General features: G+C 36.9%; 3 protein-coding genes across 5 annotated transcripts; 2 read left to right on the top strand and 1 right to left on the bottom strand.

Annotated features, from left to right (window-relative positions):
• Positions 1–27,124: 27,124 nt before the first annotated feature.
• Positions 27,125–85,559, top strand: LOC145694416 (suppressor of activated egl-4 protein 2). 3 transcript variants are annotated; one of them, XM_081770615.1, is made up of 9 exons: positions 27,125–27,235; positions 33,285–33,562; positions 36,551–36,760; positions 45,197–45,412; positions 48,043–48,266; positions 51,381–51,575; positions 56,488–56,644; positions 61,287–61,380; positions 70,122–85,559. In XM_081770615.1, the coding sequence occupies exons 2-9, from the start codon at positions 33,290–33,292 to the stop codon at positions 70,322–70,324; spliced, it is 1,572 nt and encodes a 523-aa protein (XP_081626741.1). In that variant the 5' UTR covers positions 27,125–27,235; positions 33,285–33,289; the 3' UTR covers positions 70,325–85,559. The 3 variants fall into 3 exon arrangements, with proteins under 3 accessions (XP_081626741.1, XP_081626740.1, XP_081626742.1); XM_081770614.1 differs by having other exon boundaries at positions 27,161–27,294; XM_081770616.1 differs by having other exon boundaries at positions 27,161–27,294; positions 56,488–56,626.
• On the top strand, positions 41,340–43,254 carry LOC145693895 (uncharacterized). The gene is made up of 2 exons (XM_081770062.1): positions 41,340–41,526; positions 42,776–43,254. The coding sequence occupies exons 1-2, from the start codon at positions 41,445–41,447 to the stop codon at positions 43,252–43,254; spliced, it is 561 nt and encodes a 186-aa protein (XP_081626188.1). The 5' UTR covers positions 41,340–41,444.
• A 14,808-nt stretch (positions 85,560–100,367) lies between the features above and the next one.
• On the bottom strand, positions 100,368–105,209 carry LOC145694307 (uncharacterized). Its single transcript, XM_081770396.1, has one exon. The coding sequence runs from the start codon at positions 105,207–105,209 to the stop codon at positions 100,368–100,370; it is 4,842 nt and encodes a 1,613-aa protein (XP_081626522.1).
• Positions 105,210–144,179: the final 38,970 nt, after the last annotated feature.

The following is a 144,179-nucleotide window of genomic DNA, read 5'->3' on the forward strand; positions in this document are numbered from 1 at the left end:
ATCTCGAAGATCCAGAGTATTTACCAAATGCAACTGATGACCAAGAAAAAGTCTCTACCATTTCTGACGATGTATTCCCAGGGACATGAACAGGCATGAACAAGTACACACATCCTGCAGGATTGAACAAAACAAACACAGTATACAAACATAATAAAAATGTCTAACATTTAACATGTTTATCTACATATTTACAATATTTAAGGTTATCACATGTGTTTTCAACAAGATTTACTTTTATGAATATGATTCAATTACTAATGAATAGAAATTTCAAATGCAATTTTACAATTTACATTTAAATTCTTTCAATTTTACAAATTATAAAGCTCTAGGAGGATAGTACTTTTTTATATGCATTACATTCCTTTTAATGACAATGTCAGGATTCTCTATTGACTTTAACAAAACAGTATTTTTGGTCGGATAGCAAAGTATCTGGAATGGGCCATCATAATTCTGACTTAGTTTCGGCATTATTTTCTGCTCGATCGAAGCTTTTAACATACGCTTCACTAAGACAGAATCACCCACAGCAAATGTCACTGGAATATGGCGTTTCTTATAAGCGGATTCTTTCCGACGCCAAGCCTTTTCTATATTCTGAGCTATCCTCTGACTCACCTCTTCCTTATCTTGTGTATTATCCAATACACCAAGATCTATGATCCATCTAACATCAAGAGGATTCCACATTATTCTCCCAAGATATAATTCGCCAGGAGTTTTACGAGTTTCTGAATTCTCTGACGAATTCAAAGTATATTGCACTTTGTAAATGTGATCAGCCCATTTAGTTTGGTTTTGATTTATATACGCCTTCAATATCAACTTTATATTTTTATTTTGTCTTTCCGTGAAATTACAAGAAGGCGAATAGGGAGCTGTACAAATATCTTGTATGCCCAAACTAAACAAATATTGGCGGAACTGATCAGATCTGAAGTAACTCGCATTATCGTGCAATAATCGAGCTGGATATCCGTACATATAAAATATCTTATCCAACTTGACACATATAATCTTAGAAGTTATCTTTCTAAGTGGTTCAATAATAACGAACCTCGAAAAGGCATCCGTGACAACTAACAGATATTTATATCCATGACTAGGTAACCAAGGACCCATTACGTCAATATGTAAGCAAGCATTGGGCTTAGTTTCCTTTTTCGAAAAATACGTACCATAAAGAGGAATATTTCGATCTTTTATCCGCTGGCAGATATCACAGCGTTGAATAAATTGAGTAATATCTAGATATAAATTGTCCCAAGTAAAGCGGCTTGCAATTTTAGCGATGGTCTTGGCCCGACCACCATGACCACCCCCGACGATTTGTTCGTGGAAGAATTTAATGATACTCTCTTTCATACTGTCAGGAATTACAGCCCGAAGTCCCCCATATACCTTGCCATTCGTCCTTTTTAACAAAATATTATTTTGGATAAGATATGGTTCTACTGTATGTTTATTTTCTATAGATTGGATTATACCTTTCAGCTTTGGATCCATCCTTTGCAGTTCCCCTAAAGGTTTATTAAAAAGAGGTAATTTCCAAAAGTTTATAAAAGATAAGTGCACATTTTGATCGTTAACAGTATTAATCTCAACAATATCATCGCCCGGAGGCTCGAAATCAACAAAACTATACATACGACTGATATAATCAGCCAAAAAGTTCTTTTTACTCCTAAGATGTATTATATTGAAATTATATTTACTTATCTTTTCTATCATAGAGCCGTATTTTCTTTGTCTTTTATGATTTTTCAAAATCCATGTTAAGCTGGCATTATCACAAAATACTGTAAATTTATTATGATGCAAATACATATCAAACTTATCTAAACAGTAAATTAAAGATTTCATCTCAAGTTCAAAAATATTCTTCGACCAATCAGTTGTTGGAATTAACTTACTAGCAAACATCACTGGTCTTAACCCTTGATCATCATACTGACTAAGGATTCCGCTATAACATCGACAAGATGAATCGACATGTACTACAAATGGACTTGAAAAATCCGGGACTTTCAAAATGACATGATTTATTATAGCTTCCTTGATTTGATCTAAGATTTCATCTTCCTCTTTACCCCACTTAAATGTATTTTTAGGACTCTTAAGTTCGTATAAAGGCCCTAACAATTCTCCATAATCTTTCAAGAATCTCAAATAATATGAAAGAAAACCCAACAGTTTCGCTAATGCTCTACGATTTTTAGGCCTAGGAAGTTGTTTAATCACCTTCACTCTTTCTTGATCGATATACATATTTCCTTCAGAAAATTCATAACCAAGAAATTTTATTTTACGTTTACACAAACGAGTTTTATGAGGGGAAATGGTTACACCATTCTCTCGAAGTCTTTGCAAAACTTTTTCCAGAATCTCGTTATGTTTTTCAATACTATCAGCATGAACTATTATGTCATCGACAAATATGTCTAAATATTCACCTTCCAGGTCCCTAAACATTCTATGCATTAAGCTAGACAATACAAACCCTGATGTAACTAATCCCATGGGTACCTTGCGAAACTGAAGTAATCTAGTTGGGGTGGCAAAGGCTGTTATTGCTCGAGAGTTAGGATGAAGTTCAATTTGATAATAGCTAAACTTTACGTCAAAACAGCTAAAATAACGATGTCTCCCAATGTTAGCTATAATAGATTCTGCGTGGGGACTCGGAAATCCTGTCATTAACACACGCTTGTTGATTTCTGAGAAGTTGACTACTAATCTCGGCGATTTATCTTTATTTGAAATCATAAAGCAGGGTGAAATAAATGGCGAACTTTTAATCTCTTCAACAACCCCTTTTTCTATCAAAGAATCAATAAATTTATCCATATCTTTCAATTTATGTTTGGGAACAGGATAAGGCTGTGTAATACACGGTGTAGTATCAGTTAATATTATCTCATGTTGATAATCCTTTATCATACCTAAATCATCAGTTATGACGTCTTTAAATTCATTAAACAATTTTTCAACATAAGGTATTAAATTTGGAGAAATAATATCAACAGAGAAATCAACATTACCTTTTCCATTTTCTTCCAACTCATTGGGAGAATTCTGGAATTCTGATCTGGTGGGATTATCAACACTGATCCCAGCTGGAACTTCTTCCACAAACTGAACCTCTCTGGAAAAATCTCTCGAATCCATCTGCCTAGATGAAGAACGCCGTGGTATATGAACGTTTGTCTCAACATTGGTTCGGCTGGAACTCCCCCTTCTCCACCTAGATCTGGCCCGCTGACGCTGACCGGAAACCATCTCTCTGCTCACACCCGATACTGTTTGGCCTAGGGAAGATCGATTAGGACCACCACCATTGCTCTCCACACCTGAAGTTGAACGATCAATCTGCAAAATTGACTGTGAATAGTTACTAGTTAATGGGGGTTTTAATGATTGATTAGGTAAATCAATGTCACTACGCATCACTGAAAATCGACGATCACTAATTGGAACTGATTCCTCAGGATGTTCTGACCTCTGAGTGATAGGCGACTGAGTATGAACACCACCACTGAACTCCGCCACTGCTGAATGATAACCATCATGTAACGCTAATCGTTCATCCGAAGTCGTTGACGGTTGACACCTCAAACCATGACTGCTCACCTCCACTGAAGACTTATCACCACTGCGCACCGTTGACGGACGCTGACCTCGACGTATAGTTGACTGTCGTCTAAAATTCCTGGATGGTACTACATTTGTCTGGTGAGAGACATCTAGATCACGCTCCGCCTCTGAAACTCCAAGGTCTCTTGACATCATGGATGGATGGTGACTACTCTGATGAACAGACGGGCATCTATTTCCCACATCACACGATGTTGTTGATGGACGGGATGAATTGATAGCAAAAGTCCCTTGACGGAAACACCCCGCTGATTCACGACGATTACCAATATTTCCAGCTGACCTCTGAAAACCTCTTCCTCTACACGCTGCCGCTGAGGAGCTACGCTGCATAGATATAGAACGCGATCCAGATCTAATACCATTACTCTCATTTCCACTATACTCCAATCGTTGATCGTTTTCAACTTGACAACCTCGTCCAGTAGAAGATGAACAACCTACCTGGTTCGTATATTGCATATCTGCACCAGGAAAACCATATATAGAGTTCTGAAGTGAAGCGGTCGCATTACATACTCTAGGACGACATCCGGTATTACTATTCTGTCTATTAACCCCACTATTAATTACACTAGAATGTTTTAATTTTGTAGGATAATCAACAAATGCACCCGAATGATAAGAATCATGTTGATTAAATTCAGTCAATTTAACTTCTTTGTTGAGTTTCTCAAAAAATAAAGTTTTATTTCGAATGTCAATATGAGCAAAATTTTCGTTTAAAAACGAAATTCCCAATAATAATTTCAAACTAGGGTGATCAATAATTCCAAACCAAGCACTAAAACAAGAATTGTTCACGAAAAATCTTAATTCAACCATTTCTTCGATGTTTACAGACTCATTGTCCAAAACAGTTACTAAATACTTTACAGGTTTAACTTTAGGTCGACATTTCCTACATATTTCCTCAAAAACTGTTCGTTCACATAAATTCAGAGTTGAGCCTGTATCAATAACAGCCGGGTAAGGCGTTCGACAGATGGAAACCATCATTTGTAAAAGATGATATTGTTTCTCCATTTCATTGTTTACATACATAGAGTCTCCCCGAATGTTGCTACCTTTATACGGACATCGATTCCAAGCATGATTACTACTACCACATACATTGCAAACCAATCCTGACCCAAAATTCCTAACGCGATTTTGTTTCGTAAGGTTACGTACTACTGTATTCGAAATATATTGATTTTTTACTGTTTTCTGATAATCCAAGGCATATCGCCTATTCATCTCATAACTTTCGGCAAATTCTAAGAATTCATGAACAGTATTAGGCAAACCAGTTAACAATAATAAATCCCGAATCTCAGGTTTGATTAAGTTTGAGACCGTGTGACAAAATTCTACATCTGACATTTCCATATTCAATAGTTGCAACACTGATACTTTTTCACGAAGAAAGTTTTGAAGGGATTCATGCTCTTTCATAACTCTAAACATCTTACTATTGTAAAATTCCGTACGAACTAAAGGTGAGATAAATTTTTCCAAAACACATTCAGAAATATACTTCCAATCAGTCGTTATATTAAGTAAACGCTGCATCTCTTCAAACATTTGATTCTTACATTTACTTAAACTAGCAACTAAAACTGCTTCAGAAGGTGCGACCTTCATTTCGATCATTTCGTTTACCTTCAGCAAGAACTGACATAAAAGAATACCACTATTTTCATTCACAAGAGGTAGTTCGCTAATTTGCATCTCAATAGACTTATAAATACTTTCTGAGAATATTTTTGTGAAATTACATGTGATAGGTGGTTTATTCAACCCACGATAAGGACGAACTTGTGGCACCGCACAGCCAGCGAAGTCCAACAAATCAGAAACATCCCGATTCTGGGGGGCCCCCCTGGCTCCTGCGGTGGGCGCATCGTCAATTTGCACCAGAGAACCAATGGGAACCTCGTTACCCCCTGGTGGATTACACACAGGAGACCAACCTGTGAACTCTCTTCCATAACGAGCAGCAAAATTCATGATTCTGATTTTTTTTTTTTTTGAAAAATATAATTTCTAATTGACAGGCCGAAAATGGTCATAAGCTACCCTGTACAACACACTAAATTTATTATTTCTATAACACAGTAGAACCATTTACATATACTACGTATATCGGAACAAATATTCCTTACAACAGATTTTCTCAAAGCCAAATATTCGTATTATTTCCAATGCTGAAACGATTTTTTTTTTTCAACAAGTAGGGGAATGAAACGCACACGTACTCTTTACATTCAACCGACCACATACAAATAAATATAATGGGACATCGAACCAAGTACCACAAATCAGGACTCGAACCGTGATGCACTAACCACTCCTACCTTCCGGGATCGAACCTGCGCTATCTTGATCCGAATCAATATTCAAATATTTTACCGGAACACAAACCAACACATGTAATAATACCGGGATACGATCCAACACAGCAATAACCGGCATTTGCAGATAAGAAGCTTGAAACAAAAAATTAATTCTGTGGGGGTACACCCCAATCATTTATTTTTACTTCCTCGTGAGGCCTCAAAGAGACTAGAGGAAATCCCAATAGGTTCAAAGTGGTTATTCAGCTGCAATATGTGTTGGATATAGGTTAAATTAAGTTTCAATATCAAAAAGGACGTTTCTGCTATAACATTTATTTTAACAAAACCATATATGAATTCAACAACAACAGAATTATTAAACGTAGAGAACAATAACCATGAAAAATTCTCATAACAAATTCGTCGTCAGAAACGTCGATCTTTCGATGCAGAATTATCATTACATTTTAATGAACTTCGGAGTTGAACAGTTATGTTTCAATTTTAATTTTATAAGAATTAAATGTCCAAAAGAAGTATTTAATATCACTAACCCAGTTTCACTTAATACGCAATACATTAGCCCATATTGCCATAAATAATAAGGCATCCCCAATCAAACCAAACAGTCAAGTTAACTATGTGAAAAAGAAAGGAAAAAAATAAAAAAAATACAAGAAAAATAACACAAGAAGAATGATTCAAGATTACTCATTATCCTATGCTAATATGGACTATAACAATTATAACTTACGATACCACGAACTCCTGTTCTAGAAATCCACACCGAAAGATATGTAATGGAACGCTATTCAATCACATTTTTTAAGTTCAATATTACTGTTCCATTCACTCCGTCTTCTTATCTGCAAATGCACCTGACACAAGTTGAGTATTCTTACATCAGTTCAACTAGTTCCAACTTTTGCCACTAGATGTCACTATGTCTTTGATACGAATAGAAAGCATCTATCACTGCCTACCTCTAGCGACTAAACTGGTAACTACTTAATCCACTTTCTCATATCAATCTAAATGCTCACAATCTTAAAGTCTTTTTTTTTTCTCCAATTCCGTTACACATCCCAGTTCTCTGAAACTGACTAAACGGTCTGACTACGATTCTAAAAAAAAAAAAAAAATAAAAATAAAAAAATAAATCAGAAGTGAGCAACACTTGCAATGAGCCAAATGACCATTATTCTTCCATAAGAAAATAGTCCCCAAGAAATTCCACTTGTTCAACCTAAATAGCAATTATTGTATTTTTAAATCACACTAAGAACATTTTAGTTTCAATTAAAAGCACATCTCTATATGTGGATTGACATCTTACACAAAAATTTAAATTTAACAGGAAAACAGCTACACCCACTCACAAATACGCAGAGCGCGCGCTATATTTGATGATGGCCATGCAGGCAGGAAGGTTACCAGTGAAGGATTACATGCACGTGCAGAAGCAGAAATATTGCGGGAAACAGACGAAGCATTTTCTCCTGCACCAATCGCTGAATACTCGTGCGCGGAGTGATACAAATTGAGTTACGCGGTTTGTTTTTGAAGAGTGCAAAGGTTTGTGAAAAAGCGAGTAGGAGAGTCTAATCAAAATGTGTGGTATTAATAATACTTAATACAGACATTTTAATTATGAATACTTTTGTCTCTAGTTCCTTAGGCAGACACCATAAGCCCCAAAAGAGCGAATATATGATTCATTCATTGGACGAACAGCTGTAGAAAGGAGGGTAAGACGGCTCACTCTTTGAATTAAAGACGTATATTTTAAAATTGTGTCCTAGGAAAAGGATATGAAAATGAAATTCTGGTCCCGAAACTTCAATTACCTTTACCTGAATAAAGAGAAATGTAGGAAAAGAGCTGGGGATGGTTCACTAAAACGCCTTACAAGGTGTTTGAATTTTGTGACAGAGTTTTAGCTCAATTCAGTTCTATATGAAAGATACAGAAGGAAGAACGCTAAATATTGAACCATAGTAACACATATGAGCATTTGCTATATTGAGCGAGCCCGTATTCCAAGCAAATTGGGGGTCTAGAGGCGAAGCCTCACTCTAGGCGAAGGCTAGTATAATATAATTTTATTGTTGTTATAGGAATAACTATAATTATACTGTGTTTCTAAAAGCTACATTTAACAAATTACTTAATAGAGCCAATTTCTAACCTCCTGTTCTTAGTCTGGTCTATTGTTTTTTTTTTTCTTTACATACTCAATTATACCACTGCAAAAGCGGTGAACTTGGACAAAATACCCTATACGGTGCTAATGGTCCCCGGTTCGATTCCCGGTTGGAGTACATTTGAACAAAAAAAAGTGGTTCGGATTCTACTATAATCAGTAAGTGAACGTCTCCTTTAGCCGCCATGTCGTTACCGCTCAAGCAACAAACCAAAATACCCTTTGCATACACTTTAGTAACAGTGTCCTATATTTGTCTTCTCGCTCTTTTCTGTTTAAGTGAAAAATTCCTGAACGTACCAGCAATTGCATTCCTGATACATTCATCTTTAAATACATCAATTGAATATAGTTGAAATTTTTTTCTTGAGAAATGAACAATTCTATGGATACATAATGCCAAGGTTTATCAGTAACTTACAACATCTCGTGAATCCTGGGTTCTATACGGATCATAGAAAAGTTTTCCTCACCTTTGATACATCAGAAGATTTTGGTATGATTTATGGAGCCGCAATTCGAACATACATTTAAGAAAACCTCAACAATGTTGAAAAATTGAAGTCATGGTGAAATATTGAGTTTCACAAAACGAAACGCATCGAAAATCCAACAACAATTTGCCATCAGGAAATGTTCTTCGCGTAACACTATAGTTCAAAGATTATGTCCCTCTCAGAGAGGACAATGAAAAAATATAATGGATAGGAGTCGACGATCGGAACATACCCTTGCATTCTATTGGATAGTGAAATCGATAGATTTAGGTCAAGCTTCATGTTTTCCTGGGGGCTTAATGGCAGATAACAGATGACAAGATAACTTTTAACCGTGTGACCCTACTCTGTTACATTGACAGCGATAAAATATTTTTTGCGTAATTTTAACATATTTCAAATTCAACCCGTTATATATTAATTTACGGTGGTTAAGAAACTGAAGAACGTGACTCTGTTGTCATTTTTGGTGAAGCGACCGAGACTGGAAGAGGCAGTATAAACATGTGAAAATCCCGTAATGAGAAATTCATGCAATTCGGGGAGGCACATGAAAACAGGGTGTATGTGTGACAGTCAATTATTTCGAAATACATGCTTTGTTTATCATACTTTGACTAAAATCGTGGACTCGAATCAAATCGAAAGAAGTAAGCGCTTTACAGACTTATACCAAAACTCACCATGACACCCCTCCCAAATATCAATATCAACAAAATATGAAGAAAGTTTGTTCCTTTTAGCGCCGATGCTATATGAAACGTACATCTGCAGTTTTAGGTGGAATCCGAATCACTGTAATGCGCCCAGAGAACTAACGATATTGCCACTAGTAGAAAGTGCAGTGCCTACTCTTGAATAAATTTCTAATTGCTATTTTCATACTAATTTTAGGACCCTGAATCCAATTGAACTATTTTAACGCATATCCGTTCATGGAGTCACGAGAATGGAGTATGCATATCCATCCATTGGTGTCATTTTTCTTGTCGCTTCATACACCAATGTGTTGAAACATCCTTCCATTGGCCTCAGTGTCCTCAAATTAGTATAAAAAAGAGCAATTCGAAACGTATTCAACCATCGAACTATTACCATTGGCATAAATGGAAGTTAAAAAATTTCAGTTTTGAGGTTATTTGGCTAGTGACCCCATGAACGGATTTGTTTAAAAATAGATGCATTGGATTTAGCGATTTAAAAAAAATCAAAATTTTTTCCAAGCGAGGGCACTTTTTACCAGTGCTATTGGCGTTAGTTAGTCCTTTCAAGGCTGTAACACTAGGACCTCATGAATGAAGAAAACGTAGTAACTTATACATGTCTTATACTTCGTGATAGGCACGTACGTTGGACTATTTCGGGAGGGAGTCCAAATTTAAAATGAGAATAAATTATATTCAAATTTGTAAAATCACCACCAAAATTAGACGAAATTTACAGAAAAATCGAGATTTTGTGGAAGGAATCCGGACTCCCTGGATCAATCCCCTGCGTACGTCCCTATCTTGTGATGTGATACTTCAACATCTCTCTCTCTCTCTGTGTCATTTTTGTAAAGGAATATTTACGAAGTGCAAGAAAGAGTTTTATAGAGTTTTAGATGGATCTTTAAGTAGACTGAGAAGAAGAATATAAAGAGTAATCTTATGCAAGCAAATTATGAAAGTAATTACTTAATTGGTACAGCGAAAGGGAGGATGCATTTGCGTTCTTTTGTTACTGCTGCAATGCATCTACGGGTTCATTAAGCTGTAAGAAAGAACATACTTTCATTTTTAAAAACACACACACACACACACAAATTCGGGTCCCAAAATGGAATCTGGGAATCAGATTTACACCCTCCTCCAACCACGGATTGGTATGCGTCCCATACTTGCTAACTAAAATTTTAGTCATCTTGAAGTTACGCTCATCTTCCAGGAAGCAAACCGCCCCCTCCAAACGATCCTTCTGGATCCGCTAGTGAGCACGGTCTTAATATAAAGTGTACAACAGGCCTAAGGCTTAGGGGGAACAACTAGTGTTACTGAAAATGTATCAGTTACAATTTGCATTTACATGTATTGCTGGAACGAAGACTTAAACATTAACATTATAAGTAGCCCAAATACTATGAAAAATGTCGTCTCTTGAAATCATTCTTGCACCATAAAACAAAATACGAGTAATTCTAAAATATTTTGCAGTTTATCTACGTTATTTGCGCATATTTGGAATAATATTTAACAATATATTTAAGTGGGCAATACTGCTTAAAATAATGTAACTGCGACTTGTTGTAATTAAAACCACCAAAAACTATTGTTGTAATGTTATAGAAGCAAAGGAAAGCAATAATCATTATAAAAATTTAATACAAATACGTCATTTTAAGCAGTATAACAATCACTACCAATGTGTTTGGCATCTCTGAAACGATTTGAATAACAATTGCTGTAAATGGCGTTATAAGCATTTATGTCTTTTGGAAGCATCTGCATGATGGGACGTGATGTGTCAGCGCGTTTTCGAAGTAAAGTCTTTAGAAACATTTAAATTTTCCGTTTCTTGTAACTTTGTTCCTTCATTCATTCGAAATATATTATTCCATGGTCATAGTATTTGACGCTAAGATACAGTTGATGCGCATTGCACCGGCCATGCCATTTGAGTTATTAGAGATCTCCAAAATTTTGATATTAGTGATACTGTGTTGTCCTTTGTTACACTAAATAATGTATGGGCTATTGGGGTTTTGTTAAATAACTAAATTAGAAACATGTAATATTTTACGTAGCGCAATTTGAGAAAATACAACTTTATTTTGCTTTAGCAACATTGCTTGTTTATCTAGTATTGCGGAGTATTTAGAAGAATTTCCTAACTTGGTACAAAATTTCAGCATTTTTAATATATATATCGCAGATCCTAGGGGAGGGCTATAGGGACTATAGCTCCCCTTAACGCTCAGGTATACACTGGATAAAATGAGCTTCAATCCTACTTTCTTTACACTGGATAAAGCGGCAAACCATGGTTTAACCCCTCCCTTGATCATATACTGGGTCCACGGCTGTATATATATATATATATATATATATATATATATATATATATATATATATATATATATATATATATATATATATATATATATATATATATATATATATATATATTATTTATTTATTTATTTATTTATTTAACAATCTCCAGATACAGCTCAGAGGCCATTTTACACTGGATATTCAACAACAATAATAACAATGGAAAGGATTTGGGAAGGTATCGGCCAGGGCCTGTTTAGTAGGTACCATCCCGGCATTTGCCTGGTAGGACTGAGGGAAACCCTGGAAAACCTCAGTCAGGATGGTCGGCAGCGGGATTCGAACCCACGACCTCCCGAATGCGAAGCCAACGCTCTACATATATATTAATCTTTCCACGGAGATATCTCGAAAACGGTTGAACATAAATGAACCGAACAAAAACTCAAATAGGAAATGCCATGAGGCCCACCGAATGGTGTTGTCGCGGCATCGGCGCCCTTCATGGGGTCCCAGGGCCAAACTTTATAATTTTAAATGGAAACATGGGGCGAGTAATACCTCGTTCCATAGACCTTTAAAAAGTAAAAAGCGTTGTGGCAAAATATTTTTCATATCGGTCACCGTATTCAAGATGGCTGCCAAGACATGGTGCCTGTATCAGATAAAACGTGCAGTACCACTAGACTTCTAATATGAAAATAGTTGGAGATAAATGAACAGAATAAAACTCGTATAGGAAAAAGCACAGAGGGTATTTATCATTTCACGGTTGGAGTATAATGCAACGGAGAAAAAGATTATTAAAGTGTAATTGACATGATGCAAAGGAGGAAATGATAGAAAATTATCTTTCCGATCTCTGTCCGTAAGTAGGTGAAGCGGGAATGAATGGTAAAATCTCAAATGAGAACCTCACTTTTATTTGCAATAGATATGGTTTGTCTGAAACACTTATGTGTACAAATGACTGGTACTGTAATGAATAAAAATAAAGTGAAATAAGGTGAATAAAAATAAGGTGAAGTTCAAGTTTAACAACATTTTGCCCACCCCTGATAACGCGATGCGTGCAAGATTTTTGGGACATATCTGCATCAGTATGTACTGTTTCGTTACAAAGGATCACAACTGAAATTACCGTTGGAAGTTATTCGGAATGTAACTGTGGACATCTCAGTGAAACTCATATTTTATCACATGCAAGAAGACATAGAAGTAAAAGAAGCGAACCAATATCATGCAGACGACTGTTGAACAAAACCAACGATTGTAAACATTGTTCTAAAATTGCATTGTTCGACAAATTTGTTTCGCATTTCAGTTTATTCATTTTTGCATCAAACCATTGCCTGCAATCAAAATGGTAGATACCATTTAACAAGAATTTTACATACTTTATCCCATTACAGAGACATTTATCTCTTATAAAAACACATTTCAAATAACTTTGTTTCGTTGATACAATTTGCAAAAACTAAGGCTCTCATTTGCAATTTCACCGATCCTTCCCGCTTCACTCACTTACGGAGTGAGGTTAGGATAAATTTCTAAAAGTTAGATTTCTTCTAATCATCTTTTCGACTGTTGCAACATTCTCGAGCTATAGAATGATAAATACCCCTGTGATTTGCTATTCGAATATTTGTTCTGGTTTTTTCATATTAGTGATCCTGGACGTTTTATCTGATGCAGGTACCATGTCTTTGGGGGTCATTTTGAAAACATTGAACAATCTTTTGCAACAGCACTCTTTAGTTTTTAAAGATATATCGAACGAGGTATCACTCACCCCATGTTTCCATTTACAATTTTGAAGTTGCACCCTGGGCCCCCATGAAGGATGGCCCTGGAAACCTCCGCGACAATATCAATCGATGTGCCACATGACATTTTCTATTTGAGTTTTTGTTCGGTTCATTTATGTTCAATCGTTTTCATATTAATAGTACTGCACGTTTCACTGTATCTGATAGAGGCAACATGTCTTGGCGGCCATTTTGAATACAGTGCCCGATATGAAAGATCTTTTGCCACAACGATTTTTAGTTTTTAAAGATCTATCGAACGAGGTACCACTCACCCCTTGCTTCCATTTAAAATTAAAGTTGGGCCCCGGGAACCTATGCAGGGCGGCCCTGGGGGGCACCGCGACCAAAAAACATTTGCGTTGTACGTGCAATGCAAAAAATGATCACAAATTTATTTCGGGAGGGGTTTGAGCCCGATAACCAACCCCTAAATACGCCACTGTACATCAGTCAACCGTTCTCATATTATGTAACACAGCAACGAAAGAAATTTTGAGTGAAGGCAATTTTAGTATCTATCAATATCAATATTCGAGACGAGACCGAGACTTTCAAGACTAACCTAAGTCTCGTCTCGATTTATAGAGGTCTGTCTCGGTCTCGTCTCGGTATTTCAAAGTCCGTCTCGGTCTCGTCTCGGTATTTCAAAGTCCGTCTCGGTCTCGGTCTCGTCTCGGTATATAAAAGTCCGTCTCGGTCTCGGTATATAAAAGTCCGTCTCGGTCTCGGTACCATCCCTACTACGATCACCCTATGTAACATGGCAGCGGGTCAAAATGTCATCAAAATTTGCATTGAAAACAATATAGCCACCCCTATAAATCTGAAACGGGCAGCCAGACGGAAAAACTGAAAAACAAGTGTCACATGATGTTCAAAGGACAACAGATCAAAGTAAAAAGTTTCGTCCCAGGGTCCCAGACGGAGTCCAACTCAAAATTGTCAAATGGAAAGAGGGGTCAAATGGCATATCGCTTGAAAGCTCTTGTAAAAAGAAAGTAGCTACAACAAGTCCCGATTCTCTACAATCACCCTATGTAATATGGCGGCGGATCAAAATGTCATCAAAAGTTGCATTGAAATAAATGTGAAAAAACACATATTCCAGTGGAATTGGTGGTAAAATTGCTGGACAATGCCCGATAACCCTGGAGAGTTGTGGTGTTCATCATAAAAATACATGAGCGAGTGGTGCACACAGCTGAAATATTGAGTCAATGACACTAGTCGGTCGGGAGAAAACAACTGTTTTCACTTTGCTTGCACAGAATTCTTCGAGATGTTGAACGAGGCAAGCATGCTCTACCAATGTTTCCTGCATCGGTTTTGTAAGAGGTCTGCGGCTCTTCCCAGATCTTGAGCTTGGTGTCCGCACAGGGTGTTTGAAAGCCCTTTGTCGGTAGTTGTGATGTTGCTTCTTAGGGTGGCCTCTCCCCTCCCAGACCTCCGACAGTATGGGATCAAGGAAATTGAACACTGTATCCTCCCGACTGGCTAGTGCAACGGACGAAATATTTCGGCTGTGTGAACTACTCGATGATTTGTTTCCATGATGCACACCATAACTCTCCAGGGTACAACAATTATACGGAACATTCCCCTGGGACATGTTGTATTGCATCATTTGCCAGCATTCAGCCCAGATCCAAAAACGGCGGTATAAATAGATCTGTATTCTGGACTTGCCGTGTGCTATCCAATGACGTATAAATCTTGCCAATCCCCGAGTGTCACGTTGCGACCCTCTCCGCGTTATTGTGTTATTTCCGTTCGAGAATGCATTTTCCCCCCAATTCCCGACCTAGGTTTGAATGATGTCACTGCCTGGTATGTCTGTATACCTATCTTAAGCTCAGTGTTTCTCAGTAACAACAGGCGAATAATGGGATTGACGCAAGGTTCCAGCCCTGTCCTTACCTGCCTTTTTCTTCCCTATGCGTCTTGTAAAAGTGAAATTCATGAGACATTAATGTCGTGAAACGTATAACTTCAAATGAAATACCGAAATGAATAAACATACACATCTTTGATAACGATTACTGCAACTGAATTGTGCTGTTTGCTGGTTTATGTTTGTTGTACAAAACATACGCCTTTTGAGAGAAACAGTCGGAGACAACACGAATTGAAAGGCCCGAATGTGAGGTACGCTGGAACACAGTTTGTTCCACAATAAGTTGAGCAGGCTTTGCTGAAGGGTCGTTAGTACGAATTGTAGTGAAGTATTTGTGCTGTGCAAAAGTAATACACGCTACGAATTTTGTTGCGTGTGTATGTGTGTGTCTCAGAAGGCTTCCATTTCATTGTAGAAGGTGTCATGTACTGCCCTAATATCGTGTGTTAGTGCAGTGTCGGCTAAAGATAGCATTGTATTGGAACAATGCCATATACGAACGGGGAGGCATTTGACATGTTAATGGTGTTAGGCAAAACTATAGAGCTGCAGCCCGAATTTATAACGCAAGGTTCCCATAGCGACAATCAATTTCCCATAATGTACTTCGACGGTTAACAAATCGTCTGAAACAAACAGGGCGCACACCTCCTCAATATGGGGGTCACAAACATGCTCCAATTGTAGATGACAACGATGTCGTTATTGATGTTTTGGCTGCTATCGAAGTACATCCTAATGCATCCTCAAGAGATATTGCCCGGGATCGCGGAATTAGTCAAACAAGTGTACTGCGTATACTGTGGAAGCATAAACGCCACCCGTATAATATCTCCTTGTGCCAGGTGCTAACAGATGCCGACCGTAATAAGCACCTTCAGTTTTGTAATTGGGCCCGTCAGAAATTGAGGACAAACCCAACGTTTTTTCAGTATGTACGTGCTGTGGACAGACGAAGCAATATTTACGAGTGATGGTCATGTCAACCTACACTATGCGCATTATTGAGCTGCGGAGAATCCGCACTGGACACTACAGATCGACCGACAAAGACGTTGGAGCATCAATGTGTGGGGTAGTATCATTGGAACCATAGGCGCAAATCTGTCTTCAACATTGGGGGGGACGGGTAAGACGTTCCCATATATATATATATATATATATATATATATATATATATATATATATATATATATATATATATAAGCGATGTTCAAAATATTTATGAAGTTGAAAAACAATGTTGTGAAGGATCAGGGGAGCAGAATTGTCTTCAGTGACGTATTTAGGAGGCTATCGGGCTCATTCTCTCCTCGAAATAATTTGTTAGTTTTACGCTTTCCACGTACAACAATAATCCTTCTTACCATTTCTAAGAATGTCATTGACTTTCCATTTTCTTATGCTTTTTGTTCAGAAATAATACTGTATTTGTCAAATTTCATTACATGTAAGAACTGCGTCCTTAATTGTTCTTTCTGTCATCCTTTCTATTTTTCTGTTTCTTTTTCTTGACGTTACTACTTTCATTTCGCCTATCATACTTTATCGACCGTTGTCAGTTGTGATTCAAGTTGGCCGTCATCAGTAACACCAAAACTAAGAGGAGTTGATAAGCGAAACTAGTGTTCTACACCAACATGCGCGGATATCAACATGACAGGACTTTAGTTATTATAACAAAGGAACAATTATATCGTTTAGTTATTTTTAAAACGTTTGAATTAAAGAAAATCAAAACGGGGGAATAATTAGCCCGGGAAATTAGGACGGCCAAGAAAATGCTTTCTTTTTCTTGTATGAATAGAATAAAGGGTTAGATTCACTTCTAAATTTTTGTATCATATCATATAGAATTTATCGATCTGTAATTCTTGCCATTATAACTTCAATTTATGCATAAATTAAAATATATTTAATTCTCAAATTCATGTGGGCAATTGCCCACTTCCTTCCTTGTGTTGGGCATAGCCCTCGAAAGAAAATCCTTAATACGCCATTGGTTGTCTTCAACATTGGAAGGTAGGCAGATTTGAGGCTTGGGAGATGAAACTCATATTACGGTAGATGAATCTGATCAACTGTTGTAGAGTATATTATATATTAGGTGATGTAGATGAAGTAGTAGTACATATCAGTATTACAAATCGCTGCCGTGAAAACATTCTGAAATCTGAATACATGCATATTTATATTGGTATGTTTCTAATTAGGCATCCACAAAGACCCACGTTAAAATTGTTTTATAGTAATATAATAATATAAATGACGACTTCCCCAAAACTATGAAGAAAGAATATCAATTATGTATGACGCAACAATACTCTTTGAGCAAATGATTATAATCTCAATAACATTACAGGAATCGTTTCAGAAATCTGACGCATGTCATACTCTTTACTTAACAGATGTAACCTTAAGATTATAGAGAAAAATGTTCCAGCAATTGAATTCTTTTCTTTGCTTACGAAACATCCTCTCTCAAAAGAAAAATTGGGACACGCGGAAATACGTAGGAACAAACCATGGTTCGAACTAGCAGAGAAGAGAAAACAGGCAAAATTACGTTGGCCACAAAATCCGAATGAAATAATTACACAAAATTTCGTAGACATCAGGCGAGGAACTTCCAAAACTTTTAGAACAAAGAAACGCGATATTTTGAAAGCTAAAATTTAAGAACTTGAAGATAATAGTAAAAATAAAAACATTCGGGACATGTATAAAGGGATCAACGAATTTAAGAAAGGCTATCAACCTCGTTCTTATATATGAAAGAAAGCTGATGGAACAGTTCTCACTGATACAGATAGCATTTTAAATAGATGGAAAGATTTCTTTGACGATTTGCTTAACACGCAACCAAAAACTAATGTGCGTGGAGAAAGGAAGATACACACCGCAGAACCATATATTCCAGAACCCAATCGAATAGAAGTAAAAATCGCTATAAAAAAATTAAAGAAACACAAATCTCGGGTGTAAACGACATTCCGGCTGAGTTAATTTTAGCTGAAGGCAAAAAATTGTGGAACAAGATACACAAACTCATTCTCCTTATCTATAACAAGGAAGAATTGCCACAAGAGTGGGAAGAATCAATCATTGTTCCAATCCACAAGAAAGGCGACAAAACTGACTGTAATAATTATCGAGACTTATCTCTTCTGTTAACATCCTATAAAATCCTTTCAAACATTCTATTAGCAAGATTGACCCCATATGCAGATGAAATTTTTCGAGATTATCAGTGTGAATTTACACGAAATCGATCAACTATCGACCAAATATTTACCATTCGCCAAATACTCGAAAACAAGCGGGAATACAGTAGTCCGGTACATCAACTATTTATTGATTTTAGAAAGGCTTATAACTCGGTTAGGAGAGAAACATTGCACAACGTTCTTACAGAATTTGGAATACCGAAAAAGCTAATTAGATCAATTAAGGCATGTTTAAATGAATCCCAAAGTAAAGTCCGGGTAGGAAAATTTTTGGCCACGAGCTTTCACATTAAGAATGGCCTGAAACAAGAAGATGCGTTGTCGCCATTATTATTCAACTTTGTCCTGGAATACGCTATAAGGAAAATCAAAGATAGCAACCAGGGCCTAGAGCTGAACGGTGTTCACCAGGTTATGCGTACGCTGATTATGTAAATTTAGTAGGGGATGATAGGAGAAAAATAGAAAGAAATGCAGAGGTCTTATTAGACGCGCTTGCATGGACATGGGTTTAGAAGTAAATGCTGAGAAAACTAAATACATGGAAGTGCGTCGGGACCGTAATACGGCAAATTATGTATGTGTTAAAATATTAAATAATACTTTTGATAAAGTGGATACTTTCAAATATCTAGAATCAATAATAACAGACGAAAATCATATTCACGAAGAAATTAAATGTCGACTAAAAACAGGGAATTCGTGTTATTATTCAGTTCAAAACCTCTTGTCGTGAATTCTGTCGAGGGATTTGAAACTTAAAATGTATAAAACGATAATCATACCTGTTGTTTTGTATGGTTTCGAAACATGGTCGCTTACTGAGTGTAGAGCATAGACTGAAAGTATTTGAGAACAAGATCCCGAGAGAAATATTCGGACCAAGAGGAGCGGGAATGGGGAATGGTGGAAACTTCATAACGACGAACTACGTAAATTATACGGCTTACCAAACATTGTTAAGGTCATCAAGTCTAGGAGGCTTAGGTGGGCAGGACATGTAGCGAGGATGGAAGAAAGTAGGAACGCTTTCAAAGTGTTAGCGGTAAGACCAATCGGAAAACGACTATTAAGAAGACCTAGGCGCAGATGGGAAGACAATATTAAGATGGATCTCGCAGAGATAGGAATACAAAGTAGAAACTGGAACCAGCTGGCTAAGAATAGAAGTCAGTGGTAATCTTTTGTGAACGCGGCATTGAACCTCCGGATTCCATAGGCTATAGAGTTAGCTTACGAAGCATGAGTAGATGCATAAGCTGGTACTACAAATAGATGAAATGCGCATTTACTGAAAAGATGGGTTCTACTGACATTGGACAGTCTATATACTCTTCGTGTGCTAGGGCCTAGGGGAGAGGAGGAGATAAGATTTCATATCAGGTTACGTCACGCACAGTTGCACGCCATCATTTTCATTAAAAATAAAAAAGCCAAGAGAAACAAATTTCATCTCACTTTTCTTTGTGGCAGTCGGACACAACTCATCACAGTTATCTGCAAAAAGCACTTTTCAAATCGGATTATTTGGAGAGCCTCCAGTTCCAATGTTGGGAGGACATGTCTCCCCATTTCCCCGGAATTTGTGCCCGTACCTACAGCTGAGACAACTTTCCAGCATGAGTTGAGTTGAGTTGATTTTAGTTTAGCGTCCCTTTCAGCAGCGAGGCTATATGAGACGTGGACCTACTGATTAACGTGGAATCCGAACCACATGAGCTCCCGCCGGGAATCGAACCCGGGTCTCCCACGCCAAAGGCGCGTACGCTAACCGCTTAGCCACGGAGGAGCTCAACTTTCCAGCATGAGGAGAGGGGCATATCCTCCTCTGGCATTTATTGCAATTTGTGCCCAAATAGCGGAAGTGGAATTAATACATATTGATGAGACTACTAAACTCACTACAGCACGAAGTTCAGTTTGAAATACTACAGAATACGATTCTTTTTTTTAAAAAAAATGGAAAAGCCAAGAGAAATCAATTTCATCTTACATTCCTTTGGGGCAGTCGGACACAAATCATGACACTTATCCGAAAAAGCACTTTTAAAATCAGATTATTGGGGGGGACAGTCCCCCCAGGTCCAAGATTGGGGGGACATGTCCCCTTCGTCCCCCCCGGGATTTGCGCCAGTGATTGGAACACATGTAATTGGGTCCTGGTTTATTGATGGAAATTTAACGTCGGCTCTGTTCCATCATTTCTTGACAGAACATCTACCGCAACTGCTGGAAAACATCCCACTTCATGTGCGGCTTAATATGTGGATGCAATTGGATGGTTGTCCAGCACATGCTGCTCGTATATGCAGAGGTGCATTAAATATTTTATTTCCGCACCGTTGGTTAGGAAGAGGGTCCAATACTCCTTTCTCTCCTAGCTCTCCAGACCTTTCGTGCATGGACTATTATTTCTGGGGTCGACTCAAGGAGCTTGTTTACACGAATAGACCAACTGCACCAGAAGATATGAGACAACGTATAATGACCGCATTTCGAAGCATAGGAGAGGCAGAGCTTGAAGCTGTGGGCTATAATTATTATCGCCGTCTGGACCGTTAGCTTGCTGTACATGTACGACAATTTCGGTAAAACGTGATGTAAAACGTGTTGTGTGAAGTGCACATCTGTTACGTAACGGACAGCAGCCGTCTCCAAGGTAAATATGATATATCCTTTGTACGTTATGAGATGGTAAATTAATTCTTAGAGCAACGTTAGACGTTTCAATATAATATGCTTACCTGTCCACCATAACGGTTTCATTTCCATACTGTGTATGTTACCAGTGTTGACTACGAGACGAGACAAGACAACACTTTTCAGTACTGTCACGAAAGAGGACTGAACAGTCTCTGTAGTATTGTACCCGGAAAACGTATGTTATCAAGAAAATATAGCTGTTCAAAATGTTCAGGGTCTTCCCTCCAACACAATCAAACAACTGCTAATTTGGAGGTGGACCCTGCCTGGATATCTAGAACTGGTTACCGTGATATGTTGCACTTTTGAAATAACGAGACACTTGTTTTTCAGTTTTTACGTCTGGCTGCCCGTTTCAGATTTATAGGGGTGGCCATATTGTTTTCAATGCAAATTTTGATGACATTTTGACCCGCCGCCATGTTACATAGGGTGATCGTAGAGAATCGGGACTTGTTGTAGCTTCTTTCTTTTTACAAGAGCTTTCAAGCGATATACCACTTGACCCCTCTTTCCATTTGACAATTTTGAGTTGGACCCCGTCTGGGAACCTGCGCGGGACCCTGGGACGAAACTTTTTACTTCGCTCTGTTGTCCTTTGCAACTAATGGGATACGTGTTTTTCAGTTTGTACATATCTCGGACCGTTTTCGGTTTAAAGGCCTGGTACGAACTAACGGAATCACCCAATATATTCATATTCGTCTGTTTGCTGAGAGAAAAATTTTTAAAAGTGCTTTTATACGAGGTTCATTTAAAAAGTTAAAATTTTCTTCAACAATATTCGACAAGTTGGACTATACGGTTACAAGGTTAATAATTTGGTTTGTAATAGTGGTCCAAAATAGCTCACTCCCTCACAAAATAAGTATCATGAAGACGCTGGTGGAAGAAGACTTAACTCTAGCGATACCGCGGAAAAAATTAGCATTGTTCTGAAGCCTATAAGAAGTTGATTGTTATATTTTAGTACTAAAAAGAAGGATTTTGGGGGCCCCGGAGCCTGGGCTCCATTGGCTCCGCCCTTAATCCGCTCCTGGATGTATGTTGTACGGCTACTTATTGATCAAGAAAAGGCTTTTGACTGCTTGAATTGGGTATTGTTTGTGGAAGCTCTAAAGAAGGTTGGGTTGGAATGAAAAGATAGAGGACTCATAAGAAACTTATATATGAACAAACAAGTACGACCTAGAATTGGGGAGGAAATGACAGAGGAGAGTGCGATTGGAAAGAGAGTTCGACAGCTATAATGTATCTTGAAAAGTAAAGATGAAAATTAGCCTACATAATCAAGATGACATTTCGCTAGAAGGTAGAATGATTAGGTATATAGGTTTGCAGATGATACTGCTCTTAAGGTGGAATCTTAAAAGAATAGAAAATGATGTTAGAAAATTTGAGGAAGGGCTGTGAAGAATATGGGATGGAAATAAATGTAAAGACAAAAGCCATGGTAATTGGAACGAAGCATTCAGTGTCAAATATAGAACAGGAAGAAAATACAACAGGTGACTAGTTTTCGGTACCTGGGTAGTATTATTAGTGACGATTAAAGTGTGAATGTGAAATAAAAGCAAGGATAGGAATGTCAAAAAAATCTTTAGAATGAAAAAAGTCTATATATTTTGCGGGACCTTGAACAAAGAGTTGAGTAAAGACTCTTAAAATTCTTTGTTGAGTTGATATTGAGTTTAACGTCACTTTCCTCAGCGAGGCTATATGAGACTTGGACCTACTGGTTAACGTGGAACCTGAACCACATGAGCTCTCGCCTTGAATCAAATCCCGGTCTTCCACACCAAAGGCGTTAAAATTCTTCGTGCGGAGTATTGTACTGTATGAGACAGAAACATGGACATTACACAAAAATTATGTAAAATGAGTGGAAGCTTTCGAAATGTGAGTGTGGAGATGAATTGAAAGAATTAGGTCGAGTGGTAAACGAATGAAAGAGTATTAGAAATGATGAGGTAGAAAAGAACAATTTTACATATTGTTAAGAAGTGGAAGACACACTGGCCAAAGACTCGTCTTCTAGCGTCTTCCTGGCCAAGAAAGAATTATATCACGCGGAAAACGCTAGAAGATATTGTAACAGGAAAGAGAGGGAGTAGACAAAAGAGGAAAAAAATTATGCAACACATCAAATCTTACGTGAGGACGAAAACGTTAACGGAAGACCAAGAAGTATGAAAGCTTGTCAGTTGCGGCAAGTGACTTGCAAATGATGATAGAATATCTATGATGATGATAATGACACATAAAAGCTAATTTAAAATGGCTAAACTCTTTTAAAATTATAGCAAAATTTATGGATAACAGAATTCTAATAAACCAATGAAAGTATGCCTACTTACGCCGTACAGCAACACATAGTGTAATATTTTCTTTGTAATCTCAGAACAAATACTTTCATGCGTAATCCATTCTTAAGATTCTTCATCCCAGCGAAATTAAAATACCGCTAATTTTACAGTAATTATGTGATATCTTCAAATAGATAAAAGATAATTGAAATATGGAACAAGAGCGCCCTAGACAATATTATTTTGTGTGAGGTACCGTTATCACAAGTCACCTAGTGGCTTTCCGTTTTCAGCTGTATAGAAACGCGAAAATAAATGCCGATTTTGAAAATGGCTCGAAATCGAAAGCAGATAAGTGAGTCGTGATAACGGTTTCTCATGTAAAATAATATTGTCTAGGGCGCTCTTGTTCCACATTTCGATTATCTTTTATCTATCTGAAGATATCACTAATTACTGTAAAATTAGCGGTATTTTAATTTCGCTGGGATGAAGACTCTTAAGAATGGATTACGCATGAAAGCATTTGTTCTGAGATTATTTCCAGGGAGGAATCAGGGAGGAGTCAAATATTCTATGTCTCTGCTTCCTAGTTTTAGTCTATGTGATTCTAACGACGTTAGCAGCTTAGTAGGAAGTATAGCTGCTTTATGTTGTGTCATCAATATGTACTTTGGCTGTGTCAATTTGGGGAATTGAATGTGCCTGTCATCGAGTGAGTGTCACTACCATTGCTTCCTTCATGACGTCAGAGAGACAGTTGAGACAAATACATTTGAGAAAGCTCGATCTTGGTCATTTGGTCATTGTTCATGGGGACCTTCGTTACTTGGTCTTTCGTCACCGTACCTTCGGTCCGGCATTCGATGCCTTGGTCGATTGTCGGACAAGTCATCATGGAGATCTTCAAGACGCCTCGATCTACAAGTCTACGCCTTCAACTTCATATTAGGGTGAGACTGTTCTAAATTTAAGTTGCAAATCCTAGCTCTACCATCCATTCCTTTAACGTTCTCATTGCTACCACTCAATATTATTAGAATCATGTGTTTCATTTTAATCAAATTTGGTATTATTGGCTAATCCATAATGTTTCACTTGGTTTTGATTCTCGGCAGAAGTTCATATAGTTGGGATCCCCTTAAGCGGTAGGTCCATGTCTCATATACTCTCTCTGCTTAAAGGGATGCTAAAGTAATATAATCACTACTACTAAGATACGTCGTCCTCTTTTATGCGTATTATCGTCTCCTTTTATTCATAATGCTGCTTGTAGACGATGCAAGAAAGCTTGAACAAGACCATTCAATACCTTAAATTTACACGTTCAAAGGAGTATTGTTCGAGACACTTGAACAAGAGTCTCGAACGGACTTGAAACAACTTGTACACGATCATAGAGGTATTGAATCTGTTTTATATTCTTGTTAATAGATGGCAGTCCAAAACAAGAGACTGTAACTATGAAAACAAATGAAAGCGAGTTGCCTACTGATTTAGTTCAGACCTGCGTTTGAATAGCTATAATATTAGCATATTTTTCGTAACTTTCTGCAGGCATTTGTAATTTAATAGATTATATTAAATAATTTAGAAAACAGGTCAATTGATTTTGCAGCAATCCCATCAAATTTTCACGAAGTAGTTTGTCCCTTTTACATTAAATGCGAGTTAGGTTAGGTGATGTTAAAAAAGTAAAGTGCTTCTTAGGTATAAAATCGTTCCCTATACTAAACTTTTTTTTTTTTAAAAAAATCTGATTCTTCAAATGGCGTACTAATGACAGGGCCACACTCAAAAAGAAAAAATCGAACTGTTTCCTAAAATTGTGTGTAACACGAGGCAATGACTGCCTTTTGATGTTATTTATGCTTTAGCATCGAAGGCTGTTTTAAGAAAATACTGAAATCACAGAAAACAAACGAAGCAATGATAATATTTTTCAGCTACAGGACTTACCGCCCATATCTGCATCAGACTTTCTTCACAAATCTATCCCTGTTTTGGTACTGGTTAAAAATAACCCGTCAAACGAATAGTAATTTTTCTGTTAAAATGTGTGAGTGTGTATGAAGGAGAATTATCTGATAGACGGTAATAATTCCCACTGTCGAAACATGCCTGTATAATGTAGGAAACCAGTATTTTATGTCTAGAAGTTTAATGTTACCAGTATCAAATCATTACAAGAGCTATAGTGCAGTTCAAATGAGTGAATATGATGTCAAGGGTTTGTTGCACTATTCTAATTTATACATAATTCTTATTCTTGTACTATAACCTCCGTCGATGACGCACCTGCTCCGTACGGACTACTCTTTCGTGGACCCCCTTCAATGCTCCTGCCCCGACACTCTTAAATAGCATCTTGATTTTATTTATTTATTTATTTATTATTTTTGCACAGTCTTGTATGTAGCATATGTTAGGATGCACATTTGTACCTTACGGGAAAGCACTTGTAAAATTAATCTGCACGCGTGAAAACAACCTCTACCTTAAGAAATAACTTCTCAAATACTACGTGTGGATTTCGTGATAAAATAATTAGATTACAGTAGGATAACATGTAATCATTTCCAGGATACTTCAGTTTGCGAGCATATTATAAATCTGTATGCAATTATTTTATATTATCAGAGATTAATAACAGTACAAAACGTCTTATTAATTCAAGAAAAGTCAGTTATATGTTTTTTTTTTTTTATTTAATGGACTCATCTTTCTTAATCTACATCCGGTATTCTTGTATATTAAATTCTCAAATTAATACTTATACTTCTCATTGCCTCAAAATTTAACAAAAGTTATGGGCATGCAAGCATTATAAATCGTGAATATTGTCATCAAAAAATACTAACAATATCTTCCGGCGCAAATATTAGCTTTGTTTATTACAACACACACTTGGAATATCAGATAATTATGGAAGAGGGTAACGAAAAGATATTTATTCAAGTCTCATGACGCCATCATACTTGTTTTGTATATTTCCTGCACTCTAACTCGAGCGCTGATTGGCTATCGAATGCTCTTGAATTGGATTGTTTAGAACGGGACCGAAACGAAGTTTCTTGAACGAAACTATTGAATTCAAGAGAAAAATGACGTCAGTGCTGACGGTTTTTTCATCAAATACTCTTGAATGGTCTCGAACAAGAGTCTTGTTCAAGCTTTCTTGGATCGTCTACAAGCAGTATAAGTTTCATCCTTCCTAAATACAGCCTCACGAGCCGAAAATCGAAAGAAGGGTTTTGTAGAGGATTAGATCTGGTGAGAATCTATCTTATACAAAGCCTGGTTGTTATACGTCACTCCTTTCTATCAGGGATAAAAGTGGATCTGAAAAAGATAGGGGGATGCTTCACGTTACGCTCTCTCCCGTGCCTATCTTTGCCTTTTTTTAAAAAAAAGAAAGTGGGGGTACATCATAGATAATTTTGGGAAATAGTGAAACGACGTACGCCTGCGTGAAGATTGACGATGTACGAAACGGGATAAGACGTAAATTGAAATAAATTCCAAGTTTATAACGCCGTCAACTAAATGTGATGTTCAGCTGTTGGTGTTTGACTTTTTTGGTGAGTTTACGGCGAAGCGTCTGTAGTTTCATTTTTATAGTAATGGTCTTTCGTTACATGTAAGTAAACAAATAATAATTACTATGTAAATAAAATGATATATATAATGTTCTTCTTTGGTGGTTTTCAGCAGAGTGCAGATATAATTTTCAAAAGAGTGCATATGATTAATGTTCTGGCGCAAATTTTTATTTTTTTTTCGTAAAATATTTTTTCTCATATTTACTTTTTAAAATCTGGCATTTTCATTTATTGCTAAAGGAACCATTTCATTTGGAAGTTATTGATTGAAATATATATATTTTGCTATTCCATTTTATGGGGCGTACGCATATGCATAAAATATGGACTTAGCAGGAAATGCACTCTTACTGCCTTGGTGTTTCTTAAGGAAGCAGTTCCATTAATAGTTGCAGATTCACTTTAGGAGGGCTGAATATAAATATAGCGTGTGCACATATGGGATAAAGGCATTATTCGAGCAGACGATTGTACCAAATTTTGACAGGTTAGAGCTTTGTATTTCTGTTAGCAGAGCATTTACTAAATGAGAAACTCCATTACTACTTGTAGATTGACTTCAGGAGGGCTTAGTATAAAAACAGTGCATGTATGGCATAATATCTATAGTGCATAAAAGAGGAACCAACTTGTGCTAGGTGGTTACTACAAAGCACGGATGCTATCTAACCGAGTCAGGCCAGGAGCGCAGCAGGTGCATCTGAGCAGTACAGAGAGGGTGCGACGTGTAGTGGATGGAAAGTGTTGGCATATTTCGTTAGTAGCCGTTTTAATAATGTAGAAGAAAAGCGTGTAAATTAATTTGTCTGTGAGCATGTTGTTGTTTATTATTCAGTGAATAAATAAGGAATTATTAGAGTAAAATGGTTAATTATTATTTTTCCAGTTCAGGTGTATTCCTGGTTCTATGGTTTTTTATCATAGCAGAATGTATTACTGTCATATGGAATTATATGAAAACGTCTAAAGTTATCACGACGGAGGGTATACGCATAAACGAGGATAGTTGAAGAGCAAGCTTACACATAAAATACTTTCACTATCTCTCAAAATTCATTTCAATATGCTGTGCACTGGCAATAATTACTTATTCGCACCCTCATTCCTTCACTAAAAATGATTCACATCGTATTTTACCTATAAATTTTCTGTTTGGTAGAACCGTGTGCTCGAGTGAACCCTGGTTAAAAACTGTCGTACGTAAAACCCTAACTTAAAAACACAAACTAACTATTTGTATTTTCCCACTAAAATGTCCGAATGCTATCTAATTGAGTCAGAGCAGGCGCAAGAAGAGATAGAGTAACAATAAAGAAATTAAATTTGTGAGTCAACCGTTTGAAGAAAGGAAGATACGATTCCATTACCGAACATTTCATTGACTTTAGTGAACAGACTCTTTCTAGTGATGCTGCTGAAGGATAAGTGAATATTTGGGAACGTTGGCACCTCATCTACTTCTTTAGTTTTTTTGATTTATCCTTTTAAAAAAATGGTTGGATGAAAAGTCTTCTTTTTGACTCGGAACATGAGCTTTCTTCTGTTGAAGAGCAACTTATCTATTTGTGATTTAGCATTTAAAATAATATTCCTTCGTAACCGTTACTGCAGTTTTGGCTTTAGTCTAAGGATATATATCCTGAAATTCCCAGAAGGGCTGTATTATTTACATTGCCATTACATATCTGTAATGGGGCGTTTACACTTGGTCGATTTAGTCGCACGGCTAAATCGACTCGCTGCATTTGCGACTAAATCGAAGCAACTAGGCCGAATCAGATCGATGGATGTGTTCAATTGTTTCAACCGAAATTGAATGCTGCTTGTCGACTCGCTGTCCTCTGGTCGATTCGAAATCGACTGGCAATTTTAAAGATGTCCAAGCAAAAAGTAATTGGTACAATTTGCGGTGTTATAACAGAAGAAAATAGAATCGACCACAGAAAATGGAACGTCTTTCAATTCAGTTGCTAGTCGATTAGTCGCTTTCGATCAACAAGCGATTAAGTTGAAGTCCGGTTTACACGGTCGATTAAGTTGAAAGTGACGTCAATTCAACTGAATCGAACGCAAATCGACTAAGTGTAAACGCCCCATAAGAGACATTTTCCTAACTCGTGCATATTGAAAACAAATATGGGAACATACTTAACGTGGAACCCGATCTACGTTTGAAAGTATCTAGATTTCATCCAGCCGTCTGAAGAATAGCATTATTCATCACATTAGTTGAGTGTTGAATTCGTAATATCCGCCCCCTTTCCCCACATCACGGCACTGCTAACTGGTATGGTCGTATCTCCCGGAATATCTCCATTTAAAACAGTATTAAATTGTCATAAGTTACACATTTAGTGTTGTAAAATTGTAATTTATCATTTCATTTATGTAATATGTAAAATATATATTTTTAAAATCATTTTTGATTTCATGCGGGACCGCAGAGAATTACCTGTTGCTACAAGGGGTTCGCACCATCAGAAAGATTGAGAAACGCTGCTATAGAGCATAAACGGTATTAGACAATGAGAAGCGATTCCCTCCAGTCTATTAAAGCATCCCAAAAATATGTTTTATCACCATCTCTAACTCTCTACGAAAACCGGAAGTGATAGAATTCCTCTACAACTTCGGTTTCAATATCAATTGAGAATGTAACCAAACCAAATTCTTTCGCGTGGTGTACACGTAACACTGGTATTTGTTTATAGTACTATATTCTATGAATTAATTGTATTTTTAAGTGCTTTTTTATATTTTTGTTCGTGATAAACGGCAGAAGTTGTGTCAAAAGGATTCCATCTTGTTTTCTTAACAATTCAGTGCTTCTAAAAACCTAAACAAGGTATAAAAAAAATATATTTTTAACGTTCATATTAAATTAAATAGAATGCTTTGACACAGATACAATCTGGCACATTTGCTTAAAGGTTGAGTAACATTCACCTATTATATGCCTTGGGAATCCTCCCAACTCGATTGTTATATTCCTAGAATGATTTCGGCAACCAACCTTGTTGCCTTTGAGAGCTAGACACTGATGAAGAGCTTTAGCTTCGTAAATATTTTTATATTTTATTCAAACTGTATTTTTTTAAAATATCCATTTATTAAAATGCTACAATAGCGATTAAAAGCGCATGAGCTCCAACCTATAACTTTAGCTTTCAAATCTTTCATTTACGGTTATGTATGATTTCACGTTTAACAGATACAAACATTTTAAGTATTTGTACTTTAAATAGTCTAAATTAGTTAACTATATCTTTTTCATAAAGTTTATGATATAAAATTATTGTTTAAAGCCTTTGTATTTTAATAAATCTCTAAAATCAATGCATGTGAATAGTGCTTCCATCTTTTAGTTCTTTTAAACTATATGTTGAGGACGTTTATATATATGTTTGTGGTCAGTCCTTTCGACAATGAGATCTCGGAAACTAAAGGCTCTAGAAAGATGACGTTTTCACTGATCGATTGGACATTTTACAAAGATTGTTTAGTTCTAATTGAATATTTAAAAAAAAAATGCCATTATTACTTTATTACGTTTTTTATGGCACACTGGAAGCGTTGAAATTTAAAAAAACTAAAGGATCATATCCTATGCGTTATACATTCCAACACCACACTGTTGTATATGTCTCAGGCGTCTGTTTCATGGCCAAATAATAATTGAAAAGGAAGGATAACCATTTCTCGAGTCTAAGATAAATCTTAATTTTTTGAGTGTTTTGCCCAATGAATACCATATATAACTGACATTATAATTAATTGCATATGTAATGTATTTGCTTATTACATACTGCATGCAAGAAGAAAGAAAACACTGGTCATACATGAATTAGAAACTCCAACCGGAAGTAGGCTCAAACCTTGCAAACGGTGCGAGATATTGAGAAAAAATAATCGAAAAAATCTATGCCTTTGATACCCCATGCCGATTTTTTTTTTTTAATCAAGACGTCTTTCACCTTACAGTCACATGTGAAAATTATTGTCGCATGTCTATAAATATGTTGTTGTAGGAATATAATTTGATAACGGATTCGCCTGATATTTCTTATAATGTTAGTATGTGTATAATCGGCAAAGACATGTATGTGGCTAATTTCATGTCAAAAGAGCAGTAAATAAGAACAATAAAATGAAAATAAAATTTTCTTGTCCATTTAGCAACATTTTATTTTACTCATTCTAATTTTCGTATTTATAATTCTTTTCCTATGAAATTTACCACTAATATATATTTCCCGATTATACATATAGCATCAGTATTAAAAGTACCCTGCAAAATCATTATCAAATTATATCCTTACAATAAGACAGTTATAGATATGCGACAATAATTTTGGACATGAGTGTACATATGTTGTGAGGAAGGAGAAGGAGATTTATGCTTATATGCGAATGAAGCGCTGTGTAGAGAGTGCAGGTTCAGCTAGTCTATATATTAAGATGCTAGATTTATATGTTTGTGGCCAATTGTTTCGACAGTAAGTTCTCGGGAACCGTAAGCTGTAGAAAGATGCCGTTTTCACTGATCGATTGCAAATTTTGTGTAGAGTGTTCAATTCTAATTGAATATTTAAAAAACGTGGCCGTTATTTCTTCATTACATTTTTCAGGGGTACACTGGACGTTTTGATTTTTTTAAAGTATATCCTACGAGTTATACATTCCAACACCACACATTTGTATGCGAGGTTAGTATATCTTTCCAGCATTTGTTTCATGACTAAATGATAATGAAAAACAAAGGATATCTATTTTTGCAGTCTAAGATGAATCTTTATTATTTGGAGTGTTTTGCCCAGTGAACACCATATATCACTGACATTATAATTAATTCTCTATGTAATATATTTGCTTATTACATACTGCATGCAAGATGAAAGAAAACACTGATCATACATGAATTAGAAACTCCAACCGGAAGTAGGCTTAAACTTTGCAAACGGTGCAAGATATTGAAAAAATAATCGAAGAAATCTTCCCTTTATGATACCTCTTGCCATTTTTTTTTTAAATCAAGACATCTTTTACTTGTGTCTGTAAAGGAACATGTATAGGTGTTGTGAGGAATGCCAAGGAGATTCATGCTCATATGTGAATGATGCACTGTGTAGAAAGTACGCTAGTATGTTAATATTGCATTTCGCTCTCTAAATGTAGAAGTAACTTCTAAATGAGAATCTATTGGATGGAGATACTACGCGACGGCTATCACCAAATTCTGAAAAAAAAAAAAAAAAAAAAAAAAAAAATCTCTTTAAGATTTAGGAACCCAAGCATGTAGTTTATATATATATACCAGCGTAAAATTGAGAGAATAATGTCTTATACTAGGATTTTCGCTAAGGTTATTAAGCGCGAGTAACTACAAAGTGACGTTTGTACACGTGTCACCCAAATCTAGAAATCCGCATTACCAGAAATTCATGTTGATGGAGAGAAATCTCGTCTGCGCACACCTTTATAATGAGGTTCTTTATTACATAAAGGCTTGTCGTCAGACACATCACGCAAATTCACATTCATCAATTACGTAAGAATATTAGAAATTTTATAACAAATTCTCAGACAGAGAAATATTCTTTCTACCTTCTTTAAAACAAGAATGAAAAATAAAGATTTAACTTCCACCTGAATGTAAGTAAAATTATTGGGGTAACACAGTACATTTAATTTTGTACTCATATTTATGTAGTCCCAGTATGTAAGTATAGCTGGCTTTTTCGTAATAATTACAATTTACAATGTAACACTTGCATTAAATTTATTAACCTCGCAATCAATATTGTACGAGGGGCAATCAAAAACTTTCCGGAATATTGTTGTAGTTCTGGCATTTGTGTTGCAATCGCAATGAAACTTGTTCATTACACTCCTTAATTATGCCTAATTATCAATTTGACAAGTGTGATATTGTGGTAATAAAGAGCTGCAATAAAATTTTGGGAACTTTTTGTGTCTGCTGTAGATTAATTTGTTATTTATGCTTTGTGTTTAATTTTTTCCCCTTCAGAAACAATGGTAATTCAAAGAGGAGCAGTAACTTGGGCATCGCCTGCACCAACACAACACCATGCGAACATTCTACCCAATTATGGAGACACTCGTATTACTGCAATTATCAGTAACCAAACCAACTATTCTGATCCTCCTGTGAGCTCTGTGTCTGATATGAGAGCAACTTCTGTAGTCGTCTCCGATTCCCGCCAGTCTCCAATGAGGTGTAACGTGGTTGTGCCGGCTACAAGCATTGCTTCAGTCAAATCGGAGCCCCAGACATGGGTGCAAATGGTACGTTACTGTTCTCTGTACTTCTGAAAGATCATGAGGATTTTATGTTATTTACACAATTATATATTACATAGAACATAAATATTTTTTTACATACCTTGCCTTAATTGTTGTTTTTCTTCCCTGATATTTCATTTTCTGTATACTGGAAGCATCTTCAGAGGAATTAACCCTTGAAGATAGATCGAGTTTCAAGTATAACGTAAGGTCCTCACTTTGTATATTAATATAACTAAGGCTACGGATTTATTAAAATCCATTTACACAATGCATCATATTACCTTTTATTGTAGCACGAAACAAGTTAAACATTTACACTTTTTAAAAATTGTACCATACAGTCTTCACGATATGGATCCTCTGTTATATATATATCTGTTATGCATATTATTTATATTTCGTTGCTATGACAACTAACTCATATCGTCGAATCACTATCATAAAAAGTATCATATAACAACCAAAAAGAAATTCTATTTTTCTTTGCAATTCTTCTTCTTCCTTTCTTGAACAGCTTGTGCTTATTTTAAAAGTACATTTTGCCCATAAATACAAATAAAGTTGTTAAAAATACAAGTATCGTTGTATAATTACATGCTTTCGTTGTTTATTTTCTTCCGTGTATTTATGGTATCCACAGCAAATTTCAATATCCACAGCAAAATTCTTAAACATTTGTTACACACAGTTATAAAAAATATTTCCATTCCGTAAAGCTGGTGTAAACGAACAAGTTTTACCGATAGATGTCACTAGTCTTCGTATCTCTCTCTCTCTCTCTTGTATTTTTTACCTTTCACGAAAATTCACGATTTCTCTTAGGAATTTCAACCTACAGACTTCAAATTTTTAGAGAAAGAACTTCATAGCCTATCGAAGGTAACAATGTACCGAGTTTTTATTTAGAATTTTCGTCATTGTTGAAACAGTGCATTGTTCAAGGTTTGGATATTCATTTCAACAATCAAGCCATTTCAACAATAAAGAAAATTCTAAATAAAAAATCGGCACGGATTTTTGTCTTCGATGGGTTATGAAGTTCCTTCTCTAAAAATTTGAAGTCTGTAGGTTGAAATTCCTAAGAGAAATCGTGAATTTTCGTGAAAGGTAAAAAATACATGAGAGAGATACGAAGACTCTAGTGACACCTATCGGCAAAATTTATCCCTTTAAACTAACTTTAACACAAATGATGTAATAACAGTCATGTAAGGAAAATAATGATTCTTCATTAATACCACCATGTATCATAGTAGCCAGTTCCTATGTAAAATTTCGTTACTGTTATCAAAAACTTACTAAAAGGAAATTCTTTCTTTTTAAATTTATTGTAATATAAGTAAATTTTGTAACGTTCGTTGAACGGGTGTACCTTTTCAACTTTGACATAAATTTTTAAACACTTTTTATTACAATTCGATTTATCTTTAAAGGCTAATTCCTCTGAAGATGCTTCCAGTATATAGGAAGTGAAATATTAGTGAAGTAAAACACCAATTAAGACAAGGTATGTGAAAATACTTGTTTTCTACATGAAGCACGTTGATTTGCTCCTATCATAGTGATTTAGTCAATCTTCCGCAAAACTGTTAAGAAATGAAACTACTACTTTTAATTATGTAACATAGTAATATAAAACTAAGACACTTCTCTAAGTGACTATAACAATGTAAACATTATTTCAAGAACGTATACATTTAAGGTTAGTGTAAAGGGACAAGTTTTCCCGATAGATGTCACTACAGTCTTCGTATCTCTCCCATGCATTTTTTTACCTTTCACGAAAATTTACAATTTCTTTTATAAATTTCAACTTAGAGACCTCAATTTCTTAGAGAAGGAACTTTATAACCTATTAAAGGGAACAATCCGTGCCGATTTTTTATTTAGAATTTTCTTCATTGTTGAAACAGTTCGATTGTCATAGGTTTGGATATCCATTTCAAGAATCAAGCCATTTCAACAATGAAGAAAATTCTAAATAAAATATCGGCACGGATTACTGCCTTCGATAGATTATGAAGTTTCTTTTCTAAAAATTTGAAGTCTATAGGTTGAAATTTGTAAGAGAAATCGTGAATTTTCGTGAAAGATAAAAAATACATGGGAGAGAGTTGATTTTGAGTTTAACGTCCCGTTCAGCAGCGAGGCTATATGAGACGTGGACCTACTGATTAACGTGTAATCCGAACCACATGAGCTCCAGCCGGGAATCGAACCCGGGTCTCCCACGCCAAAGGCGCGTACGCTAACCACTTAGCCACGAAGGAGCTCTACATGGGAGAGATACGAAGGCTGTAGTGCCATCTATCGGCAAAACTTGTCCCTTTAAACCAACCTTAACGCTTACCTTTATGTTCCCTGCCGACAGACATTTGTGCATCGTCTGCGATATTTGAAAAAGACTAATCCTTCTTCTTTTGGCAAGGAGTGTGGTGGTTCAGTGGTAGAGCTCTTATCTTTGATACGTGGGGTCTCTGATTCGATCCCCGGCTAAGTAAGTTTATGGTGGACAGCATCGTGTCCGTGGGTTTTCTCGTTTACTCTCGTTTCCTCCCACATTCTCATTCCACTAATTCTTGCATCATCATTTACTTGCCTTAATCATTGGTCTCCCCTAGGCTAACGGACGTAAACGTGGGACGTTAAACTGAAGTATATCATTTCTTTTTCTTATTTTGGTGGCAACAGATTGCGAATTGTAGATATTCTTACTTTTTTATTGCTTATTTGATTTATTGAACATGCTTGGAAGTCTGCATCTTCTATCGAAAATTTTCTGATAGAAGATATACACTTCCAATTATGTTGCAGCATTTGTACAAACGAAATGTGGCCGGGGAAGAGGAACTTATGCATTAAGGTAAACATTTTATTCCGTGTTCTTTACTTTTTTTTAACAGTAAGTGAAATATTTGTTTTTTTTTAATGAAAAATGAATTAATTTTAATGTAACAATTATTTTTTTTTAAATTTGTCTTATTTTAGAGGAATCCCTACAGCATGAGGCAGGTGACCCTGTCCAACTTGGCTTCTAGTCAATATGTAAGATCATCCCAACGCTCTCACTTGTTAACAGTGAACAAGTTCCGAGGACGATGTGCCACAACGACGAGCAAGTCATTAGATTTGCTGAGGCAAAATATCCAAGCTGTTATTAACAGAGAAATAGACGTAATCATCAAAAAATATTTAGAAGTAAGTAGTGTTCCTTTATGTTTTCAGAAACATATTTGTGCAGTTGTCCCTTAAGACATCATCATCATCATCATCATTATTATTATTATTATTATTATTATTATTATTATTATTATTATTATTATTATTATTATTATTATTATTATAGTATTTTTCAAATGCATTTAAGTACCAATAGATACAAAAACGATGAGACAACAACGGGCAAGTAAAAGATTAAGGTTTGGGGCATTGAGTCCCAGGTCGTTCAGCTCCCAGATTTGTTACTGTTATCGATTATTATGCTAAGTATTTGATTATGAACTGTACAGTCATGGAAAAATCTTGATAATAGTATATTACTAAGAATTTTGACCTTTTGGTCTTGCATCCTTATGCAATTCCGAGATTATGAAGGATAGACCTACTATTAACGTGAGCTACGAACCACAACTGGGGGGGGGGGGACTTGAATCCAGTTCAGTTGGCGGGTTTACAAACAATCATGCAAGATCAACCCGCACATTTCAGGCCGTCCTCCACCATACTATCTCACTTCCAACAAAACTGACCTGACTGAATATACGTTTAGTTTCTTTCAAAACACACCAGGCAAATATTGGGATAAGGTCAGGAACCAGAGATGAGAAAGTAGTATCTTTATTAAATGTACTTTTTTAAAAGAAATAAAAATCTGCTTATTATTTTACGCAAAAACGATGAAAACGATTGGATGATTTCGAAATGTGGATGTGGAGAAGAGTAGAGAGAATTAGCTTGCTCGAGCTGAAAACGAATGAAAGTGTGTTAGAAATGCTGGGGAGAAAAGAACAATTTTAGATATTATTAAGAAAAGGAAGAACTGGTTAGGACATTGGCTAACAAGAAACTGTATCATGAGGGACGTGCTAGAGGGTATGGTGGCAGGAAAGAGAGGGAGAGGGCGAAGGAGACTACAATTAATGGACGATATCAAAAGGAAAAATCGTATGTGAAGACGAAGAGGTTAGCGAAACACCGTGGAGCATGGAAGCCTCTCAGTTGCAGCAAGTGATTGCCAATAATGACAATACCTATGATTATGATTATTTTTGGAAGAACTGAAATGTTGCGAAATTTTTTTAACCTCATATCCAGTTTCCTGTTTGCTTTCGTATAATAGATTTTACGATTAAAAGACCTTCGTAATATACGATGATCCTACTATACCACGTCACATGCTCCACCAAATACTCAAAAAGAAATGAAGAATTTTCCGATCTCCTTTCTAATGCAACTCTTTTTCGTTTGCATGTATGCAATTATCCAGATGTAGCGTTAAGAATATAGGTGTAAATCTTAGTAATTCCCTTTTTTTTAAGTGAAGCGTTTTCGATTTGTAATTAACTTACAGATGGAGGAAAACAGTTTATTATTTGTTTGTACTAATACCAATACTACGAAAACAAAGGGAATATATTCGCAGTGCTGTGTGTTCCAGATTAGAGATGAACATCGTTACAGCGAATTTGATCGAGCAAGAACAAAATTCCCATACATAATTTTTTTCAATGGTATTCTTTTCTGGAGGTATGATAAAAATACGTATTTTATGCCAATTCTGAAACTATACATGTACTGAGAAACATTGATTGAAGAAGCTAATTATAATCATATTAAGGTTATTGTGTTAATCTAAGTTTTAAAGTATGTTTGTAAAAAGTCCGTTTCATCTACGATTAAATATATTGATCGTATTTTACGAATTATATTATAGATGGAAATATCGTAGCACAAATATTCACTCATTACTTGTAGAAAATCTTTGCAAATTGCAGTACAAATAAATTAATGTTGCAGCTGTTGTAAGAATCAGTATTTATGAAGCAGTTTCCAATTCTTGAGCCCAGAAATACAAATCGGATTAGCTGATCTCATATTAGCAGCTCTAACTTCATCAGTCGGTCCGTTCTTCAATCTGATCTGGCGTCTCTATTTATAACCGAACTTTAACCACATGGAGATGTCTGAATTACAATAACTCTGACACCAAAATTCCATTCTTGTTTCTCCAAGTTCTCATAACTTATTGCAGGTATTGGTTCAATGTAATGTTTATCTTCTGAATTATTAAATATGCATCCTTAAACATCCATCAGTAAATAGAAGATAAATGAAATGGAAGATTTTAGTTTTACGTCCCACAGATATGCTGGGTAGGCTAAAGGAGACGATGATAATGGAATGAAGTAAATGGGAAGAAAGGGGAGAACAACGACAAAATACACGCACACGGTGTTTGTCCATCACAAAGTCCACTTGACGCGAGCTAGAATCAAACAAGGACTCCACATACCAGAGATGAACGCTCTACCACTGAGCCACTGCCCTCCCCCCCCCCATTGTAAGATAAAAAATGTATCTTAAAGATTACGCAAAAATGGCTGCTCAGAATTAAAAAAAAAAAAAACACATAGAGTTAAACTCTTTAATTACTAAAGGATTGTTTTAGCATGTTTGATTATTATAAATGGTATCAACTGTTCTCAGAAGTATTCCCTGTGATTATGCTACACCGATCTCTACTCCGGTACAAGTAACTGCTTTCAATCTTTATTTGACTTTACTTCCACAAAAACTTATTAACTGTACCATTTATACACATTAATTCTACAATGATATAATATTTCATCAGTACTAACCACAGTCCTTTTTTTCATATCATCATAAACTTCCTAAAAACTCAACCGTGTACATAACTTCTGCGTCAAGACTCATTAATTAAACAAAACCAAACATTAACCTAACAACGCCTTTCACTTATTTTTTAACTAGCATCTTATTATTGTTAAACATTTTTATTCCGAGCTGTTAAACTCCCAACACACAAGGTAAAGTTATAACAAGACTATATTAGAAGGGTGAGGGGAAAAAACAAGGAATGTCCATGTGTGTGCTTTAACGAGTGCTTTGGCCTATCTGTTGGTGACTCTTGGTACTATTTCACTGCGTACAATAACGAATGGACAATTACTTTTAACTTTATTAAGCGATCGATTTTTTAATTCAACCCTATTCATTTTGTACACTCATGTCCAAAATTATTGTCGTATGTTTATAAATATGTTGTTATAGGAATATAATTTGATAACGAATTCGCCCGGTATTTCTTATAATGTTAGTATGTGTATAATCGCCAAAGACATGTATGTGGCAAATTACATGTCAAAAGAGCAGAAAATAAGAATAATAAAACGTAAATAAATCTTTCTTGTCCATTTAGCAATATTTTGTTTTACTCATTCTAATTTTCGTATTTATAATTCTTTTTCTATGAAATTTACTACAAATATAGATTTCCAGATTATATACATAGTATCAGTATTAAAAGTACCCTGCAAAATCATTATCAAATTATATTCTTACAAGAAGACAGTTATAGATATGCGACAATCATTTTGGACATGAGTGTACACGGTTTTCAATATTAAAAAGCCGTTTTTTCGAAAAATGTAGTGTTGTGACATTCCTTGTTTTTTCCCTTTACCTTTCATTTGGAGTTTCCTGGCTCTTCTATAGGTATATCGAGCATTAAACTAAGATAGAATTAAAACTATATGGAGGGCCGCGGTAGAGCACTCCCTTCTGGTTCGTGGGATTCCTGGTTCGATTCCCAACCCGCCTCAAGTAAACTTTGAGGTGGCCAAACACCGTGCTCGTGGGTGTTCTCAGAATTATCCCGTTTCCTCTAGTCATTTCACCACCATCATCCTTATTATCACCGCTTCCTTTAGCCTCGGTGCATAATCGTTGGAGGTTAAACTCCAAACAAAATAAATAAATAAAACTGGGAGAAATACCATAATTTTAGGTTCACAAGAATGAGCTGATAATAAATGGATAGTCGTATCGAACTTCAAAACAAATGATTAGCATTTAAAAAGAAATACTATCCAAATACAACTATAAAAATGGAGAATAAAATTTAAAAAGTAAACAAACTTAATTGAATATAAAATTTATTTCACCTAAGAAAATACAAAAGAATGAAGCGTTATGTACTTTCAATGAATTATATTGATAAATACGAAGAGAAGTGTTAATTTCAGAAAGATATGTATTAAGTTCCATTAATCCTCATTAAGAGCCTGACATACTAAAAAATAATACAAAATTTACCGTTTTTCTTTTTCTTGTTTATTCAAAAGTGAAAGGAGATAATGAAATGGAACTTACTACAATCATAGATAATGTTGTTCTACAACAGAAAATATGAACCTGAAGCCTTTTCAGTGTTGCCGTCCATAAAAATTATAGTTTTCCCAGAATAACAATTCCCCCAAAATCTAGGTTAAGGCAGTGACTACAGGAACGAAATCAACTCCATTTGATTACTTATTTTATTTTGGTATCCTGTGAACTACTTTTTAAATAATATTATTTTTAAATTTTAATAATTGTATGTTAGAACTATTTTGTTTAATACAAATTAAATGCATCTATTATTCAAAAAGTAGTTCAGAGGATTCCAAGACAACGTGATACGTAATCAAATGCAGTTGAATTCGTTCCCCTAGTCCCTGCCTTATCCTCCTGAGACCCAGCGTTCCCTATAGGGAACATCTATATGTTTGGTGTTTTTCTTTAGAGCAGTAATAGGAAGGCGGGTATTTTTCTTGAACGTGTACTAGAAGCTTGCAACTATGTGACAACGTAGCGAATATCGATGTTCATTTGTTTTGTTAGGACATCAGACAGTGGAAAGTCAACGAAGATGGCAGAAAACTTCGCGGCTGCATCTCGTAAAGGTAAATATTTGTTTAGAAATATGATTCTTTCATTTGATTTTATGTATTGTTGTTTTATGTACGCATAAGTAGTGCATTGTTGAATTATCGTAACATTCATTTCTTACGAATTACGAAAATGTAAAAAACGAGTCATTTTCGATGTTCCCTATAGGGAACATTGGGTCACCAAATTGACGAAAGTACATATAGATGATAGAGTACATTTTCTGAAAGTAATGTGTATGTCCTTGATAAATATTTAGCCTACCTCTATGCAATACGTTAATTTACGTAAGGAATGGTCTAAATTCATGCTATGTTTTAAACTATTTAAAATTTATCTAATTAAAGAACTATTGTAACCAAAATTCCTTTCTGGTAAATGGTAAATTTCCACTGTTTCCACATGGTCTAATTCTGTTACCAGAGACGACGATTGCAACCAAGAGAAATGTCCCTCTATCTTGGACAAGCAAGCTTAGTGCATGAATTGACAAAAATGATGATAGCATATCGTGCATAAGATTAACCTAAAATGGTGATTTCCACTATTTTTCAAAATTTATTTCAATTTGAAAGTCTCTGGAATAAATAAATATATCGATATTTTTAAGTTCACACAAATAAAAGTGGTATAAGAATTTGAAAATGACATAAGCTAAAAATACTAGAAACGAATCCGCGCCAATTTGGTTCGATTGGCTTCAAAATTGCCTTACTTAGCTTCTGTATATATGCAATAGCTGGATCGGAATTCAACTATCACATTGGACATCTGACTAGAAAATAGTGAATGGATCACCCAATTCTCATACAACTTGCATATATGCAGAAGCTGATCTTGACACCACACCAATCAAATTGGTGAGGGGACGTTTTCAGTGTTTGTTGCATACGTTGTTTCAAAATTAAGATATCTCACTTATTTCTTCGAACGTGAAATAAATATTTTGTGAGACATTTTGTATTATTGTTTTAGGATAATTTTTAAAATTGATTCCAAAATCCATATCTGAGCGGAGATCCCTATTTTAGTCAATTCGGCATTACTTACTCTTTGATTATAATTCAAGGCTTATTTTTTCCGTATTTTGTCTTTACGCAGCTAAGAAAATACACAATGAATTCAAGTTAAGATGCATAGTATCTTCACCCAATCTAAATGGAAACTGAGCTCCTAGGATTTGAAAAAAATATTTTGCAAATTAATCTAACGCGTTTCGAGTATATCAAACATAATATATTGTAATTAATTTTTATTTCGTAGATCTGACAGACAAACAAATTCAAGAGGAACTATTGTTCGATGGAAATTACTCAAATTTGGATCTCTCTGATGAAGATGAAGAAGAGTACTTCGACCTGATTCCACGGGATTATGTGGAGGACAGCATTCAATTTGTAAACCAAGATGAATCAGATTTTGAAGAACAAGACTCTCCAGTTCACCTAGAAGGTATAAGACGTCCTACACGGTGGAAGCATACAGATGTTTCCCAACCTTTGCCTCCTGCTACTGATTTTCAACTAGGCGTCTCCGATGTAAGAAAATGTCGCTCGATCCAACATTTTGAAAAGTACTTTCCTGGTGTCTTTTTTTACGAAGACGTTAGTAAAGCAACTAACAAAATATATCATGTTAAGAGTGGTAAGATCTTAAACGCTACGCCTGAGAAGATCAAAAATTTATTTGGAGTTATAGTTATGATGTCGTATTTGAAGTATCCTTTACTGGACACAATTTAAAAATCAGATAATCCTGGAATGAAGAATCTGACCATCGGTGAAAAGGCTGTTATGAAATTAACTTCATCTCTTCCGGAAGGTTGTACAATATATATGGATCGATTTTTCACGTCCATTACACTTTTTGATTTACTTCATTCGGAAGCCAAGATGCAGGGAACTGGTACCATAAGAAAATGAAATATTCCCCAAGCTGTACGTTTGAAATCTGACAGGGAGTTGCAGTCCCTAGGTAGGGATCAATTGATCAGGTGGTTAGAAATGATGGACAAGTATGCATAACAAAATGGTTTGATAATAAGCCTGTGCTCTTGGCATCTTCCGTAGATGGTTGCTTACCATTCGATGAGTGTAAGAGATGGTGGAAGAAATAAAAAAAAGTATGTGGCTGTCCAGAGGCCAAAAGTTGTAAAAAGTTACAATTCCGAAATAGGTGGTGTTGGTCTTTTGGTCAGGGTTATCTCACACTATAGATTTCAAACACGAACGAGAAAATGAACAGTCAGAGTTATTATGCATCTCTATGACTTTGCCATTGCCGCCAGCTGGTTAGAAATGAGGCGAGATGAAATAGTAAGAGGCACACCTATAAAGAACAGATTCCAGTTTCTTGACTTCAAAATGTCTCTTGGAGAATCCCTTCTCCACGATACAACGAAAATGAAGGACTATGGAGAGCCAGAGCCAGAGAACGAAACCGATGAAGAAAGTGAAATGACAAGAAATCTATGTAAACGACAAGCAACAAGTCCCCATCCCTCAGCTGAGTTAAGGAAGGAAGGTTCTCTTCATATGCCCGAAATTATGGATAGCGAAGCACATAGATGTCGACCTCCTGGATGTAAGAGCAATAAAGCCAGAGTTCTGTGCAAGGCATGCAATGTTCACTTGTGCCTGGTAGCTAATAGGAATTGCTTCAAAGAGTACCACAACATGCTGTAATTATTGAGAACAATATATATAAAAGTAGACTAAAAGGTTAAATTTCAACGATATCAAAAAAAGGTAGTTTATTGTACGTATTTTAAGTGTGTATCTATAACTATGTATGTATGTATTTTAAATATAAAATTTACACTCTATTCTTAATACTTGTAATGATATATTGTACTTATAATTCACAAAGAATAGTAAAATAGTTGAAATAAACATTGACTTATTCTTTAAAAAATACTCTCACAAAACATGAGCTGCAGGCCCAATGTTCCCTATAGGGAACATTCAATTATGACACCATAAAAAATCTGAGTTGATAATTTTTTTCTTGAATTGACTTTTACATCTGATTTTCATCTAAGAAATGCATTTTAGATGACAAAATTCATTTTAGTCTTGTCTTGGGTCTCAGGAGGTTAAGTTAAATTTTGGGGGAATGTTATTCTGGCAACACTGTAATTTCTGTGGATGGCAACACTGAAAATCTTCAGGTTCTTATTTTCTGTTGTAGAATAACATTATCTATGATTGGACAAACATCGTGTGCGTTTGTTTTCTCGGGGTTCTCCCGTTTTCTCCCACTTTCTTCATTCCACCATTAAATTCATTTCTCATAATCACCGTCTCCTTTAGCCTAACCGGCATAATCGTGGGACGTAAAACTCAAAGATTTCATTTCATTTCATTAGCTATGATTGTGGTAAGTTGCATTTCATTATCTCGTTTCACTTATGAAAAACAAGCAAATGAAAAATGGTAAATTTTGTATTATTTTTAATATGTTAGGCTCTTAAAGGTTACTCGTGTATAAGTGAAATGTTAGAAAGTTGATTCTGCATTAAGGGATACAAATAGGTGAACACTTGAGTTTACTGAAACATGTATTCCATAAACTCTATCAATCAATTATGAAACAAATCTATTTACACTGAACAACAGTAGTGAGGAGGGCAGGGAACTAACCTAACAAAAGTTTGTGACATTTGTTGTTGTTCATTTGTTTCAGAAATTCTTTCAACCCGCTGTGGAAAATATCCGCTCCAACCTTGGCTCAAACTCTGTTTCAGAAGAGCATATAAAAGATGTATGTCGACAGATTTTGGAGGATGCTAAGCAGATGTATTCCAGTTCACATTCCAGGGGAAGCTCCCCACTCAACGAACATAGTGACTCAGAAACTGGTAGCATCGGTGAAGGGAGATTCGGAAGGCCACTTACTTGTGTAAGCTGCTTTTTATTTTGTTATTTTTATCGTCTATCATTTATTAGGATCACGGAAGTTTGGCTTTTAATGACATAGTGTTAATACGTCCCATTATTTCTCACGATAACTCTTAAACAGAAGCTAATTTTTAAATTTTATTTTGGCAACAGGTAGATAGAGTGACTATCTCGGCCTAGTTCGATATTGGATTCATCCCGTTAACATCTTGACGATGATCCATATCCCATTTAAATTCTATAGTATTCCCTAGCTTGTATGCAACCCAAGTACCAGCAAAGCATTGCAGGTTGCCCATGATAAAAGGATATGCAGCTTTTCTTACTGCAATTATGTCGACAGAGTTCATTAATGGAGTCAGTCCGTTAACAGCTTCACTGGTAACGGTAACTTTTAATGTGGCTATCCATATCGTTTAAAATCTAACATTTCCTGGGTTCTATGCAACCCGAATAGCAGTAAAGCATTGCCGGTTGCCTATGTTAAAAGGATATGCAGCTTTTCTGCTGCAATTATCTCGGCTGAGTTCGTTAATGGATTCAGTCCGTTAACATCTTCACGGGTAACGGTGACTTTACCTGTAGCTATCCGTATATCATTTTCTACTATTGAAATATAAAATAGTAAAGGTTACACATCTCGCCGTTAGATGGCAGTAAACTCCCTCCTGCAATTGTAATCTACCGGACGAAATTGAAACTTCTAGTGCGTAATCCATTTGAATTCCTATTATTATTAAGTATTATGGCTGTTGGCAAATCCTGGGACTAATTGGGTTTTAAGATTTGGGCCAGGAAATGTTTCTTCCACATTTCTCTATCTTCAGCTTCCTCTTTTAACTCCCGATATTTTCTTCTATTTTTCAAATCATCAATAAGTTGTGTTCTTCCTACTCCTCGCTTTCCGTCTGTGACGGTGTGAAGAAGACAATTTCTTCGCAAGATATGTCCAATCCAACTGGCCTTCCTAAGAATTATGCTGTCTAAAAGCGTCCTCTTTTCTCCTAACCGTTTCAAAACATCTTCATCTCCAACATCTTCAACATTTCGGAGCTCTAAATATTTCTTTTCTAACTTCCGTAACATCCGAGTATCCGAACCATACAGTCCAACACTCCAGTCATACATTCTCTTGCTCCTGAAGTTGTGTTCTTTCACTCAGACCACATGGTCAAACTTCCTATTGTGATTGGACAATTCACTATCCGCATTCAGAACACCTATGACGGTTGTATTATCATTATATTAACGAATGGAGAAAACAATTTAATTTTTAATATGCCAGTTCTTCTATAGCCAAGTTTACGATCAATACACCAAGTTACCTACAGCTACCTACCAGTTACCAACATATTAAGTTTAATGTAGCCTGAGCAAGTATTGGATGCAACGGAAACAAAAACCAAATTAGGTACATTCTGTCAAGAAAGTACCGGGAATTGTACATTTACAAAGTCCAATGAAAGGGAGCGTCAAAATTCTTCTTGTCGCTACGTTAGCACAACTGCCCTCTATGCTCACGCGGAGTTTGAGCGCCGTCTGTCAGTTAGTTTGTTTACAGTGCTCCATTTGTCAGTTCATCGCAAGTGTGTGTGGGCAATTTTTACAATGGATAAAACTATCGAATAAAGAATCTGTCTGAAATTTTGCATTGCAAATGGAATTACGTGTGCCAAAGCGCTGAAAATGTTACATAAGGCTTACGGTAAGCCGACTTTATCAAAAACACGTGCGTATCAGTGGTACAGTGCATTCAAAAGCGGCCGAGAAGTGGTGGATGATTTGCCTCTCTCTCTGATCGATCATCAGCGTCTTCAACTGAACTTAACATCGCTAAAGTAAAGGAAATGGTGACTGAAAATCGTCGTTTAAGTCTGAGAGAGAGAGCCGCTAAAATTTGTGTGTCTCACGAATCAATTCGTACCATTTTAAACGATTGTTTGGGCATGAAACGTATTACCGCACAACTAGTGCCGACGCACCATCTTACAAGGCTCTCATTGTGATCGAATTTCTGGTCAAAAACTCAACAAATCTTCTCGAACAACCAGCGTATTGCCCTGATCTGGCTCCGGCCGACTTTTTTCTTTTTGCAAAACTCAAATTACCACTTCGAGGCACCTGTTTTCAGTCGATAGAAGACATCCAAGAGAATTCGCGGCGAGTACTGAAGTCGATTCCGGATTATTCATTGGCATAAGTGTACTATTTCGGAAGGGCCTACTTTGAAGGCAATACAATAAATTTGAATGAATAATGCATATTTTGTATTTTATTCACCAATTCCCGGCACTTTCATGACAGAATGCGTATATGAAGGGTAAGGAATGTCTATGTATGTGCTTTTTTGGGTGCTTTGTCCTATCTGTTGGTGACTCTTGGTACTATTTGACTGTATATGCCATGCATACGTAGATGTAAAAATGTCCATGTAAAAAGGGGCAAAAGATGTAACTAACCCTATTCTTCTTACGCGGTTTTCAATATTAAATCGCAGTTTTGTCGAAAATGCAATTTTGTGACATTCCTTCTCTTTTTCCCCTTACCCTTCATATAATAGTTTGTTATTGTAATTAGTACACTCTATCTAGAAATTTTAAGTTATTTTTTTAAATTTAATTTTAATTCCAGAGTCCATTATTCAGAAAACGAAAGGAATCAGATACTGATTCTGAAGCGAGTCAGACAACTGGAAGGAAACGAAGTAAACCTCGTGCAGGATATTTCAGTTCAGGAAGGTCAACACCAGTGAAAGTAACTAAAGCTGATGCAAAATTGGATAATATACGAAGGGAAGGACCCAAGTGGGATCCTGTCCGTATTACGAAGGAGACGCTGTTCATCATGGGAGCTAGGTAATGTCTTTATAGTGTAATGTGATTGTTCACTGAGAATGTTACTTAGAAATCATAATTTCTTAAGGGTTCTAATTTAGATAGACCTGACATTGCTAGATCTCGGTCCTTTGAGTCTCTTATGTGTTCCTCAAGTGTTGTAGTAACATTTCTTTTTGTTATACCTACCTGTTTATAAGTTTGGTCATAATCACACTTATTGGTTAGGCCTCTAAGCGCACCATTGAAAGGTAAAAAATAATCCACAAATCGTCATCGCAAATAGAGAACGCAACCTATGAATCGCATTTATATTAAGACAAAGATGCCTGAATTGAATCTGGATTAGGAATCGGTAAATAAAAGCTGGAACCATATTGTAAATCTAAGAAACGCCAATAAATATGCTTAAATTGTGATCAAAAATGTAATAAACACAAATTTCTTTACAATTGAAACAATTTGTCTTTAGTATTTTTATTTTTCAGATCAGCAGTAAATACGAGGCATGTCCGAAAAGTAAGAACTTTTTTTTTTTTAACTTTTACATGAAAAAGCACATCTTTAACTATATTTTTTCATAAGTTTCCATCAGTATTCGAACACTTATCATAGTGGGTGACCAATTTGTCCAAACCTTCGTCAAAGAAACATCCCGCCGCAGAAGAAAACCATAACTCCACAGCTTTTTTTTTTTTCCCACTCCACATAAGATAACCACAACTCAACCGTACTGGCATCAGTGGGGAGTCAATGGAACCAGTGAAACTAGCGCTGCGATGGTGTTCAAACGAAACTGTGCGTACTTGTCGGACACTGGCGGGATGTTTCTTTGAGAAAAGTTTGGGCAAGTTGCTCACACGTACTGACGTGAACATTGGTGGAAACTATGTCGAAAAATAGTTTAAGTGCTCTTTCATGTAAAAATAAATTTGGCTTGAACAAACCTGTTTTAGTATTTTTTAAACAGTATTTACTTTCCGAACACGCCTCGTAGAATCACAGGAGCTGGCTACTATGACTCATGGTGGCATAAAGTGAGAATAGCTATATTTGAGTTAGTGACGATTAATATTTTTTTATACAGTATATAGGTCAGTAAGAAAATATTTTGTAAGAAAGCATCTAAGGATTTTGCAGCTCATACGAAAAAGAAATATCTGTTAAATACATGGATGAAGATAAACTAGGCAAGCATGTGGTTCAATATCTCTATTTTGATACAGAGTGTTTCAAAACAACACCGACAACGTTTGGGAGGTGATTCCTAACACTAAGATAAGACAAAAAATATAGTCTAACTTGGATGTACAAATGCTTCCTTTTAGGAGTTGTAGGCTACCGAAGACATGAAAAAATGAACTTTAAATGTTTGGCTACTCCTTTATTTGAAGCACTCACTAACTACCTCTATAGAAATTGTTGCGGAAATACCGCAGGATTCAGACATTTAGATATTTGGATAGGGCACATACTAGTTTCTAAGTAAAGTCTTGACCCGACTACAATAGATCCCATAGTTTTGAAGCTATGGTCCTTTAAAGTTCATTTTTTCATGTTTTCGACAGCCTAAAACTCAGAAAGGAAGCATCCCAGCCCCCGCCAAGTGAACTTTGTGGTGGACAAACACCGTGTGCGTGGGTTTTCTCGGGGTTCTCCCGTTTCCTCCCACTTTCTTCATTCCACCATTTCATTCATTACTCATCATCACCGTCTCCTTTAGCCTAACCGGCATAACCATGGGACGTAAAACTCAAAAGATGTCAGAAAGGAAGCATTTGTGCACTCAGGTTGGTCTATACATTTTGTCTTATCTTGTCTCAGGAATCACCGCCGAAACGTTGTCGGTGTTGTTTTGAAACACCCTGTACAAGGAGAAATTATACAAATAAACGAAAAGTATGTAGACAAAGCTTTTATTTTCTTTTTCCATAATTGGAATTCACTTGTACATCTGTCTAAGTTTAGATGCAAACTCTTTGTTCGTGTGAGAAAAATGCTTTACCGCGCTTTTATCATTACTATTGGATTTACATGAGACATTATTCTTCTTTGTATCATGAGCTTTACAATACTTTTAGTGCTTTAGAAGTCTCTGGGTTGGTTACTTATTGTTTAGGTCTTTCAAATGCTTCTTAATTCTAATAGCAATATTTCTTTTGTTGTACCTGTGTACATCTGATACGAGCAATAAACCGGATATACTTATTTATTTTACAGACAGATTACAAAGTAGTGGATTAGACCAGATTCCTTGTTCATTTTCAGATGTATGTACCATAGAAAGAAATGTCGCTACTAAGAATTTAGAAGCGATTGAGAGACTAAAAAGTGAGAAACAGATCTCGGAGCTTTCATAACATTTAAAATATAATAAATCTCATAACATAAAGGAGACTGATGTTTGAGGTAAATTCAATAGTAATATTGAAAAGATGACGAACCGTTTTACTTAAGAACAAAGAATCCACATTTAAATGTACACACAATTGACATTCCAATTCTGAAAGTATTGGCAAGATGTACGAGGCATGCTAACCTTGTTAGTAACTCTGATTCCATTTGGGGAAGGGAGCGCGGTGGCTCGTGGTAGAGCGTTCACTTCTGGTGCTTTAGGTCCCTGGTTCGATCCCAGCTCGCGCCATGTGGACTTTGTGGTGGACAAACACCGTGTGCCTGGGTATTTCTCGGGATTCTCTCGTTTCCTCCCACATACTTCATTCCACAATTTCATTCATTTCTCATCATCACCATCTCCTTTAGCCTAGCCAGCATAACAGTGAGACGTAAAACTCAAAAGACTTCATTTCATTTTTTCCAAGCGGTATGATAGCAGAAAACTACAAAGACATAGGATGCGTTCTATCTGTAATTATTATTCTTCGTTTTAATGAGTTTTTACGCTTATGATTGAGTATGTTTTTACGCTGCTATGTACTTTGCTGAAATATCTGTTGACAAGTTACGCATGAACCCTAAACCTACTACCTTAATACTTAGGACAAACAAACGGTGAGTATTGTGTTTTGTTACTTGACGAATATTGTACATAGTTCTTATTTGTTTATAAAGTGAAAGTAATTCTCGAATAGTAGAATAGATTTATCACTGATAGTTATTTTTCTTTTCCGATAGGGCAAATAAAGTATTAGGTTTTGGCCAAACTCGAGGGCGATTATACATCAAACATCCGGAGATACTGAAATATTCCGGTGATCAGGAAGATAAAGAGTGGCTTTTTAGACACAATCTATTGCCCCCTGCAAGTGGAAAAGCGTACATTATGATCGTGGAAGATATAAAAGAACTAGCGGAAGCGGATGAGTACAGGTTAGTAATTTAAGCTAAATATTATCTTCTACAACATACTTTAGTGTGTAATGTGCAGTCACCAACAAGATTTTGCATCCATTAATGTAATTTAGTTAGTAAAAACACAGAAATGTCTGGTGGTTTAGTTGACAGGTGCACATAAAAGATCTTCCTTTTGTTGAGTGCATGCGAGGGTTCACTCAAGAAGACGGTTCTAACAAATATAAAATTTATAGGTAAAATACGATGTGAAAAATTTTTCGCGAAGGAATGGAAGTGTGAATATAAGTAATTATTGTCAGTGCACAGCATATTGAAATGAATTTTGAGTGATAGTGAAAGTATTGTATGTGTAACTGTGGTCTTCCACTATACTCGTTTATGGTATACCCTCCGTTACTAGCACCTGCTCCCGACGGACGCACCCCCTCGCTACCGCTCGGGCCCCCTGGTGCGCTCCTGCTCTGACTCGGTTAGGCAGCTTTCGTGCTTTGTAGTGGCCACCTTGCACTAGTTTTTAAGCCATACGTCCACAGTGTATTTTTACTCAGCCCTCCTGAAGTCAATCTGTAAGTACTAATGGACCTACTCAATTAGTGCATGCTCTGCTAAAAGAAATACTCAAAGTCAAAATATTAGTATAAGGTGGCGCCACCTACTTTCAACTAAATCCATAATAATACTTTTACCTTAATATATATACACAACACTCCTTACCTATTTCCGTCACGATCCATGTCGCCAAAGCCCTTTGTGAATCCCCACAGTTCATAATTACATACGGCGAGATCTGGGCTTCATGTGGCCAGGCAAGTGGCGCTGCAGCACAGGTTACCCACGACCAATCCAGCAGAAAATCCACTAGAAAACACCTCATGAAGATGTTCACATACTGTAATGGCATAATGGGCAGGTGCCGCATCTTGCTGAAACCAACATGTCCAGGTACTGGTGTTAATTCACAACACCGTCAAAGAAAGAATACCCCAAATAAGCGTCTGCTGTCCATGGCTGCCCATAAGAACCAATCCGTGGCGAGAACTCCGGTAGAGCTCACATTCATCTGAAAAAGAAAAATGCATTTATCCTGCTTTGGTATTATGTCGAACCCCTCAAGAAGAACGTCACATTTCTCCTTCCTCCGGTCTATGTCTTATCGGGCAATTCTTGAGCGGAAATAGGGCGATGCGCATGCTTGTGTAAGTCTTCTTATGCTTCTGCATTCTCGATAGGGGTGTACCCAATTCCGGATATCCTTTAAGCTTCTATTTTGTTAGCGATTATTCCTCGGGCTCTGTACAAATCGCATGTTTCTCCTCTGGTGGAAAATCTGTCATTTCTCATCTTAATCTTGACATCATCTGTGAAGAAGAGTTTATGTTCCTATTTCAAAAGGATTTGTTTCTGAGAGGAATCCCGTTGAAATAGCGTCACAAAATCACTACCCACTGTCTTGGTTGATTTAACTCATGCACTCATACTCGTAATAACGCGTTCAATAAAGTATGTGGACGTATAGCCATTGTTTACTTATAGGATCTGAAATACAAACAAAAAGATACGTTATTATAAAGTACAGGCGTTGTGCAATAGCGTAAGAGAACGTATCATTGTTTATTTCATGGGATTTGAAATGCAAAGAAAAAGTATATGTTATTATAATGTACTTAAGGTTAATGGGACCTGTGCTCTACAGTGCATTTGTGTGATGATTAAGTGCATTTTTGTGTGTGTGCCTGTGTGTGATAATCAGTGGCGAAGGATGATAGTTTCAACAGAATCGGCTCAATGTTATAATAATAGTATCACTTGGATTACTTATATCATTTTGCAAATTGATTCCAAATGTCAATTTTTCTTCTCAGCAAATTTCTCTATTACTTTCTTCTTAAAGGCCGTATCCGAGAGCTAATATCCTGAATAGTTCATTTCTATAGCGATCGAAGTTAACGCACTACGTCTGTCGTTATTCATTCTATTCCTCCGAAATCTTTTGATTTTCTTTAAGGCACCTATGCTTCTCTCGCATGGCCATGTAATAACTGGAATACTTAAGTGCACGTGTAACAAGCAAAGACGTTCTGTGTACACTTCTTGCAGGTCGTTAATATGATGTATTGAAGTACATTAATGAGTCTAAGCTATTTATTTTCATCGTAGTAGATGACTGTCAGTTCATTCCACAGTTGATTATCATCCAAAACAGGATACAGTTAAGGAGACTATCTAGATTCTTCCCAAGAAAATCACTTGTAATTCTGAAACTTGTTCACAATCAAGTAGTTCTACAAATTCCAAAGAGAATAAATCACGAAAACTCGTTTCCAGTTGAACTGCAAGTGTATCCAAAATTTCGTAAGGAGAGTGCTTTTAAGCTTTGCTTTTCCATACCGCCGAACTGCAATGAACTAATATCTTCACTATTGAGACAGTCTCTTCTGAATCCAGAGAATGTTTGCATGACTTCTTTTTGCAGCACAATGTGGCATGAAAAGTTCATTTTCTTTTGCAAAATAAGATACAGAGTTTCGATAGACATAAATATTTTACTGAAGAAACACAACAAGAAGACAATTTCACAGGGATTTCGATGTTATTGTAGACCACTGGTAGCATTTATTGAATCATTATCTCAATTTGCATCAAAAAAATTAACATATGTGACTCATAGTTGATGTTAATTCGCTGTAGAGGTCGAGTAGGGAAGTTGGAAAGCATGTTCTTTCAATAGCTCAATTTTCTTTGTTGATATTTAATAGCATTTATATTAAGTTCATATTCTCCAATCACTCTGGCTCTTTTCTCTCGTTCACTTTTGTAAATGTAAGAAAAAATGTCACTCACAATATTTCAAAAACATACATTCCTGTCGATTCGAATGAACATGAAGGGTTTCATTTCGAACGGGTTCGCGTCAATGTAACATAAGAAGGGGAATTAGTTTGCGATAATAGGTGTAGTACCTTTACAATTGCTTGTTCCAACTTTTGCGTTTCGTTGCGGTCCGCAAAATTAAGCGAGGTTGGTACGGAATGAAGCTGCATGTGCTCTTGTTCTTTATTTGTTCGACATATCCAATCGAAATCGAAGACAGTCGAAGGAATCGAAATAAACGCTGTATACACATATACAAACAATAGTCGATAAGTGCTGAGGCCGGTCTCTTTCGCAGGGTATTTCCAACACGTTCTCTCGCGGGATTTTCTGAGTAACTTGGCGGTAGTTCTATTCGGTTCTACTGAGTTCCCTGACACACTGCTCGGAGGGCCTTACACCAGTGGTGCTAACTACGATTTCTTTATCAGACAACTAGCAGCGTTCACCCCGCTTCGCTGCGGTCACCCCGGAACGCAATAAACTTTGTTACTTAGATAATTTTTACTTTTTCGCTTTCAAGTGATATGATAAAAACCATAGAAGATTGCAGTAAATCTTAACATTATATCGCCTGTCATTTATGTTAACCCGCCCCGCTTCGCTGCGGTCATCCCGGAAGTTTTCGCTTTCAAGTGATATGATAAAAACCATAGTAGATTGCAGTAAATGTTAACATTATATCGCCTGTCATTTATGTTAACCCGCCGAGTGACACGGTCATGCGGGTTGCATATAAATACGTTTATTTTTACCTATGATGAACTAACAAAGGATTTGTACGTTATGGACACTTGAATGGTCAATTATCTCAAGACACTGGTAATTAAAAATTAAAGTGATATGATAAAAACCATCTAGGGTCCAAATCCTAATAACCCCCCAAAAATAAAAGAAATTGGTTCAGCCGTATTAGCGTGATGAGGGAACAAAGGATTTGTGCGTTCTCTTTTATATCAGACAATAAAATATTTCCAACGTAGAAAATTACAGTGAAACCTCTACTAACGGACACCTCTATAAAGCGGACACCTCCCGTAACGGACATATTTTGTAATCCCCAAATATCGTAATAGGAAAAAACATATTGGCAAACCTCTGTAAAGCGGACACTCTCTAGTACGGACACGGACAGTCTTTCTTGTCTTTTATAGGTATTATTTACCTCCTATTACGGACACTTATTCTAAAAACAAGTTGAAAAGTACAGTAAAAATACACTTTTAGTAATTCATACTGTGTCACCAAGAAAGAACATGTCGGTGTGACAACATTTTGCCTCCTCAACTGTCTGTTCAGCAACCCTGAGGAAGGGTCTCTGTTTCACAACACCCTTATGTCCTTTACTTGCATTTCACTCCCACCCAACCTGTTTCAGAAACAAAAGTGATTGACAGTTGCCATCTGTTTGGGATGACACATCATTCTACTGTCCCGCTGGAATCTCTAACCAAGCAGAAGACAAGTTTGGTATTTTTGACCACGGGTACGCATATTGTCTTAAAAAAAAAAAAGTCATTACTGGACTGCAATTAACTCACAAATTAAAGCAACAAACCGAAAACGTAGTAAATAGCTATACGTGTAAAGTGCAGAGAACTATAACATCTTATTCCCATGTTCTGCCTCGAACATAGGGAATTGGATGACGCAAGATAATGCAGGTACAGTATCATTTTGGTAATATTCATAAATGCGTGATGCATGCAAAAACATTTTTTTTCTTATTGCATATTACCTTGTTTATTAATTTACGTAAGAAAATATTGAAACCTCTGTAAGGCGGACACCTCTCTATAGCGGACAATTTTTGATTCTCCACGGCTGTCCGCTTTAGAGAGGTTTCACTGTATAAATTATATTCTGTGCAAGAGAAATTAATGAATTAAAAAATATAATTTCTGAAAGTAAATGGGTAGGCCGGGCCTCAGGACCTCTTGCCACCCTTCGCCGCTGGTGATAATATGTTTCTATTCTTCAAAGAACTGTAGATTATAGACAAAAAGAAAAGAAAGTTGCTTCTCTGTCGTTTATAAAATTGATTTTTTGCTTTCAGGAATAGCCCTAATCTTTTGTTAAGTGAATTGAAAGGCTTCGAAGCTCCCGAGTTCATGTTGAAGAAGATTCGAGACTATATGAACGAAATGAGAACCGATGGGCCTAATAAAAGAACAAATTCAATTGTAGGGCATGAGGTAATTCATATTTTTCAGGTAAATTCATTGTTTTTGTTTTGTTCAGGTAGTTATCATAACTATATATAAAATAATTTCATACCATGTGATAAATGGAGGAAGTAAAGATTTTCTTTCCTCCCCCCCCCCCCTCCGTACAGGTGTGAATTAGTTCAGAGAACTAATATTATACGACAGGACCGAGAATTCAACCTAGCTCTCGTAACAAAAGAAACACTGACCAAAGCTTAAAACACACTTTATTTTAAATTTAAATTATAATAACGGTTTCGGATATCTAACGAAGAGGAAGAAGGAATCATCTACAGAGTATGGTGTGAGGATTGCGATATGTCATATATAGGAGAGACAGGAAAGAAAGTGAAAGAAAGATTAAAACAACATGAAGATGATGTTAGGAGGAAGAAAGATACCAATGCCATGTTAAGGAGACGAATCATGGAATTAATTGGGATAAGACGGAAGTATTGGAGATAGAGAAAAGAATGATAATAAGGAAGTGGAAAGAAGCAGATTAGATAAAGAAGGTAGGAAGAGATAAACTGATGAACAAGAAGACTTACGGGATTAGCTGAAGGCCTCAGTAAATAGGAGGGGGAAAAAAGTACAATAATAACTATATATATATGTCTGTTAAAAGAATTTAAACTTTGTCATAACACTGACTATATATATGTCTGTATTTTCATTTATTTTCGATATTGTCTGAAGAAGGATATGTTAGATATCCGAAACCGTTATTATAATTTAAAATAAACTGTGTTTTAAGCTTTGGTCAGTGTTTCTTTTGTTAAAATAATCAATCCAAAGCCATGGATTGTCTTACTAGGTCTCATGTTTGAACTATCCCATGTTGCTAGCCACAACGCTAACCTAATAACAACCTCCCAATTTTAGTCTTGATACCGCTGACTAGCGTAGTGATAAGTACTCCGATACAGAAGCCGAAGACCCAGTTTCGATTCTCTGTCCAGTCAAGCATTTTTTTTTTTTTTTTTATTGTGAATTTAGTTTTTCTTTTACCACACCGATCAGCCTTTAATGCTTTATCATTTCATTAAATGTTCTGTCACTCGTAAGCGAATACGCTTTATGCTATACAAAAGTGAATAGCCGCTACATAGGACAATAACATTAAATTTTATGTAACGTTTAACGAAATTTATTTTAGGACTTATAGTGCTATGAAAGTGCCAATTTTGCCCTGCATGTGTCCTTTTCTCATTTATTGTTTTTCAGTTGCTCGATGTTCTAAACAAAATTGCTGGTATTTCAGAATTCGCATCAAATTCTGTTTTTATCGCTCCAATGGTTAGTGAAGGTAAAAGAAGCGAAGAATTCTTTATGGAGGAATGTGTCATATTACGAACTTAGAAGCCGTCCTGTATTATTTTTCCTTACGCTGTGGTATTATCACCCAATATCATTTCGTAAACTTCTTGTCTCTTCTTGTCTATAAATTTACCAGTTGTTTCCACCTGCTATTCATCCCAGTTAGTAAATAGGGGCAAATTGTGAGTTTGTCAACGAGATTTATACTATACATTATGTCAAGACGATTCTTTCGGTATTAGATCCAATCAGATGCTGACACTTCAGCGAGTTATTAATATATGATTACGAAATTTGCAACAAAGAAATATGAAACGTCAGGAAAGAATGTGAAAAATCTTAGTGTCTTCGGGACAGCTGGCGTCTAATTTTATGTCGTACGTGTGCGATAATAAAGGAAAACTGTGTACACAACAGAGAGGCATGTATTCATCGGTCATAAATCGTGGATAAGAGATTCCTTTTGATAGTGACTGGCCATATTTTTAAGGCGATAGGCAGGCACCAGCATAGCGAAGACGTTTCGAAGCCCACTTTCACAAACATGAATGATTGACTAGGGGGTTAATGGAGACGTCAGCGTCGAAGCTATATGTCCCCTTTCGCAAACATGACATCACGTTCATTTCTGCCTGGACAGTTGTGGCGAATATTTCCAACATCTCAAGTAACGACATGCTTTTCATGGAACAAGCTATGTAGTCATATGTGTATGTTTAACCCTTTAATTAGCAAACATTAATAGTACTACCATTAAAATATTTAGTTTGCTTTTATGTTGAACCATGTCTTTCTGATCGTAATTTCGTAATTTTTAAAGTATTTTTGTATTTTGGTTAAAAAATACAGGACGTTTATTTCAAACCAACATTGCCATAAAATAGGTCTTATGTGTTGCTACTGAGCAGCATTGTCCTATTATAGTAAAATATCATAAGAATACTGTCAGTAAGTAGCAGCAGTTTCTTTGAAATATTTTCCTGCAGAGCAAGAAACCACAAATAAAAAAAAGAACTTTCGCGGAACGTAGAAGATAAAGCTTCTACAATACGAAATTTGACTGTCCCCTGTTGATGAAGATTAGAAATATCTAAACAAGCGACCTGCAAATCGTGTATATGTATATTGTATGAAAGCAATAATGCCAGTTAATTGATCACTGAAGTTATAATTCGTGCGGATAACGTAATAGAATGCGATGTTGCTTGAGAGCAACAGTGCAAAATAAATGGTTAAAATCTAATGAATCGTCTTTAAGATATTTGCATTTTCTTGGGTCTAGTATCAAAGTAATCACTCTGTACTACACTGCAAGGACCTAGATACGAAGATTTCTAAGTATATAATACGGCAGATTCTTTCATAATGTAATCCTGTGTGTCTTTCACCTTAAATTTGGTAATTGCTTTTATCTCCTCACATTTCTTTCCCATCCTGAAGATTTAACGAGACACATAAAAGATACGAATTTGTGAAAATTTAGTCGGGAGCGGCAGTCATGAAATATTTTACCTTTATTACTAAGGTAAAATGGTATTTCAATGCAAGTAATCAAAACATGATAGAGGTTAAGTTGAATCATAACAGTTGATCATGTTAAATTCTGTTCTGTAGTTTTAGTTTATTCCACAATTATATGTTGCGCTTGTCAATGTCTTTGGTTCGATCATCACTCACTTAGTTCCTTCATACGTCACTAATTATGTTATGATTTGATTGTATCCATATTTTTACTATATGTTCAGTTTTTATTTATTGTAATATATTTATGACGTACATCCTGTCGTGCTAAGTAAGACCCTATAACTTATATATTCGTGCGCTGGTCATGCACATAAAAAAGGTTGGTCATATTCTAACGCAGAAGGATTAAGACACGATCGATCAAAAGTTGAATATATAACATTTATCGTACTCTCATGTGTTCCGTGTTTTCTTAAAGTGAACATTTGTTGTTAACTGGGTGGCTCTCACTCAACAGCAGGAAGAAAGAAACATCTTCGTTAATTTTTAATTATAAAGAATTTCTCTTATTAATAATAATAATCGTAAGTATGTTTACATATTTCAGTATTACTTTTCAGACGAGTTAAAAGTGTTATTAAATAAGGAAAACAATTGCTAAATGTTATTTTAGTTAAACCACTTTTCGACTCTAACCGGATAGATCTCCTGGCCAGCAGTCCATAACCATAACATTTGCCGTTGTTTATTGCTCTACACTCTCTGGTTATAGACAAAAATTTCTGTTATAATAGCGCCACAGTTCGTTCTTCAAAATTTGTGGGTTGAAGTTTAGCGTCCCTTTTCAGTGGCGAAGCTATATGAGACGTGCACCTACAATACATTTTAAGATTAAATCCGAATCACCGTAATGCTCTCGCACCGGGAATTGAACCCAGGACTACGTACACCAAAGGTGTACGCGCTAACCAGTAGACCAGTAGGGATGGTATATTTCAGAATTTGTGGCCTAAATAGTATTCTAAAATGTTACTTATTGTAATTTAGAATACAAATTTGTGAGTTCTCTTGCACAGGCTAGATATAAATACGAAGGCTGTCCAGAAAGTAACAGGCGTTTTGAAATAATAATAATAATAATAATGAAGTAACAGAATTAACAAACCAAATTGCATTATATATATTTGAAAGGTACTCCCTTAAATTATTTTTCCACATAATCGCTATGCAAATTAAGGCACTTATGATATGGTGGCACAAGTTTTTCAATATCGCACTAGAGATCTGCCGTCTCCGATTGACATGCTTCACCCAAGTCTTGTCCCCAGTGACGATACGGTCGATCACCATGTTCCTATTATTGCGTAATCTTAGAGGAAAGTCAGTGATGCAGCCATTTTCTGTTTTTTGTGGTGTTCCGTTAGGATTTTCGGATCCACCTAGCACAAAATTTGTGGTAACATCATCAAGCTTTTACATCAAAATTTTGTGCACCAAACTCCGTGAAATTTGTGGAAAATGTTCAGCAGATTCTGTAATCATGAAGAGACGATTTATATTTCAATTGGCTTGTGGTTTTTTTTGGCCAACAAAAAGCTTAATCACAGAACGCACTTTACAAGAGGTGAGATTTTCTGTTGCAGCGCACATTGTAACACGTCACAGAAAGCACAGTAAGAGCGTTACAGTTCTCTTGCTACCCAGCTGGATGTGTACTGAATGTGGAAACGTTCTGGCACCAAGGTGGCGACTCTAGCCCCACCCACTTCTGCGATAGGCCAAAACGTCTGGCACTTTCTGGACAACCTCTTCTAAAAGCAATTGTAGTATATTAAACTGCTAATTGAAACCCTTCTTTCTTTAGGGTAAAGGAAGAATGATAACATCGGAGAATTACCCTTCGTCACTCCCATCACCTGCTTCTGGTCTCGATATTAGAATTAAGGAAGAAAGTTCAGGTGAGAGTGTTATTCGTGTTTGAAAGATGGAATCAGTTAATTCAGAGTTGTCTCTATTTTATGCTTGTAATTCATTCGATGTAGATGTCGCAGACCGCGAAAAACTAGGCTGGAGGTTAACAAAAATAATCATATTTCAAGATGGGGAAACTAGGTTTTAGCTGCCAAGTAGGTTGGCAATAAATCAGCGCTGTTAATTCATGAGAGTTGCTTCACACAGAATCAATTTTTAGTTTGCATAAAATAATAATAATAATAATAATAATAATAAAAGTTGTTGGATTTAATTTAGACAGTACTGCGAGTTTTCTTCTCAACAAAAGTCTAAAAAATGCAGGACCGTAAGACTTGTTTCTTAATTGTCATTTTATCTTAAGTTGAACATAATGTACAAACATTATAAGCTCCACTTCATTCTGTTATTTACACTGAACATCCATTAATTTTACACTAAACTTGATACGTCCGAACCATCATTGTTTAATTTTAAATCATTTTCCATACCGTAGCAAATGTATTTACACTGATCACCAGTTGAATGAGACATACCTAATACCGTGTGGCACCACCTTTCGCTCTGATAACGGCGGCTACCTGCCGCGGCATGGACTCCACGAGGCACCTTCGTGTTATTGTGGTATCTCAATCTATATCCGCTGGAAAGTATCCAACAGAGCCCGCAGATTGGTCAGAAGAGGGTCCACAGTCCGAAAGCGTCGTTCCATGGCGTCCCAGATGTGTTCGATGGAATTACGGTCTGGTGACCGTGATGGCCAGGGAAGTATTGCCAGATGAGAGGAGTGCTCATCAAACCAGTCTTCTTCCATCCTAAAGCAGTACGCCGGCGCATTGTCCTGCTGAAAGGTGAGGTCGTTATCCTGATGTTGCAGCCGAGCAAATAGCAGGACATGGTCATCCAAAAATCACGGTAGCATTCATCTGTGAGGGCCCGTGTCACACTGTTAGGGGACCCATTTCACTCAATGTAAACATGCCCCAGATAAGAATACCACCACCACTGGCATGCACAGTACCCTGCTGTCACGATGGATCCATTGCCTCGTGCGGTAGGCGACGCACCCGTACCCGTCCATCGGCATATACCAATGTGAAACGTGACTCATCTATCCAGACAACCATTTTCCACATTTCCACAGTCCAGTGGCAGTGTTCCTTTGCTCATGTGAGACATTTTTTCTGTGTTGTGCGGTTAGAAGGGGTACTCGCGTGTGCCCCATGGCGAATAGGTGGTTGTGGATTGTGTAGTGCTAACACGGCGTTGTTGTCGTGCATTGAACCTCTCCACGATTTGACGCGCTGTGGCACGTCTTTCGGCTGTTACGATGCGGGGCAGTCGAAATCTATCCCTCTCGTCGACACGCCCCTGACCTCGGCAGTTTGTCCGTGCGGGTGCAGTTTTACCGGAAGCCAGGTACTCATGACAAATCCTTGACACAGTTGCCTTTGAAAATCCGAGTTGCAGCCACTTACGAAATCGAGCCACCCAGTCGTCTGGCCCCTATAATTTGACCATGGTCAAATACACTCAGGTCCTTGTCTTGTTCATCACGCACTGCACTGACACGGATAATGAGAGAGGAAGTACGACAGCAGTACAAGTGCGATGCGTTTCATTCACATGCACTGGTGGAGCCTCTGCCGGGCGGTTTCTGCAGCTGTCCTGCTTCTCTAATTCAACTAGTAATCAGTGTATATAAACAATATAATAATCGTAATACACATGTGCAACTAACTCATACCGCTTACTGCTATATTGCTTTTCTATACCAATCTTATTAGCAACATCAATTCTCAATATCTATAAGATTCCAAAATAGTTTCCTATTTTCTACCTATCATTACATTACCTGAATTTGTTTCTAAGCTGTTTTATCTGTTTTATTTTTAGAAAGGATTACTAACCCTGTTTACTTTGTCTATCATTTGCAAATGCGTGTTGTAAAGGAACAAAATGTTGACTTTTTAATAGTAATAATCTGTGTTGTGGAAGCTTAGTAGTTTATATTTCTTTGTATGAGACCCTTAATTTACTTTGTAGGTGAAGGCTTAAGTCGTGATCTCTGTCTATCTGTTTAAAACCATATACTTATAGCCAGGGGTAAAAATAAATTTGAAAAGATAGGGGGACGGTAGGTATCGGAATGACGTCATGCCGTCCCCCTGCCTAACTTTGCCCATTGTAATTTTTTTTAGAAACGGGAGACGCCGTACATATTTTTGAAGGTGGGGGACGGCGTCCACCCGCGTTCCCCCCTCACTTTTACCCCCTGCTTATAACTTAAACCTGGTAGTAAATAATTATGAGAGTAACAAAGAGACAGGAAGTTGGTGAATAGTTTAGTTTTTATCGACGTATTCATTAAGCGCGAGCTTTCGATTTCGATCCCCAGTGGAGCTCATGTAGTTTGCTTAAATGCAGGTCCACATGTCATGTGACCGCCGTGTTCGCAGAGAAGATTAAAGTCAGTAATAAAATAGTATTAATCAATCAAATATAAAAGGCCTATCCGGTTGTAATGCTGTGAACAGACTTTGGGAGAGATGGCTGAAATGCAGTTCAAATGTAGAAGAGACTGTGTCGATTCTATATTCGGAAAGCAAATTGTCCTCAAATGGATGGAACATAGTCAAAAAGCACAATCATTAACATTAATGCAAATGGAAAATCAATGAAAAACAAATAATTCCTCCACTTATCTCAAAAACCAAAAGAGGGAGATGGCTGAAATGCAGTTCAAATGTAGAAGAGGCTGTGTCGATTTTATATTCGGAAAGCAAATTGTCCTAAAATGGATGGAACATAGTCAAAAATCACAATCATTAACATTAATACCAATGGAAAATCAATGAAAAACAAATAATTCCTCCACTTATCTCAAAAACCAAAAGAGGGAGATGGCTGAAATGCAGTTTAAATGTAGAAGAGACTGTGTCGATTCTATATTCGGAAAGCAAATTGTCCTAAAATGGATGGAACATAGTCAAAAATCACAATCATTAACATTAATACCAATGGAAAATCAATGAAAAACAAATAATTCCTCCACTTATCTCAAAAACCAAAAGAGGGAGATGGCTGAAATGCAGTTCAAATGTAGAAGAGACTGTGTCGATTCTATATTCGGAAAGCAAATTGTCCTAAAATGGATGGAACATAGTCAAAAAACACAATCATTAACATTAATACCAATGGAAAATCAATGAAAAGCAAATAATTCCTCCACTTATCTCAAAAACCAAAAGAGGGAGATGGCTGAAATGCAGTTCAAATTTAGAAGAGACTGTGTCGATTCTATATTCGGAAAGCAAATTGTCCTAAAATGGATGGAACATAGTCAAAAAACACAATCATTAACATTAATACCAGTGGAAAATCAATGAAAAACATAATTCCTCCACTTATCTCAAAAACCAAAAGAGGGAGATGGCTGAAATGCAGTTCAAATGTAGAAGAGACTGTGTCGATTCTATATTCGGAAAGCAAATTGTCCTAAAATGGATGGAACATAGTCAAAAAACACAATCATTAACATTAATACCAGTGGAAAATCAATGAAAAACATAATTCCTCCACTTATCTCAAAAACCAAAAGAGGGAGATGGCTGAAATGCAGTTCAAATGTAGAAGAGACTGTGTCGATTCTATATTCGGAAAGCAAATTGTCCTAAAATGGATGGAACATTGTCAAAAAACACAATCATTAACATTAATACCAATGGAAAATCAATGAAAAACAAATAATTCCTCAACTTATCTCAAAAACCAAAAGAGGGAGATGGCTGAAATGCAGTTCAAATGTAGAAGAGACTGTGTCGATTCTATATTCGGAAAGCAAATTGTCCTAAAATGGATGGAACATAGTCAAAAAACACAATCATTAACATTAATACCAGTGGAAAATCAATGAAAAACATAATTCCTCCACTTATCTCAAAAACCAAAAGAGGGAGATGGCTGAAATGCAGTTCAAATGTAGAAGAGACTGTGTCGATTCTATATTCGGAAAGCAAATTGTCCTAAAATGGATGGAACATAGTCAAAAAACACAATCATTAACATTAATACCAATGGAAAATCAATGAAAAACCCACTTATCTCAAAAACCAAAAGAGGGAGATGGCTGAAATGCAGTTCAAATGTAGAAGAGACTGTGTCGATTCTATATTCGGAAAGCAAATTGTCCTAAAACGGATGGAACATAGTCAAAAAACACAATCATTAACATTAATACCAATGGAAAATCAATGAAAAACCCACTTATCTCAAAAACCAAAAGAGGGAGATGGCTGAAATGCAGTTCAAATGTAGAAGAGACTGTGTCGATTCTATATTCGGAAAGCAAATTGTCCTAAAATGGATGGAACATAGTCAAAAAACACAATCATTAACATTAATACCAATGAAAAATCAATGAAAAACCCACTTATCTCAAAAACCAAAAGAGGGAGATGGCTGAAATGCAGTTCAAATTTAGAAGAGACTGTGTCGATTCTATATTCGGAAAGCAAATTGTCCTTAAATGGATGGAACATAGTCAAAAAACACAATCATTAACATTAATACCAATGAAAAATCAATGAAAAACCCACTTATCTCAAAAACCAAAAGAGGGAGATGGCTGAAATGCAGTTCAAATGTAGAAGAGACTGTGTCGATTCTATATTCGGAAAGCAAATTGTCCTAAAATGGATGGAACATAGTCAAAAAACACAATCATTAACATTAATACCAGTGGAAAATCAATGAAAAACATAATTCCTCCACTTATCTCAAAAACCAAAAGAGGGAGATGGCTGAAATGCAGTTCAAATGTAGAAGAGACTGTGTCGATTCTATATTCGGAAAGCAAATTGTCCTAAAATGGATGGAACATTGTCAAAAAACACAATCATTAACATTAATACCAATGGAAAATCAATGAAAAACAAATAATTCCTCAACTTATCTCAAAAACCAAAAGAGGGAGATGGCTGAAATGCAGTTCAAATGTAGAAGAGACTGTGTCGATTCTATATTCGGAAAGCAAATTGTCCTAAAATGGATGGAACATAGTCAAAAAACACAATCATTAACATTAATACCAGTGGAAAATCAATGAAAAACATAATTCCTCCACTTATCTCAAAAACCAAAAGAGGGAGATGGCTGAAATGCAGTTCAAATGTAGAAGAGACTGTGTCGATTCTATATTCGGAAAGCAAATTGTCCTAAAATGGATGGAACATAGTCAAGAAACACAATCATTAACATTAATACCAATGGAAAATCAATGAAAAACCCACTTATCTCAAAAACCAAAAGAGGGAGATGGCTGAAATGCAGTTCAAATGTAGAAGAGACTGTGTCGATTTTATATTCGGAAAGCAAATTGTCCTAAAATGGATGGAACATAGTCAAAAAACACAATCATTAACATTAATACCAATGGAAAATCAATGAAAAGCAAATAATTCCTCCAATTATCTCAAAAACCAAAAGAGGGAGATGGCTGAAGTTCAGCTCAAATGTAGAAGAGACTTTCTATATTTAAAAAGCAAATTGTCCTCAAATGGATGGAACATAGTCAAAGAAAAGCACGAAAACAATGAAAAGAATGAAGTCGTCCACATATCTCTAAAACTATAATAAGAAGATGGCTAATTGAAAGCTTATTACAAAGACATAATGAAGAGCTTAAAAACGATGTATAGCACGTAAGGTAAATATGGATAGAACATTGACAAAAGTCAAGTTGTTTGAGTAAAATCAATAATAATGATAAAGTATATAATAAGGAGATGGCTAATTGAAAGCTTATTACAAAGACATAATGAAGAGCTTAAAAACGATGTATAGGACGTAAGGTAAATATGGATAGAACATTGTCAAAAGTCAAGTTGTTTGAGTAAAATCAATAATAATGATAAAGTATATAATAAGGAGATGGCTAATTGAAAGCTTATTACAAAGACATAATGAAGAGCTTAAAAACGATGTATAGCACGTAAGGTAAATATGGATAGAACATTGACAAAAGTCAAGTTGTTTGAGTAAAATCAATAATAATGATAAAGTATATAATAAGGAGATGGCTAATTGAAAGCTTATTACAAAGACATAATGAAGAGCTTGAAAACGATGTATAGGACGTAAGGTAAATATGGATAGAACATTGTCAAAAGTCAAGTTGTTTGAGTAAAATCAATAATAATGATAAAGTATATAATAAGGAGATAGCTAATTGAAAGCTTATTACAAAGACATAATGAAGAGCTTAAAAACGATGTATAGCAAGTAAGGTAAATATAGATAGAACATTATCAAAAGTCAAGTTGTTTGAGTAAAATCAATAATAAAGATAAAGTATATGCATCTTTTTCGGATTACCCAGGGCGCCCCACGCGGAGGTTACGTGCTTGAAATATCTCATGTGGATTTGGAATCTCCAAACACGATTTAGCATGCAACGTGACTTTTGATTTGATCACGTGACACAGTCTGATCCTTATGGCAAACCGGATAGGTCGTTTAGTTGTCAAACAGTACCAGTATGCAATGGCGCACGCAAGGTAAAGAGGAAGTTAGGGATTTACTCCCCCTCCCTTCAGCAAGATATGCTAAAATAATCATTTAGCATATTAAGATACTGTTGATAGAAAATGTCACGAAAGAATGTACATGGACATGCCGATGCAGCTGTACTTTATTATGTATAGTCTGTGGTACTGTAGGAAAAACAAAATGTATCGAAGATATTAAGATAAAACAAGATTATACCTTAAGATATATTAAGAATATATGTCGTAAGGACATTGATTATAAATAATTAAAGTAAACAATGTGTGTAAAGAGTATCAAAACAATTATATGAGAAGGAATGGCCAATTAAAATAAGGTATAACGAAAGTAAGGTTTGTGATTGATATTGTTATTGAACTTATATGTTCTGATTATTTGTGACATACTATTTGGAGTAGTTACTGATAATAAGAAATAGCCACGACTTGTATGTAACCTTTAAATTATAAAAGTAACATATACGTGTACAAACACCTGTTGGACTTGGGAACTTGAATCCACCTATTTTCTGACGAACTTCTGCGTACGATACTTCCAGTATGTATGAAACTTTATAATTATTATTATTTATTTATTTTTAACATAAATTCAATTTTGTTTTCTTTTTCCTTTTTCTCTTTATTGTTATTCAGTTCAAAATCTCTTGTTATTGCAAATTCTGTCAAGGAATTTGAACCTTAAAATATATAAAACTATATTCATGCCTGTTGTTCTGTATGGTTGCGAAACATGGTCGCTTACTCTGAGAGAAGAACATAGACTGAAAGTATTTGAGAACAAGATCCTGAGACGAATATTCATGTAGCTAGAATGGAAGAAAGTAGGAATGCTTTCAAAGTCTTAACTGGAAGTCCAATCGAAGAACAACCATTAGGAGGATCTAGTCGCAGATGGGAGGACAATATTAAAATAGATCTCTCAGAAATAGTAATACAAAGTAGAAACTGGATCCAGTTGGCTGAGGATAGAAATCAATGGAGAGCTTTTGTAAATGCGGCATTGAATCTCCGGGTTCCATAGGCCATAGAGTGAGTGAGCTAGTTTACTTTTGTGTTTTTAAAATATAAAGACAAGACTCTAAGAACTCAAATGAAGACCGCAGTTGTTTTGAAATTAAATAGTGTACCAAAAGCATTACATTGTAGAGTAACTAGCACAAATGCGTACTTACCCGTACTAGTCTTCTTACTTTTTATTGATGCTGACACAATGTGATTCACGTAAGTTACCGAATACTTAACTCAAATAGGTCATTTCGTTGTAGTTGCTGAAACAGAAACGTATAGGAATTGGTGTGACTATACTAAACATTGTACAGCGGGGGACACTTCTAAATGGTACAGCCATATGGAGATTTACGGCTAAGGTGTACCATTTAGAAGTGTTCCCCGCTGTACATTTTAACTTGTAATATGTATATAAAAAATAAAATTGAAATTGAATCTGAACAGTGTGATAGATAAAAGTGTACCAGAAGAATGGACAGGTAGTATAGTGGAATTATAGTGTATTATATTGCCTACTTTGCTTGTTATGAGGAGAATTGCCTGTCACAAGGGTATCTTACCCAAATGGTCTATGACGATTCATTCAGATGAGACAGATTGTAATGAAATTGAATAAAAATGATAACAATAACTCATAATGTAATTGATCAATATTTAAACTAAAAGAAGCAATTACTTGTAAGTCAAATGCACAAATATATTACTAAAAGAAAGAATACATTAGTTATACTTCTTTCGAAGTTAATACTTAATGTCCTGACGACTGCTACTCAGAGACTTCATAGTGAAGCTCTGAACGAAGAGTTCGAACTGCTGAGTGAACGTTGAAGGCTGGATGTGAATGAGGTTGTGAATGTGATGATTTAGTAAGGTTTCCTAAGGTTTATATAGTTAATTCTTATACTTCCATTTTCTATTTGTTTCATCTGCTTACGGAACCGAAAAGTAGGATTGTTTATAAAAATGGTTTATTTCCACCTTTTCCATGGCTTTCCGTGTTCCATAATACATATTTTTACTTTCACCATATTATTAGAAAGATGTTTCACTTTCACTTGTTATTGTTTGTTTTGTCCGAAGGATTAAGTAAGTACTTGAGTTTTTATATCTCAAAATAAGGAATGTCGTCTTACTTGTTTGTTTTATTTTGACAGGTCCCCCTACCCCATCAGAAACGTTGGACTTACTGGAAGGAGCGTCCTCGCAGTCAGAAGCCTCCCCGTACCTGAGACTCCAAGAAATGAGGATGAAAGAGGCGAGCCCTCAGCCTACGGTTCATTCGTTAGCAGCTACTCACGCCACACTCTCTGCAATCTTGGCCGGACAAATAGGAGACGGCTCGCAAGGTGGTGAATAGTGTTGGGATCCCTTTGGGGATTTTGTTATTTTCATGAGCTAACGAGAAACCCATACATATATCAGTACAAACCCAGGGATTAAGTCCATAATCATTTACTCGTGGCATTATCATGACTTCATGAGGTGCATCGTTGAAATATTTTGTAAATACGTTTCCCAGAGACATTTTTGTTGACAGAACAAAGAAAGAAAGAAAAAGAAAGGATAAAAAACACGAAAGATGAAAAGAGTATCTCCTAAGAGTTCGTTTTTTTTTAAAAAAATACTGTAAGAACATTATCCTTTCTTAAACTTCCCTTGCTCTTTAAAGACAAAATGAAATTTATGGTTTGAAGACCTATAGTGGTCCCTGGTTATTTGTACTTGTGTTCTACAGGGAAGTTAAACGTTCAGCGACATATTAGCTTAGATTTAGGCTGCCAAGTCTCCCTGTTAGATATCTTAAATCTGATAGTTCTGTGTCCGCATCACGCGGAATGACGTGGTCCTAACGCTTTGAAAGCAGTATTTTATGTTACGTATATTTTTGTATGTAGTACATGGTTATTTGGTTTCTTACATTTTGAGCGAAACTTGGAGGAATGTAATCTTCGCTGGTTCGGAATTTAAACAAGAAGAGGAGCCTATCAGAAGTCGTTACATTATGTGTAGACATACATGGCCATTACTCTTTTCTTTCTTCCAAATTTGGGGGGCGCGGTGGCTCAGTGATAGAGCGTTTACCTCCGGTTTGTGGGATCCCTTGTCCGATCCCGGCCAAGTAAGATAGTGGTGGACAACATCGTGTCCGTGGGTTTTCTCAGGGTACTCCCGTTTCCTCCCACATTCTCCTATCAATTTTTTCATCCTCATACGTTTGCCTTAATGATAGTCTCCTTTAGCCTAAAGGGCATAAACGTTGGGACCTTAAACTGAAACCTTTCATTTCATTTTCAGTTTTCCTCTTCCAAATTTGTACGACATGTGTCAAACTTAATAGTTAGAGCACTTAATTTTTGGAACGTAAATTCGTTTATGCGAGCAGTGGCGTATTTAGGGGGGGCTTCCGGGTTTAAGCCCCCCCCCGAAATATTACTTACTATAGTAAAGTATATGAAATATCTTGCAGAATTTTTACATTTTCAGGCAAAGCCCCCTCCCACCGAAACAAAATCGTAAATACGCCACTGTATGCGAGTCATGGTCGTTTCGTGTATATTCTGGTGGTTTTCTCCTCGCTAAGTTTTCTTGTTTTCTCTTGTTAATCATTCCATCGTTATTTGAATATGAGTCAAATAATGATATCAGTCGAAGAAAGAAAGAATATATATATATATATATATATATATATATATATATATATATATATATATATATGTATATGTAGGAGATAAATTTGTACTACTTGCGCAATCCAGGTCAAATTCAAAGGATATGATGTGAAATTTTATGCTTAACCCACTAGAAACTTTTGAACATGACTGTATAACGCTATTGGAACCACATTTTAAATCTGCTTTGTGTCAGCCTAAAGGAAATAATTCTATACATAAGCGTGCAGTAAGAATTTCAAAAGGAAACTTGAAATAAACCTTTGGGTTTAGTTCTTTTTTAAAAACAATTTAACAAGAATTTAATTCTTTCCTCTCTTATTGTCTACAACAGACAACCAAGAATGTTCGTATAATTTAACGGATGTACATTCTGTGAGAAGCAGTTCGTTTGTAAGATAAGATAAGACAACATTTCCATTGTGTAGGTTCGACTATACCATACATTAGTTGGTGTTGACACCAACTTTTGATGCGGATAACTTAGAAATACTGTTATTAGACATAAAGAAAATACAGAAACAAACTTTGGCAGTTGATAATTTTACATCGCATGTAACAAAAGGAAGAAATGCTAAGAACATTATATATATTGATACAGGGGTACCAACTTGGAATTGAAATCAATGCACTATGTAAGAGGACTTTTTGGTTTCTTTTGATGTAACAAATCACCTCCCGAAGTATGTGCACATCTTTCTATTCTGTTCCAATTGCCAGTATTTGAGTTTCGATTCCAAGTTGGCACCCCTGTCATTCGTACACGACGGGGAATTTGACAACATGCAATTGGACTTTTTGTCTTTTTTTGATGTTATGAATCACCTCCCGAAGTATGTACACATCTTTCAGGTTCACCCTGTGTGTGTATATATAAAGCTTTTAAAAGATAAGAGTCGTGGAAAATTTGGTCATTGAAAATTAAAAAGAAAGCTTACAAGTTAAAAGTAAATAAATAAATTAGCAGGGGCTAAATCAAAGGATTCGATCTGAGGCTAAACCATACAAATTCGTGTTTGACTCTCCGAGATTCTGCCGGTTCCCCTTGCAATCTAATTCCACCAATTCACTAATTTGCAGTTGCCTATAGTGGGATATGAAACTAAATATTTTGTTTTATTTGTAAAACGGAAGGGGGGGGGGGGTGAAGCAGGGTATATTAAATTCTCAAACTCATTGCCCAGTGTGTGTTTATTTAAGATCATCAGACTCTACAGGTACTATTTCAGGCTTCTGAAGATTAACATAAACAGTACTTCCATTCCTTACCAAAGCTTTGTGAATGTTACTTTTCCAGAATTTTCATACGTCACTTAGCTTCTAGACGAAACTCTTCTATTACAAGTTCTCTGTTTGTTATGGAGAATTCTGAATTTTCTACACATTTTCGTTACACCGTGCTGCAAAGGCACGACATTTCGGCGTTGCGCAACGTCGTATTGCATTGGCCACGTATCACCCAATTGAACGCGAAGCATCTGACCGACCATAATCCTTCGCGGACTGTAGTACCAGGGAGATTAGTGTACTTAGATTTAAGGAAAAACACTTGTTAATATAATTAATAAGTGGAATACAGAAAAGAAAAATGGAAAATGCGTTAGTTTTGTTTACTTAGGAAACGAGCTTTTCTATGTGATTGGTTCTATGTGTAGTATTAAGTTACTGTAAGACTAATTAGGAATTATTTATTTATTTTTAGAAGTGTTTTTTTTTTTGTAATAAGATGTGTGATTTTATTTTAAGTGAAATGTTTGTACTTTTGTCTTTTTTAAAGAAACTTGTGTAGAAGCTTCATAGTGATGATAGTCAAATGTTTACGATTTCTTTTTTTAAAAAAAATAACTGCTTCGGACTGCTTTCATTCTGAATGTGAAGCAAATAAGCATCTCCTTTACTATCAAGCCTGCAAATTAAGTACACTTAAAATAAAATTACGGTTTGATTCATTTCAGTTTTAACACGAAAGTGTTAATGACTTGCCAGAAATTTCATTGTAGCATTTAATAGTACATTGTAATGGTTCTTAATTATTCCAACTTCCAAATCTAGCTTAGAAATGCATCTGTTTATTTTTAAATTCTAATATGAGAATGATAAAGGCTACTGTAAAATACTGTGTAATTTTATCGGATTGTCTTTCGGACAAAGTTACAGATTACAACGAGTGTAGTTTGAAATTCAAAAAGTGGAAAGAAGAAGAAAAAAGTGACTGGACCAAGGATGGAATCGGGCTCTTCAGGTCTCAATTTTATCAAATAGAATTTTAGATAAATATTACAATAGTATCTATACAACACATTGCATTTTTTTTCTTAAATCTGTTTCCAATGGATAAATGTGTCTCGAAAGCTTACTCACCCAATGCGAATGACATCATATCAATATTTTGCATCAATCGCCAACATCGATTACGAGTATCAGGATGATACCTTGTCATATTTAATAGCTTATAATTTCTCGCGTGTAGAAAAAAGAAATCGTAAATTGATATAAAATGTTCTCAAGATCAAGATAGTACATTTCATAACAATAAAAGAATAAAAACATGTTGAAACCAAACCAGAGGGAAACTGAAATCCTCTCTAAACACAACGCACTCACTTGTAAGTGCCATGCTTTTAAAACTATGTATATTCATTTGTTGTATTGTTTATCTTATTATATATGTTGCATGTTGTTTATTTTGTATATCTTAGAAATATATTTGTATTTAGTACCATTTTGGGAATTGAAATTAGAACAAAACTTCTTCAAATGATGGTATTTTGTGCTCTCTAAGTTGAATGTGCTGATTCTTTATTCTGTATTTTAAGTATAGTATTATCGAAGACACGTATTATTAAGTTATTATTATTATTATTATTATTATTATTATTATTATTATTATTATTATTATTATTATTTATCCTGCTGATAATCTTAAACAACGAATCCCATCCAGAGATTTGTAAGATGGAATTCCCTAACAGCAAAGAAAAGTACATAAATATCACTGTAAATAAATAGGTTTAAGTATCAATATTTTATAAGGATGTGCCATTTTCTCCAGTGCATCCATTACGAACTACTTAAGCTATCTTGTTATTAACTTATGCACTTGAAGTATTCAAGAATCGTTTCTAAATATGCAATTTATTCAAACACATTTCTGATAATGTTTGTCATCGGCCAGTGTAAGTCACTAGTCACAGTAGAGTGATATTCAGTAAACGGGTGTTTTCTCCTTTTGAAAATATATATTGCTTCTTTTAAATGTACAATTTGATTTTGTGTAAGTAATTATGTAGTGATAGTAATTAGTATCATTTCTAGAGATTCCCTTGTGTTGGTCTTAAGAACATTATTTTATGTATATTTTATATCAAGATTCCAGGCAGTTATAATTTACATGTTTATATCTTTAAACAGAATAATATTGTACGTAATATATATAACATTGTAGGAAATATTGTTTTACTTTGCATATGAATTTGTTAAAAATGGGAAATGTAGGCGATTGGATTTTGTTTCTTCAATCGGAACGAAGAGTTATTGATGATCTCTGTTCGAATATATAACCAGTTTGCATGTGCTAGATCTATATACGAAATTTCTTAATGTCGTCTCCATCAGAACAAAACGATTTGATCTTATAACGAGTTTGTCTCTGAATCTCATATTGTTTTCGGTAATGACAAAAAGATACCTTGACTCCAATTATAGCTCCGTAATGTGGCTATATGGTAGCTTACGCGTCTTTGAGGCGGAGGCCCGTTCTCAATTATAAAAGAAGCTCATTTGAATTCTACGGTAGTTGTAGCCTACGTCTCATATAACTTACATGTTCGATGAAAAAAAAAAAAAAAAAAAAAAAAAAAACGCTAGACTTCAAATCTATCAATCGACTCAAACTGTACTAGATGTTGTCCGTCCTGAGTGCATAATACCTCCTTTTTTAATCACCTGAAACACAGATCAGCTTTGCAGTTGTTATGTCCGCTCATAAGTAAATTGTTTTGTATGATTAGTGTCGTGTTTGGGTTAGTATGCGCGTAGAAATAGTTGTTGTGAAACACGAGGTCCTAATTATGACAGTCGATGAATACCGTGTGCTATAAGTTACAAATCATTACACAGAGTTGCAGCTCGACTTCCAATTCCAATCACGTTTCTTGAGGACGGTCAAATACAAGGAGATAGCGCTGGAGTGTAGGATAGATATGCTATCATATCCCACTTGTAAACTTCTCCGCGACACACCACGACAATCATTCTCCGATGAATGCTGATTGGCATAGTATTTTCTGTGTTAAGAACTATATCACACTATGCCTTTCCATGTCTGAACGATATTGCAACCAAAACGTTATGGCGTCTTTGCGTCTCATATAGCGTCTCTTTGTATAGCCTTGGTGTTAATAACAGGCGTAAAACTACAAATAACCCACATCACAATTAACCCTTGCACTACCTAGATATTTTGTATAACGCGGACTACCAAGAGGGGGGTATTGTGTGCCCACCTGTTAAGATTAGATACATCTCGCAAAAGAAACAAGTTAGAAACTCTAACAAAAATCTACAAGAACTGAAGTGAACATTACTTAGGATAAGACTAACGGCTATTTATTACAGTGCCATCTAGGAATGACACTTCTAAATGTCAATCACATCTACCAATGGTGGGGTACTTTGTGTTAGAGACCTGCACGGGTCGAATTTTTCGGCCCGAGCCCAATCCAGCCCGGGCCCGAAAAGTTTTGGAGATTGTCGGCCCGAGCCCGGCCCGGCCCGATAAATTTTAAAAATTTTTGGCACATTTTGGCTAACCTCAGACACATTTTCTAAACTCTGGTTCACAACCTGGCGCTTGCCTCCTAGAACTTTGCCTGTCATCGAGAGAACAAAAACTCCATTTCCCGTAACAAAAATCTAATTTAATTGATTTTTAGCATAAAGTGAAGATGGCAATATTGTTTAGCGACAGGCAAAACTTTCCCACCCCTTCTTGTTATATTTTGAGTTCAGTGAAGCTCAAGGTCAGAGCTCAATTTACCGCGCAATGCCTGCAATCCTCTATAGTGAAAGTGGAGCCGCTAAGCAACACAAACTGTAAATAGCTATTGCATTCTTTGTAACATTTTTCACGGGCACTTCTTCAACGTTTGGCTTTATTCCAATTATCGTTTAACGAAAGTCAATAATTATTAAAGAATCGCAATTGATCGGCCCGAACCCAAGCCCGGCCCGGCCCAAAGAAATAACAGTGTCGGCCCGCCCAAGCCCGGGCCGGCCCAAAGAAATAAGAGTCGGCCCGCCCAAGCCCGGCCCGTGCAGGTCTCTACTTTGTATCCACCAACTTTAAAGCAAATTTATGGGCCATAGTAACGTGAAACTCTCAAAATGAACAGTACACGGGATAAAGACTAACCGCCAAAATTCAGAAAACGTGGAATATTGTTATTTATTATACTGCCATTTAGGAGTGACACTACTAAATGTCAGTCACATGTCCTAATAACCGGGGGTTACTTTATGCCCACCAACTTAAAATAGCAAATTTTATGAGACGCGCTAACGTTCAATTTGAACCACCGTAAGGTATATGCTTTAGATAAACATGCTGAGCAATAACATTTTTTCTTTATCAATTTTAAAGAAATGATTAGAAGAGTAATTATATAAAAAATATATATATATACTGAGATGGGCACAAAGCACCCCTCCCCCTTGGTAGTCTGAGGATTGATACCTTCCTTTATCGCACATGCTATTTTCTGGCCGCAGTGGCCTTACATTCACAATATATCCATCTAATTCCTGTAAGTAATCGCTAGGATCTTAATGCTCTCGGTTTTCAATATATTTGTACCAAGGGGGTGTCTTAGATCTTTCCATTTGTCCAATCCTTATGTATATTCACTAACAACAAGAGTTACTAAAATTATGCTGAAATACCATTGTACAAACAAAAGAAAGGGCTAATAAATTCTTACAAATTCAGATTTTATTACTGTACGGATATTTTTATCTTTATTTTTATATCATGTGGCATTAACTTCATACTTTTATTCTTTTGTTTATATTAATCAGTTAGATGGTTTTGAAGAAGTAATGTTGCACCGTGAAATGCTTTACAATTTTGTATAGTTTAATCGAATCTGGAGTCATTATATCCACTGGAGTTCATGTGAAACTGTCACCTTTCATTGTAAGTTTTACCGCTAGATGTCCTGATTAAAAACTCCAATTGTTGTATAAAGTGTTCTTTCATGTTATGTTGATATGCCTATCTGTTATGAGTTCTATATTTATTAGTATTTATTTAATGCTATTATTGTCAAAGTATATAGAGGAAATAATCGTGATACGTTGAAAAGCTTAACCATTGTGTAGGTATTTTTCTTCAATCTACAGAACTTAATTATTAGTAGCTTTTTCTTCACATAATTCGTAATTATATTTATTTGTGTATGTTTACAATACTTTTGTAATTATTATTGTTTACAGTTATGTGTTGTGTATTTTCTCCCACTTGCTAGAGCCTTTTTATTTCAACTGTGCCCCTTCTGGCGCTGCTGTCGATGTGCGTGTCTTCCCGCATCGCCCTCGAAAGAGAAAGAACAAGTTACTGTGGCCAAGATCTTTCAACTGTTGAATGCGGAAGTGTTGCCACAAAGACTTATTTCACCGACTTTTCTATGCACTGTCTTGTTAGCCATTCTAAGTAGTCTACGTCTACACTCGTCAAGGGGGTGGGGCCGAAGTATGTTTCACATATTTTCCGAGGGCACACTTGAAAGAAATAGGCTCTGACAATCGGAGTACTTCTTTTTTTAATGTCATTTCAACTTTAGTTACTAGTCTTCCATATAATATATTACAGGGTGCCCACCCAACCGTGTATGTCATATACCATAAAAATAGAGCGGAATAAGCCGTAAGAATTTCGTTATCAGACTTTCAGACTTCGAAAATCTAGAAAATTATAATTTTTTAAAGTATTTTCCTCGTTTCTTCTATGTGTTTCTCGCAAGGTTAAGCGAGAGCAAGTTTAATTATTGCGCTGCAGTGTACTGACCGTCTCGCTGCGCCCTGGATGCCACCCACGCTTCGGTCCCGCACTAGGCGGTATTTATTATTGTTGTGTGCTCAGTAAAGGTTATATTTTTAAACTTTCCGACCGTAAAACCGTGAATTTAATTATTTAGTTTGAGTGGGAACCCTGTATTATTATTTAGAACTTTGAAAGACATTGTGAGCCTTATGCAGAGTCTTTTTGACATATGATTAGCGTCATACTAAAGGCCTGGCTACTGCAGGAAACATATGTTATACGAACTCTTCAGTATGGCACTAATCACGAGTCAGAACGACTCTGCATAGGGACCTGTATGTTTATGTTGATAGTATATATATATATATATATATATATATATATATATATATATATATATATATATATATATATATATATTATGTGTGTGTGTATAATTACTGAAAATTGTGATATTATTATTATTGCAGCTTGTTTAGACTTACGTAAGTAGCATTTAAATAGTTAACGCGCTTTGCTGAAGTACAATCGAGCTTATTTTTCCGTGCCATGTGCTTGTTACAAATAGCTCAAAGGTGAAATTGACCGAGCATTTAATTACGTTGTAATAGATATATCTAGTGGTGTAGTTGTTGGAATTTTTAAAAATGGAATTTAATGTACAGTATGTGAGAAATAATGTAGTAATTGCGTAAAGTTTGATTGCAGCTTCATATGAGAAGGATTTTCTGTATGTGTTTCTTCTGTAAGTACAGTCACCAGCAAAAGTGGGTACCTTATAGTAGCGTTTCACAAACTATAGTTCTGCATATTGCAGGTGGCCCTCGAGGTTATGCTCTTGTGATCCTCTTCGGTTGAATATTAGCCCACAAAAAGGGGGGAGGGGGGATAAAATTCAAGTGAACTGGCTATCACTCGCTATAATTGAGAATATCAAACATAGATTTTACGGTTTAAGAAGGTAAAAATTATTCAAATTCTAATAGCTTTTATCAGTGATTTCCAACGGGTGTGTCGCGAAATTTTAGAATTTAAAAATCACATAGCACTTAATAATAATTATTTAAAATTAATTTTGAGATAAACTGTACCACTCCGTGCCTCCAGTGGCAGCAACGTTGCTCAGTACTACATTGAGTTACTACTGTATAGAAACTTATGTATATACAGTTATACGAGCAAACAAATGTGTCGGGAATGTCGTTGGTCAAAAATGTTTGAAAACACTGGCGTATATAGATACATTATTATTATAAAATATTGTTGAGATTTTTCAGTTATTAAAAAAAAGCAGACTAATATCTTATTTTTTAAAAAATAATACCAATATAAAATTTAATACTATTTTTAAAATATAGATATGCTGGTACATACAGTCCCGTACTGATGTGCTTACTGTAGTTCGTACCATTTCTTATTGCTATCAAACATGTAGACATAGCTTTTTTATTATTTGTTCTTAATGTCTTATGAAGCCCGGAACAGCCGAAACAAATAAATCCATAAGCTAGAATGTTATACTTGATCGATGCAGGTGTGTATACCTACTTTAGGGCTACCCTGTATATCATTTATATTACCAATAATAAATCTGTCATTCAGCTGATACAAATTGTTTATTTAATTATTTATATGTATATTGTAAATGAAAAAATACAAGAAATGTGTATTAAAATAGCTGCTTTTTTTGTGTATAATTTCTTGACAAAAGAAATTGTAAGTCTGGTAATCACGTTTGCTGGGAACTGTACAAAAACGGAATGGATAAATAGTTATTAAAAACATAGATATTATCGCTTAAGTGGCATTATAACACTAGTCCATTTATTCAGTCTGTCTCAGTTATAATGATGTATACATGATATTGATTAGAAAATTAGCTTTGAAATTCGAATAGGGATAATCCTATATTTGAACAATATATTGTAAGAATATTTGAATAGAATAATTTTAACAGCATAGTTGAAATCTAAGGCTGTACACTGAGGACTTCATCTTAGAAAGAAATTGTTTTTCCTTATATGAATAAGCGTTTATCTTTTGGCTTGTTCGCAACAACAATTTACAATTCTTATTTTAATCCATTATTTCTGCGGAATTATTCTGCCTGCATTGTAAAAGCAGTTTACCTATTTATATACTGAGCATTTTAATATTATGTAAATCGTTTTCGCGTACTAAGAGAATAAAGAAAAGAAAATGTCCATAGGAAGCCATGGAAATCGTTTCAAAATTCGTCGTTAGTTCAACATTTGTTTTCATTACTTAGGCTCTGAGATATTTAGCTAGAGTTTGTGAAATCTGAATTACACGCTCCCACTGGAAATCACGTCTTGTAGTTATTTGACTACAGTAGTCCTTCACTAATCCGGCAGATATAAGACTAATTGTTCCCGAGCACCCACATTGCTAGGTTTCAGGAAAATTCTCTAAAAGTAAAGCATTTACCGTATTTGGAGCAGACGAATCCCATTTTCTGTATTCAGTTTTGAAGGAAAAAATTATAAAGATTGTACCTACACCTACACTGTAAATTATAAAGATTTATGTTTAAAGAAATATGAAGTGTAATAGCAAGGAATATGTGTTGAGTTACCAATTCCTATTTAAGTGTAGAATCTCAGTGCGTCTGGGAATATCTATAGCACGTGTGCGTCTAGAGACAAGCGTATATACGATTGTATCCAAACTACATTTACAGTCAGTGAACTGTACGTAGTTACAGAGTGATGCATCAGTGCCGTGCAGTGGGCGGGGCGCGGGCGCCGATGTAAGAGGGCGCAAAATTCGGGAGGGGAAAAAAGAGAGAAGAAAAATTACTTTGAATATTTTAGATCAACAGCAGTATTTTTCAATCTAACACTTAATTTGACCAGGGTAATGTTACTCATGTTAGGAAAATGCATGCGCTCATATATAAAATGGAAGAAAAAAGTATTCAAAATCAAGGAAATGTAGGGTTTATTTTTTAAAATATTCTTACGCTTCGCTCCAATCATTGGTGGCGCTTCGCGGCTGGTCTGTCAACCTCACTCATATATCCGGGACGCCATCGTATACTCTCGCCCCGGGCGCTGATTTTCCACGGCAAGGCACTGTGTTATATGTTGTAGGGAAATATGGACAACACAAAAATCGATTATACTTATCAAAATTGAAAACAAAATGTTTATAATGTGTCGACGTATAAGATATCTTCTGTACGGATATCTTTTTGGACTTATCCTCAAAGGGAAAGAAGTGCGTCGGCAATTACGGTAATTAACATAAATTATTGTATATGTACGGTCTCAGTGTCCTTCAGTAACTTGCTTCCCTTTCTCTTCCACGCTCAAACATTAGTAAACGCCGGAGTAGAGCACAGCTTGATTATACTTGGGTGTACTTTAAAAAGACATTCTTATTTCAGCCTTACGTTTTACTACGTTTCTTCCCACACTTGCAATTAGAAACAGTTGTTTTCTTAAATGTTATATTGTCCATTTCATATTTAAGTAAAAACGAGCTGATTTCAGAAAAAAAAAAATATATATATATTTGCATTAGGCAGAGTTATTTCAATGCAGACCCGGCCGCCTAGTTTTCTTTTACAATAGCCTATTATTATGGTTCTTAAGTTAACTGATGAAATCCAATAAAGTCGGCTCCAGTTAAGAGAATCAATCCTCACAAATGAATTTTGAAACTAGGAAAGAAGACTGAATTACAGAAATACATAGTCATGCAAGGTAGGTTACTTACATGATGTTGATCAACGAACTCTTGGAACGTCATCTTTTAGAATTTTGTGTCTATAAACTTTCACAGTTCTCTCACAGCCTTAGATCAAATTATTTACATACTAATGCAAAAATTGTAATCATAAAGTGTAGTTCGACCTTAAGTCACTGGTAAAATTCAGGTGATTTGCTTAATATATACACCGGAGTTTCAGTAGAGTATTACGACAGATATTCAGTGGAAGGCTTCAAAAATATACACAAAATATATTTGTGGGTATATATAAAACAACATACCCACAAGTGTGTGTAACGTATGGAATAAATTTTTGCACACAAGTGCCCAATTGTAAAGCATTAAGAACACAGAGGTCATTAATGTCTATTTAAATGTACATTAAAATATTGCCACGCTTATTGTGTTTTTCAAGTCCTGTTGCAATAATTTTAGTGTACAGATAGTGAAATGTGTTTTTGTAATGTATGTGTAACATGCAAGGTAAACTACCAAACGGATTATTGCACTTAACTGAATTGGACATGTTTTGATGCTCGATAAAGTGAAAGAATTTGTTGGGTAAAATAATTTCTCTGTTGTTAAAAATTTTGAATTAGTCGTATCTGTATAGTAACTAATTTGTGTTTCTATTATGTGAATCTTTAAATTTATCCCAAAGTACGAGGGCTGTCCACAGAGTAAAAGACGTTTTGAAATAAAAAAGTAACAGAATGATCAAACCAAATTATATTATATACATTTGAAGGTACCTCTTAAGCTATTTTTCCATATAATTGCCATGCAAATTAAGACACTTATCATACCGTGACACAATTTTTCAATACCGTCGCGGTAGAAATCTACCGCCTGCGATTTCAACCACTGACTTCCACCGGCATGCAGTTCGGCATCAGTATGAAAGCGTTGTGTAGTGAGCCATGTCTTCATCGCTGGGCGCTAAATTCGGGCTGTATGGTGGATGATCAAACACCTCCCATCCAAAACTGTTCAAGAGCTTTCAGGTGCACTTGGCCGTGTCTGTACGTGCGTTGTGAAAAAACATCACCGCGCTAAGTTTTCCCCGGCGTTTGTTTTGAATCGCGCGAGGTGGGATTTTCTATTCCAGCGGACTTTGCATCACATCACAGAAAACACAGTAAGAGCGGCACAATCCTCACTCTACCACAGCTGGATGCGTACTGAGAGTGGCAACGTTCTGATACCAAAATGGCGACTCTAGCCCCGTGATAGGCCGAAACGTCTGCTACTTTCTGGATAACCCTCGTAAATTTAATTAACGTTCTTGTGTTTGAAATGTTCTTTAGGATGTTTTTAAATTCATACAGGATTGCACATTTAAATTGTTTTACTGAATTTAATATGCTTATAAGTTGTCACGAAATGGTTTGAATATTTTTTTAATTTAGGCGAAAATTTAATCTTGAATTATTCTGGATGTGAGCATTGGTTTGTATCGGCTCCACCTCACTTTTCATAATATCTCATTTAATTGTGTTTGTAATGAAGTAATAATATTACAATTTTCACTATAATTAGCTTCGTGGTACTTATAAAACCTAATGAGATCCGATGTTGTTTATCGTTAAGACACTACGTACAGTACATACATAAGCTTTCCGACATGCTTCTATATTAACAACAGTGTGTAAATATTGACAGTTTAGTTTATGTTATTCTCTAAGTATAACCACACCCTGCCGTCGGTTACACGGAAACGTGCTATTAATATTTCAGTATCAAAACAGTAAAAATCTGTATATATGATCTAGTTTTTAACACTGTTGCGACCATGTAAATTGTAACCGTCTGGCGTAGTCAAGAGATCTGTGCTGTGAGGTTGGTTGAGCGAGAACGATTCTTTTCAAGGGCACAGATGTTTCTTTCTCGATCAGTAAATAGGCCTAAGCTATAATTCATTAAAAGAAAAAAAAAGAAGGAAATTAACTCATAAAAATTAAAATTACAGCAAGAGTGTTTTTTATTTTGCAATTACCATTTTCCTTCGTTTTCTACTAGTTCTCAAGGGTATGCGAGCACACTAGGCTCTCAAATCTTGTAATGAAGTTTCACGCTTTGAAAGTTATGAGAAACTAAGAGCCTAATGTGTATCTGTATCTGGTAACGTATCTGTATCTGTGAGAATGTTCGCAGAAAAAAGTAGGAAAACTTCCCTTAGGAATAAATAATAACGTAATGGCCGAAAAGGCTAGTTTCGTTTTTGTTGCCATTATAGTGTGTCAGCAAGCATTCACACACAGATTGTCATATTTGCACAAGTTCACATTTACACAGTTTAATTACTGCATCGAGAGAGAGAGAAACTGTAAGCTTTATGCCATGTTTCCAGAAACAAGAAAAAGTTTGGTGGAGCTGATTAATATTAATATCATTTCTTAAACTGGAATTTAACACGTTGACTGTCACAGCAAAATCGGGTAAAATGCACCGTCACGTCGGGCCATTTTTTTATTGGAGGAAAACTTTCAGAAGCCAGAAACCAAGAATCCCGAACATCTTTCTGAGGCCCTAAAATATATTTCACTATTCAAACCTATATACTTGTGCCTCATCGGTGATTCACACGGCTTCAAATACAAAGGTGCAAAGCCTGTGAATCACATATGATGCACATGGCTCCGCGAAGTAAAGTCGCTGTGAATCATCAGTGATACATGGGAGTCAACGTGTTAAAAGAATTTGTCGTAACTGAAACTATCAGGTTATTGAACAAAATACCAATAACGTTTCCTTATAAAGTATTATAGAAGGATGATAGTGTAATTCTTAACAGAATAAAATTGCTGTCGTTTTCAGGTATGTTGGTGAAAGAAAAATTTAAAATACGATAAATAAACATTTCTCATGTTGAACTCCACTTGAAAACCCATCATTATTATCACAGAATAAGAAGAAAAGAAAACTAATGTCACATAGATCAAAATAATATATTTTTTTAGCCAGTGTTTTTTCACTAAATAGTTACCAACGTGGGATGGGGTGAACGTATATAACATTGGGGACTATTTTATAAACAATGCTGTCGGTTATTTTTTATTATAAATTCTTAAAAATGCATGAGAGTGTAGTTTTTAGAAGTTTGTGATTAGAAGTACATTCCTGTAAACAAATAAATTTCAATAAAAGAATTTAAACATATTTAATGAGTTGTTTCGCACTTATTTTTCAATAGGCCCGTAGCCAGAACAATAAGACAGGGAGGGAAGGAATTCAGATTTTTCGGGGGCTGATAAATTTCAGGGAACTGAGTCTCTTCCTCCCCTTCCTTGCTATTTTCTAGCTATGGGCCTCCAGTACTGCTAAATGGTCGTGGGAAAACGTGTCATGTTATAAAACCTTTCTTAAAGCTAGATTACCATGCTGCAAGATTCTTGTAGCTGTCGTTGAAAAGAAATCTGGTAACCCTACAATATTTCTCCATGTGAACATAATCTTGAAAGGGATATGCAACATTTTTTTTCATCTTGCAAGGAGTCAAACCATGTTCAACTTCCTGGGTAGTCTTACATGCTACGTGCTATCGCCCTCCCGCTGACATAGAGAAAAAAGTTTCGCCACTTCCGAAACGACGGATTTTTTTTTTTTTTTTTGGACGGGGAGAGAAAGCGCACCAAAGTGCATTTTTAATGAAGTTCACTATTTGTCCACTAGAGTGCAGTGTTCCGTGGGTGGAGATATCTTATTTGCTTGCTTTCAGAAAGTTGTAAAGTGTAAACAGTAATACGAGATGGGGTTGCAAGATTTTTCTTAATGACAGCTACAAGATTCTTGCAGCATGACAACCTAGCTTTAGTTAAAAATTTAAAATGCATGCAGCAATCGCTCACATAATTTACATAGGATGGACAGTTCCGTTAGAAGTCGTCGCTACTGAACGTGTGCTGAAATAAATTAATAAAAACAAACGAAATTTAAGAACAACTATATCAAAGTTTGAAGATAAGATGACAAACTTTATCAAAGAAAACAAGAATATAACTACGAAGAATAAAGACATTCCTCAGTGTTTTATCTAAAATTGGCCTGGAAGTACAACAGCACTACGCATAATTTTATTTACATACATACAAACAGAAGAAAAATATTTGTCTCAAGCATTTTATTGAGTTTTTTGGATCTTATCCTTACCTGTTTATCCGTCCATCCATTCGTCTCGTTACGTACAGACACTTGCTCAGAAGCTATACCATTTAACCTATCGAGACCGAATTTTACACTTAAGGTTTTATAACATACTCCAGAGGCGTTTTTCGAATTTTCTTCCTATCTTCGGACATAAAGGCAGTTTACAGAAGAGCAAAATCCAAATTTTCCATTTTCTCAAAATGGCTCTAACAATTTGTTTATGCGTATTTTATAAATCAACATATCATTTACAACCCTTTAATCTCTCTGTATATATATATATATATATATATATATATATATATATATATATATATATATATATATATATATATATATATATATATATAAACAAAAGTGACTATGTTTGTGACAACTCTTGAACCCCCGACCGATCTCGATCAAATTTGCCACATAAATGAGGTTCGGGCATGGGATGGTTTTTATCATTTCATTTTGACGGTGCAACTTGGGGAAGGAGAGGGAGGAGATATTTAAAAATGACCGATATTAGTGTCGAAACCATAGTTTTCGGGGTCGCTATGATGAATAAAGACACTTCCGATACCGTTTAAATCTAAATTCAGCCCCTATTGCCCTATGTCCAAAATGTATTTTCCCCATGCGAAAAACGGACAATCTGGTAGTATTTCATAAATAGATATTTCATTAGCAATACTATAATGTTTCCTATGCCATTTCACAATATAATCTATTTGTAAGTGAAACCAAATATATCATCTCAATCTACGGACCTTTCTTTCACTTTTTCACATACTCTCCGTTTTTTTTTTTTTTTCCACACATTTTTCCCACCGTCCTGCAAGTTTGAAAATACCCTTGCGATAAAATTCCGTTCCAGCTGCCAGTAGACACTGACGCACTGCTTTTCGAATATCCTCCAGTGTCTCGTAGCGATGGCCTTTCATCTGTTCCTTTACAAAACCGAAAAGATGGTAGTCGGAGGGTGCCATGTCGGAGCACTAAGGAGGATGTGGAAGTGTTCCCTACCAAAATCTGCTCTGCTCCATAGTGGCACGTGCAGTATGCGAACGTGCATTATCCTGTTGAAGGGCGATCTTTCCAGGACGTTTAGCACGCAAGGCACGACGGAGCATCAAACGTGTCTGGATGTAGCGGGCAGAATTTATGGTTTGTCCAGGCATAAGAAAGTTAACCAAAATGCAACCCTGTGCATTCCAGAAGACGCTCTGCATAACTTTCCCTACGGATTGCACTGTCTTCACTTTCTTCTTCGGTAGCGAATTCAAGTGGTGCCATTCCATACTCTGTCGTTTTGTTTCAGGTTCATACTGATGGAACCTGCGTTCATCTCCAATCAGAATATTCGTCAAAAAGTCATCACTGTCATGTCGAAATCTCTGAAGAAGGGTTTGGGCAATAGATAGTCTCTTGGCGTTTGTGGTCCTCGGTTAATAAGGGTGTGACCCAACGGGCATAAACCTTGCGATAACCGAAACTGTGAATCATTTCTTGTACCACACTATGCCCCACACCAAGTTTTGCAGCGATTTCATTCATAGTGATTCGCATATCTCCCCTAATAAGCTCATCAACCATTGCCTTTTTGCGTTCCATTAAGGCAGTTTGAGGGCGCCCACTGCGAGGCTCATTTTCGATACTCATGTTTTCATCCTTAAAATGTTTCACCCACCTCCTAACACTACTGGCACCCATGCACACATCTCGATAGGCACGCTGCCGTTTGCGGTGAATTTCAGAAGCAGGTTGGTTCTCTTTAATAAGGAATTCTATCACAGCTCGCTGTCGAAACGAAACTCGCTGCCCGCCATTTTGGGGATCCTGATTGGGGTCACGTGCTAGCCACAAACAGCGTCAACGTCTGGAAAGAAAAAGAAATGAAAGGTCTATAGCTTGAGATGATATACTTGGTTTCACTTACAACTAAAGGTTATGGTTGTGAAAACATGTTGCTCACGACTTTCAGTATGCCCTCGTATATATATATAAAATATAGGGTGTAAGAAAAAGGTACGGCAAAATATCAGGAGTGGATTCCTTATGGGTAGACAAGCAAAAAAGTTTATATGACCATATGTCAGGAAATGCATCGTTACAGAGTTACGGTCATTGAGCCGTCTGATGCTGTGAAATAGTCGCATTCTGGACGCCCCTTAATGTGGCTTAATTTAAGCCTCAATAGCTCACCCCCTACTTAAACTAGGAAGATAATTTTGGTATTAATGTGTTTCTGAAGGATGAAGCTTTCGGCTTATATGCATTAAATCTATGTGGAGGGAACCATGGTGGATGAGAGAGGGTAACTACGTTTTTTTTTTTTTTTTTTTTTTTTTTTAAATCAGGATTTTGTTGATGGCATTCTTTCCTTCCTGTACACTCATAAAATTTGGTATGTGAAGCAATAAAGTAGCCCACTATACGGTACCCCCAAGGGTGTGGCTTGATGATGCCAACTTGCATTCTTGGCTCTGATGATGCACAACATTTTGTGTTCGTGGTTGTAGCGATTTGAATAAAATCGTAGACACACACATTAGGGGCCCTGGTGACAACCCTAATTACTACAGAGTCATGATTCATACTGCGGTATGCATGAAATACATATTGGCGGAAAGCTTCATCCTTCAGGAGCACATTGATACCAAAATTATCTTTCTAGCTTAATTAGGGGTAGGGTGTGCACGAGTCGAGACATGTCTCGAATCTTGACTCGACTGGACTCAAATTTGAGTCGAGACACACTTTGTAAAATTCGAGACGAGACGAGACAAGACAAACGTATTCGACTCGAAAATCTTTCTATAATTTTTAATACTGTATTATTTTGAAGAAAGCATTCACTCAGAAACAGTCTTGAAACCAATTCCAGCATTTATTACCTAAAAAAGGTACAGAACGCATAAACTTAATAGTTAATCTTTCAAGATCAAGACTTAATTTTCAGCTCAATTCAGTTAATTAGTGATGTGCTGGTTGTGTGAAGAACGAGGAAGGCGCACGATCTATCTGAGTTTAACCGAGGGCATTTTGTAATTTCCCGGAGACTCGGCACGAGAATTTCGGAAACTGCAGGACTTGTCGGGTGTTCGAGTAGTGCTACGATGAGTGTCTTCAAGTTTTTGAAACCAAGGGAAAGCAACGTCCAAACGTCTAGGGATTGGGCTCCTCCCACTTCATTGCAGATGTCGGACGTCGTAGGTTGGACAGACTGGTAAAAGAGGACAGGCAGCGAACTGTGGCGAAACTAACATCAGACTTTAATGCTGTGCAAAGTACAAGTGTGTCTGAACACACAATACACCGAACACTCCTAACGATAGGCCTCCGCAGCCGACGACCCATCCATGTGCGAATGTTAACACCATGATCGGCAACTACGACTGAAATGAACACGTGACCATCGCACTGGACCTTGGCGCAGTAGCAGAGCGTTGCATTGTCTGATGAATCCCGTATCTTCTTTATCATGACGATAGGAGGTGCGAATCCGTCGTGTTCCAAGGGAACTGCTCCTTGACACCTGTACTGCGGGACAGAGACAAGCTGGCCACGGCTTAATTATGCTCTGGGGAGCATTCACGTGAGCAACCATGTGTCTAGTGGAGCTCGACCAAGGTACCATGACGGCCGAGGAATATCGCATACTACTTGCAGACTATGTACACTCCTTCATGATGACCATGTTTCCCAACGGTAGTGGCGTTTTTCGACAAGATAATGCACCATGTCACAAGGCCAGGAGTGTGGAGTAGTTCCAGGAACACAGAGGCGAGATCAAGTGATGTGCTGGCCCCCAACTCGCTGGATCTGAATCCAATCGAACACATCTGGGATGTGATTGAACGTGACGTCAGAGCGCATTGCCCTCATCCCGGGAATTTACGAGAATTAGGTGACCTGTATGTGCACATGTGGTGCCAACTCTAGTGATCTACCAAGGATCATAGCGTCCATGCCAAGACGCGTTGCCGTTGTTATCAGTGCCAAAGGTAGACATACTGACAACTAGGTAGGTAGTCATAATATTCTCGCTGATGTGTGCGTGTATTTTAACTCGTATATTTTGTCTCGACTCGAATTTGAGACGTCTCGTCTCGAATTCGAGTGGAGACAGAAATATATTTTCGAGTCGAGATATAAGTCGAGCCAACATTTTCTCGAGACGAGTCGAGACAGACTTAAATCTCGAATCGACTCGACTAGTGCACATCCCTAATTAAGTGTGTGTGTAAACTATTGAGGTTTAAATTGAGTCACATTAAGGAGCGACTGGAATGTGACTATTTCATAGCATCAGGCAGCTCAATGGCCGTAACTCCATAACGATGCAATTCCGGACATATGGTCATATGAACTTTGTCTACCCATAAGGAATGTACCCTTGAAATTTTGCCGTACCTTTTTGTTACACCGTGTATGATACTCTTTGCGATGAGTTCTTTCGCACTGTTTTTCAGAATCATACGAGGAGATTTTGTTCATTTCATTAATATGTAATTTATTAATAACAGTACAATATGGCGAAAGTGGTTTCTTACTGAAAAGTTCCATAAGGGGTATTCTAGTTTCTTTTTGGAGATGAGTTTTTATCGGATGATTTTCTCGAATGCATTGCAAGCGATTTTCGTAAATGAGTATTTTAAAAAATACCCTACAATGTGAGGCAAGTCTTTTGCTCTGAAAAATCTTAAAAGTAGTAGTTTGAGGTCCGGTAATTTTCTCGAAAAACTTCTGACAATTTTGTTCATATTTCCTAAACAAATGGAACAACTTTTTATTCTGGACCTATTTCTTCTGAAATAACCCACAAGAAGTAGTCTACTCTTGGGATATTTTTTTTTAGATGGTTTTATCAAAAATTGCCTTGAACATTTTACTCACATTAGTCTATAACAGCGTTTCCCAACCGGTGTGCCGCGAGGAAACCGAAACAAAATTATTAATTCTATAGCAACCAAATTGCAAGACATAAGAAAAAATGTATATCTTTGTATTTCACATCTATGAATTTCTACCATGGAAAAAGTTACTGTAATTGTAATATACATATTTTTCTACATCTATTACTGTGTAGCAGACAGTATTTCGGCTCGTACACATTTCCACGGTTAGCTGCTATGTTACGCTTCAATTGAGAGTCATACTAACACCGAGAAATGGAAGCACTTGTACGGTACGCCTCAAGTGAACGTTCGTAGAACACTCATTCGCACGTGAATGACAGAACAACACTTTGTTCAACAGCTGTGTTTTGACTTCGACGCATCGCAAGCTGTGTGATTGCAATAATATGCACCGGTTTTGGTTAAAATAGCAAAGTTCAAAGTACAAGACATTTGTTTGTTCCTTCGTTATTTAGTGATCTTCGTTCTTGGATACAGTTTTCAAAAAAGAAAGCGTATTTTTTAAAATCTGAGTCCTATATTTCATTGCAATTGTTTTCTATTTTAAAATTAGAATAAAAAAATAAGCATAATGAATTAGCATAGGGGAAACCAGTGATCGAGCTTTCATCTCTGTGAGAAGGAGATCAGTAATCACAAAAAAATTACCATGGTATTTTATATTTGCAAATAATAATAATAATAATATCTATGAGTGTGCCGCGAGACCCGTAGTGTGCCGCAAGTTGAAAAAGGTTGGGAAACGCTGGTCTATAATGTGATGTAAGCCTTTTCCTGGATGGTTTTCTCACAAACTGCTTACTACCAGATTTTGTTCATGTATCATAAATAACCTTATAATGTGGCGTATGTAATTTCTTCTGAACACATTCTCTAGAGCATTTATGATTAAGGTGAGCTTTTTTTCGGCCGAATTTTTTTTAAAAAATGCTCAGGTGCCTTGGTTTATATTTTATGAATAGCTACAATAACAATCCTACAAAGTGGTACATGTCATTCCAAGAAAATATTTAAAAAGGAGTAGTTTTCTTCGAAATTTTCCGTAAACGCCAATTATAATTTTGTTCATGTTTCACAAACACATGTCTTAGAAATGACTGCAATTTCATTTAATTTAGTAAATTAGAGCGATAAAGAACGCTAAAAATAGTGTTCCGTGCCTTTAATTACTTTTTAAATATACATTTTAATACTTCGGCTAGTACGCAAAGCAAATTTGTTAATGGCTTCATCCAGAAAAAGTGTGTTCCCAGGTGTTTACACGTAGGGATGCGCACAAGACGAGTCGAGCCAGGATTTTCCTGACAAAATTCGAGTCGAGACACGGCTCTTCCAATAGAGAAATATACATTTTTCGAGTCGAGACATCACTTTTACAGCACATTTTCGAGACGAGACAGTCACAAATCTTGTCTCGTGCGCAGTGGCGTAACTAAAGGCTTGGCGGCCCTCCCGCAGACAGCTTGGACCGGGGTCCCTTCTCTAAGTCCCATTTCACGATTTGGGGGTCCCCTGATGCCTTGAGGCCCCCCGCAATGCGGGGTATGCGGGGCCCCTATTTACGCCCCTATTATGTGCGCATCCCTATCTACACGTACACGGTGAACGATCCGGAGACATAGATCATTCAGTCATTCATTATCCATAGTTGATCGGAACTAGGCTTCTGCTCGATGGAGAATGCTCGACGATCGTTGTACGGTGCAAGCCACAGCTTGGAAGAAAGGCCCAGTAAATCAATGCACTTAATGTGTTTATAATTTGTAACGCTTTTGATTTTGCACAGTCATACCCTCTGCAATAATATTGTTCATGATTTCAGAATGAAATGTCATGACAGAAAATGCTTTCTTATTGTATGGAGAAAAGGTGCTTTGCAATGATGCAATTAGAGAATCTAAATAAAGAAAGAATACAGAACACCTTAATTGTTCCTCCAAATTTTCTGGATAGTTAGATCGACGTTGTATTTGTCTGTACACTTTTCGCTGAACAGTCGTTTCGATGATTACTTAACTCAAAATATTTAATATAATTTAGAGCTTTCTGTGAACTTGTAATATGGTCCCAACTGCATCACGTAATCTTGAACAGAAAATATATATTAATTTCAACACCTTGAAAAATGGTAGCAACTAGCTTCGATTCGGAAGAATACTTCGCCATAATTTATAATGACGCAAGAAACTCAAATGTTGAAGTTGAGCAAACTACACTGAGAAAAAAAAAATGTAGGTGGCGTACTTAAAAAGATAAGTTGCATGCGTAATTCTTGTAGTTCTTGGAGATAACGTACAACAGACGTATAAATGAAAACGCATGTTTTATAATACTTTCTCTGTAAGTGTTCCATCTATACGTACCTTCCGTATGAAACAATATAGGCGCTGAGGATCTCACATACAAATGGACGTATATAAATATAGCTGACAAAGGTAACATAAGTATATGCATTTGATATACTGAAAACTGTTAGATGTCAGACATCCTGCAACGGTATGATGTAACATCTAATGGCAGTGCCTATGTAGCAAACGCATAACGTAAGCTCCGTACTCAATTCTGTAGTAAGCAAGAGGATACCGTATATTTGTACAATATACCACTGTCCGGAGAACGCATTTTTCTCAGTGTAAGATATGCACTCTGGGGTATTGCATTAACGCTACTAAAAAGTCAGAAAACTTCAATGCAATAGAAACAAAGTTCTCAGCAAGAAAATCGAACTGACATGCCTTGGAGTCCATCCACTTTCTCAAAGCAGGGAAAAATTAGCACCAATTTATCTCGAAGTGGATTTTCTCAATATGTATATTTGAATATAAAGATCTAGTAATGGCCATTTGCCCTTCTTACCTCCCTCTGCTGACACCCGTACCTAAGATATTCATGCCCCTCAAACTTCTGTGGCTGGCTGCGGGCCTGAGGTGTACACAGTGACGCAGCTAGGCTAGTTGCCGGTTGGGGCAAAAACTCGTCTTAGCGCCCCCCCCCCTTCGCTGACCAATCAAACCAAAACGCCCCCCGAATACACCTGATATTGGCATCACACAGTAGCCTAATTCTTCTATTCCATTTTTTTTCAAGTGCTAAATATTGGTTTCAAAATTGCAGTACATAATTTAATTTTTAGTACAAGATAAAACACCAAACTTATTGGTATTTGATTGCCAAATAATCTGAGAATATCATGCTTGACATATTCTTATAGTCTTATCATAATAACTGGAAATCACATGTTTTTGGAATTATATCGCGATGTGCATATATATAGAATGAATCAACAATCTGTTGCTTTAGAATAGAATATATAATTATGACAAACAGTCAAGCTGTTGTCTCGAGTATTATACTCGGACATTTTCCAAAGCTCTTAAATCGATGTAAGTTAAATGAAAACAACACAAGAAACGAACTAAAATTAAACCTTCCGGGCTCTTTTGGCTCAAAGGCTTTTACAATGTCCTCAAAAGATATAGCTTTGAAGCTAACTTATGCTCTATGGATATAATTCTAAGGTTGGTGAATCGTTATTGTGCTGTTAAGTCTCTGAGGTATTTTTTTATTATCTTTAGTTTGCTAAAATTCTTTTCCTTGTCTTATAGTGAAAATAAATATTTGCCCATTTTGCGCCCCTCAATCCGGCGTAGGGATGGGCACGAGTCGAGCTAAAACTCGACTCGACTCGAAACTCGAAGCGAATTCGAGTCGAGTTAAAGGTGGTTTTCTCGATTCGAGTTCCGAGCCGAGTTACCGTTTTGAGGTCGAGTTTCGAGTCGAGTCGAGTTTGAAAAATGGCTCGCTCGTTTAGCTCGTTTTAACTCGTTTTGAAATCATTGCCTGATTAGACTGGAAAGCGAAAGCTATGAGAAATGTAAGCAGTAATGTGGAATGTTTTTAGTGTTGCTCACGAGGTGAGATACTGCTCGCATCTCGCCTAGTCTCGATTAACAAGACGACAATGGATTTTTATAACGAGAGAGCCTCAAATGTCGTGAGCACTAATATAAGTATATATTGTAGTTCTCACCACCAAGGCTGAGACCTGCACGGTGAAAGTTTTGAGCCGAAACGGAAGCCCAACCCGTGTAGGAATGTTCAACTGAGCGAACAGCTCGAGCCGGCTTGGCTGAGATGAGGCACCGACTCGGCTCAGGTGAGCCGTCGTCTCGAGCCGGCTCGGTTGGGGTGAGCCATCAGCTCGGTTTGTATCAGCTTGTGTCGGTTTGAGTGGGTGAGCTTTTGGCTCCGCTCGAAACTCGAGTCAAATTCGAGTCGAGTTGAAGGAAAGTTTTCGAGCCGAGTTCTTGAGTTGAGCTCAAAGATGTCTGCTTCGAGTCGAGTCGATTTTCAATGAAAACTCTCTCGTGCCCATCTCTAATCTGGCGCCCAGGGCAAATTTAAAAGTTCTACGCTCAATCATTTCAGAGATCCATTACATTCACCAAATATAGGCTATATTGTTTTCCAATCTTTCTAAATAAATAAATAAATAAATATAATATAATATATATATAAAATAAGAAAGTCTCTCCTTCTGGGGGGGCGATTGTCCCCCTGGATCCACCCCAGGGAAAAGGCTTACATCACATTATATATTACGAGACAAAATTTCCGGAAATTTTACATTACTAGACTTGGCTCGTTTATATTCTGCTAATTTGTGGTTGGACGTAAACTGAATGGAAATTCGTTATTCTCCAGCTTTCACATTGAGGGGAGGAAATCAAACCATGGGTTTATAATATAAGAATTTTCTGCTTTAAGAGGCCCCATCACGTCGAAATTAAAATACCGCTAATTTTACAGTAATTATGTGATATCTTCAAATAGATTAAAGATAATCGAAAAGTGGAACAAGAGCTCGCTAGACAATATTATTTTACATGAGATACCGTTATCACAACTCACTTATCTGCTTTCGATTTCCAGCCATTTAGAAAAATCGGCATTTATTTTCGCATTTTTAGGTTACTATGCCGGTTATATATATATAGGGCCGGATTTAGGGGGTGCAATGGTGCACGTGCACCCTCCCTTCGTTGTAAATATACACTACCTAAAGTGAGAAGTTAGCAGTGAGTTTTGCAAAATCAACAGTTTCAGTCAATTTTCTGAAGGTTGAAGGAAAAGGATTCATCGAGAGCAGACATTTAGCATTTCCAGGGCAATTCCTCATTCACACCAAAGATGCCTAAATTCATTTAAAAAACTCAAATTTAATTCAAATATACTGGCAGTTATTTCGTCCACCCCCCTCAGAAAATCCTGGATCCGGCCCTGTATATATATTTACTAGCTGAAGTACTCAAAGTATATATGTAAACAAACTGAACAACGAAACAAAAAATATCGGTCATTTTTTTACTACTTTTACGTATCCCAGTCGTACGTATCCCCCTGAGCCCCCCTAGTTCGAATTTTGAAAAATAAAGCACCTCTGTCCCACAGCTGATGGGGGCTATACTTGGAAGTCAACGCCTGTGGGAGTATCACTATCCATCTCAGCGATCGCGAAAACTATGGATTTGACACAAATATCGGTCATTTTAGATTATTTTTACATGTCTCGGTAACCCTTGCTCTCCGCAGGTGACCCTTGGCCCGCATATAATGGTAGATGAATTTGAAAGTCATCGCTAATGAAAGTTTCACCATTTGTCTCAGTGACCGTGAAGACTATGGACTTTACATTAATATTGGTCATTTTGAACTATTGTTACATGTATCGGTAACCCCCCTGATAACTCCCAGCGCGCAGCCGAATAGGGTGAATTTCGAAATTAATGCGACGATTTAAACTATGAATTCGACACTAACATAGGTCATTTTCTACTACTTTTACATGTCCCGGTAAATGCCCCGCCCTGAGACCCCCTGGTTCGAATTTTGAAAAAAAAAAAATCTTCGTGTTGGTTTGGGGCATGGACCAAGGTCAGTCCCGCAACCAGCCACAGAGGTTTGAGGGGCCAAGAATATGTTAGGGGAGGGCAAGTCATTAAAAATTCTCTTACAAATAGCTCAATTGTGTTTTTTGTATTAATAATAGCATTTTGTATTAAGGTCTGGAGGGGCAACGAAAAGTTTAGGAGGGCCAGAACGCTCCTATCCCCTTCTGGTTGCGGGCCTGAACAAGGTACCAAAATTTGGTAACTCTCGGTCCACTCGTCTGGTCCCCAGGCCACACACGGGCAGATACACAAACTCATACATACATACATATATATATATGTGTGTGTGTGTGTGTGTGTGTGTGTGAGAGAGAGAGAGAGAGAGAGAGAGAGTAAATTTGATAGATATAACTCTGTTAGGAAACAAACCATACAAGGTACACAGAAGCAAATTTTTTACTGAATACCATAAATTAAACGTAGAGACCTACACAGTGTCCCAATACAGAAGAGAAGTACAAGATGGTGTGACGAAATTAAATAACACTGAGAAAATCTTGGTTACGAACTACCCAAGATAGATGGTTGTCAAAAAATATTGAAAAGGCCTTAATCCAGCAATGGATCGACAATTGTAGATAATGGTATGTACGAGTTTCAAATATAAATAACTCTCACCACTACACTCATATGATCCCAGTTATTCTAGATGTCTGAGCATTTTGAGATTAAGAAATGAACGCTTATACCTTGTTCTGAGAGATCATATGTTTAACCCTGTAGCTGTAAGAATTTCTATAAAAACAAAGATAGTTAAACTAAAATTTACTGTTCCTGGATATAACTGGATAAAATTTACTCTTATGTCTGGGTATAACAAACGGTTCTGCGAACTCGAAATATTTTAACAAGCAGTTCTAGCGAACCGGCTAAATACAGTAGCATCACTGCTACTAGGTGACTCGTAATAACGGTAAATCAAGGATGTTATAAAATAGCTATTTTATAACATCCTTGTGCAAAATAATATTGTCTAGCGCGCTCTTGTTCCACATTTCGATTTTATCTTTTATCTATTTGAATATATCACATAATTACTTAAAATTAGCGGTATTTTAATTTCGTAGTGATTAGACCTCCTAAGCGTTGTGGCGACAGATTCAGTTTAACTTAGTAAGTATAAACCATCTTTATTCTGATTGTCTTTAGATCATCTTGTGTTTCAGAGTACGTAGAATATATTCGTTCTCAAAGACACGAAGGGATTCTAAGGGGGGGGGAAACAAAAAAAAAATGGAAAACAACTTGTTCTCTTACAATGTAAATTGCTTTGAAGCTTTTCTTGTCCTTTTACTCCCTCCCCTTCAACCTCCTAACGCACCAACCCTCTGTTCCACCAGCGCCATACTTTTATTTCTCTCTCTCTCTCTCTCTCTCTCTTTTCCCTTTTGGGTTCCCTCGTTCTTCCGCTTTGGATCCGAAGCTTTGGAAACTGATTTGCATCTGTTGCATTTTGTATTAGATTGCAATTTAATTATCTGCATGGGAGAAAAACCAGGAAAAATGTACACGAGTTGATAAACATGAAGCTTTTTTTCTCTTTCTTTCTTAAAAAAAAGAAAAAGATGAGTAATATAAAAAGGAAGGCAAAAGTACGAACGGTGACGACTTCGACGTTCGTAAAAGTTATTAGAGAAACAAAAAAAAAACTTATGTGTTTGTGGAAGGAAACAGTTGTAAGTAGCTTCTGAAAAAGTAAGTGAAATAAGTGGATGGGTTATTTAAACGACTGATGGTATATGCCGTTATCCTTACTTGAGCTTTTCTATTTCAAGTGTGCCCTCGGAAAATATGTGAAACATACTTCGGCCCCACTCGTACTACTCTCTTACGAAGGAAATCTTCCCTTTGCTTTGCAGAAAGAAGTGAATGACCGATCCAACCAAATTACAGTTTATCACAATTGTTTGTTATGTTTGGTATGTGTGATTGATGCACAATAGTTGGAGGACCACTGTTAATTTATAACAGAACTGTATTTCCATAGGAGGTTCATCCACGGATACGCGAGTTGAATAATGATCGCATTCACATTCAATAGCAATTTAATTTATCACATATATATAGTAATTGGAATAACAGATATAAGTTAATTAACGAAATATATGATTGTAGATTAATAAAGTTAAACGAATATAAATTGAATCTATTGTTTCACTTGATCGATTGTTTTTGTTTCCTTATAATCGAAAACCAAAATAGACGTGATAAAAACACATTGTCTTGCACTATTGCACTTGAGTGCCAAATAATCATTTGTGCTGATTGTTCTTGATACGCAATTGTTTGATAGATTGTTTGTCTATGTTAAATGCTAATTTCACGCACACACAAACACTCGCGCACTGGCCATCTGTGCTCACTTCTGTGCCTCGCGACGAACCCTCTTCGCTCCGGCGAGGACACTTCTTCCCCCCTTCTCCCTTTCTTAACGGTTGTCTTTGGGGTGAAAGTTGGAAACTGAGACTGTTTACAAAAATGCATTCCAATGCCATCTTTGGGCCAAGAAAACACATTATTTGGGAAGGGAAATAAGAAAATACTAACATACTCCCCCCTCTTGGTCGGCTAACGACCAACAAACAATGAGACACTTTCACACAATAATTGTCACTGATGGGAAGAAACTGGGGAAGGTAATGGAACCAGTTTATTCACTGCACGTTTGTAGATTCCGCTTGCAGTTCGTACAGTAACAACTCTCACTAGCGAGTCTTTACCCAGATGCACTTCTTCAATTACACCTAAGCGCCATGACAAAGGAGGAATGTTTGCTTCCTTCAACAACACGACAGTACCCCGGGTTATATTGTTCCTTTGGAAATACCACTTGTTTCTCTGCTGGAGTCCGTTCAGGTATTCCTTCGACCACCGCTTCCAGATCACTTGAAAATATTTTTGAGTGAGCTGCCAACGGTCTAATCTGTTGTTAGGGAGGTCAGTTATGTCTGGCTCAGGGATAGAGGTGAGAGGTTGGCCTATTAGGAAATGACCGGGGTTTAATGTTTGTATCGCTTGGGTCGTCGTTCATTTTTGTTATAGGACGAGAGTTGAGACACGCCTCAATTTGCGCTAAGAGCGTACAAAGTTCTTCAAAGGTCAATGTCGCGCCCTTTGTAGTTCTGACGAGATGATGCTTCATAGATTTCACTCCTGCCTCCCACAATCCCCCGAAGTGCGGAGATTGCGCCGGGATGAAATGCCATTGTATACCTTCCGAAGATGTGAACTCCTCCACCCCTTTACGAAATGCGTCCTCTCGTAACATCTTGTATAGTTCTTTAAGCGCATTATTTGCACCCACAAATGTTTTGCCATTATCGCTGTAAATATTTCTACATTTACCTCTTCTTGCTATGAATCTCCGCATGGCTGCAAGGAAAGATTCGGTTGTGAGGTCACTGACCGCTTCCAAATGTATGGCTCTTGTAGACATACAAACAAATACCGCTATATAACATTTTTTGAGCGATTTGCTTCTGAAAGTTGGTTTGATGTTTATCGGCCCTGCATAATCGACTGCACAATTTAAAAACGCTGGTGCCGGCCGTACTCTATGAGATGGCAATTGTCCCATTTGTTGGGTTAGGGGTGATGCCTTGAGACGAACACATGTCACACAATGATAAATAATTTTCTTTGCTAATTGACGACACTTCGGGATCCAGTATCGTTGACGCACAGAGAATACTAATAATTGTAACCCAGCGTGAAGATGCCTTTTATGCTCATTTTCCAAAATCAGTGTTGCCAGATGCGAAATTGAAGGAATAATGGCTGGATGCTTTCCTTCATAGGGAAGGTTACTGTTTTCTAACCTTCCACCCACTCGTAGCACTTGGTTCTCATCCAGTAGAGGGCACAAATTTTTGAGAGGGCTACGTGCTGAGATTTGACGACCTGCACTAATGTCCTTGATTTCTTGCTTATACTCCCTTTGTTGCACTAATCTGATACACAGCTGTAGCGAATTGTTTAGTTCACTCGTTGATAGACTGCCTTTATTTCGCTCGTTTCCTCTTCTTGCATTGTGAATGAAACGGCGACAATAAGCTATCACTCGCACTAGCTTCGTTAGTCCTGAAAACCTGCTGATGACGTCATCCTGAGGCTCTTGTGTAGTCAAAGCTACCACTGTTTTTTCTCTTGTTTCGGGAACGTCTTGAATGTTGGATTTCTTTCTTGAAGAAGGCCATGTGTCCTTGGGCTGTGACAACCATGGAGGCCCCTCCCACCAGATCTTTCGGTCCTGAATGGAAGCAGGTTCGACACCACGAGAGATCATATCCGCAGGGTTGTCTGCTGATCTGCAGTGTTGCCAGTCGCTGATTTGAGTCATGTCCTGTATTTGGGCAACTCTGTTCGCAACAAATGGTTTCCATCTTGTGGGCGGTGATGATAACCAAGCAAGCACAATTTGTGAATCAGACCACAAATAAATGTTGTCTATCTTGAACTGTAGAACAGGTAGAATTTTATGAAGTAAAGTTGCGAGTACCAATGCTGCACACAATTCTAGACGGGCTAATGTGATTTTCTTTAGCGGTGCTACTCGTGATTTCGCACACAGCAATTGTGTTTTTGTTTGACCATTTTGATTCGTTGATCGTACGTAAATACATGCTCCATAAGCTGATTCACTGCTGTCCGCAAACCCACATAGTTTAATACTGACTGGCTCTCCTTCCACTGAAACGAAACGATCTACTTGAATATCTTTAATGAATGCTAATTGATGCTGCAAGTGTTGCCATCTTGCGTGAAGTTCTGGTGATAGTTCATCATCCCATGTGATTGGTTCTAACCACAATTTTTGCAGAAAACACTTGTATGTGATTACTACTGGGCTTATCAAAACTAGTGGATCAAAGATAGTCGCCACCACAGACGCCACCTGGCGCTTGGTAATGCTACTTGAATTTTCAATGATGTCTGATGGCCGATGTTTGATGAAAAATTTGTCCTTGCCTGGATGCCAGGATAGACCTAATGTGTTGACGCCCTCCACATCTTGAAACTGGACGGGAAATTCAATTTCTCGATTTTCTGGCGGAATGGCTTCCAACAAAGCTGCACTATTTGAACACCATTTGCGTAAGTTGAATCCTCCCCCTTGAAGCAAAGAAATGAGTTCTGCTTGTAGCCTTAAGGCCTCCTCTGTGCTGCTCGCACCACTTGCGAGATCGTCCATGAAAAAATCTTCTTTTAATATTTTCGATGCCTGAGGGAACAGATGTGATTTCTCTTCCGCCAGCTGTTGTAAGCATCTTGTAGCTAAAAATGATGACGAAGCCATGCCATAGGTTACGGTCTGAAGCTCGAATGTTCGAATTGGTTCTTCAGGTGATCTTCTCCATAGAATACGTTGCAATGATGTGTCATCGGGATGTACTCTAATGGCGCGATACATTTTCTCTACGTCAGCCGTAAACACTATAGGGTGGGCACGAAATCGCAATACAATGGAAAACAGATCTTGCTGCAACGTAGGCCCCACCATGAGAATATCGTTTAGTGACTTGCCACTTGTAGATTTGGCTGACGCATCGAACACCACGCGGACCTTCGTTGTGGTACTACTGGGTTTGAACACGGCGTGATGTGGTAGGTAAAAGGCTGTTCTTTTGTTTTCTTCTTCTTGAATTTCTTTCATGTGTCCCAATTGCTCATATTCCTCAAGAAAATTTACATATGATGTTTGTAGCTCGGGTTGACGCTGTAGTTTCCGCTCCAGTTGCTGTAGTCTAACTGTTGCTTGTTGCAATGAGTCACCAAGTACAGATCTGTCTTCACGCAGTGGCAAACGAACCACAAATTTGCCTGTCTCGTCTCGCACAAAATTTTTCTGGAAATGCGCTTCACATGCTGACTCTTCGGTGGTCCGAGGGTTGGTGAACACTTCTTCCAGCTCCCAAAAACGACGTAGTTGATCGTGAAGATTGTCTTCGGTTCTGGTGAAGAATGACGTCACTGGACTGTTTCTGTGGCATTCTGATGGTATGCTTCCTGCGATGACCCAACCCAGCTGTGTGTCTTGTAGCACCGGAAGCTCTTCTCCCAGCAACTTCCGTTCCGCTTTGAGTATCCTGAAGAATACTTCCGCACCCAACAACAAGTCGATCTTCCCTGGAACATTGAAAGTGGGATCCGCCAGTGCTATATTCTTCGGGATTTTCCAATTTTTGCAGTCCACTCTTTCCGCCGGTAAATTTCCAGTGATGCGTGGCAACACTGAACAACTGATGTTTGCCTGATATGACGTCACCATTGACTGTAGTGCGATGTCAACACAAAACCGTGCTTCTGACGCAGCATCGTTTATGCCTTGGATGGGCATGTGTCTTCTATGCTTCTTGAGACGCAGACGCTGGACCAATGTCTCCGAAATGAAGTGGCTCTGGGATGCGCTGTCCAGGAGGCCCCGACATGTAATCCACTGTCCATTGCTGTCCTTAACCTTCACCATGGCCGTGGAGAGTAACACCTGTGACGTATGCAACCCTTTAAGCGTGCAATATGAACCCTGAACATTATCTTGCTCCTCTTGGTCTCCATTGGGCGTGTTGCTGCTTCTGTTATTCTCTGCCTTTCTTCCCTCTGAAGAAGATGACTCGCTTGATTGTTTATTATAATGCAACAATGTATTGTGCTTCTTGCCGCATTTTTTGCACGAACTTGATTTGCATTCGCTTGCTCGATGATTTACCCGCAAACAGTTAATACAGAGATTATTCTTGCGAACGCACTCATTCTTTTGTTTGTCACTCGCTTTAATAAATGATTGGCATGCAAATATAGGATGAGCTTCCTTGCAAAACTGGCATGCACGAGAAACTGTGGACACATACGCCTTCGTATGATTGCCCTTAACACCCTTTGTTTGCGGTTGGTGTACTCTTGCCCCCTTTACTTCACTTGTGTTCGCAGTCATTGTTTCCAACCCTTGGCATCTTTTCTCCAAAAATGACAGGAATTCGTCAAGCGTGGGAAATGGTGTTTCAATTTTGCGTAGCTCCCATGCTTTTCTACTGCTACTGTCTAATCGTGACACAGAGTGTTGAATAAGAATTATGTCTAATAGCTGACCATCTGTTTTGAGCGCTTGTAATGCGTTCATGTTGCTTGCCGCGGTGTTTACAAATTCCCTGAGTTCTGCTGCGCTTTCTTTTTGCACCTGACGAATATTAAGGATCTCTTGAATGTACGATGCAGCTATTAACGGTTTATTTGAATACCTGTCTGACAGTAATTTCCATGCTACTGTGTAATTTGCTTCTGTGATGGGCAGATTTTGTACCAATTTTAGCGCTTCCCCTTTCAAAGATGATCTCAAATACTGCAGTTTTTGAATAGCGGCAATGTCTTTATTATTGTGTATGAGTGACCTGAATGTGTCTTCATAGGGAAGCCACTGTTTGTAATCCCCGTCAAAGTGAGGAATCTCAATCGCGGGCAACTTTATTTGTGTGTGTGTATTTGCTCTTGATGCGTCATGATCTGACGACTGATTCTTGTGTTCTTGTTTCGACAGAAGCGTTTGTAATTGTGCCTTTACACCGAAATACAAGTTTTCGATTTCTACCCCTGTGTTATCGATATCATCCTCTTGTTCGATTTCAATGGCATCTTGTATTTCTTGCAGTTTTAACCACACCCTGTCCAGATGCTCCACCCGTGCTTTAACGTCTTCTACATTTTGTTGGGCTTCATCAAATTCATTTATAAATGTCTGTATGCGCGAAATTTTCCCTTTGTACGCAGCGCGTTGGCGTAACAGGCGTTGTGTCTCACTCATTTCTAAATTTGATTTAAACAAGCAAGGAAAATACAGGACGAGCCAGATAAATACTTACTGACCTTTGGTTGTAAAGCTGCTGCCTGGATGCTGCTCTGCTGCTGCAATCCTGGACCTCTTCTCTCCGATCTGGGTTTGATGTGGCACCACCGCACTGTCACCGACGCGCGGGAAATGCTCTACCCGACGCTCATGTACGCCGCCATATTGTTTTTTCTAATGCACTGAATTTATTTGTTCACACAAAACTGTCCACACACTAACTAGTTCTCTCCACTCGCGTATCCGGCCCTGGTAGGACCAATGTTTGTTATGTTTGGTATGTGTGATTGATGCACAATAGTTGGAGGACCACTGTTAATTTATAACAGAACTGTATTTCCATAGGAGGTTCATCCACGGATACGCGAGTTGAATAATGATCGCATTCACATTCAATAGCAATTTAATTTATCACATATATATAGTAATTGGAATAACAGATATAAGTTAATTAACGAAATATATGATTGTAGATTAATAAAGTTAAACGAATATAAATTGAATCTATTGTTTCACTTGATCGATTGTTTTTGTTTCCTTATAATCGAAAACCAAAATAGACGTGATAAAAACACATTGTCTTGCACTATTGCACTTGAGTGCCAAATAATCATTTGTGCTGATTGTTCTTGATACGCAATTGTTTGATAGATTGTTTGTCTATGTTAAATGCTAATTTCACGCACACACAAACACTCGCGCACTGGCCATCTGTGCTCACTTCTGTGCCTCGCGACGAACCCTCTTCGCTCCGGCGAGGACACTTCTTCCCCCCTTCTCCCTTTCTTAACGGTTGTCTTTGGGGTGAAAGTTGGAAACTGAGACTGTTTACAAAAATGCATTCCAATGCCATCTTTGGGCCAAGAAAACACATTATTTGGGAAGGGAAATAAGAAAATACTAACAACAATATTTTAATTCATTTGCAAGTTTGCCGTGAAAATTTTACGGGGCCAACAAAAATTTAGGGGGGGCACCCCCTAGCTCCCCGTGGATAGAGGCCTGCTCTGCTATATTGCCAATTTGTCATTCAGTCATGTGGTCTTGGCGAGTGAAGATCGTAGACTACTCAGAATAGAGGTCGAGGACAGCACATAGCGAAGGACGTGAAATAATTCATTAGGGATACGCACGAGACGAGTGGAGACAGAATTTTCCTGACAAAATTCGAGTCGAGACACAGCTCTTCCAATAGAGAAGAATAAATTTTTCGAGTCGAGACATCACTTTTACAGCACATTTTCGAGACGAGACAGCCTCAAATCTTGTCTCGTGCGCATCCCTATAATTCATTGTGGCAATCCTGTCCACATCAAACTATTGAAAGATATCGGACACAGCAACGTATTCTTCCTCTTTCGGGGGAAGTACGAAAAACACACAGGAGCGTTAGCAGGGTCATACTTGAAATAGAAAGACTCTATAATAGAAATGGTTACTACGAAACCTAAAATAAACACTGAGATGTCGTAAATTTATTGAAGCAGGAAGTACGGCATCGGCAACAGTCTGATCAGCATTTAACGGATAATCCATCTGTGAGATTAATTCAATGTAAGTTTCAGTCACATGTTTAGCAAAATCCACGAGCAACTTGTTTTTTGAGACTTATACTAAGATTAAGGTGATCTGGTACCCCTAGCAACCTTGAAAGTTAGTCCATTTAAAAAGCATTGCAAAGTTTTTCACTATTTTCTTCTTTATTATTAAAGTTACAAACGTCAAAATTTGAACAAACCTAGAGGAGACACATATCTATGCCTTGTGTGTTTTAGATTTTGAAAAAAACACAGTAAAAAAGCTTCCATGTTTGATTTTAAAAACTTGGCAACGCAGATGTAACCCTCCCACTCAAATTTTGAGTTGGTGTCTCCTTTTGTTGAAATGTCTATTGACTCCTGTGTGAACCTCCGTGTCCGCGTTTAGCGGTCGTCTTTCTGCCTGTCCTTCGAGTCGTGGTTGCTTGAAATGTGAATATCGACGGATAATCACTTTATGAGTGACAGCAGGAGGGATAGCAGTACAAATGTCTGTGCCGTGAAAAGATAACGGAAAGCGAGATATTCCTGCCGACCGAGGAAAAATATCGCACGACTTTCGGCTTCAGAAACATAAGAAAAGAGAAGAAAGAAGTGCTATTGTGTTTCATATTTCTGTGGTTATTTCTTCCGTTTCTATGTAGCTTTATTTCAATGCAGTATTTGAATGTTGAATGAAAGATGATAAATCGAACGGTTGATAGACAGGTAAACAGATAGAATTAATATATATATATATATATATATATATATATATATATATATATATATATATAGAGAGAGAGAGAGAGAGAGAGAGAGAGAGAGATAGATATAGATAGATAAGCATATAGGCCTAAATGCAGAAAAAATATTTTCTAAAAATGATAAATAGCTAGAAACGATATATAGGACCTAACACATCAGACTGAAGTTCTTGGAAAGAATGTACATTAGTAAAGAAATACTTTCAAACAGTGGCGTACTTTAAGATGTGTTGGTACAGGTTGTAATCCCTCCTTTCATATCTATTGAAATTAGAAGATTTTAGCTTTCATCTTGGATCAACAACAATCTTCCTGTGTGGAGAAGGGGCTTACATATACGTACGACGACACATCACAATGTTTAGAAAATGTAAATGAGTAGAGAATATACATACCCAGGCAGAGGTCCCTATTTTCCCCTGAAGGTTACCATTCTTCCCATTTACTCTCCTCCCCCCAAATTTACCATTCTTTATTATGACAATTACTTATTTAAAAATGTTATTCATGCTAAGTTCTCCTTCATACTTAGTGTTCATCAGTCGGTGGCTATCGAGCTCAACCCCCCCCCTCCCGAAATAAATTTGTTATATTCACAACTTCATTAAAATTTGTCGGCACCTAAAAGGAAAAATATAAGTGCTTATTCTCGTATTGTGCATACCCCTTCCCGAAACAAATTCCTGAATACGCCACTCGTGTTCATAAAAGCATCATTGTGGTATAATTAAAATTCGATTGTTCCACTTTCAGTGACAAATTATGTCCCTCCTCTAAAAAAAAAAAAAAAAAAAAAAAAAAAAATCATAGGTGCAACCTGTGCCCCAAAACCTGACTGTGGGCACCCCTGTAATCCAGAGAAGGCTAGGAAATGAAGTTTCTTTGTTTAAAATCTTTCCCAACCCCATAAACACCCCCTAACACCAACCAAACTTTCTTTACACACATCCCTGGGCGTAACAAAATATATTGCTTCCTTTGCGTTTCTGTAAAAATATGTATCACTATTCTAAATGCTCTCCCTCTTGGGTTTTGAACACCTCACAAAATAAAATTCCCACCGTACTTACTGATTAAACGGGAGACTCAGGTGAGATGCCCGATTGCAATACGTACATTTCCAGGGTTTCCCACAGGGAAGTATTGCGTCGCACACTACACCACACATCTTTTAGGTGAGGACTGTTAATTTTATGCAAAGATTGAAGACTATAAAGAAATGCATTCCAGTGAAATTAACAATAAACAGAGAGACGGACCACCGAGACTGATTGGAATCTAAAGATGTGGGGGTGGGGGTGGTAAATGTTTATACGTATGGAGACGGACAGTGTCAGAGGAAGAAGTCTACATCTGTTCTACTAAACACAATACTAAGCGGATATTATTATTATTATTATTATTATTATTATTATTATTATTATTATTATTATACCCTATTATTATTATTATTATTATTAGGGGCTCTATATTTAAACCCGACTAACGAATATTAACGAAATTTTTATCCCCCTGCAAGAGAAAATTTTCATTCCAGACAGGAATAACTTTTCCCCACTCTTACGTGTGTGATGGCTGGGTACGTATATGAGTGAAATTCAATCCGCCCTGGGAAAAATATTCAATTCGCACACTGACCCGTCGAGTTATCCAATTTTTATATAACGTAGTGAAGAATTATTTTGCGAAATAAAGTAGTTGTGTTTATTTTGTGAAATAAAGTACCGGTACTGAGGAATCTACTTACATAGTTGTGCAACTACGGCGGGGGTTAGGGGGCCTGCTCCCTTCCTAAATTTTTTAGCCCCTCAAACCACAATGCATCCTATGACATTGATACGGAGACCCAGAATTGTTACGATTTCCCCCCTAGCATATTTATGCTCCCCAAACTTCAGTGGCTGGTTGCGAGCCTGGTCAACAAGGTTTTCACATATATTACATAATTTAAACAAATTTGTATAATGCAAAATAAATTTACTACTAAATCATGCTTAGGTATGCTCACGAGACGAGTCGAGACACGGCTTTTCCAATAGAGAAATATACATTTTTCAAGTCGAGACATCACTTTTACAGCAAATTTTCGAGACGAGACAACCACAAATCTTGTCTCGTGCGCATCCCTAATCATGCTCAATTTTAAAATAAGCCAACATCATTTACTTACAAGAACATAAAATGTAGCGTGAGCCGTTACCCAGATTTATCAAAGTTGGTTCTCTTCTGTTCGAACTCACAATGAAAGTTTGCACAAGATATTTCATACGAATTTGAAGGGTGTATCTATGCACATGATACCCAGGTAGAATCTCACAGCCTTCAGGCGCCTTGCGAACTTCATTTATTAGAAAAAATATCTAAAATTAGGAAATGCTAGTGTGAACATTACATGGATCTATATTTTTTTCTTTCTGCGCTTCCAGGAAAAGGGAGATATAGACATTACATATGAGTATATGGTAATTTATACAATATTGTATTGTCACCGGACATGTGCATGAAAAATTAAAAAAAAAAAAATTCTAGGGGGTAGTATAGAAGTGGCCATGTGGACAGGCAACAAAGAACGAAAGTGGTTTTTAAAAAAGCAGGCCCCAGGAATTTTGCCCACATCCCATTTCACTTGATCATATTTCCCTTAAAAATTATTCATGTAAATATCTTTCAATTATTTCTGAAGAGAGGGTTTTGACCTCGCTTTCAAAGGATAATTTTGTCCTAGATTGATTCCAACAACATTTTTTCTATAATCTTTTCCAAAGATCACAAACTGACATCTATAATATGTTATTTTGCGGAAATGGTAAGCTGACAAGTGACAACTACCCTTCCAGGAATTGGCAGAATGAAAAGAAAGAAAAAAAGAGAGAGGGAGAGAGATGAGAAAAGAAGGTTTCGGTTGTACCGCTGTTTATGAGTCACCTGATTGGAACAACTTGAGCGAGGCAGAGAACTGAACTTGCCGCTCGACTCGGGCGGAAAGAAAAAACTATACCGTCGCAGGGAGTTCAGGTACTGTTGCCATGTTTTCAAAGTTGAAGATAAAAGTTTCCTTACTGTGTTTTTTTCAAAATCTAAAACACACAAGGCATAGATATGTGTCTCCTCTAGGTTTGTTCAAATTTTGACGTTTGTAACTTTAATAATAAAGAAGAAAATAGTGAAAAACTTTGCAATGCTTTTTAAATGGACTAACTTTCAAGGTTGCTAGGGGTACCAGATCACCTTAAGACGCATTTAGAAGAAAATTCCCAGAATAAATATAATCATAATCATCACCATAGATAAAGGACTGCACGGATACGGAAATCCGATTATGTATCCGCGAGTATCCGCATCATTATAGCTTTCTGCGGATATATTTTAGTTCTTGTACGGATGACTCATAAAAATGCGGAAATTCTTGAAAAGACGAAAATTTTAGTGATTGTTCTTCTAAAAAACACTTACTACATCTTGTAATAAAGTTGGGTTACTCTTTCGGAACAAAATAGAGTTTTGCTAATTACGTTTGTCTTTTTCTCTGTTTTAAACAGTGGCGGATCTAGGAGGTAAAAGCTGGGGGTTAGTCAGAATCCAGGCTATGGTAGTTATATCATAAGCTTATACTATAAAACTAAAATATCAATAATAGCTTCAATTATTTTTCTCACTCAAAAAACTGGGGGCCTAGGCCTACGGCCCTCAGCTAGATTCGCCACTCGCTTTTAAATCCTACAATATAGGTACTTATATGAAGTGTTAATCTGATTTTATGGTTGTTTCTTTCTGAAAGGTCTTTTATCTCAATTTTACGTTCATTTTCTAAGCAAAGACACATGTATTATGAGTTAGAAAATGCAAACAAAAGGATTTGCTCTGAAAGTAATTGACAGATACGATATTGCCAGCCTGACAATTTTCTTATCAGAAATCTGCGTTTGTTTAGATCTTAAATAAGTTAAAGCACGTTTTCCAATAATTTCGTTATTTCTGTTTGCATGAATTCTATTACATTTTATTTAGCGTAGTTGATTTACAATGAGAAAAGATAGAATTGAATGCTTAGCCCTTGATATTTATTGATTACATATCATAGAATTCAAGAAACTTAATGTATAAAGGATATATTTACATTTGTTATTGTAGAAAATGGGGTCGCGGTGACTCAGTGAAGCTGGTGGAAGTAGCCGAGCGTTCTGAGGCGTTAGGCTGACGATTGTGAAGTGAGGCCCATGGAGAGTTCGAGTTGAGTTAAGTTGAGTTTAAGTTTAACGTCCCTTTGAACAGCGAGGCTATGAGACGGGACCTATTGATTAACGTGGAATCCGAACCACATAACCTTCCGCCAAAAATGGAACCCATGTCTCCCACACCAAAGGCGCGTATGCTAAGCGCCTAGCCATGAAGGAGTTCCCATTTGGAGTTCGAGTCCCTCTTAAGAGCAAAGTCGGAATTTTAACTGTCCTCAATATTACTGTGTTCGTGTCCCTGTCGTGTTTGGAATACGTCGAAAGGACGTGAGGTGCCACTGGCGAACAATACCCCGGTTGGAGCTAATTTTAAAAAGTGATCACCTCTGGTGTATGGAGTTCTTGGTTCGATCCCAGCTCACGCCAAGTGAATTTTGTGGTGGATAAACGTGTGCATGGGTTTTCTCGGGTTTCTCCCGTTTCCTCCCACTTTCTTGATTCCACCATTTCATTCATTTCTCATCACCACCATCTCCTTTAGCCCAGCCGGCATAATCGTGGGACGTAAAACTGAAAGATTTCATTTCATTTCATTTGTAGAAACTATTTTTTTTAAATCGCAGTTGTCATAGAACAAACAAGTTTTATATAGAGGGTGTCCCGTAAAGAACGCAGCTTTTGGAATGTCTGCCATTTCTCTGTAAATTTGGGGGGCCCATTCAGATGCAGAAGGTATATATATGAGGATTTTAAGACAAATTGCATTCAAATTATGCCAAATATTGTATATTCATAAATACAATAGGAGGGTCCACATGAGCTTTGGGGGGGGGCGGGCCCCCCAGGATCGGCGCCCTTGCTAGCTGAACCTGCGCTGTCTACTCAGCGCATCGTTCTATTATGACCATGAATCTCCTTCCCACTGTGCCCATGAATCTCCCACTTCCATATTCACACCAGTAAAGGATAGAAGACTTACAAAGGAAGTGAATTGCTATATATAGATGTTGGAGTGAGTATGTAGCAAATTTGTAAAAGTAACACAATATCAAGTGGAGACATTTTTTTCTAATAAATTCATATCCGTCCGAGTACGCCTCATTGAGTTTCTTTATGGCTTTGTAGTTGCCAGCATGCAACATGGGTGTCCAAACTCACGAGCCCGACGCTCGTGGGCTCGGCACTCACGCTCAACCGGGCTCGGGCTCAATAATTGAGCGCGAGCCCGAGTGAGCCCGAGTCCCAATGAAATAAGTGAGCGCAAGCCCGAGTGAGCCCGAGCCCACTTGAGAGTGAGAACGAGCCGAGTGAGCGCGAGCCCAGTTGGGAGAAGTGAGCGCGAGCCCAGTCGAGAGAAATGAGCGCGAGCCCGAGTGAGTGCGAGCCCAGATAAGATTAGTGAGTGCGAGCGCAGGTGAGCGCAAGCCCAGTTGGGAGAAGTGATCGCGAGCGCTAGTGATCGCGAGTCCAGTTGAGACTGGTGAGCGCGAGCGCGAGTGAGTGCGAGCCCAGTCCAGAGAGATAAGCACGAGCCCGAGCGAGTGCGAGCCCGCGCTCACTTCACACTCACGTGGGCTAATTTGCTTTAGAGTCAAAAAATAGGAAATTCATTCCATGTGCAAAATTGTCAAGGAAGAATTAAACAACTTTACAAAATGAAAAATCATATTCTTGAAGTCTGAGCTGTCATTTTATTGTCCAGAGGACTTCAAACACCTTTTGATAGAGAACCGACTTTTTCATGGCTATTATGAGAGGATGGTATTTGAGGCAGGTACAGTATTTGTTTTTGTTGTTTTAGTAACAACTTCCATGACCCAAGTTTTTTTTTTTTGTGTGTGTGTGTGTGTGTGTGTGTGTGTGTGTGTGTATGCGAGATCATAGAATAAGGAAACTACTTGACCTTCCGAAGTAGGAAATTTGTTTACTAACAACTAATGAAGCTGTGCGTTCATAGAAAAGTCGAGCGAAATAATTATGTATTATTTAATTATAGTTTCTTTAATCTTTATTTTACGGCTTGTCAGTACACTGCCAGAATAGTAAATCCGTTCTTTCCCGCGTGGCACTGTACTGACACAGGCGAAAGGTCTACTTTGACCCGTGGGCACACCGGTTGAGAACCAACGATTTTGGTTCCTTTCACTATGGACTATCTCTTCATACAATAAGGCACATCATTTAAAAAAAAAATAAATATGTGTGCTCGCGGGTCAAAGTAAACATTTCGCCTGTGTCAGTACAGTGCCACGCGGGAAAGAACGGATTTACTATTCTGGCAGTGTACTGACAGCCGTAAAATAAAGGTTAAATCCCAATAAAGAAGAGTAGCTCTTAGGAATGTTGATAACTTGCATCATAATGGTTATTCAGCCCATTAATTTATATGAGGAAACAAAGAATTTTAGCCAGTTAATTTTACTGATTACTTCTTCTTGAGATCTTTAAATGTATTCTATGTGAAATTTAACCACTGTATTATGTAATCTTAATATATATAAATAAAAACTAAAACAATATTACATTGAATATTTTTAAAGCAAGGAACCCTTAAATAAGCCAGAAGAAGAAATTAGTAAAATTGAATGAGTAAAATTTCGTCTATTTAAAAGAAAAATACTTCCTCATATAAGTCAATGGGCTATTAAAAAAAAGAAAGATAATAATTCAACATCAAAAAAAAAAACACCTCCTTTCATTAAAGTCTTTTTTCGAAAGCTATCTCAAACGATGGCGTGTCGTTTGTTGCAACCAGAGTTAAAAGTGAAGGAAAACATGGGGGACGTCATCTCCCACTTCCAAAAATATCTATGGCGTCCCTCCACTTCCTAAAAACTATAGTGGACAAAGATAGGCACAAGGGATGACATGACGTCATGCGTTCCCCAACCTTTTCAGATCAATTTTTACCCCTGATTACAACTCGATTTTGATGTTGTTTGACAATATTTTCATTGCGGATTTATCAAATCTTATTACCGTGAAGATTAGCACATACCTGACGAAATATCTAAGGCTTGCCAGGCACTTATTCATATTGATTCACTGTGAATAAGTGGTAAGTATTCTCATCTTCCAGACGAGCGAGATCTCATATAAACTCACTGATGAAAAAGAATATTAAGCTCCAAACAAACAAACACAAAACATTCTAAATTTCACGATAGCTTCGTAAATTGACATAATTACATTTCCTCTTTTAACGCAGTTCTTATTATTACCTTATTTTATATAAGTTCTATTTTTCCGTTATGTTACGCCATTAAAGAACCGGCTTTTAATATGCATAAGGAAATGTACAGATGAATTGAAAACTAGAACCACAATATGCTTACCATTTTCGAAAGTATTGCACATAACTTCTTGACTCAAACTGATGTTATGACGTAAATTTCATTCATAAACATCTTTATTGAGCTTTCATTAACTTCTAATTTTCTTTGGTGTTGTTTTAACAAAATACAGGCTATAATCAACGCATACTTTCAAATTTTCAGTTTTAATACTCTTAAACTTGGCCTAAATTAAGAAATATTCATATTTAATGTATTTTAGCAGGACAACATGCTTTCAAATACATAATTAAAAGTAGTGGTTGCTCCTGAGGGAAGTCACAAAGTTAAAAAATTAAAGTTTTCTTGCTTCAAAGTAAGGGGTAAAAGTAATTTAATGGACTTAGAAGATGCAGGCCCGAATGGGAACACTATTGTGGGACTCCCGGTTCCAGAAAAACAAGTAAAGAAATCGCATTAAGACTATATCATCCTGGTATTCATTGAGATGTCATATCATTTAATATGCCTATTTTTTCATCGGAAGTTGGAAACGTAAAGAAATAAAGAAACTACTGCAGAATTAACTTTAGAAAATATTGCTTTTAAATCAAACTATTTACTCCCTCAAATTCTAGATAGAGGCCAACAGGCTATACGCTCCCTTGTTTATGTTCATGGATGTACATGTATTACATTATGTTATTGTGAGTATTTCACAAGCCAAGAGTAACAGAGCCATCCAACAGTCACTTGGCCGAGGGACCGGCGAGCAGAATGTATTAATTGCATGTATTACTTGCAGAATTTAGTCATAGGAGCCACACTGGTTTCCACAGGGGAACATTATGCTGCTAAGACGGCACTGAATAGTAGATTACACTCTAGCGCGGGACCCGACTGGGAACAATCGGTCCAATCCGCTGAAGTCCGGCCCTGATTGTTGTATACGACAATTAATATAGTAGGGAAGTTTTCTTCTTTTGGTTTGAAGCAACAAAAAGTCTTTTAATTTTTATCCGTGTTACTTCTCTTAGAAGCCCCCTCCGATTAAAAGTACATTTTAAAAAATTTAGAAAATATTTTTCTACTTTTCCTTCTCTCTACATATAAAAGTTATTGCTCTGGAGGTATACACTACCAAAATTTCTCAAAAATCTCTAATTTTTAGTGCTTTGATTAGCACATCCCTGTAGGATAGGCTGGAACTCCTGCAAGTATTACTGGAGCTTATGAGACCATTGACATTGCAGTACCCTCTGAAGTACTATTATTTCGTTGTGCTACATTCAAACCAATATAAAGGGATCAGAGAAAGTTCCCTTTTACCTTTTGGTTTGCTTTTAGCTTCCACAGAGGTAGCTGTTTTATTATAAAATGGTTTTAACAAACACTTAGAGTCATTGATATCAGATCCTGTTACTTCCTTTACCAAACGTTTAGAAGATTTTCGGGAAACGTTTAGCTCTTGTTATTATAAGTTCTGTAATTTCACGAATGTTGAATACCTGTAATGTCTCCCTAAATTTCTACTTCTAATTTTACTTCTAAAGCTGTCTTCTCACAAAAATATAAATAAATAAAAAAATAAAACCTAAGAATCTGTGTGTTAGTTAAAAACAAGAGATATCTATGCGTAATGTGGGTGTTGGACATAAGCTCACCGGCAAAAAGCTCACCGGACATAAGCTCACCGACAGTCTCATATTACAGGGATGGACAAAAGCTTACCGATAGCAAACATAAGCTTCCTTGAAGGACTTGTAATAAAATTCACCGAATATTGAAACTCAGGTGTTAGTTACTTCCTAAGCAGAAAATGGAGCTACTATCTTATATGACTTATCTATCAGGTATTAAGAAAAAAAAATAAGGACGTTGCGGAGTTGCGTTGTATTAAACGTGGGCAGACCATGAGGAACTTGTAATAAAATGCCCTGAATATTAAAATCTAGCTTTTGACTACAATTACAAATAGGCCAAATAACTCGGTAGAAAGTAGAGCTACTAATGTCGTATAGCAGTGATCAGATATCAGAATAAAATAGGGATGTTGCAAGTTTAATGTGTGAAGCATGGGCGACAGTAAGAATAATTTTGGCCCTGGAAATTTTCGAACCAAATTTTTCTTATAAGCCTGACAATTCATCAACTGCATTAAAATAATTTCATGATAAGGCATGAGTACTTACATAATAGAATTTGTTTGCTAACAGGACTGGTGATTTTTTTATTTTTTTATTTTACGAAATCATCATACTCAGATATATTTAGGCTTTGCTTCTTAGTGCTGCCGTCGTGCTTGCAAACACTCAAACAAGTTTCTTTCTTATTTACTAACACTAAGCTTTTTTTTCCTTTTGTTCATAAGTTGTTTTGATCTTAGTAAATAAGAAAGAGATTCATTTAATGAGTATTGGTCTGCAAGTGTGATGACAGCCTTAAGACTTGAACTCTGCAACACTCTTAATATTTTATTCTGATGTCTGATAACTCCTATATGACGTTAGTCATATAGCCTATTTTCTATTGAGAAACTAGGCCTACTAGTAGTCAAAGCCCAGATTTAAATATCAGGAGCATTTTATTTCAAGTTCCTCAAAGTCCTCCCACGTTTAATACATTAAACCCTGCAACATTTTTATTATTTTATTTTTATATCTGACAACTGATATATAGCATTAATAGCTCTATTTTCTACTGAATTAGGCTTACTGCTAGTCAAAGTCTAGATTTTAATACCTCTTTATACCCATCATATACCCACGAGCCCAATTAAGGCAAGTGAGCGTGAGCCCGGGTGAGCACAAGCCTATTGGAGAGAAGTGAGCGCGAGCCCAGTTGGGAGAAGTGATCGCGAGCGCTAGTGATCACGATTCCAGTTGAGACTGGTGAGCGCGAGCGCGAGTGAGTGCGAGCCCAGTCCAGAGAGATGAGCGCAAGCCCGAGTGAGTGCGAGCCCAGATAAGATTAGTGAGTGCGAACGCGAGTGAGCGCGAGCCCAGTTGGGAGAAGTGATCGCGAGCGCTAGTGATCGCGAGCGCGAGTGAGTGCGAGCCCAGTTGGGAGAAGTGATCGCGAGCGCTAGTGATCACGATTCCAGTTGAGACTGGTGAGCGCGAGCGCGAGTGAGTGCGAGCCCAGTCCAGAGAGATGAGCGCAAGCCCGAGTGAGTGCGAGCCCAGATAAGATTAGTGAGTGCGAACGCGAGTGAGCGCGAGCCCAGTTGGGAGAAGTGATCGCGAGCGCTAGTGATCGCGAGCGCGAGTGAGTGCGAGCCCAGTCCAGAGAGATGAGCGCGAGCCCGAGTGAGTGCGAGCCCAGATAAGATTAGTGAGTGCGAACGCGAGTGAGCGCGAGCCCAGCTGGGAGAAGTGATCGCGAGCGCTAGTGATCGCGAGCGCGAGTGAGTGCGAGCCCAGTCCAGAGAGATGAGCGCGAGCCCGAGTGAGTGCGAGCTCAGTTGAGAGAAGTGAGCGCGAGCCCGAGCGAGCCCAGTGGAAAATGGCCACCTTTGGCATGCAATAGGTTTTGCCACTGAGATTTAAGCAAAGCACCTGCAATGTCCGTCAACCCGCCCTACGTAATTTCTTTACTGGTTGCCTAACACCGTAGTTTAGGCCTGCATCATTGTTAACCTTATGGGTTCAAAACCAGTGTTCGAAGTGGAAAAAAAGCACAGGCTTACGATTTTGACTTGACATACCGGCTATAAAAATGTTGAAATACAGTGAGGGTATGTTGCCTAAAAGATTGCATTTCTATTTACATAATGACTGAAAACCATTGGAGAGCTTCTCTGTAGTTACTGGGGAAGAAGATGGAGAGACTTTGATTCACCACCACCAACTTTCTGAAAAAAAAAATATATATCCCCTTTTGTTGTATTATAGAGAATTATACACGAAAATACTCAAAAACCTAGTTTTAATATTAACAATTTCCTGCGGGAAAACTCCCGGACCCCCTACTTGACTGAGGGGTATTCCAAACCCTTCGGAAGATCCGACCCTACAGCAGACAACCCCTAAATTCGCCCATGCTCAAAACACAATATTTATATACATTAAGGCAAGAAGACACATATGTGAGAAAAAAATGAATATGGTACATCAAAATAGAAACTAGACACCTCATTCTAAAAACGAAAGTTACGAAAAGATAACAAAAATGTCGGTGTTGTCAACAGAAATTATTTGTAAATAAGAAATTAAATCTTTTTACGTGCAAAGCTATTTGTCAATTACCGCGTATAAAAATGTATTTATTAAAGATATTTAGCATCTACTCTCCAGTGACGGTATGTCTTGATCACTGAAAAACCAGTGGCGGTATGCCTCCATCACTGAAAAACCATAGGTGATATGGCATACCACCGCGTACCGTCTCACTTCGACCACTGATCAAAACAGCCCCTAAAATGTCGAATAGAACAATAATGATACGGTTTTTGCAAATTTGAAGACTGAGCTGGACAATCTACACAAAATTTGGAATCGACCCGTGAAAACGGCACGTTTCTCACTTGATCTCATTGTCGAAAGGACTGGAGACAAACATTAAACCTAACATTTTCATATTTAGATATATTCGTATACAGGGTGTCCCAAAAGTAATGGTACAAAAAGAAACCACAGATTCTTGGTACCAAAACAATCCCCAGTACTGACGTAACGAATTGCGTAAAATAAGTTGGGGTACCCGGATATCCTTTTAAGTATTAGTTGAGTAGTCGTTGCATGAGTACCAGAGGATTGTGAAACATGGGTATTTAGATATAGCGTATACTAGTTTCTCCGTACTTCTTTGAACCGCTTGCGAGCGGCCTCATAAATTGCAAGCCAAGGGGTAATAGTGTTTCATATTTTCGAAGGTTTATAACTGAAAGGAGGAGTTTATCCACTCACGTTTATTTAAACTATTTTCTTTCATTTTGTATAAAGACTCAACTCGTAAATATGTATTAGGTTAGTTCTTAATTTTCAACTTCCGAGATTTTATTAGTCTTAACCCTTAAAACGGCTCCATATGAGACCAAAATAGCCCAGAGGAAAAAATATCTCAATTAAATCATATTAAATGGTGCTCTAGACGATACTCAAGTTCTGAATGCGTTTGTAGTATACCAAGTAAAGGTTTGTAATTGACCCCTGTAAGTGGAGAACGGTTGGGCGAAGTGAGACCATACCTTGGATAGAGACAATGGAAATGAAATGAAATCTTTAAGTTTTACGTCCCACGGTTATGCCGGTTAGGCTAAAGGAGACGGTGATGATGAGAGATGAGTGAAAATGATGGAATGGATGAAGTGGGAGGAAACGGCAGAACCCCGAGACAACCCACGAGCACGGTGTTTGTCCACCACGAAGTCCACACGGCGCGAGCTGGGATCGAACCAGGGACCCAAGCACCGGAGGTGAACGCTCTACCACTGAGCCACCGTGCCCCCAGAGACAATGCAGATTTAATTTTGTATAGTACCACCATATTGTATACTACCATCTTGAAGTCCACCATCTTGAATTCAGATCATTTTTGTTGGAAAAGAAGAGATAATGTGACATGTTTTGAGGTAGTCTTTTAGTACGAATGCATATCTGATGTTATTTGCAATTTATCTCTAATCATTTAACAGTCATTGCCTTATACAACGACATTGTAGCTTAATGTTGTTTACCACTTGCTTAAATAAGTGTGCAAATTGTTTAAAAAAAAAAAACAACAATAAATAGAAATAATGGACATAATTGCGAGTAAATGATAAGAGATAAGTTATAAATAACATCAGATGTGAATTTGTGGTAGAAAGCTAGTCCAAAACGATATGTCAATATGACCCTTTTCTTTAAAAAAAAAAAAAAATGATCTGAATCCACGAAGGCGGACTTTAAGATGGACGCCATGATGGTACTATACAGTAGTAGATCTTCATTGTCCCGATCAAAAACATGGTATCACTCTGTAGACATGTGTGTTGGTAGATCTATATCTCTGACTTACATACTTCCTTCTAAGTCTCTGGTGGCGTTCGTTCTTTAAAATCAGCCACAAATTCACGGTACCGGTATTTCAATTCCATTGCAGTTTGAGAAGATGAAAATATTGAGTAGATAGACTCTTTATCTGGTCAAGTTTGAAGCTGTCACATTAAACTTCGTCTTTCTTTTCCTCCTTTGAAGCTAGTTCTAAATTAAACGTTGTTTAAATGAATTTTTCATTTAGGAAATTACTTTTGATCAAAAGTGAGAGTTAAGATGACAATATTATTAAAAAAAAAAAAAAAAAAAAAAAAAACTTCATAGTCTAATGTTTCAAAAAATGAGAAAACGAAAATTTTATTATATACTGCTTATAATTTTAAAATTCTTTTTAACAACAATATCAAAGAAAAGCCCTCGAAAAGTATTAAAAATGACTTGTTTCGCATGGTTCGAAAGGTGGTGCCAGTGGTACCTCAGGAAGATGTTCTCTTTCAACAAAATTTTGCACGTTTACTCGTACATCTGTACACAACTTTTCTGCACTAGGCTCTTTTCAATTCCGAAGAAAAAGTTTGAAAGTTCCATTTACGATCCACCCTAATTGCCTAATTCTTGTACAGTGCCTGGGTGCAAAATTAGCATCATTACGAAAATCGAAAGGATGTGTGGCTAGTTTTATATTCCAAAAGATAGTGCTCGACGAATTTAATGGATTTGATCCATTTGGCGAGGTAACTGACAACTTAACGATGGGTGAGACTATCCCCGTAAGTATTTTCATGCTGCCGACGTGATAACAGTAGAAAAACGCATAGGCAACGACGGAAATAGTCTGTATTTTTAAGGAGTTTAGTTTATTAAAGCTTTTTATATACAATTTGCATTGTCTGTCCATTTATGAGTGTATATGTGTGCCTGGGAGACAAAAAAATCATAAACTATTCAAAAAATTAATTAACCACTAGCTTGAGCAGCTCCAACGCCATCTGTTAGCAACGGGCTGAACTACGTCCAGTCTAACAACGAACACGTGACCAGTGCTTTGCATGGCTCTGTCTGTAACAGGCGTATCATGAGCTTTCTCGACCTATTGGCCGTCATGTGAGTCCTCAGTTTGCCTCACGACGCTGGGTGGGCGCTGAAAATCAGGATGCACCGGCCGGGAATCGAACCCGTAACCACGTGGATATGAGTCCAACGCTCTATTATCAAGTAACTGAAAGGTGGCCCCTGACAGATAGCTGCACATGTTGTAAACAAAACGAGAGGGAGGATTCTTCGCCAATCACAGCAGTATTCTTTCACGCTGTTGCTAGGCAACGAAGGTCACTGACCACGGTTTTTTGCCGGTAGTTGAGACGACTTGTTAAACGTCTTAAGTTTGTCGCCAGAGCTTCTGTCTCTTTTGAGAAGCCTCTGGCAATAGCGCCTCCAATACTCCACGTGCTCTACCGAACTGTCATAAACCTCCTTTCCTTGCGCACACAGTAACTAACAGACAACGGAGCCCCCATTTCAAGTAGGGATGGCCACATTTTCCGGAAAAACGGAAAACGGAAACCGGAAAATTGAAAACGGAAAACGGAAAATTTTCCGGAAAAACGGAAACGGAAAATTTTCCGGAAAAACGGAAACTGAAAATTTTCTGGAAAATCGGAAGGCGGAAAATTTTCCAGAAAATCAAAAGGCGGAAAGTTTTCCGGAAAACGGAAACGGAAAATTTTCCGGAAAATCGGAAACGGAAAATTTTCCGGAAAATCGGAAAACGGAAAATGTGATTTCCAGAAACCGGAAAATTCTTTTTCCGGAAATGGCCATCCCTAATTTCAAGAACTACTATCACCATTAATTTTGGCAGGATGTAGAGGGTTAAACACTAGGAATCGAAGTCACTGATAGAAATTATATTCAAACACAAAGTGGCAGAAATCAACCACTTCCAGTTTTAACATTGATCGCGGTAGAGTAAAAACGGTAATAGATAGCGAGAAGCTGTTTTCACCAATCAATTAAGCGCCCGAAGAATATATCCAATTTCTACTGTAATCTATCTACTAAAACCAAAATTAGAAGAAATCAACCAGCTCTTCTGGTTCCAACATAAATTGGGAAAATATCACCCGTACAAACCAAACTCCTTTACCTGGTGTACACATGACACTATTACTTGTTAAAGAAACGAATGAGTTATAATTTTTGCAGTCTTTTAACTCTAGAGATAATAAGTTCTTGCTAAGGAATATTTTAAACAGTTCCATAGTCCTGTGGCTGGTGCACTAGTGAATATATCACAATTTAAAATTGCAGACATTGTCCCCCAACTCATCTTGTCTCACAGGTTTGGTTAGTTGCAGTTTGGTGTCCCTATTGTGCATCTATGCTATATGAGACATAGTCCTTAGTCTTAGGTGAAATTCGAACCACCGTAATGTGCTGAAATTTCAAGGCTCTCCCAACGAGAATTGAACCAGGGACCTCGAGCACGAACGACGCGCGCACTTGCATCTAGACCAGCGTGAGGGATTTGACGTCATAGGTTCATTACAGGGAAAGTTTGACGAAACCTGCTACCGTTACTGACTGGATTTGAATTAACATGTCCCTTCCCAGTAGTCTAGTGGCTGACGTGCGCGCCATTGGTGCACAAGATCCCACGTTCGATTCCCAGTGTGAGCAAAAGAACGCACTATGGTTCGAATTTCAGTTTAAACTGTAGATTCACTGATGATTGGTTTGGATGTATCATCGTGTACTACAGCCTTTCTATTTCAACTGTGCCCCTTCTGGCGCTGCTGTTGAGGTGTGTTTTCCCGTACCTCCCTCGAAAGAGGAGAGACAAGTTACTGCAGCCGAGATCTTTCAATTGTTGGATGGAGAAGTAACATGGGTAAAGCCTTTCTATTTCAACTGTACCCCTTCTGGCGCTGCTGTCGATGTTTGTTTTCCCGTACCTCCCTCGAAAGAGAAGGGACAAGTTGCTGCAGCCGAGATCTTTCAATTGTTGGATGGAGAAGTAACATGGGTAAAGCCTTTCTATTTCAACTGTGGCCCTTCTGGTGCTGCTGTCAATGTGTGTTTCCCCGTACCTCCCTCGAAAGAGATGAAACAATTTGTTGCTGCCGAGATCTTTCAATTGTTGGATGCAGCAGCGTTGCCACATTCACGGACTTCGCTGTGCTCTGTCTTGTTAGCCATTCTAAGTAGCCTACGATCTTTACTCGTCAAGACCAAACGACAGAATGACAAATTGGCAACACAGCTGAGGTCATTCACTTCTTTTCCCTAAGCAAAGGGGGGATTTCTTCTGTCAGAAGGTAGCGGGGGTGGGGCTGAAGTATGTTCCGCATATTTTCCGAGGGCACAGTTGAAATAGACAGGTTCCACTAACCTCTCTGCAAAATTTTGTTTCTGCTCAAACAAAAATGAAAATGAAATGAAATGATATCTTTCAGTTTAAGGCTACGATTACACCCTTGAGGCTAATGGTGATTAATGATTAAGGCTACGATTACACCCTTGAGGCTAATGGTGATTAATGATTAAGGCTACGATTACACCCTTGAGGCTAATGGTGATTAATGATTAAGGCTACGATTACACCCTTGAGGCTAATGGTGATTAATGATTAAGGCAAGTGAATGATGATAGAAACATTGGTAGAATCAGAATATGGCACGAAACGGGAGTAGCCACAAAAAAAAAAAAAAAAAAAAAAAAAACACGGACACGATGTTGTCTACCACAATCTTACTTGACGGGGATCGAATCAGAGATTTCATGCACTAGAGATAATCGCACTACCACTGTGCCTCCCTTTGCTGTGACGAACCTAAAGAATAACAATAAAAATATAGTTGTTTATTATTATTATTATTATTATTATTATTATTATTATTATTATTATTATTATTATTATTATTATTATTATTATTATTATTATTATTATTAAAGTCCCAAATAGCTCTAGGAAAAATGCGAGTTCTCATGAAGCCTTCCAATATATTCAGCCGCAGGTTAGCTTTTTGTCAAGCCGTGATGAGAAAAGTGTAGAGGGGTTACAGTGCGGAGGGAAGGGGAGAGGGATGACGGTTGGGGTGTTCATTTTAGCTAATTCTGCGCCACTGCATGTGCGTGAGCAAACGACCGGTTGGTTGCAAGAAGGTAAGTTGACATAGAGGGGTGTTAAGGGAGGGGGAGAAGAGTAATTTCGTGGCTAGATTAATACGAGCGATTGATTTAGTCTGTAAAATGAGTTTTCTCTTGTCACCGTATATATATATACATATATAAATGTATATATACATGAAAATATGTTTGTGTGTGTGCGAAGTGTAAAGTATGTTCAAGCCTTAGTAATTGAGAGCGGATTTCAATGACTCGATCTTGAGGTGCTAATTTCACTTAAGAATTCGTAGAACATTAATTGTGGCCGCTTCTAATGAGCTGAGAATCGATTTTACTCACTTGTTCCGCGCCACCTGGGAATTTTGTCGAAACAAGCTTTTTATGTGCACCACGAGAATTGAGAAAAGATTTTCATCTAGGTACAGCATGTAAGCATGAATAGAAAGAAATAAACGAAGAAGATATTTGTTATTCTGTGCATTTCCATTGTTACACTGCACTGTGGAAGTGGAAGACGCCTTCTGTAGAATTCCCAGATTTTTTTTTGGAGATATCAAAGGTACCGTAGATCTTTAGAGATTTTTAGAGGAAAAAACTGAGATATGTGATATTCAAAGTTTACATACAACAAATATATATATATATATATATATATATATATATATATATATATATATATATATATATATATATATATATATATATATATATATATATATATATATATATATATACGAGGTATAGCAATTAAATAACAAGACTGCCCACCTTCTGTCGCACTGGATCGTGGAGGCAGATAGCTAATGATGTGTTGTTAATCTTGAACCTTCATGAGCAGCCACTGTTTGTTTCATGATTCTGAAAGCTTTTCTTTTCTTTGCAGGTTTGCACGAAGAGGACAGTGTTATGTAGTAATGAACAGTAAAGTTGAACAGCACATTAACATCAAATTTCTGGTGAAATTAAAAAAAAACCCGACGAAATGTTGTGCAATGTTAAAAGAGGTGTATGGTGATAATGCTATGTCAGGTGCGCGAGTTTTGATGTCCCAACACTTCCCAAGGAATTGCGTCCCTCTCTTCTGAAGCGTGTCGAATTTGCAACACTTGATCGAATCCTTGCCCCTTTTTGATCGTCAGTAAGCATTCGTAGAACCAAATGAGGAGAAACTTCCCTTAGGCCCGTTTGTTTCTAATTATTCGCTCTATTTTTCTTATTGTTAGTCCCAGTATATCACACAAATCTTCTTCTGGTTACACGCCTGTCTTTCATGATGAGATTTTCAACACGGGCAATGTTAGCGTCAGATGATACTATTTTTGGACTTCCAAACCTATGATTCTCTTTCACATTCGTTCGTTCTTCTTTGAACTCACGCACCCACTTCCTAACAGCGTTTCCTGCAAAAGTACTATTACCACACACACTCTCTCCAATTGGCGATTAATATCGGCTGCACAACGTCCAATTACGTGAAGAGCTTCACAATTATCCGTTGCATTTCAACCATGTCATCGGACAGTATCAGAAACACGCCTCACTCGCTCAGGCACTGAGATTCAACTACTTCTACCTAGTAAATAAAATCTGCACTGCTTAGAGACGACGGATGGAGGTTTCCGTCGCCGCAATTGCTTTCCTGAAATGACACACACACACACACACACACACACACACACACAAAATGTGGACTTTAGAACCAAACGGCACATGCGTTTGGTGTGCGCCTCGTACTACTGCAAATTTAAAGTCACTGCATAAATAATGAAACTGCTACCAACATGGTCACTTCGTTAAAAGTTGCAAATTCTTTCGAAGATATCGCAAATGTGGGAAAAACAGATCTTGGGTCAATGCAGCAAAATAGATAGACTGTGTAAACGTGCAATCCTAGATAGACTGTGTAAACGTGCAATCCTAGATAGACTGTGTGAACGTCACACCTAACTGATGTCACACAGTCTATCCTGACCGTTGGTACAATGGATGAATCACAGATTTTATTATTCAACCCAGAAGAAAATGCAGTTGACGCAGCGGAAACACACAGATTCACCACCAGCCTAAAAATTTTGTCAGATTGCATCCAATAAGAAGGTGTTATATGGTATCTTCTGTGATATCCAGGGAGTGATATTGTTCCACCGTATTCCGAAAGGTTCCAACTACGGGCGAGTATTTTTTGTACACTTTTGGATACAGAGAAAATCGACAGGAAGCCTTCGAAATGTGAGTGTGGAGAAGAATGGAAAGAATTAGTTGGGTCGAGCGGAAAACAAATGAGAGAGTGTTAGGAATGGTGAGTGAGAAAAGAACACTTTTAGATATTATTAGGAAGAGGAAGAGAAAGTGGTTGGGACATTGCCTAAGAAAAGATTGTATCATGAAGGACGTCCTAGAGGGTATGGTGGCGGGAAAGAGAGGGAGGGGGCGAAGGAGACTACAATTAATGGATGATATAAAAACAGAAAGATCATACGCGAAGACGAAGAAGTTAGCGGAGGACCGTGGAGCATGGAAGCTTCTCAGCTGCGGCAAGTGACCTGCCAATAAAGGCAGAATATCTATGATGATGATTTGGATACAGAATGTTTGCCAAAGTTGACTGAGAAAGGATCACAAATGGCAAAATGCAATTTCATCCTCTACATGGACAATGCGCCGCCACACCGTGCTAATGTTATGATCTTATTCTTGGCTGACCACTGTATTGAACTTCTGCCAAACCCATCCTATTCACCAGATTTAGTCACGAGTGACTTCTGGTTGTCCCCAGACCTAGAGTTGTGAGCATGAAAAATTTCAATTGAAACATTTCAAATGAAATATTTCAGGGTTTTGAAATATTTCAAAATGAACTGAGTCAAACCAGTAACAGCAATGCAGAGATTTCTAAAAATTCTACTAGTGATAGAGCCACTACAAAATTACGTGCATTAGTGGGGCCTCAATCTGTTTCCTATGCAATGAAGTCAAATTCTTCAGGATTAGGAAGCCGTTCAGTTCCAACAACTATCAAGCCATCTATTGCACTTGAACTGGAATTGGAAAAGCTTCCACCATCTGGTCCACAGAAGCCAGAAGTATCAAATTTTTTGAGGGTCCGGAGCCGTTTGTTCCCCAGTGTGAATACTTTCATATCGTCAGCAGAAAACCTGTCCAAAGAACATCAGCTCCCACACAGAAACTGTTAATGAGTGAAACTTAGCCACTGTATCAAAGAGATAGCCATCTGAAGCAGGGTGCGATATCCGAGGGAGATGAGGAATTTCTTCTATTTAATATTTTTGGAAGAAACTTCTCCCTCACTAAAAACTTACAGCAGGGGGAATAAAACGATACTATTAACATAAGCTTGCAAATCAATTACAGTGATTCATATATACGGCTAATTAATATACATGCCTAACTAATGAGGGAAATAAGGATTAACGGCATCCCTAATCTATATATATAAGTAATTATGGATTTTTAAATTTGCTAAGTCTCCTTGTCGAAATTTTTCAATATGAAGAGGTTTTTCCTTACTTCTGTCTCCCCTACTTCGATTGTTATGATTTCACACTTTGTACCAGAGAGCACAAGGAGGACTGACTTGCTCTCTCCTTGGATAGTGTCACTTAAGGAAAAAAGACGGTTTTGTTTGGATGCAAACTATATATACACATAAACGACATGAATATTAGTTTAGTTAAAAGAGGAAAAAACAAGATAGTTAAGAAATCTCTTTAATATTTCCGAAAAGTTAGTTGTTTCCTCTAAGCCTTCGAAACGTCTAATAAGAATATCTAACTATCTCGTCTAGATGTTTATTATACAACGCGTAACTGAAAAGTTTGGACCGCGTGAAGAACAGAGAGAAGGATTTTTGCATTACGTATAGGATGTTATAAAATAAAGTAATTAGGAGTTCTAGATTTTATATTACAGCCAGAGGAGTTTATTACGCGATAGGATTTATGCAAACGGAAAGGTTTTTGGCAAACATCACAATGTAATGTAAAGTTAGTGATACCTACACAAAATATCTATCTAATTCATTCACTTCTACAATAAAATTAACCATTAAAGGTTATTTTTGAAAAAAAAAACTTAAGATGAAAATGTTCCCTTTTCAGAATAAGCTCCTTAAGTTGGTAGTGTTTGAATCCCAGAAGTGGTGTTATTCTAATTTTTTAACAATCGGTTTGTATAATATATATATATATATATATATATATATATATATATATATATATACAGAGGTGAATCTAGGATATGATCAAGGGAGGGGCTACAATATAGTCTACTGCTTTATCCAGTGTCAAGAGAGTAGGATTGAAGCCCATTTTATTCAGTGTATACCTGAGCGTCAAGGGGGGCTATAGTCCCTATAGCCATCCCCTTGGAACCGCGCCTGTAGGCCTTGATTGATAGATAGATAGATAGATAGATAGATAGATAGATAGATAGATAGATAGATAGATAGATAGATAGATAGATAGATAGATAGATAGTAGATGGATAGGTAGGTAGATATATATCACTCTCTTAGGAAACAAACCATACAAGGTAGACAAAAGCAGATTTTTTACTGGAAACCACAACTGACGAGCAGTGACCTATACAACATCTTAATACAAGATGTGACGAAATTGGATAGCACTGCGAATATCTTGGTAACGAACTTTCCAAGATAGATGGTTGTCAAAAAGGATTGAAAAGACCTTAATCCAGCAATGGATCCACAATTGTAGATAATGGTATGTATGCATTTCAAATATAAATAACCTTCACTACACTCATGTGATCCCAGTTTTTATTCTTGATATATAAGCATTTGAAATCTTTGAGTATTACGTCCCACGCTTATATGAGACTAAGGAATAAACGCTTATACATTGTTCTGAGAAGTCATATGTTTAACCCTGTAGATGTAAGAATTTCTGAAAACAAAGATAGTTAAACTAAAATTTACTGTTCCTGAGTATAACTGGGTAAAATTTACTGTTATGTCTGGGTACAACAAACAGTTCTGTGAACTCAAAATAACGGTCGGTGCGAATCGTTTGAATAGCACCACTAAATCCCAGTGTTTGAAGGCCATGAAATATAAAAAGGTCAGAAAGATAATTATTTCATTTAAGGGCATTTTAGTAGTAAAAAATGCCTACTTTTCCAAAACTGAAATTTGGTTTTTGATATGTTAATTACAAAAATTCAAGAAGATATAGAACATGACGTAACATGGAGCGTAATGAAAAATCATTACTATATTTCTTACGTAACGTTCTCACTGTCAAATATTTTCGGTTTATTGCGTGTATAACATAACATTTAGTTGGTCTTTAAAAATTCTGTATGTATTTTACAACAAAGAAGGGGCGTATGCTCAAGAGACGAAACGAGAAATAACATTGTCTCGTCTCTTTTTTTTTTTTTTTTGTAAAATCCTCGTCACGTATCGAAAATTTTCTCATGTTTTATAAATTTATGTACAAATTGTATGCCTTGATTTATTTTTTAATTTAATCTAGAAGTCATCAGAATCCTTTCGTGTCATGAAAAATTCATGAAATATTTAGCATTTAGACCATACTCATTACTGAAGTATATTTGTGTAATGATTTTCGTATCTTTAAGCGTTAGTAAATTCCTTTTCATTGTGTTCGTACAATCACCTTATCAATTTATATTTTTTTACAGTATGAATCATTTAACACTTAAACAGAGTTTCGGATATGAGATTTGGGTGAATTAGAGTTGCTCATGACCACGAGGCTCGAGAATTTTTTTCTTTTCGACTCGAATTTTGAAAAAGGCATTTCTCATCTCGTATTGGAGACAAAAATCGAACAACACTGAATATGATTAACAACCATGTATCTGAATAGGATAAGGAGAAAACTGATATACCAACGAAATAAAGCAGAAGAGAACGTATGACGACGTATAAAATACGATTATTTCTTTACTCATATTTTAAAAATACCTCTCAGTGTAGGCTGTTTGGAGGTTGTATATATATATTGAAAAGACTATATATATAAACTTATTTTGGCATATTTTGTTTCATTGAATGAGAATATATTAATTTATTGTAACAGAGATAGTATGTTTTCTCTTCCTCCATAAGCGTAAATATTACGTAATAATCAGTTTGATATGTACAGAATATATATAAATGATAAGCCGTACGTTCTAACGAAAGGAAGTCTCTCTCTTTCCTACACGTACAACTAATGTTTTGAGATTGATCGATTTATGTGTGTTGATATTACTAAAGCTTTTGATTCACGTCAGCAGTAGAAATTTATTATAAAAGAAAAAGAGAGCATGTAGGTTTATCTTAACTATAAATATTGCACAGTAGTTAGTTTTCGCATGAATGTTTTACATTTCAAAAATAATAACAGAACTCCAGGAAGTTCTGTATATTTATACCTGTTTATTCACGAGAATTCCCAGAATTCAAAGTTAAATTTATTGAATTTCTTCATTTTCCGTTATGTTGCTTTCAAAAAGAAAGACAAAAAAGAAAAAAGTAAACGAGGGGAAAATAGTGCAGGTATTACGAATGAAAATTTAAAAAAAAACTGATTTAAACATATATTATACTTTTTAATAGAGAACACCAGTTCAAAAAGTAACCTGAAGTACTAAGCTTTCCAGCCAACAACATGGGTTATGGGCAAGTGCTCACACAAGAATTCAAGCTTTGAAGGGAGGGGGTCCAAACACTACAACCAGTACGTCTATGTAGTATTGTGGATCCACAAGCCTTCGAAGTTGCCAGCTTGCAATAGGTTTTGTCATTCAGATTAAAGCAAAGCGCCTAAAATGTCCATCAACCCGCTATACATAGCTCCTTTACTGGTTGCCTTTCACAAGGGTATCAATCTAGTTGCATTATTAAACTAATAGGGACAAAACGACGCCTAAAACGTAGAATAGAAAAATAAAAAAAAAAGTTGTTTGAAAATTTGAATGAGAACTAAAAAAATCCACATAAAGTTTGGAATCGACCAGGGAAAACGGCATGTTTCTAGCACTTGTAGTTTTCAAGATCTCATTATCGAAATATTGGCCACAAACATATAAACTTTTCTAGCACTTCAATACGTATATAGACTAGCTGAATCTGCGCTCTCTAAACAGCGCATCATTCACATATGAGCATGAATCTCCATGTCATTTCTCACGACATCTGTACGTGTCCCTTTACAGACACAAGTGAGAGACGTCTTGATAAAAATTGGCAAGGAGTATCATAAAGGGGAGATTTTTTCGATTGCAAGATTGAACCTACTTCTAGATGGGGTTTCTAATTCATGAATGATCAGTGTTTCCTTTCTTCTTGCATGCAGTATGTAATAAGCAAATACGTTACATGCACAATTAATTATAATGTCAGTTATATATGGTGTTCATTGGGCAAAACACTCAAAAAATAAAGATTCATCTTAGACTGAAGAAATGGTTATCCTTCCTTTTTCATTATTATTTGTCCATGAAACAAACGCCTGAGATATATACACCATATATACGCCTGATATATATATATATATATATATATATATATATATATATATATATATATATATATATATATATATATATATATATATATATATATATATATATGCCAGAGCGAACGTGTTGATATTTCCAGTGTACCTTCTCTACAACCTCTGTAACACACAAAATAGACTTAAATCATCCTCTTACCATACCAATTACTGCTCCAGAATTACATTCCGCTCTCCGACAAAAACGCAACACAGCTCCAGGAATAGATTACATCTCTTATAGGATGCTGAAAGAATCTCCGCCTCTCTTTATTTCTTTATTAATATTTATTTATAATTTCATTCTCAGCACTGGATATTATCCATTACATTGGAAAGTCTCAAAAGTGTGCATGTTTCATAAACTAAACAAGCCCATTCATGATGTTAGTTCTTACAGGCCCATTCAGTTAACTTCTGTCTTCAGTAAGCTATTTGAAAATATTCTCGTCAACAAACTACATATTCATCTTAAAGAACACGATCTGTTACCAACACATCAAGCAGGTTTCAGGCCAAACTTTTCTATTAACGACTAACTGCTACGCCTAAGCACGTTATCACGAATCAATACAATATAACTCTTCCATCATCTCTAGTCCTTATGATCTTAGAAAAAGCTTTTGATAAGGTATGGCACTATGGCTTGCTGCGCAATATACATTTACTCCGATTACCCATTTACTACATTCGTCTCATTTACACTTTTTTAAGTAATAGAATAGGAAATGTCCTATCTAGACCTATTTTTCCGCACACAGGTGTATCTCAGAGATCTGTACTTAGTCCATTATTATATATATCTTATATGCCTAAGATATGCCTCGACCACCGCCTAATGTCTACATTTTCCAATATGCTGACGACACAGCATTTTTATCGGTCGGAAAAACTATATTTCAGATCAGCAGAAGCCTACAACTGACACTCGACAATTTTCTCATCTGGTGCAGAAAGTGGAAATTAACTGTCAATTCAGAGAAAACACAAGCCCTTGTTTTCCTTCCACCTAAACGTAGAACTAAAGTACGCCTAAATCCCGCTAATCTTTCTCTATTAGTTGACGGGCATTTTCTTCGACCAAGCGCCTCCGCTACGTGTCTTGGTGTGGTATTCGATACCAATCCCACCTAGAAGCCTCGTTTTCAAAAACTGACGCAAAAAGCATCCACTACATTAAATCTTCTACGCCGCCTTACGGGCACAACTTTGGGACTAAGTGCGGATGTCTTACTAAAGACATACAAAGTTTTCCTCGTACCTGTTCTCACCTTTGGTCACATTCCCTGGTGCAACGCTTCACCTAAACTCTACGAGAAGTTAGCAGTTATGGAACGCCATGTTATTCGCCTTGCATATCGGATTCGCTTACCATACCCAAATTACGTGACCTACGAACACATAGACATTCCAAAGATTTTCGATCATCTTGCTACACTCCGGACAAGATTTATTCAATCACATATTACAAATGCTCATCCACTCTGTCTAGACACTTTAAGACTTCATACTTTTACAGATGCTCCATCTTGATATCAGCACTCACCCCTCAATATACTCACCACACTCTATGTTAAGACAACAAACTTGGACGCCGCAGAGAAAGCAATATTTGACATTTACGTCGTCAGAGGTCATATATTTCCATTTTAGCACATGTTCTTCACTCATCACTAACATTGGGCTATCATTACGTCTTACATCAGTCCCGAGTCACTCCGAGACAAAAGATCTAACCATCATGTGTCTCAACTAATGTTCCCAATGTGTTTGTGACGTCAATGCATTTCCTATCATTATCATACCTGCTTATATATATTATATACCTTGTTACATTTATCCTTTCATTATATTATATTTGTATATTTGTACCATTAGTATGATATATTGCACTACATTATATATTGTTCTGTTCTTCGAGACTAATTTTACGTAGTTTTTTGTTCTTTTCTCAATTTCTTCTTGTTTTGCATTGCACTTAGACCATCTATTGTACCTGTATTAGCAACACCAACATTTGGCATTGAAACCTATGCCAAAGAGAGGGCGTAACCCTCTAATGACTGGGGTTAGTTTGTTTGATATGAAGCCAAGTATGATGAAATAAACAAAAATAGATGATTAAAGAAATTTCCTAAACCTAATCCCTTACCTTAAGAAAAAATATGATTTTATTGCTGTTGTAGCATTTTAATAGATAAACTAGTTGTCCCTGCGCTCTCTACACAGCGCATCATTCATATATGGAGCATGAATCTCCTTATCATTCCTCACAACATCTGTACATGTTCCTTTACAGACACAAGTGAAAGACGTCTTGATAAAAATTGGCAATTGGTATCATAAAGAGGAGATATTTTTCAATATCTCGCACCGTTTGCAAGATTTAAGCCTACTTCCGGTTGGGGTTAGAATTGTCGTAGGTCTGTTAAATTTGGTATATGTATGTATCGTAATGAAAATCGACAAAATGATGTCATAAAGGGGAGATTTTATCGATTTTTTTAAATATCTCGCACTGTTTGCGAGATATGATTCTACTTCCGGTTTTGGAGTTACAATTATTGTCGTAGGGACGTGAAATTTGATATAGGCCTATGTATGTATCTTGATAAGAATCGGCAAGGTGTGTAATAAAGGAGACATATTTTCAATTATTTTTTTCAATATCTCGCACCGTTTGCAAGATTCGATCTTACTCCCGGTTTTTATTGATTAATTGATTAACGTTTACCTCCCGTTTTCAGCAGAGATGCTATATGAGATGTCGACGTACAGTTTAAAGTGTAATCTGAACTATTCTTTCTGTGTGCTCCATCTGATAATCGAAAACACGACTCTTTACACGAAAGTCATGCATGCTAGCCCGTAGACCAGCGAAGGCTTTACAATTTTGGAATTAGAATTGTTGTAGGTAGGTGAAATATATTACATGCATGTAATTTGATAAAAATGAAAAAGGGAAATGAACATCACAAAGGGGAAAGCTTTCGATTATTTTTTTTAATATGTCGCACATGATCCTACTTCCAGTTTTAGAGTTAGAATTGTCCTAAAGAGATGAAATGTGGTATACGTATGTAGCTTGATAAAAACCGGCAAGGAGTATTAGAGGGGATATTTTTTCTATTATTTTTTCAATATCTCGCACCATTTGCAAGATATGATCCTACTTCCGGTTGTAATTGGAATTGTCGAGAGACAAATGATTTTTTTTTTTTTTTTTTAGTTTTACATGCCACAATTATGCCGGGTAGGCTAAAGAAGACGGTAGAGAAATGAAGAAAAATGGAGGAAACGGGAAAACTCTTAAAAACTCACATACACAGTGTTTGTCAACCACAAAGTCCAATGGTGCGAGCTGAGATCGAACCAGAGACCCCACACACTAGAGGTGAATAATCTACCACTGAGCCACCGCAGCCCCAATTGTCGAGTGAGATTCAATTCGATATATGTATGTATCGTGTATATGACAATCGACAAGGGGTGTTATAAAGGGGAGATTTTTCGATTTTTTTCAATATCTCGCACCGTTTGAAAAAAATGAGCATACTTTCTGATGGACTTAGAATTGTCGTAGGTATATTGTATGTATGTAATGACAATCGTCAAGAGGTATTGTAAAGGGAAGATTTTTTTTCGATTAGTTTTTCAATATCTTAACTCGTTTCCGAGAAATTAGCCTGCTTCCGGATTCGAGAATTCAGAGCTTGTGTTTAGGAGTTGAGATGTTGAACGTCATATCCTAGTGAATTTCGTTGACGCAATGCAAAATTTGCATTTTAGTTTGCGCTAATTAGCATAGTAATTATAATTTCTTTTGGCATTCTCGCCAAATAGTATGTGAAGCGTCAAAAGATTTTGTAAAGCATCAGTTGTTTGATTTTGATAAATGGGTGGTTACTGCAATGGACTTCTGTTGGAAAAACTCGAATTAACCGCCACGAAAATTTTAATATGCTTGAATTTCAGTTTCAATCTGTTGGTAAGTGGGGCAAGAAATATCTCCTGTAAAGAAGAAAGAAAGATATACTCCAATGACGAAGAGGAAGGGGACTGCAGTATGTCAATGAATGAAGAAAAAGATTTACAAATTTATTTTTTTTAAAATTATTTTAGATTTGGTACCATTCTCTGATTCATGTATGATCAGTGTTTTCTTTCTTCTTGCATGCAGTATGTAATAAGCAAATACATTATACACACAATTAATTATACTGTCAGTGATATATGCTGTTCAGTGGTCAAAACACTCCAAACAATAAAGATTCATCTTAGTTTGGAAAAATGGTTATTCTTCGTATTTCATCATTTGCGCATCAAACGCCGTATAGATATACAACCCCTATATACAATAATGTTGTGTTGGAATGCATAACTCATACGATACGATGCTTTACTTTTTTAAGATTTCAACACTTCCAGTATGCCTTCTTAAAAAACTGTAATAAAGAAATAACGGCCACATTTCTTAAATATTCAATTAGAGCTGGACAATCTACACAAAATTCGGAATCGACCAGCGAAAACATCACGTTTCTAGCACTTGCTGTTTTTGAGATCGCGTTGTCGAAAGGATTGGAGACAAAGATATAAACGTTTTTTTGGCGACAAACATATAGCCTAGCATTTTAATATATAGATTAGCTGAACCTGCGCTTTCTACACTGCGCATCATTCACATATAAGCACAAATCTCCTTGTCATTCCTCACATCTGTATATGTCCCTTTACAAACACAAGTGAAAGACGTTTTGATAAAAAAAAATCGGCAAGGGCTATCATAAATGGGAGATTTTTTCGATTACTTTTTCAATATCTTGCACCGTTTGTAAGATTGATCCTACTTCCGCTTGGAGTTTCTAATTCATGTATGATCAGTGTTTTCTTTCTTCTTGCAATCAGTATGTAATAACGAAATTCATTATATATACAATTAATTATAATGTCAGCGATATATGGTGTTCATTGTCAAAACACTCAAACAATAAAGATTCGTCTTAGCCTGGAGAAATGGTTATTCTTCGTTTTTCATTATCACTTTACCACGAATCAAAGGCCTGAGAGATATACAACCCCTGTATACGACTGTGTTATGTTGGAATGTATAACTCATAGGATATGATTGTTTTCAATTTCGACACTTCCAGTGTACCCCCAAAAAATGTAATAAAGAAATAAGTCACTTTTTAAAAAAATATTCAATTAAAACTGGACAATCTACATGAAATTAGGAATCGACCAGCGAAAACGGCACATTTCTAGCACTTACGGTTTTCGAGATCCCATTGTCGAAAGGATTGGAGACAAACATATAAACTTTTCTTTGGAGACAAACATATAAACCTAGCATTTTAATATATAGATCAATCATTTCCCTGTTAAACAAGTATAGTTTTATTCGGAAAGTGTACAAATGTATGTTGATTAAGAACCTTTTTATTTCAAGTGTACCCTTTCTGGCACTGTTGTCGATGTATGTTTTCTCGTACCTACTTCAAAAGAGGAGGGGCAAGTTGCTGTGGTCGAGATCCTTCAATAGTTTGCTGTGGACAGGTTTGCTCCATTGGATTATTTCATGGGCTTTACTGAGCACTTTCTCGTTAGCCATTGTAAGTAGCCTACGAGCTTCACTCGTCAAAACCAAACAACTGAATGACAACTTGGCAACACAGCCGAAGTCATTCATTTGTTTCCCCAAAGGGAGGGTTTCCTCCATAAGAAGTTGGCGAGGGTGAGACCGAAGTATGTTTCACATATTTTCCGAGGACACATTTGAAATAGAAGGGTTTCACATATTTTCCGAGGACACATTTGAAATAGAAAGGCAATAGGAAGTTCTGGGGTTTCCGGACCCGGCTTAACTTCCCCTCGTGGTGCGCCCCTGCCAATAATTAAGCAGAAATTGTGGTTTAGTTTAGATTTCTCATTTGGTACGTGTTTGAGTCATTCACAATTACCGCCATCCGTTCAAATTGCAATTCTTTCTTCGATTCCCGGCAAGAAAACGTTGGCATTTGAACACATTGTGTTGGTTTTCAAATACCCTCATAAACTACTGGTCCACTTCTGGTGTACGTCGGTTAATGGTAGAGCACTCACTTCTGGTGTGAGAGTTCTCCGGTTCGATCTCACACCACATAAGTCTGTGGTAGACAATATCATATTTGTGGATTTTCTTGGGGTTCTCCCGTTTTCTATATGATCAATCTACCTTTTGCCATAAATATTCTATTTTTCTTCTTCATTGAATTTTTTAAAAATCAATATCGGAAGCAATATATTGTACGCGATCAATGGAACTCATCCAATCATATATCGTACGTGATCGATGGAACTCATTCGATCATATATCGTACGCGATCGATGGGATTCATCCACTTATATATCATACACGATTGATGGAACTCATCTAATCATATATCGTACACGATCGATGGAACTCGTCCAATCATACACTGAGAAAAATCCGTTCTTCGGACAGTGGTATATTGTACAAATATAAGGAATCCTCTTGCTTACTAGAGAAATCAATACGGAGCATACGTTATCCGTATGCTATATATGCACTGCCCTTAGATGTTACATCATACCATTGCAGGATGTCTGATATCTAACAGTCTTCCTTATATTACATACATATATGAATGTTATCTTCGTTAGCTATATGTTATATACGACCATTTGTATGTGAGATCCTGACTGCCTATATTGTTTCATACGGAAAGTACATACAGATGGAATACTTATACAGAAAGTATTATAAAACATGCGTTTTCAGTTATACGTTTGCTGTACGTTAAGTCCAAAAACTACTGGATTTACAAATGTAACATGCGATTTTACGTACGCCACATGCATTTTTTAGTGTATATCGTACACGATCAATGGAACTCATCCAATCATGTATTATGTACAATCAATGGAATTCATCCAATCAGATGGCTGGCTGGATGCGGCTGAGAAATCGCCAGTTTTGTACAGAAACTCAATGACCGACCGTTGGTGAGTGCTACTGTCTACTTTCTTCTCTATTGTGGGCATGCCTGTAGAGGAAGAAATTTAGTTATACTACTTCAGCATAAACGACACACGTATATTATATATATATATATATATATATATATATATATATATATATATATATATATATATATTAACTAACTAACTAACTCTATGGCCTATGGAACCCGGAGGTTCAATGCCGCGTTCACAAAAGCTCTCCACTGACTTCTATCCTTAGCTAACTGCATCCAGTTTCTACTCTGTATTCCAATCTCTGCGAGATCCATCTTAATATTGTCCTCCCATCTGCGCCTAGGTCTTCCTAATGGTCGTTTTCCGATTGGTCTTCCAGTCAAGACTTTGAAAGCGTCTCTACTTTCTTCCATTCTAGCTACATGACCCGCCCATTTGAAAGTATCCACTTTATCAAAAGTATTATTTAGTATTTTAACGTATCCATAATTTGCTGTATTCCGGTCCCGACGCACTTCCATGTATTTAGTTTTCTCTGCATTTACTTCTAAACCCATGTCCCTGCAAGCGTTTAATAAGATCTCTGCATTTCTTTCTATTGTTCTCCTATCATCTCCTATTAAATTTACATCATCAGCTTATGCCATAACCTGGTGAATACCGTTCAACTGTAAGCCCTGGTTGCTATCTTTGATCTATATAGGGGTTCTAGGAAAACTAAATACTGTACATGGAAGTGCATCGGGACCGTAATACGGCGAATTATGGATACGTCAAAATATTAAATAATACTTTTGATAAAGTGGATACTTTCAAATATCTAGGATCAATGTTAACAAACGAAAATCATATTCACGAAGAAATTAAAAGTCGACTAAAAGCAGGGAATTCGTGTTATTATTCAGTTCAAAATCTCTTGTTGCGAATTCTGTCGAGGAATTTGAAGCTTAAAATATATAAAACGATAATCATGCCTGTTGTTTTGTATGGTTGCGGAACATAGTCGCTTACTCTGAGGGAAGAACATAGACTAAAAGCATTTGAGACAGTGGCGGAGCCAAGGGAGGGCCTGCTGGCCAGGCCCACTTGCTCAAATTCTTGGCCCCCTAGTGCCCCCCCCCCCACACACAGACTGATACTGCTATAGGTTGACAAACGGTGAGTTGATAGTGGCCACAAATGAAACTACTACCGAAACATCTTTCGACAACAGAGTGACCAATTGAATCACTGATTGGAAAAAGGGAATAAGTGCATCAGACCTAAGTTTTCAATAACGCTAAAAAACCTTCTAGAGGCGTTGTTTGTATTTGTTGCAAAAAGTGTATAATTGATTACTTGTAGCAAAACAACTAACAAACACTAAGACAACAAGAAGAATCTTGTATTGCAGCCCTGGAATTGGTTAGAAAAGCTTAAAAATGGAAAAAATATTCCCTTTTTCCAATCAATTAAAGTTGGGTGCAATTGTAATTGTGTGTAGGGTATGTAATGTGCAGTTTGATAGAAAGCTATGAAAATGTACATGTTGAATGCAATGTTGTATGTTAATCTTGGATATATGTATTCGAACTATCACGTATATTAGGCTTCTAACACTTTTATTGTCACCGTTCGTTTTTCTGTACAGCACATGTTATTCGTACAGCAAGAAAAGTAATACAATAGACAACTGAACAAAATACGTAGCAAAATACCTTGTCACAGTAGAATGGGTTTACATAGGGTCCTATCCGTCTGCATCTTCTTCTTCTACAGTTTCTTGATCAGTGGTTTTCCATGAACAAATCATCCTATAAAACTGTTTGTATTGGTCAGGTATGTATTTGATGATTTGTGAAGAATCGTTGATCTTTTTCCTGATTGATCGAGACTTGCCAATCGTATGCCTTTGACGTTGGCAGTGCAACGTTTGTGACATTACTTTTGAGTAATCGAAAAATATCAGTTCTTAGTCCATTGATAAACTTATGAGCTTGGACATAACCTGGAGATTCTGCTTTGTAAACAGTGTATCTATTTACTTACTTGGAATTTCACTGTTTTGTCCACAATGCTACCTGAAGATTTCTAAAGCGGTTACCACCAATGTTTAAAATCTAAGATTTCTTCATTGACAGCTTCGTAAACCTGAAATGGAGGATCAGTATTTGTTGCATTCGTAATCATGTGGTTATACTGTGCTGGTAAATAAATGCGATTGTGTTGTTTGAGTTCTGGTTTGATTACAGCAAAATTTCGGTCACATGGTAAAAACGGTAACCTCTCACAGGCAAATATTGGTGTATAGTGGGAACCGTTATGATACGGTCAGGCTGAAAAGCATTCATGTCATTGAATGATTGCAGTTTTGACCACCACTTGTATCACTGTAAACATGTAAATCTGTAACTGATTGGGGCAAAAAGTTCTCCATAGATTGTGCAATGCAAAAAGAAGGCGAAGTATCGTAACGAAAGCAGAGGGCTCTGGTGGTTGTCTACTTACACACAGTCTCACAGTTGTGGTCGTGTCCTGTAGTGACTGTAAGAAGGAAATAAGAAACGTAGTTATTCCCTTTTTCTAATCAGCAAGAGATTTTGTCTTCTACATTGGTCACATAGAGTTGCCCAAACATTCCAATTTTCTATTCAACGATGCAACTATCCTAAAGGAACACATCTGCTATCTCAGGTTAAAATCGCAAAAAATTGTACTTATTCCCTTTTTCCAATCAGTGGTTCAATTGCAGAATACCGTATGTTGCAATAGTCTGCGTTCCGAGTAGAAAGCTCTAGGTTCGTTTTTGTTTGTAGTACAGCAAGATCTACAGTAATTCATCGAAATCTTTAAGGTGCATGCATTGACCTCACCATCTGAATGTTCCTTTTAATCTCTGTCCCTTATCTGGTTATCTTCTTTGTTTTCGACAAAGAACCAGAAAAAAAAGCAAAATCAGTCGGTATTCTCATTCGCTTCGATCTTGAAAGTCATACTAAAATAAGAGATGTTCACAAATAGCATAAGCTGCAGTAAAACATTACACTTATGTTGGACGAAGGAAGTCTTTGTACACTAAGTAATTAATTCTCATTGATTATGACGACATAGAACAAATGCATAACATCCATTAAATAATTTGGTATTATTTTCATAATCAAATAATCTTAACATCGAGCCACCTCGTTTAATATACAGTAAAAGAAGACAGCAAAAGTTTTTATTATTTCTGTCATTCTCTCTCTTGTTTGTATCCCAATCATTCGAGAAAATTAAGTTACTAAGTATTACCAACACCTACTATTTGCTACTGATATAGTACCTCTAGTTTCCTAACGCTTTTGGCCGTTGGCAACTTCGTAGAAACCTTCTGCTGCGATATTAACAAGCGATACTAGCGATATCCAAGGAAAACGCAGTCAGCACTTGGTGGACCTATACTATTAACTAAAACCTGGGGAAGTGAGGCCAACAAAAATCAGTGATTCTTTATAAATAAATCGTTCAGAAGTATTTTCTTTTAAACGATTTTAACTGTAGCTTAATCCCAAAACTGCTACTACTAGAGAAATTCCGAAGTTTATCACAGAGTCAGTGCTACAATTTTTTGATTACTAACCATCAGGTAAGATACCGAGATGATACAACTTGGTCGCGGCAGTAATGCTATTTTATGCAAAAGTGGTAGTTACTCCCGTGACCAGGTTGTATCATACCGTTATCTGATGTCTAATAATCAGAGAGATATCAGGAGTTTGTGGGACTGGTCCACAGATATTCCATTCAGTAAGTTCAGTCAGTGAATACCCACTTTTATCACAGATTTATATTTGTTCTTCGTCAAAATGTGCATTTCTGAAAAAAATTAAGCATTAAGCATTTCTGAGAAAATTACATTGTAGGAATCATGCAGAACTTAAAATCAGTGGTAATATGAATTTTCAATAGGATATACTAATTAATGCCCCTCCTTCAAATCTAATCTCGAAACTAACAATATTTATTTAGCTTCGACTACAGGATAGTAGCGTTAAGTTACTTCAACTACATTTTAATTTATTTTAAGGCTGTGAAACATCCGAGACTCATAGGATAGAAATGAGGGAAATGAGTCAATAGGGCCATAAAAATTTCCTTAGTGACACCGAGGAAAAATCTTGGTAAACTCCTAAGTCGAAATATTTATCCACGATGGATCGATCACATCATCTTCCGAATCTTAAGCTAATGTTTTACCGGTCGCTGAGCTTTGGCCATTCGGTGTGGGTATGAAGTATTCGTGTATTTGAATTCACGTCAAATCCTTTTTTAAAAAATCCTAGTGAAGGTAAACAAACAAAAGAAAAAAAAGGCCACATATACTTCTTTTGCTGTAAGGAGTTCCCATTCAAATGTCTGTTCTGATACTGTCTGATATTAGGGAAAGAAAAAAACATTTTCTCTTTTTGCTTCAAAGAGTATTCACTTCACCATTTTACTCAGCTTTAGAGCTCAATTGTAAAAGTAACCAAAAATAATTAAACTACGGCCAGATCAAAACAAGAGGCTGCAATCGGGGCAGTTGCCCCGGGCACAAGCAAACTA

Source organism: Thermobia domestica, chromosome 9, assembly GCF_964235325.1.
Source record: "Thermobia domestica chromosome 9, izTheDome1.hap1.1, whole genome shotgun sequence".
NCBI classification, from domain to species: domain Eukaryota; kingdom Metazoa; phylum Arthropoda; class Insecta; order Zygentoma; family Lepismatidae; genus Thermobia; species Thermobia domestica.

Excerpts from the sequence above, each read along its gene's own strand:
- LOC145694416 (XM_081770615.1), top strand. The coding sequence starts at position 33,290 with ATGGTAATTCAAAGAGGAGCAGTAACTTGGGCATCGCCTGCACCAACA. Across the intron at positions 33,563-36,550 it reads CCCAGACATGGGTGCAAATG|AGGAATCCCTACAGCATGAG; the intron begins GTACGTTACTGT and ends GTCTTATTTTAG. Across the intron at positions 61,381-70,121 it reads AATTAAGGAAGAAAGTTCAG|GTCCCCCTACCCCATCAGAA; the intron begins GTGAGAGTGTTA and ends TTATTTTGACAG.
- LOC145694307 (XM_081770396.1), bottom strand. The coding sequence starts at position 105,209 with ATGAGTGAGACACAACGCCTGTTACGCCAACGCGCTGCGTACAAAGGG.
- LOC145693895 (XM_081770062.1), top strand. The coding sequence starts at position 41,445 with ATGTTCATTTGTTTTGTTAGGACATCAGACAGTGGAAAGTCAACGAAG. Across the intron at positions 41,527-42,775 it reads CGCGGCTGCATCTCGTAAAG|ATCTGACAGACAAACAAATT; the intron begins GTAAATATTTGT and ends TTTATTTCGTAG.